The sequence below is a fragment of the Stenella coeruleoalba genome, assembly GCF_951394435.1.
Source record: "Stenella coeruleoalba genome assembly, chromosome: 7".
NCBI classification, from domain to species: Eukaryota; Metazoa; Chordata; class Mammalia; order Artiodactyla; family Delphinidae; genus Stenella; species Stenella coeruleoalba.
The window spans coordinates 71,421,034-71,565,212 of NC_137153.1; the positions used below are offsets into that span (position 1 = coordinate 71,421,034).

Here is a 144,179-nt window from a genome sequence, read left to right on the forward strand (position 1 = left end):
GAGCGGCGTCCGCTGGAAGGGGGGAAAACTCGCCCTCACCCCCAGCCACTGCGGGAGTCGCAGGCGGTCTTGGGGAGCTTCGTCTGCCCACAGCTCCAAGTCGCTTCCGTGGCGGAAGCTTGCCCGGAGTCCGGGAGAAGACCCGGCGAGCCCGCCTCGGTCTCTCGACGCCGGAGCCACGGCGCCCGCAAGAGGCGAGCACTGGCCGCCCGACACGCCCACACCTGCACACACTTGTGGTGCGCACTCCACATCGCACACACTGCGGGTGCTGCCCGCAGGGGGACGCGGCCTTGTTACAGGTGTCCGTTCAAAGGCGCAGAGCTGAGAAACTTATAGCCCCTCAAACGCGGGTGTTAACATTCAGCAGACAAGACTTGCTGTCTGTGCTCTTCCTTGTGTTCAGAATTTTAAGATCCTTACGCAGTCCGCTTGGGCTTGGCCTGACTGGCGCTCTCCTCCCTAGCGGTCAAGAATAAGCCCCCTGTTGGAAACCTGAGCGTCGCAGGGCCACTCCACCCCACCAGGCGCGGGAGGAAGACCGCAGGTCCCTCTTTAACGGAGCCATTCGGCGGAGAAGAGAGAAGCAGCCGAAGCTTCCCTCAACTCCGCCTGGGCCCGTTGAGGTCCTGAGGTCTGTGTCCTCGCGCTGGGAGTAGCCCTTCTTGGGCAGAATCTTCGATAAGAGTCCCCGCGCGGCGGGCGCCCGAATTCAGAACCAAACTCGGCGTCAGGAGAAGCAGTGGACCCTCGGAGCGTAGGAGGCCCACTAAACAAGCCTGGTTCCCAGGGCTCCGACGGCCCAGAGTGGAGCTCCGGGCCGCAGTACGAGGCCGGGAGGCGCAGGGCCTTCGAAACTGGAGCCCGGGCTCACCAGGGACCCAGGGGGGTGCTCGGTCAGGGCTCTGAGAGCACACACGCGCGCTTTTCCGGGCTCCGCCTGGCTTTCCAGAAACGCAGGGGCACTGAAGGGAGCTGTGCTGGGAGAGGGCACACACGCACACACACCCGTTGAAGGGGCGTGCCGAGCTTCTCCATCAAACACACCCGGCAAAATTAGTGTGTTGGGGTCATCTTGGAACAGTAGGAACTGGAAGACTCCTGGATCCGCAGAAGCCAGGATTATTCAAAGAAATAGAGGGGGCCTGGGCAGTGGGCAGCGAGTGCGCAGGTGAGCAAGGAATCTTCATCTCCAAAAAGCCACCACTGACGCCTTGAAGGTGGCGAGTCTGCGGCCCAGTCCTTCCTGGCGCGCCCGGCAGCCTCCGGAGTCGCCGTCACAATACCTACAGCTACAGCCGCCCCGAAGGGCACACGGCTGCAGTAGCAGCAGCCTGACAAGTGTGATAAAATGATCTTCCTTAACTAAACTCGTAAAGCACTGGGCAATAAAACTCAATCTTCTGTAAAATCCAATTAAGTCATTATCTGACTGATTGTATCTTTAATTGAAAACAGAAGTGACAGTAAATTTCTGTGATATATCAGGATCAATCGATACCGCTATACGATTCAGCCCCAAGAAGTGATTTATAATGTCAAACCTATATAGGTAACTCCACATTATTCTCTCTAAAACCACTGGTGGATGAAATTAAGAGTAAGTGCATTTAATAAAAAACAAGATGGTCAGGTTATTGATTACAACAGATGGGGGTGAAATCAAATAGATGTTTTCAAAGCACAGAGCGAAGAAAATACAAGTAATTTCTTTTTTCCTGTTTAATACCGCTCATCAAATATACACACAAGAAAATTCAGTCATCAATAACATTTTTATTTCAGGTACAGCCGCAACTACACAGAACAATGAATTTTTTTAGACTAGTTTTATTTCAGGATGGCTTCTGTTACATAAGGAGTACACCACTAGCAATTTTTAACAAGAAATGAACTCAGAAATCTATAGTTACTTTTAAAGATGTACTTATCTTCAAATCAGATTACAACCTAAGGTTACAAAATAATCTAGATTGCATCCATTTTTTTTAATAGTAGAATGTGCATCATAAACGCTTATATTTTTCTAGAAACAACACTCAGGAACTCTGCATTACTAGGGTTACTTTAAATTGTATTGTTTTCAAACTACCCTTTAGTAAAGGTAGCAATTCTTAAAGTCATTAATTTTTTCTTCTGACTATTTCAGTCACGTTTTGGATTTGAGGGGATGGCGTCGGGGCTAGGCTTTTCTAACAGCAACACAAACACACACACTATTTCTATTTAACCTTCTGCAGATTTCTAACATAATCACTAACTCTGTTCTTTTCTTCTCACCAGTCAGGAACGTGGCTAAATTTATGGTTTAGCACTTTTATTAAAATACTAAAATTCAAGAAAAGATCTGAGGCACCTAAGATTTCATTTTAAAACTGAAAGTAGTTGACACATTTAGGTGCAAATGTACTGCTTTACTTGAGTGAATTATTGTATTTCTTGAAAACTACATGTAAACCAGTGTCATAAAAAAATGAGGAACACTAATATTTAACTCCGTGAGCAAAGCACTTAATTGGTGCAGACGGCAGACACAGATAGTAAACTATTCCAAATGTCTTCTAGCCTCTGGGCTAAGCTCTAAGGAGTATAAACCAAACATCTTCTCAACAGTTAAGCTGGTGTGAGTCAAGGCAAAATGTTAACAACAAACCCTGTGTATAAACGGAATAAACCTGCCACTCCAGGTGAATGGCCAAAGGCATCAGGGTGCCGGATTATTCGTCGTCCTCGATGACAGGAGTGACCGCAAAACTGCTGGGCTCCGAGGCAGACTCACATTCGAGCACTGCCTTTGAGCTGTCGTTACTAACAGAAGAGCTGGTGGAGAGGGAAACCAAGCCACAGTCTTGACTGCTGGGTGGCGAGAATACTGGGAAGTGGGGAGAGACAGAGGGAGAAGAGTGCGTTAAAAGTGGCTAGTCTTTCTACATTCACCGTGCAATTAGGTTCCAACAAAGAAAAAGGCGCTCTCTGCAATTTCTATTCGGAGTTGAAAGTGTTTTCATAGACACTCATTAAAATCCCCAGTGCTTCTTTAGAATAAAAAAGAGTATTTCTGCACAGTATTATCTATTTAATTGAAGAGGCAAGTTAAGTAGCAGAGTTTCAATTTCATGTTCATTAAAAACAAAAAACAGTCTTCTCCCCCCTCTTTGGGGATACTATTTCCACCCTTCACTGAGCCCCACCCCTTTATGTAAACGATGCTGATAGTTTGAGGAGTCTTGTCAAATGATCCATCTGACAAATTACCCCAAGCAAGACCCCACCCATGTATTTCCACCATTTGACAGGTAACCCTAGTTTCTCAGTAGCTAGCAAGTGAAAGCGATAGCTTATCAACTTTCCTGTTAGTTCTCTTGGACAGAGGGAAACAAACACTTGGGGGAAGGTGTACATACCTTTTTAAAAGCATACCTAACTTTTAAAAAGTCAAAAGCAGTAAATGGGAAGGAAACTTAAAAAAATCCAAAAATTAAAAGAAACTGAATTATACAACACTAAAACAGAAGTCAGGTAACGGTTTTAACAGCAAACCTATAAACATAAAACTCCACTAGGAATCTGACATTAAATATGAAGGATGCAAAAGTAATAATGTGTTGAACAATTTTTGCAACCTTACAAGCCACAGTAGATACAAAATTTAAGCAAAAGGGTCTCTGACCTTCTTAACCTTAGCTGAGTTTAGATCCACCCCCAGAACTCCCTTCCTGCCTAGTGTGAATGTAATTAAGGGGAAGCTGCAGTGGTAATTTCTCTCCTCATTAACTTCCTGATTGGTTTCAGCCTCAGGATTCCGCAGGGCAGTAGTTTGTCACCAATTCCAAATGGCCAATCGTTAATACTAATGTTTGTGTAACTAACTGCCAGCATCTGCCACGGCTTCTTGTACAACAATAATGGTGAAAGGGTACATTAGTGCCCCTGTGTTAATTCAGCTTGTGTTCATCAATAGGGAAATCTATGATGTAATTAGCAAAATGCATTGGGAGCTGAGTGCTGGTCATTTGTAGAGAACTAAATCATAGTAGAAGCTGTACTGGGTCCTGATGTGTTTGCCATCAATACTTATTATGTTTGGAATTTAATAAGGTATATTACCATGCTGAAAAGAGACCTTTTTACAACAGAACACTATTTACGCTTGTTATGGGTTTCGAGGTTTGCTGCAGCTAGTGGAACAACACAGAAATAAAAGAACAGAGCTGGGATTTAAGAAGCGGATCTTTAACCACTCCACTGGACCAAATTATCTGAGGAAGCCCCGTTCTTCTAATGTGACATATGGACAGACAGACAGACAGATGGACAGTTTGGGATAGCTACCTCAATATCCAGTTAGGAAAGGAATGTTCTGAAAACTTAGTAAGTTAAAAAATTTGAAAAACAGTGTGGGTAATTTCCTGACAAGCAATTTACTTTTTTTTTTTTTTTTTTCCCCGGTACGCGGGCCTCTCACTGCTGTGCGGAGCACAGGCTCTGGACGCGCAGGCCCAGCGGCCATGGCTCACGGGCCCAGCCGCTCCGCGGCACGTGGGATCTTCCCGGACCGGGGCACGAACCCGTGTCCCCTGCATCGGCAGGCGGACTCCCAACCACTGCGCCACCAGGGAAGCCCACAATTTACCTTTGATATTGGCAGTATGTGTTTAGATTTACTAAGTTAAACAAAAAGAGTACTAATTTGAACCTAGGAAGCCTGAAGCTTTCATTTTCTCACTGTTCATTAAGGCTTCTTACTAAATTTGAGTTGTTATCTGGATTTAAATTTCCCTGCAAATCCAAGATAATTTATGAATTGTGTTACATGCCCAAGGATGTTGTATCTACACAGAGAGCAGACTTTGCTCTGACATCTTGTGACTATACAAGGATATGGAGAGCCAACTAAGGGCCAACCAGAGTCTGTGCGTTAATCTGCCCACCCTCATCCCCATCTCAAGCCAGTGACAGAAGGTTCTCTGTACAGAAGAGATGGAGAAGGGAGTGAACATTTACTACTTCTTGTATGTCACCTACTTTAATGAGTATGTAAATTTAACCCTCAAACCATTCACTGAGAGAATTGTTCTCCCGTTTTTACAAAGGAGGCGCTGTGGAAGCTGCCAAGGGCAGTGCAACGTTGGTCAGCCCCACCTCCTGGCTTGTTCTCACCCCTGCACCATCCCCACCCTTGGGTGTCACATTTAGTCACTGGCCACTGAACCGTCCTAATCTCTGTGTTAGTTTGAGGAGGTAAAATAACTGACCCTTGTCAACTTAATGCAGAGGCTATAAAGGAATAGGCAAAGCGTTCTCCAGACGTGTTCTGAGCTTCTGCCTACAGTTAACAGCTGACCTAGGGATGCTCCCACCCCAGCCACAAACACCCTGCCTCCCCCATTCGGCCCAACCTGTGACTGAAAAAGGAAGGGGTGGGAATTCTGCAAAAGAAAGGACTTGGGGAGAGCCCCCCTTTTGCTCTCACTTGCCTTGTGGGTACTTTCTTGGAAAATATTCCTCTGACCTGAGGGTGTGAAGATGTGCAGAGGGTCACCTGCATAGACTAGGGAGGCTCCAAGCATACTTAATGCATGACTGCACTCCGGAGAAGATCCAAATAAATGAACTCAACCTGTTTTGCAAAATACCTGTATTTCTTAAAGCTTTTCTCCGCTCAAAATTTAAATCCATGTTCATTTCACTTTTGTTAAAGGCTTCGCATCGTCTCTGAATGTTGAAGTTAGGGACAGTATCTGTTTAACTCATTTTGTGTAGCACCTCATAAAAGCAGTTCCAAGTGCATCAAAGATGTAGTGTTTATCTTAGTGACTAATGTCCAAAATTTATTTTACTATCATCCTTAAAGATGAAGGTACCCTCTTCATTTAAATGCAGCTTCATTAAACTTTACTGGGGGGAAGAATAACCACTGATCATTTTAAATCATTTTATACCAATTAAAAATTAAAAAGGCAAAATTCTCTTTTTTTTGCATGTTGATTCTAATGAGCCCTGCAGAAGGGCTAATTTCAACTCAAAAGGTTCCTCTTCATTATTCTGTAAAAATGCTAATGCCTACTGTCCACGGGACTGTGGGGAAAGATACGCTGTTGGTAGCACTAGAAATTGGTTCAATCTTTCTGGACAGCAGCCTAGTGACATGTAATAAGAACTGTAAAACTGTTCATACCCTCTGACCTGGTAATTCCACTCTGGGGAATAAACCCAAAGAAAGAAAGAATAATTGGCTGGGCGATGCTCAACACACCACTATTTGCATGAGCGAAGATGTAAGTGCTTTGCTCCGGCGCTGGGGGGTGGGGTTTGGGGACCGGGGACAGGAAGCTTTCACAGGCAACAGACAATTCAGGATTATGCTACCCTGTAATCATCACTAGACTCCCAGTATTTACAGAAATGGAAGAAATGACTTCTGGAGACCGAAGGAGAGATTTAAAAGCAAGAAAATGAAAAAAAAAAAAAGGAAAAAGTGCCCATCTGATCTTTTTTCTTGTTACAACGAAAGGTGGGTAAACCTCTGAGGCTGACCCTGGTTTGAACCAGCAAACCTTGTATCTGTTTTCTCTCTACTAGCCTATTTGTCTACAGCAGCTAAATGGTCTTTCTTTTATTATTATTTTAAAACAAACAAAGAAACCTTACATATAATCACTCTTACCAATGCTGAGGGGGAAAAAAAGATGATTTCAGTGATGCCATCTAACCACCAATATTCTTTTTGGAAAATATTATAGACTGCACCCCCCCCAAACCCATCTCTCTAAAACACAAAACAAAACCCAATCTAACTGCTAAATCTTTTGACACTGCAAAGACCCCTGACTTTTAACTTGAATGATCTGTTAGGAGTCGGTGGACCGGAACGAACAATTCTCTTCCAGTGGTGTGAGAAACAGGATATTCGTGCTTGAGAAAAAATTGTTCTTCCTCTAGATGTTAAACACTATTAAGCTCCCACTAAGAAACCATTTTAAAAATAAAAAATGCAAGTGGCATTCTTCAACTGTTAGCAACTCTTCACCTAGACACTGACAGGTCTCTTTGGTTTCCTCGAGTTTGCAAGCCTAAGAGTCTGATGAAAAGCTGATGAAAATGTCTTAAACAATGAATTCTTCCGCTTCATGATAACAATAGTGTTTGGAAATAAAATCATGTCCAATCAATACCACTTAGCAGATATTTGATGTTTCACAATAGGCTCTTTTCCAGAGTAGAACTGCTACCCTTCTCACTACCATTTAAAATAACTAGGATTATCTTAGCTGTCCGGAGCTTGGCAGGTTCAGCTTGTACTTTCAAACAGCATTAATTCTTGGCACTCAGAAGAAGGGATAAAAGGTAAAGATATGAATGGAGATCTTTATTCCACCTGATCTATCAAGGATTAGCTCATTCTTTTCCAGTCCATGCCTGCACGCTAGTGAAGAGGAAGGCTAAGCTGTAACTGATGTAATTAGAAACCACAAGCTGAGAATAAAATAGCCCTTTATTAATCGCCCCCATTTACTATAAATTTACCAAAAACATAATAATCTTTGAAACAATTAAATGTGTTTTTGTCCACCTGTGTGTAATCAAAAGCGTAGTGGCTAGAGAGAGAGTCTGGTTAGGATTACGCTTTCCCTGAAAACATTACCTTAATTGCCAGTCTAAAATCTAACAGCAGTTTTGAGAGGGGCCAGCTCAGCCCTGTGCACAGTGTAGGGAGAAGTGGCCAAGCCATCATAACGGAGAGCTCCTGTGGATGGAAAGAGGCGCGTGATCAGTGCCTCCTCCTTGATCCTGCTGCCACAGCCTTGGCAAGCTCTAGGAAAAGCCATCTTACAGACAAGGTGAACCGATAACAGAAAGCACATATTTAACCACTATCGACACTGCCTCATTCTCTCTAAATTTCATGTGTAACACGGATACAACACAAGATAACACTAGAACTTCTTAATTCTCAAAACAAACAGCAGCCTATCAAGCTTCCTTTGGCAGCCCCTGGGAGACAGTGTGAGGACCGGGGCTCACAGGCTGGCCCTGCTGGAACTGCAGACTGCTACCCTGCTGCTCAAGGAACGAGGGGATAACGCGCCCCACCTACCACCTTACCACCTACGGAGTTCAACGGACACACGAAGGGAAGAATGCACACAAAAAGGGAAAAGAGAAGGGACCCCGTTCAGCCTTCCACCTCACCTGGGACGCGGGCAGGATTACCTCGGGGGCAGGCATTCCTCCTCTTCCCCCCACCCCCACCCTCCACGACAGATTCTTCTGGACCACGGCAGGGCAGCTGCTGATCCCACACTCCCTGTTTATTCCATGGGGGGCGGGGGCGGGTCCCCAAAACTACTCGAGTCTCAAAGCAAGCACGTGAATAAGTGATGTGCCTGTGACAGCGGCCCTACCCTGGCAGGGACTCACACCCTGAGCATGTCGTCAATCCTCACCTCCCCAGAACCCTCTTGTCTACTGGCAGTGGTAAGGCTCCTGGGTGCTCCCTCACGCCCAAAGTGGCACCGTGAGCTGTGGAGCCTTTTCTCACTGATATTTCTTCTTGCACTCCTTCTGAACTGAGCAAGTGCGTATGTGACGGGTAATTCCTTATGACTGGCTCAGCTGACATGTGTCATCCATGAAGGCAGCACTGGAAACACACAATCCCAGATTCAAAGATCCTCTAATTCACTGTGTTTTAACCAAAATATACTCAGTAACAAAACCTAAACATAGTGTGGCCTTTTCTTCGCTTTCATGACAACATTCTGAGATAAATCGTCACACTGACTAATGCTGCTCTATTTTCCTCATCACTGAAATAACCACAACACCGACCTCTAAGAAATCCCCTAAACTACCTGGGCAATGAACGTAAACACCAGTTTCCTCATCTGTAAAATGAGGCTAACAACAGGTCACTGTGATCATCACTGAGTACATAGTAGTTTCTTTACTTCCTTTGTCTTCCATTTCAGTGTCTTCACGTTAGAAGATCCTTGCCTTTGAAGGTGCCAGCATCCAGTCAGTATTTAGCACAAGATCTGTTCCCTCCAGGCCACACATAGTGTGCCTTGAGAGAGCCAGGAACCAGGGATACCCATTTTACTTCACTTGGGGCCTACATGACAGCCAGAGTGTCAAATCCAGGAGGCAAATGACCTGGTCCTCATTTGGACAACAGGTCCCTCGTTACATAAGCTCTGGCTTTTTCATTTTTTGAGAAGAGGTGTCCAATCAAAATGAAGCAGCAGAATACCTCTGGACATACCAGACCAAAAATAGTGTTGTTATCCAATGATCAAGCCAACCCTTCCTTCAGGCAGCAGTATTTGAAAGCAGGAAGAATCTTCCTTTTGAGCCTAAGTTCGTCCTAAAAGTTGAAAACTCTGGGAAGTACTAGGTACAGGCTTCAATGTCCCCAAAGAAGTAGGGGTCTCATTGTTCCTAATCTACAACTATTGGGTACCTGGAGCCCTGATGGGATGAGGCTTGCTGGGGTACCAGAAGCTGACCTTCAGTCACAAGGCGACAAAGCAGGGCTAGGGCAAGGTGTATGGGTGTTGCCAGAAGACCCTCTCTTACTATCCGAAGACCTTGGGCAAGTGCCTTACCCTCTCCATGCCTCTGTCTCCTCAGCTGTACAATGGGGACACAGTACAGCACTTAGGATGGTTCCACACCGAGCTTTGGGGCCCCATTAAGCCCGATGCATCTGAAAAGCCCACACTACCATTGTACACAGCTGTACCATTTGGTCACCCACATGTGTGTCCCACAGACGCAGCACCTCAGCACTGGATGTGGTCCAAACTGAGCTCTATTCCTAGCATCACTCCCCTCAGCTGCCCCCATCTATACCCATCCTGCCCTGCTTAGTCTTTCTTGAGCGCTTGTCATCTCTGGTCCAGCTTCTCCTCTCTGAAGAGGCAGACCATTTTCCCACCACATATGTGTACTGACAAGGGCAGGAAGGCTGAGGGGGTCCTGCTCCCGGGCCAAGCTCCCAACAGTGGCCACCTGAGAACACGTGTGGAAAGACCATGAGCTCTGCCGTCAGACGTGGCACCTCAGTAAACACCTCTGAGCATCAATTTCTTTCACTGTAAAAGGAGGTAATAATGACGCATTTCACAAAGTTGCTCCGAGGATAGAAGAGATGATAAATGACAAAATCATGTGTAAACGTGAAGACTCCTCTCCCCTGGCCTGAGTCTGTGCACTTCCCTAAGGAAGGAGTGTGATTTAGTGTCTGTCCTCCACTGCCTAAGACAGGACCAAGAAATTAGTAAGGCTTTTATTAAACACTGGTTGGGAAAGAAAAAAAAAAGAGTTAGTGTCAACACAGCTCAAACCTCCCTGAATGTTTTCAGATAAGTTTCAATTTCAGTGTTCAGAGAAAGGTGACTTTTACTTTATTCGTCCTTCTTTACACAGCAGAAGGCTAAAAGTGAAGATGAATTCCGAACTGAAACCCAAGCCTGTTATACTGTGTTTTCTCCCGGGACTTCAGGTACACATGACGTTACCTGAGGCCGGGCCAAAGGGGAAGGGACTTGGCTGAACCAGCAGAGCAAGGGGAACCTCCTCGAGAAAGAAACAGAAAGTCTATTGGATAAAACACTAACACCTGGTAAACTGAAATTCGGCCAAGAACATCTACTGTACATTACCTAGCACAGTGCAGTGTACCCAGCAGGTGCTTAATAATGGATAGGGGAGTGAGAAAGCCCATGGAATGTGGTCTTCACAAGACATGCTGCCACCACAAAACAGGGCTACCCCACACACTGGCAAAGAGAGTCTCAAGTCTAAAGCCAGTTTTGACGATTTTAAAGTGCAAAGGCTTTGTCTAATTTTGTCTGTATTTATTGGAAGGACTCTGGGCACCGACACAAGGAGAAAAGCCACATCAAACACACCCTGAGGCGTGACCTCAGCCAGAGAGCCTGGTTCTGGACGAGTCCGCAGGACCACGTGCCTTGGGGACTCTGCAACGCAAACCACATATGGTACCATGGCTGGGTGGTCACAGGTGCAACTGCATTTGAAAACAGAGTTTAAACAGGTGTGTGATCATCTCAGAAACCAAGGCAGACCAGGCTAACAAGAGGCTCCACGAGTCACCTCTGGTACAGAGTTCCCATTTGATTCTGGGAAAGCGGTTTTCTCAGATACAAAAGAAATCAAACCCGCAAAGCAGGCCGTGGCATTTGCCAGCCTAGAAACTAGGTTGGCTCTGTCCAGATATTTTGCAACAAGAGACATTTTTAAAGTAGCTTTGCTGAGAGTTTCCTTCACACTGAGAAGAAAGAATCACAGATGCTTCAACCTTAAAGGGTAATGTGTGATGAAAATCTCCACCTTCATGGGACTCTTGTTAAGACTAAGAAAAAAGATTAACGTTTTGGAGTCAACACCACTGCCAGGAGAGCCAGGCATGAGGAGAGGGAATGCAGCTGCTTTCTCACCTGGGGCCCGAAATCAGCTCGGTTTGCAGCTAATCCACCAGCCTGCAGTCAGCCTTTCACTGTGGAATTACATCATCTCTGATAAAACATGCTGCTTAACAAAATATGTACGATGTGCAGCTTCAGCCGTATGGCTTTGAGGAACTCTTTCATGGAAGCAACCTAAGTGTCCATCGGCAGATGAATGGATAAAGATGTGGCACATATATACAATGGAATATTACTCAGCCATGAAAAGAAATGAAATTGAGTTATTGGTAGTGAGGTGGATGGACCTAGAGTCTGTCATACAGAGTGAAGTAAGTCAGAAAGAGAAAAACAAATACCATATGCTAACACATATATATGGAATCTAAAAAAAAAAAATGGTCATGAAGAGCCTAGGGGCAAGACGGGAATAAAGACACAGACCTACTAGAGCATGGACTTGAGGATATGGGGAGGGGGAAGGGTAAGCTGGGACAAAGTGAGAGAGTGGCTTGGACATATATACACTACCAAATGTAAAACAGATAGCTAGTGGGAAGCAGCCGCATAGCACAGGGAGATCAGCTCCTGCTTTGTGACCACCTAGAGGGGTGGGATAGGGAGGGTGGGAGGGAGGGAGACGCAAGAAGGAGGAGATATGGGAACATATGTATATGTATAACTGATTCACTTTGTTATAAAGCAGAAACTAACACACCATTGTAAAGCAATTATACTCCAATGAAGATGTTAAAAAAAATTCAGATACTTTGCAATGAAATGAATAAAAGAGAAAGTTCACAAGCCATTTCACAAGTAGAACTTGTGTAAAAGTTGCAGCTTATAATTTGAAAAGAAATACTGTGCCCCAAATGATATGCTAGTAGCAGGGTAGAAGACTGTGTCCAGTAAATTATTTTACTTTTACTATCAGGAGATGATGCCTTCTTCAAAAAAAAAAAAAAACAAACGCAAAACTCCACCAGTATTGGCTATTAATACTATGCCAACTTTTCCTTCTCTTTCTTTCTAACTAGGGTTACAGGAAATTTAAAATGAGTAATTATTAGTATTTTTCTCTGGTACAGAAGAAGGAAGCAAACACCAGGACACATTTAAATAACATATACCAGATGAAATCAATCAGGATAGAAAATTCCAGGCATTTCCAGACAGGAGAATACATGCTTACTCAGTCACACAGGTTGTTTTACCTCCTAATTACAACACAGCCATCATGGGTGGGTAAGATAGTTCAGATTACAGGCTCAAGAATACGCTCTTTTGGAACGGTCCATGTTAAGGGTGAAGAGAAACAAGAAAGTAGCACGAACTATGCTTTTCCTAAAGAGTATTTACACACTTTGCATAAGACCCCAACTGCTAAAAAAACAAATCATATACGTCTTTCTTAAAACATTTTTCTATTTGTTTAAAATGCCTTCTGTTCAACTAGATCCCAAGAAGGGACTTCAGTGCTAAAGAGGTTTAATCTGTGGGTGATATAAGGCATTCAGGGAATGTGATTGTGCCCTCCCCTCTCCAGGGGTTTATGGTATTTTTTAATTGTTTCAGGAGAGAAGACCTCACGTCTTGACAAGTATTTTAGTTCGCTTTCAAGAAAAGATTTTCCTTCCTCCCCCCAACTACATCCTGTCTGAAACTAAACTTAACTGTAGCCTTTTTTTAGGGACTTCTCAGAACAACCCATGTTCTCTTTGGGCGAGAAGCTTCTGGGCAGGACCTGCTGGTGCTGGTCAACCAAGCTCAGCTCTGAACTAAATGAAGGAAACCAACACCGGCAGGTATTTATCAAAGTATAAGACGACTTTCATTTAATTCTTCCTCCCAATGGTCAAAAAAATTGGTCTCCTTTCAGGATTTTGTTTTCTGCTTAAGGAAATTTTTTTTTATTGTGGTAAAATACACATCATGTAAAATTTACCATTTTAACCACTGTGAAGTGTACAGTTCAGCAGTATTACATATATTCACGATGTTGTGCAACCGTAACTACCCAACCATCTCCGGAACTTTGTCACCTTTCCAAACTGAAACTCTGCACCTATTAAACAATAACTCCCCCCATTCCCTCTGCCCGGCCCCCGGTAACCACCCTTTTACTTTCTGGTTCTATGAATCTGACTACTCTAGGTACCTCATATAAGTGGAAGCATACAGTATTTGTCTTTCTGTGACTGGTTTATTACATTTAGCATAATGTCTCCAAGGTTCATCCATGTTGCAGCGTGTGGCAAAACTTCACTCCTTCTTCAGGCTGAATAACATTTCATTCTAAGTACAGCCCACATTTTGTTTACTCAGGCATTTATCAGTGGACATATGGGTTGTGTCTGCCTTTTGGCTCTTGGGGATAATGCTGGTTATGAACCCTGGTGTTCAAATATCTGTTCAAGTCCCTCTTGTCACTTTTCTTGTGTGTATACCCAGAAGTGGAATTGCTGGATCATATATTAATTCTATTTTTAAGTTTTTGAGGAACCACCATATAGTTCTCCACAGCAGGGGCACCATTTTACATTCCCACCAGCAATGTACAAGGGTTCCGATTCTCCACATCTTCAGCAACACTGGTTATTTTCTGGGGTTTTTGTTTGTTTTTTAATAATAGCCATCCTAAGGGGTGTGAAGTGTGGGATTTTGTCTTTTGATCCTTTTACACTAATCCTTTCCTGCACTGCATCCTCTCTTCCCCAACCCTGACCTACCACCCAGTCTCTGTTTTATCATCACCAAACTTAAGTGAAGAACTGGCCCACTGCCCACTCCTCACTGGGTTATGCCTGGCAAACTGGTAGCTGTTTCACTCCCAGAAAAGCTTTCTCAAGGTCACCCATAGCCTGCTAGTCCCCAAAGCCAATGGCCTGTTGCAGTCTTTCCTTCTTTGCTCAAAACCACTGACACCTAACATGTCCTCTCCCCTTCATCCCCCTCAGCTGCCCTCCAGGCTTTCTGCCCCCCTGGACCATCCTTCCCCAACACCAACCCTAGACACAGACTCTCCAAACTACTCCACTTGGTCCTCTCATCCACATAAGCTTTAAACATCACCTCCTTGCAAATGACTTCACGATTCCTATCTCTTGCCCCGATTTCTCACTGAGAACTACTTCTATATATGAAATATTGGCTGAACATCTCCACCTGGGTGAGTTTCCTGCAATGGAACCTCACCTGTTTAGAACTGAACCCACCATCTTCTCCTCTCTTGGGTCCTGCGCATGCCCACATCACCTGCAGCTCAGGCTGTCTCAGACCCACCCCCCAACCTAAGCCACTGTTCTGTCCCCCTCTCTTGAACTGCACAGAGCCCTCCTGCATCTCCCTCCCTTCCGGTTACCCTCATCTGCTAGCATCTGGTTGCCCTGTCCAGTCTTTTCTACTTCATCTTAATTTATCCCAGTATGGCCAGTTAGTTATTCTTCCAGAAGCATGTCTCTAACAAGATGTTTCTTTCTAAATAAACATCTATGGAGACTTCTGAAGAGCTGAGAGTACAAAAATAGATCTCTATGACAATGAACCTGAACCCTCAAGAAAGGTTCAGCATACTGAAGGCGAGAAAGAAGGGAATCCATTTTGTAAACGTCTGTCATCAGAGAGTGGGAGGCAGAGAACTTTGGCAATCACAGGAGGAATTATGAGTTGTTTGGAAAATTCATTTATGCAAAAGAGATCACTGTTCAGTGATGGCAAGTTAATGTGACCTCATGAATCTATCCTTAAACTCAGTCCTTGGATGGATGTAACTTCACTCTGGACACTGACAGAAATACCAGAAGGACAGAATCTGGAAGACTGAACAGTATACAGACATTTTTTTCTCCAGAACAAAAGAAGCTTATAAAACTGCGACCTTAAAAAAAAATAGGTAATATGGTGTCGTTGGACAGATTTTGCATAGATTGCTTTCATTATTGTTGATTGGTTGATGACTGACTGACTGACTAACTGAAGATGTGACAACACAATAAATAAAGTTGATTCTACAGATGGACATACAACTCTGGCCCCAACAATGAGCCAATCCACATTCTTCTCAAGCACACCTGAAACATTAATACAAAATGACCACGTACTGATCTACAAAGCCAAGTCTCCACAAATTTCAAAGACGCGTATCTTTCAAACCTTTGAAGTCTTGCAGATTTAAGTCTGTAGTCTATCAGAGTAACTACTAAGAAAAAAACCTTTCAGCTTTAAAAAAATGATAAAGAAGAATATAAATTTCACTGACTCTGACTAACCAACAGGCCAGCATTTGGCCACAACATAATTGATCGCACCCTTAGTGCTACTGTTGAAAGCAGTTAAGAGCCCAGGCACTGATTCCAACCCACACACTCCTCCTCGATCCCACATTCCAAGTAGATCAGGTATTTTCACACTTGGTTCATCTTCAGTGAAGACTGTAATTAAATCTTTAATTTGAAAACAAGAGCGAAAGTCCGGCACTCGCAGCATTACTGGCCGCCCTCAAAGCTTAGAGCAAAGGGCAACCAAGTACCAAATGGCGACCTCTGCTCCTTCAAGCTCAAGGAACCTGCTCATTGCAGAAGGCACCAGCTCATCTCAAAACTGGCAAATTTACATGTGGAAATGCTTTCCACAGTTATCTGCAAGCTTCCTGGGGATCAGAAACATTATTGAAATTACATCAACTGTCAAGTTTATGTGCTGCCTAGCCTTTTGATTACACCGTAATTTTGAAAGCGTAAGTTTCAGAACATGCTTTGTTTCATATTCAAGGTGTTGGAAGAGACCTCTTAGGGAGCTGAGTGCCCAGGAACACAATGACTACCGCTGGTCCTCTTTATGTCTTAACATTCTTCTCAAGCATTAAAGAAGGCAGTGTGGTGTCAACTGGTTACTTAATTCATGGAATATGTCCTGAGCATCTGCTCTGTGCCCAGCACCATCGTAGATGAAGCGAATACAGCCATGAATAAAACAAGTCTCTGTTCTCATAGGGAAAAAACCAGGGACACCTGTAATCAGAGACACCTGGGAGCAGATTCTTACTGGTGATGTGACTGTGGGCAATAACTGAACACTATACACCTCAGTTCTGGACATTCGTTCATGGAAAACAATAACGTTAAGGGCTGTCGTCATTACAACTAAAATATATTCAGTCAACACTATTCCTTCCTCTGCTTTTCCCTTTCCATAATAAGGGACCAGTAAGTACTTCACAGGTACACCGGGCACCATCTGAAGCAAAATCAGGAGGAAGGTGAACTGTTTCTCAGTTACCCTTTTACCTGACCCTTTGCGCCTCCCTCACCTCTGTGCACTTCTTTTCTGTTCTTAGGTATCCGGTGCTCCCTGATCCTCTCCCCTGGTCTCCTCTCTGCCAAATGACACCTTACCCCTCCCCCTAACCCCTCCAGACACAGTTCTATTCTCTCAGTTTACTGCTTACTCTCTCAAGAGTTTACTCTTGATGAAAGGCATCCAGTTAAACTACTTCACTCAAGAGGTGAACTCAGGCTTCGGGCTCTAACCTCCTGTTGGTATCCTCATTTCAAAGCGGTGGCTTCTGGACATTGCAGAGATGTCACCTTTTGGGGCAGAGCAAATTTCTAAAGTGTTGCCTATACCACTCAGTATACAGAAGGTACTGCTATTAAGTGGGTGGGTCCTAGAGTTTTACTTTTACTATGTCAGGTTTCCATAATTTAGGGAAAAGACGCATCCTTGCTGAGTAAGGTTCTGGTCCCAGCCTGGTCTGCATCCCCACCCTAGAATGGTGTCACAGCCTTTCAAAGTATCTATCTACCAGTACGAGAATCTCAAGGTGATAATCAGCTTCCCCTCCGCTTGCTTTCCAGGAGCTTAATTAGAATGTAGTCCTGGGCTAACCAGAAAACGGCTGGTATTTAAAGAACTGACATTATAAGACTGTTATTTTCGGCTAACAGCAAGTCTCATGTTTTCTAGTGCTTCCATGAGGCTCCAGGATTGTACGTGTAAGAGCAGAGAATAAAATGAACTTCTAATTATTTCCGTTAGGAAATATTGCTATTTGTAACACTGAACCAGATAAAATTGTGAGAAAAACAAAAGACACCAACATTAGCATTAGCTAATGAATGTGGTTGGTGGTTAAGGGGGAAATTTTTTATAGTGCTCAACCAAGGTCATCCATTTATTCAAAAAGTCCTTAGAACCTTTTGTGAAAAAACAGACTATCAGGTATCACAGGTTTTCATTTGCTTTAATAAACATGTGCTGTTTTCATAGTAATAAAAAGTGATATAAAAGACAGAAAGCAAGGATAAAAGGAAATCAAAGAAAACAGGCCACCGCCGGGAGCACCGCTCTCTGCTCCTGCACTGTAGGAGTAAACTGCTTTCTTTATTGAGTGCAGGCTGGCAGACCCTGGGGCAATGAAACGGGACTCCTTAGGAAGGATGGACTACCGGCCCCAGCAGGAGCTGCTAAGTGCTGACTTAGGTAAGCAGGCCTGTGAAATGAGGTTCAGCCCACATTATTTATTAGCATAATTATTAATAATCATCGCTATCATTCACTGAGCCCCTATCATGTTCCAGGCATTGTACTTATCATCTCCACAAAAACCCTTTGGGGAGGTGGGCATTAATATCCTCATTTGGCAAATTTAGAAAAATTGAGGCTCAGAGAGGGTGATTCACATCCAAGGTCACACAAGTGCTGAGAGTCAGAGCCAGACTCTGTACTCAGGACTTGAACCTGGGACTGTCCACCACAAGGCCGCGGTATATTACGATGGGTTTACCGGTTTGATTTCTCACGCGGGCTACTGTGCTGACACGACCCAGGGAGCCCTCTGCCATGAGCCCTCCGCTTCTTCATATTCACAAAGTTGCTGCCCAAGCTCCCCTCCAGAAAACCATGATTTTGCTGAAGAAGACAGCTTTGAAGCCCAAGCATCACCTGAGCTGCAGGTTTGCCTTTTGAAAATGAATCCAGGAAAGCAGCTACCCGGGGGTCCCAACTCCCATATCTTTTCAATCTACTTTCCGAGCAAAAGAGATTTCAGGGACCCAACATGTAATTCGGTGGAGTGAAGGGCTGGGGAAAGGTATCCATTTGCTACCTATCAGGTGTTTCAGAAAGTAAAGTAGGAGACACTTGGGAGAACCCTGCAGCCTCTTCAAAGGCGACCCCCTGTTGCAGAGCCTTCTGAGCTCCGAAACAGCAGAGCACAGAGGAGGGATGGTCTCTCCTGGGCCAGCAGGGAGGCTGCCAGAGGCCGTGGGGGGATGCTGACTTCTACCAAGACCCCCAGGCCTCTGCTAGGAGAGTCGGAAACAGAACCATAGGATCTGGGAATCTGAGAGCAACCAGACACCAAGATATCAAAAAGAGTGATATCAAGAAAAGGGGTCTTAGGGACTTCCCTGGTGGTCCAGTGGCTAAGACTGCATGCTCCCAAGGCAGGGGGCCCAGGTTCGGTCCCTGTTCAGGGAACCAGATCCTGCATGCTGCAACTAAAGATCCCACATGCCACAACTGAACGATCCCAATGCCGCAATGAAGATCCCATGTGCCGCAACTAAGACCCGACGTGGCCAAATAAATAAATAAATAAACGTTTTTTCAAAAAGGGGGTCTTATTTTTCCCAAGTTACATTGGCCTGGGGAGAAGAAAGGGGCACAGAAGACCCCTACTCATATAAAAGTGTTACTTTTCCCTTCATCTGATTTAAGATAATGATGACGAGTTCAGCAAAGTGCACACCTGGAGGAAGGACAGCAGGGTGTAGGTGGGCTCCCAGGTGGATCCTTCCCATAGGCCTCACGTTCACTGAGCACAAAGGGGCACAAGAGGGCTGAATTCTGGGCCGATCCATACAGGAGGGTTTTCAGAGTAGATAAGTAATTACCCAATTCCACCTCCTATGACCTTCCATGAAGGCAGGATAGAGACAGTGAAAAATGAACCAGTCACCCCAGCAAGCTCCAGCACCTCCCGGTCAGCAGTATCAAGGGCTCCTGATACATCTAACAGAAACGCCACAGGGCCTGACCAGGGCCACCAGCGGGAAAACCTATCCATCAGCAAAGCTAACACAGTCCAGTTCAGGCTCAGATCTAAAACCAGAGCGTCGGGACGGTTAGCAGTACAGTAATACACTCCTGGATTCTACGGAATTTGTAAAACTAGACAGTCCCTTGGGCGAGTCATGTTTGGGGCCTTAGTTTCCACATCTATAAAGTGAGGGGGTTGAGCTCAGTGGCTTCAAACTGCTCTCTCAGAACTAAAATCCTTTGTGTTAATGACTTCTGAAATTTCCATTTCTCTTAAGCTCTAAAGGCTTAAGTGCCTACTTAAAGTCAGAATTAATCAAGTACAAAACAGAACTAATTCAGTATCAAGTGATTACTCCTGAAGATATGGAGACCTTTCTTCCCTAGTGGAGACATTAACATTCTCTCTGTCAATAATGTACTAAGCTTTTCCCAGTCACTGGGATTCAGCCACTGAACAGGAGGTTCACCTCCTCCATCTCTGTGCTGATACAGAAGAGGACCTTCTGGTGACATGTGACAGCCTCTGCCTCACAATCAATCGCTGACTTTGTTGGGAGACTTGGCTGAAATCTGATCATTAGCTAACTTTTCACAATGAATTTCCTAACACTATAATTTATTTGATATCTCGATTGGCTCAGTCTATGAATCCAGTCCTTAGAAGAGTGTCAATCACTGCTTTTTTGTGTGAATCTGAACTATTGCCCAATACGACCTCGCAGACCTGGACACACGCCTATTACAGAGAGAGGACACATCTTCAACTTTTCTTACAAAGGAGACAGCAGTGGAAATATAACTGTCCCCCATGCTATGTCAACAAGAAAGCAGGCAGAATTGCCTTCTCCTGTTTTTTGGTCTGTTTTCTCCAAGACGAGATCCTCTAGCAAGGAGAACTCAGCTACAAGAGATGGAAACTGTTAGTCTTTCCAAGCACCTCTGCTTGTGCATATGAGCTGGTGTTTTTATAGGGAGACTGACTGGGATTCAGCACAAGTTGGCTGTTAGGGAGGATGGACTACACTGGAGGGGCTTGTCTTGCAACCCGTGTGACCTGCTCTTGTACTCAGCTTGTGGGGAGAGGAGGGAGAAGTGGTGGACGAAACGGTCCAGCCACTAGGCATCTCAGGCACTGTCCAGATGCTGGCTGAGGGTACCTCCCTTACTGCAAGGCCTCTCAAGAGGTACTCTGGCTTCCTGATGGAAATAAGACCCACTGGACTCCACTGTCCACCCACCAGATAGACAACAATGTATATATTCAAATATCACACTAGCAGAGGTTTGGGAGAAAGTGGTACTTTCATGCACTGCTGCCAGGAACATAAAACCAGTGCAGCCAGTCTTGGGGGGTAATTTGGCAGTATTTACCACAATCTAAAATGCAGCCTTCTTTGAAATGTCCCTTCCTAGCATCTCCCCAGAAAAACACCAGCACCTGTGTACAAGGAGACTGCAGCATTTAAAACATGATTGTCAATAAAGAAGGAAATTAACCAATAAACTATGATCCTTCCAAACTTTGAAATAGTACATGCCAGTTAAAAAGAACAAAGTAGATCTACATGCACCAACATGGAAGGTCTTTAAGACCAACTGTTGATTGAAAAAAGTAGATTTGAACAACCATCTGTTCACTATGATGACCCCCCTTACGTTAAAAAGCCAAGCAAACTATGTATTTCTACAAAAACACATATCCTCATAGCAAAAAGTCTGAAATGACATATTAAGAGTTTAGCTCTTGATGCAATTGTTAAAATAAGTGAGATAAGGGAAAAGTAGGCCATAGCACAGTTCACACACCAAGATTACAATTGGTGGAAAAATACGCATGTGTATTCAAAAAATAAACCTTGTCAGGAATTACAGAGAAAATCAAAACAGCAATGTTCTATCCAGTTAAGAAAAAAAAGTTATTTTAACTGTACTTTCAGAATCATGTTCTTAAAAACCAGTTTTCCAAAGTTATTTTTGGAAATAACTTTTTTCTCTTTTAAATCTCTGACTTAAAGAGTGCTTTTTAGATGAACAAAGTACAAAAGACAGCTGTATAGCAAGTTTCATCTTGATGGGAGTATGAAATGGCTGACTGCAAACTAGAATGAAAGAAAAAACACACATTAACTACAGTAGTTATATTGTTCATATAAACTAATTAAACTATTTTGATTTTTGAAACTTTTACTTCGCAAAAGATCTAACTCACTGATAAAATGTGCAGTGGGTATCATTATTATTCCCAATTTGTTTTAATACAGCAGGTCTTTATCAGAGGACAATTCCTTAGGTTAAGTTAGTCATTTTCGGGTGTGTACATTAGGCCACTAGTTTACTAAATTATCTTGTTAATAAGTAGTCATACACCTTCCAAAGCAAACAACTGACAACTAGAATAAAAATATACTATAATGTCTATGTTTGAAACATTATAAAATAGCAACGTTTTGTGACACATACCATGTTATTATAAGTATGTGATATTATGAGAGGGTCACAAATATGGTATTTGAAATAAAGGCAAATTTAAAGCTCTTCAGTAACAACCAAGGTGCTTGAAGCAGACTGGGTTCCATGTATACAAAAGAGGTGGTTATTTACAAAAGAGTAATTTGAGAATCAGGGGGAAAGAGATCCTGTCCCTAAAATATGCCCGCCACCCAAGGACCAAAATATCTGAAATTCCACCATTAAAGATTCATTTCTTCAGAATAAAAACTGATGTCCTTTTAAAATGCAAATACTGAGGAGGACTAAGACATAAAATCAGTATTATTTTACCATGTTATTTATCAAATTGGTTTTTCTCAAAAGAGGCACGGGCAGGGCCTCCCTGGTGGCGCAGTGGTTGAGAGTCCGCCTGCCGATGCGGGGGACGTGGGTGCGTGCCCCAGTCCGGGAAGATCCCACATGCCGCAGAGCGGCTGGGCCCGTGAGCCATGGCCGCTAAGCCTGCACGCCCGGAGCCTGTGCTCTGCAACGGGAGAGGCCACAGCAGTGAGAGGCCCGCGTACCGCAAAAAAAAAAAAAAAAAAAAAGAGGCATGGGCAAGAGGGGAGTAGGCTACAGAAGTAAGAAAAAGTCCACATGTATGTGTGGACTTACTGCGAGGATACTGGAGGAGAAATGACAAAAGTGCAACACTACTAATCATTCCCTTTCACTCCATTATGCAAATATACAAAGGAAAATGAAATAATCTGAACACAAATCAGGCTTAGGCCCCAAAGCAAACCACATTCTCTCAAACCTTTAAATTCACCTTTTCTTTAAATAGATATATTTCAGTTAAGAAAGGTAAAAACAGCTTCTTTCTCATGGTGATTTTTCTGCCTTTCTTAACCAAAATAAATCTTCTCTAGAATGGGGAACTTCATCAGTAAATTGGAATCTGCTGGAAAATCTTCAACACATTAGTTTTAACTAATCCTCCCAGGCCCCCTTTTCCCCTGGTAGATGTTTCAGATGAAAAGGAAGTCCATTTGGAAATGGACCATATAATATCCCACTCTCCCAATGAATTTCAGACTTTAAGGAAATAAAAATAACTCATAGTACCCCAAATCCAAGGTATAAGTGGTAGGTGGCTATGTGTGTTAACGTTCATGGAAAACAGAGTTGGGGAAACACACTGTCACGGCTGAGTTCCAATGACATTCCTATAAATAGACTGTAAAAGATGCCTTTGAGCCCAAGGAACATCCTATTGGCATCCTCCGTGTGAGTTTCAACTCACCTCCCTGTGGCGGCACCTTGTACAGAGTGGACCGTGGGCCACTTACTTCCTGCCCCCAGGCTTCTCTGATGCCACAGACACTATGCTCCTTCAAGCACATGCGCAAATCAGAAGTGAGGGGGCTTAATGCCTCAGCCAATGGCAGTGGGAGCCTGTGGATAAATACCTCTCCTGTTGTAGTATCCTCAGGTAGACGACTCTGAGAGGCTCTCTAGGAGCTCGCCAGAAGGTCCCAGATCTAACACCTGTTGCTGCCCGCCATGACTCCTGTAACACAGCTGGATGTTGGATTTTCCTCCTGCCCTCACTCTTCCTACTTGGAATTACCATTCAATACACTACAGCACACAAGTCCGTCCTGTCTTGTGTTCTGCTTCTAAGCAGACCCCAAGCTAATACACAGACATCCTTTATACCTCAAGAAGCAGCATAATATGGGGGGTGGGAGGAAGTGATAGATCTCAGTGTGAATCCCAGTTCTGCCATTTACTTACTACACTGGGGGAGTAACTTCTTTAAGCCAGTTGGCTCCACTACCACAAATATCCACTTTTTTCAGTGGGTATTGAAAGAAATATGTAGAAATAAAGAATTTCAAAAATCTCTTTAAGAACAGATTAAGTTATGCCAATCAAAATCTATACATGGGGCCTCCCTGGTGGCACAGTGGTTTAGAGTCCGCCTGCCGATGCAGGGGACACGGGTTTGTGCCCCGGTCCGGGAAGATCCCACATGCCGCGGAGCGGCTAGGCCCGTGAGCCAGGGCCGCTGAGCCTGCGCGTCCGGAGCCTGTGCTCCGCAACGGGAGAGGCCACAACGGTGTGAGGCCCGCGTACCGCAGAAAGAAAAAAAAAAAAAATCTATACATGAACAAACAAACTCATATGATGGTGATATGAAATGACCAATAAAACAAACCAACCTTTGGGAAAATCTAACAGAAAATAAGCATACAAAGAGAAAAGCATTAAACATGAGAAAGTGGATATAACCACAGGTATAGTGTTCCAACTACAGTTATAGCAATTTTATATCACTGTTTGAAAATAAAAGTGAAATGTATAGTTCTCTCCAAAGAAAGAAAACTGCCAACATTAAGTGAGGAAAAGAGTTCATTAGATACCAATAGATTACCATAAAAGAGAAGAGTTAATCAAGACATTCCCCATTTTGAAAAAGACCCAGGCCTAGATGGTGTTATGAGTAATTTCATTCAAACACAAAGACATGATTATTCCTATGTCATTTAAACTTCTTCAGAGAATAAAGATGAACAACTTCTGTTTCATCCTATGAGCTTATAACCATGAGACAAAAAACATGATAAAGATACCACAAAATAGGAAAAAAGGCCATTACTCACTTATGAGTAAATACAAAAGTCCTAAATAAATACAGGTAAACTGAATCCTGCAATGTATTAAAAAGATAATGCCTCATGACCAAGTAAGATTTATTCCGGGGATATAAGGATGGTTCGACATTAGGAAATCCATTAATGTGACTTACTACATTAAAAAGAGAAAAACCACGTGGTTATTTTGATAGATGCCAAAAGAGGCATCTGACAGAAATGTAATAACCATTCTTGTAGGTATTAATGTATATCAGCATAACATACACTGGGGAGGGAAGGAATATAAAATGTGTAATATCTATATGAAAGAAATTATAAAACTTTACTATGAAACTTCTGGTTTTTATATATTTCTATCTTATTTGATTTTTCCCCAATGAGCGTATATTGGTTTTTGTAAAAATAATAACAATAACCCTGTATGAAGCACTGAACTAGGAGTTACACAGAGCGTACTGCAAAGCCCTCTTCAGGCACCGTGATGTCTGCTGAGTGCCAATAAAGAAAAAGGTAAAGGTCAAAGAATAAACGAGGAGAAAGAATATGCAACCGAAAATACAAGTAATTATTCTCAGTATTTGTGGAGAAGATTCAAATTTCAAAATAGCAGAACCAGGGAAAAATCATCCTGTTCTTGTCATTCATTTTGGAAAACATGGCGATAGAGGAGTTGAGAGCTGGCTGATTACAGAAGAGGACTTGATGAATGAGGGATAATGTGGGGACCAGGCAGGGAGTTAAGATTATTTCTGGAATACTGTTCCACTTGGGAGTAAGCTCAAGAGAACGGGCAGACAGTTAAAAAGAGGTCCTCAGTGGCCTGGTGAGTGGTCCCTGGAGCAGAGAGGGCTGGGCACCAGGGTCACTTTGGAAAGGAAGACACTGAACTAGCCAGGTCACACAGAAGATGGGCAGGGGTGAGGTCAGGATCCAGGCATCATGTAAACAAAGAGGATTCTTTGGGGAAAAGATACGTAAGGGATGAACGGGGTGTCACTGGTACCTTGGAGGTAGCCCTAGAATGCTGTGGGTGAGGCAATGGTGAGTGAAGGGGTGGGCGGGTTAGAAGGGCACCCTGGGGTTGGCAACCCTGCCACCCCACCACCTCCTAGACCAGTGACTGCCTTCAACCCTAGAGAAACCTCAGGTGGCTGCATGGCACTGTAAATGTCATTACTGACACTGAATCCTACACTTAGAAGTGGTTAAAATGGCAAGTTTTGCATGTGTTAAGCATAAAGAGAAAGTATAATAAAAATAAAAGATTATTAGTGCGTCACTGAGACATCATTAAGGTACCCTGGCAAGCCCTGTGGGAAATTAAGTGAAAGAAGACTGTGGTCCAACCAAAGGAAAAAAAAAGAAAATCATGAGATACTTCTTCCAACTAGCACTAAATGTGAAACAGATTTCACGATAATAGAGCCACCAGAGTCACACTGTGTAACGTCTGCCTACCAACCATGGAGGCTCAGACCTCTGGTCACTTTAACTCTCAAAAGGAATGAATACAGCCATGTCCACAGTGTCCTCGCAGCAGTCGAAGTACATAAGAGAGAAATACACGACCCCAAAGCTAGTTTCTTTGCTTAGAAACTTCTTGGGCAAGAAACCATGCTCTTCTCAGAGCTCAGTGCATTTCTGGCACATTTTAAGTAGCAGCTGGAGACAAGGTTGACGCCCAGAGTTGGTTTACTTCCTGAAATAAAGTGTCTCCAGCCCTGAAAATGACTTTGGAATAACTTCACTTACTGTGTGGGGAGACATTTTTCCTAGCTAAGTATACACAGAGTTTCCTCTCTGGTTTAACAGAAGCAAAGTGTAATTCACAGGATTAAAAGACGAGCAAATCATTTGCCTCCATTTCTTGGAGACAAACATTCGGTTTGATAAGTAAACAGAAAGTCATTTACACTAAAAGGACCACTTGCATGGATATAAGCAATTCTGATTTACTCCAGCGGGTCTGGAGGGGGTGCAATTTATTACAGTCCACTTAGCGCTGTAACAACCGCTTTTCAAAAACCGACACTGATTCATGAAAATGAACATACGGACTCTCTGCAGCATAAACCCTAACAGCCTCAGGCAAGTGCCGAGAGAAATGTAGTACAAGGCATCACTCGACTGGTATGCGGAAGCAAGCAATTACGCCGGTATTTAACCCAATTCATTACTCATCAGAAAAGGGCTCAGCACAGGAGTCAGACCCAGATGAGCTGACAAGGAGCACAGCCACTTAACTGTCCCCTCCAGCGATTACACTCTCTCAACCCAAGAGTGTGTCAAATTAAAACAACTACACATTGACTTTTCGCTTCTGTAAACATTAAGGGGTGATTGACAACTTTGGGCTGCAGCCAGCCAGCCAGGCATCCTTATCCACCGTCTTTGCTTATCTGCTCTCAGCTCTAGACGTGTTGCGTTAGGAATATTCCTACAGGACACAAAAGTATTTCATGGCTCTGCCACTGGGGCTCACCCAAAGAGGTTCTGCCATCTCTCATGGATAAGCAGCTTCAGAGGACCCTTAAAAATGGAGTATTTTAGGGCTTCCCTGGTGGCGCAGTGGTTGAGAATCCGCCTGCCGGTGCAGGGGACACGGGTTCGTGCCCCGATCCGGGAAGATCCCACATGCCGCGGAGCGGCTGGGCCCGTGAGCCGTGGACACTGCCATGGACGCTGAGCCTGCGCATCCGGAGCCTGTGCTCCGCAACGGGAGAGGTCACGACAGTGAGATGCCCGCGTACCGCAAAAAAAAAAAAAAAAAAAAAAAAAGGAGTATTTTAAAAATTAACATTTGTCCCTTTCTATTAGAAAAACTCTAGTACTTCCAATCAGAAAAATGGAAAATCAGCCAGTCTTTTACATGCACTTCTGCCCTCACAGCTCTACCTACTATGATCTGGACTGTGGAAGGATTCCCTTCCCTTGTTATCCTATTCTCCTTTATCTCAGAACTGTAAGGAGTGGAAAAAGATACAGTTGAAGTAGGAGGGAGAGACAAGTAAACAAAGAAACAACCCTAGGAAATCTACTCACCACAGAGATCAACTGTGGTGAGGTGGATCAACTGCCAACGGTAGGCTTGTGCTACAGATTCAATATTCAATGTCTAGTGTTCTCTGATGATCACAGAAAAAAGCCACAGGCAAGTGTCAAACTTTGACTCTTCCACCATTTTCCCCCTCTGGTACCAAGACTATTCAATGGGGAAAGGGCAGCCTTTTCAATAAATGGTGTTGGGAAAACTGGATATCCACATGCAAAAGAATGAAGTTGGACCCTTACCTTACACCACATATAAAAATTAACTCAAAGCGGATCAAAGCCTTCAATGTTAGAGGGAAAACTAGAAAACTCTTAGAAGAAAACACAGGGAAAAAGCTTCATGACACTGGATTTGGCAATGATTTCTTAGATATGACATCAAAAGCACAGATGACGGGAGAAAAAATATACTAACTGGACTTCATCACAATTAAAAATTTGTTCATCAGAGCACACGAGGCACAGAGCGAAAACGCAACCCAAAGAATGGGGAAAATATCTGCAAATCCTATCTCTGAAGAGGGATCAATGCCACTTTTCCCTCTTGGTTTTAATGTAAGCAATCGTTAGCAAATGCCCAAGACTGACATGCTGCCCCATGACCGTAAGACAAGGTTTCCACCCTGGGCAAGTACTAGCATTCTTGGACTGAGACCAACCAGGTTCTAGTTTACTCACTTCCATCTGCTAGTTAAAAAAAAAAAAAAAGGGCTTCCCTGGTGGCGCAGTGGTTGCGAGTCCGCCTGCCGATGCAGGGGACGCAGGTTCGTGCCCCGGTCCAGGAAGATCCCACATGCCGCGGAGCGGCTGGGCCCGTGGGCCATGGCCGCTGAGCCTGCGCGTCCGGAGCATGTGCTCCGCAACGGCAGAGGCCGCAGCGATGAGAGGCCCGCGTATCGCAAAAAATAAAAATAAAAAAAAAAAAAAGCGTGCACCACAGTTAGACCCAAAGATTGACTTAACACTTGCCAGTGTTCAATGAGTCCAAGTCAGTGAGGCCTCCTCAACCTGACAGGCCATTTGAATAAGGGCTGCTGCACCCACAAAAGACTTTTCAAGTGGTGCCTATTGAGCTTGAGGTACTCCTATGTCTCAGGTTTAAACGCTGTGCTACCCACCCCATCACTCGAAAAGTCCACAACAAAATAGCCTTCACCTAACTGTCCAAGACAGTGCTGTCCAACAGAACTGCCTGAGAATGGAAACGTCCTATTTCTGCTCTACCCAGTACAGTAGTCACCAGCCCCATGTGGCTACTGAGTGCTTGAAATGTGGCCGGTTTAACAGAGGAACTGGATTTTTTATTTTAATTAAACATAAACAGCCCCATGTGCCCAGTCGCTCCTGTACTAGATGGTGCAGGTCTAAGACAGCAGGCTGAAGACAAGGGTTTCAATACCGTGTGACAGTCTGAGGTTGGAGTGTCCCACAGAGACATCGAGTCGGAGGGAGAAGACCGTCCAGCTCCACTCCCAGCTGCCACCTGTTCTCTCTATTCAGCGATTTCCTTTTCCCTAAAATAGGGTCAGGGATTTCTGCTCTACCAACCTGTGGTATCATGGAAAGATATTTGGACTTTGTCCCTGTTCCTGGCACAGAGCTCCTAAAACCCTTGGAATTTCCTGAGTGGGATGATAGGAGACTCTTTGTTCTAAGCAGGTGACTCTCTCTTTGTTCTAAGCAGGTGACTCCTGGCGGGCTAGATGGTTTCAGGATGGGGGCTAGTCACAGACGCAGGGTACAGGCTGAGCACCAGAAAGACCCGGCCCTGATTAGAAGCTTGGAACTTCCAGCCTTACCCCCAACCTCCAGGGAGAGGGAAGGGCTGGAGAGTGAGCTCATCACCGATGGCCAATGATTTAATCAATCATACCTGGTAATGAAACCTCCCTAAAAACCCATTAGCAATTGGGGTTCTCAGAGCTTCCGGGCTGGCGAGCACATCAAGGTGCCAGGAGGGCGGGGGCCCTGAAGAAGACTTGGAAGCTCTCCACCCTCTCACCATACCCAGCCTTATGCATCCCTTCCATTGAGCTATTCCTTTATAATAAACCCGTAATAGTAATAGTAAGTAAAGTGCTTTCCTGAGTTCTGTGAGTCATTCTAGTGAATTATCAAACCTAAGGAGAGGCTGTGGGAACTCCCAAATTTGTAATGGGCCAGGCCGAAATGTGGGTAACCCGACCACCCCATTTATGGCTGGTGTCTGAGATGGGGGCAGTCTTGTGAGACTGAGACCTTAACCCATGAGGTCTGGGCTAAGTTTGGACAGTCAGTATTAAAACTGAACTGAATTGTAGGACACCCAGTTGGTGTCAGAATTGGTGTCAGGAGGAAACAGGCTCGTTACCTAATAAGACTGTTGTTGGGATTAAACAAGATGATGTATGTCAAAGTGCTTCAAAGTAAGAGATTATTTTTCCTATTTGGTTGATCTGTAAGGGGCATTAGCTAGTTCATGAAGGCTAACCATAAGTTTACCGTGAAGTAACCTTTGCATTAGTTCACAGTAACATTGGGAAACAACGCACTGCTTTCTCATTCATTTCCCTAAGGGGGAAGGCCCTAATTCTTACCTGCTTTGTTTGCCAGGAAAAGTGGCAAAGATTCTAATTGGTAGCAGTACATCAGGGTTTAATTGTTTATGGTTACATGGAGCACTTCGAGGGCAAAGATGGCGAGAAATCAGAAATTCTTCCCCGAAATTCAGAGAGAGAAAGAAAAAGAAGAAGCCAAATTTGGGGGAGGTGGGGGGAGTGGGGATGAGAAAAAGAAAAGCAACAATCTGGAAAAGTGGTGGTCCGGGTGAGTGGTGTGCGCCTGACCGTGGAGTTTTCCATCTCTAAAAACCTCCGTGCTTTGGGGATCCAGCCTGCAGATGAGGGCCTGCCACAGGCTGGGCTGCAGATGAGGGCCTGCCACAGGCTGGGCTCGGCGTGTCGGAGAGCTTGGGAGGTGAGTGAACGGGCAGCAAACGCCAGACAGTTGGCAGTAAGACCAGGCAAGATACTCCATTCATTCTATACACACTGGCCCACCCGACCGACCTCAGCATCCTTCTCCTACTTCCCAAGAACCTCAGCAAGAAGAGGGGACATACAGAGACACTAAACTCTTCAACAGTGTTACCGAACTGAACTGTTATACCCCGCCCCACCCCTCATTAATAAGTTGAAGCCCTAGCCTCCAATGTGACTGTATGTAGAGACAGTGCCTTTAGGGAGATAAATGAGGTTACATGAGGTCTTAAGGGTAGGGTCCTAGCCTGGTAGGACTAGTGTTCTTACCATACAGAGGAAAGGCCAAAGAAAAGGGGTCTCACTGGAAACCAAACCTGGCAACACCCTGATCTCAGACTTCTAAACCCCAGAACTGTGAATTTCTGTTTCTTAAGCCTCCCAGCCTGTGCTATTTTGTTATGGAAGTCCTGGCAAACTAATGTAAATAGTATTAGCATAAAACAGGAAAATCACACACCCTGGCTTGCTGAACGTGGGGAGCCTCGGCACCACGATTATGGGTGTCATTTCATTTCATATAGTAGGTTCTGCTTGTTACAGACATTCATGTATGGAAGACTTAATAAAATGAGATAAATCCATATTTCCCCTGAGAATCTTAGGGTTCTAATCTTAATAGTTTTGCTGGCCCCTGCGATAGTTTTTGAACTCAAAATAAACCAAGCCTGGGCTTCCCTGGTGGTGCAGTGGTTGAGAGTCCGCCTGCCGATGCAGGGGACACGGGTTCGTGCCCTGGTCCGGGAAGATCCCGCGTGCCGCGGAGCGGCTGGGCCCGTCCGCAACGGGAGAGGCCGCGGCAGTGAGAGGCCCGCGTACCGCAAAAAAAATAAAAATAAAAAATAAACCAAGCCTTTTCATATAATGAAATCTTATTTGGCCATAAAAAAGAATGAAGCCCTGTTACAAGCCTCAGTTTGAATGAACCTCGAAAACATTATGCTCAGTGAAAGAAGTCACATGTAAAAAGGCTACATATCATATGATTCCATTCATATGAAATGTCCAGAAATAGGCAAAGCCATAGAGACAGCAAGTAGAATAGTCGTTTGCAGGGGCTGACAGGGAGGTGGAAATGCGGAATGACTACATATGGGGATTCTTTGGGGGATGACGGAAATATTCTGGAACTAGACAGTGATAATGGTTGCACAACTTAGTCAACACACTAAAGACAACTGCACTGCATACTTTAAAGTGGTGAACTTTATGGTATGTGAATTATATATCAATAAAGTTGTTATGAACAAACAAACCAAGGCCATCCCCCCTCTATAGCCATACAGTAACAGAGGGGAAACATGCCTGACAAGGGCTGCAAATTTGGAACACCTATTCACAGACTCTGGTGATCCTGACTTCTCTAACTGGAGATGGAAACTCTCCCTTAGCTTTATGGCGGAGACTTCAACCAAGTCTGGAATAAGAGCAAGACAGTGGGGCACGTGGCTCCTCCCTCACACACACGCTGCAGAGGCTTAGAGGCAAGGCTGTTCTTCTGTGGCAGGAAGGGAAGGTCCCTGAGACCTGCTAACATTCTGGGATCACTGCAGCATGTTCTCTGCCATGGTTCATCTCCTGGGCATAATGCTAGGGCCACAGACACAGAATTGGCACTCAATGAATTTATTACTTGTTTATTGACTGAGCCATCAGTTCCTATCCTGGTAGGGGGTGGGGAGGCTTCAGGAAAGAGACAGAGGAGCTGGTCTTGCCCAAGAGCTTCAGGAGTCACTGTAATGCCTGGTGAAGCTACAAGGGAACAACTGAACCAAATGCACGAAAACTGTAAGTTTCCATTTTTAGTCTGAGCAACAGTGGGTTAGCTTTTATATGCCGTTATATTAATGGAGTTAACCTATAATATATGATAAAAGAAGTGTCTGCACCTAACAAATTACCTAAACAGAGGAAGACACAGTACAGTTAACATGTGCAAGGAGAAATTAAAATCCAGAAAATTTTCACAGAGAAACCCATGAATAGCTTCAACCAGAACAGGAAACCATTCCAAGCATGATCAGCGCCGCCTCTTGTACCATGTTTGTAGAGATATAAATGAAGCAACTCTTAAACTGCCGAATATGCTTAGCGAAAGTATTGCTCTCCTCCACCCACTGTTCATTTCTGCCTTCTACCCCAGTGCCCGAAAATGGTGGTTCAGAGAGGACTTGGATGAAGCCCGAGGCTGCCAGATTTAGCAAATATAAATACAAGGTGCTGGGGCTTCCCTGGTGGCGCAGTGGTTGAGAGTCCGCCTGCCGATGCAGGGGACACGGGTTTGTGCCCCGGTCCGGGAAGATCCCACATGCCGCGGAGCGGCTGGGCCCGTGAGCCATGGCCGCTGAGCCTGCGCGTCCGGAGCCTGTGCTCCGCAATGGGAGAGGCCACAACAGTGAGAGGCCCTCGTATCACAAAAACAAAAAAAAACAAAAAAAAAACAAGGTGCTGAATTAAATTTCAGAAACAAATAATTTTTAATATAATAAAATACCGTGAACATGCTTATTAAACATTAAAATAACGTTTGTGGTTTATGTGACATTTAACTTTAACTGGCCATCCTGTGTTGATCTTACAACACTAACGAAGTGATCGTGTTGGGCTGACTAACGGCTATTCTCCCTCCTCGGGCACCACGGCCAATGGGAGGCTTCTGGCCCCTGTCCCGCCCCCCACCCCCCACCCCCGAGGTCAGCACCGCACAGCACACCTGCAACAGTGTCCTGTGCCGCTTCCAAAAGCTCAGACGTGGTACGGTTAGTCAACCTCCGGCAAGAAGACACTGTGACTAAGAGGAAACACAGCCAGGAAAAAGAGCAGAGGGCACTGGCGGGAAAGCTATATTCACCTCTGCATCTAAAGTGGGGGGAACCCCTACCCTAGACTTGGTGTAAACGGGGGACAGATCCTGGATTCTGTGCAGTGCCAGATGTGTGAAGACCACAAATAACCCTGCTACACTGAAAAGAGAATTTAAAAATACGTGTGTTAAGAAGATGATCATGGGATTGCAGGGCCTGCTGTTATCTCTGAATATTATCTTTTTATGGAGCTCATTTTTAATATCGGTACTTTTAGGGTGAATGTAAATAAACCTGATCGTGCAATAAACTCAGTGTGTTCTTTTTTTTTGCCGATTTAAGCTAAAACACCATCAATGTTCTCTTAGAAGCAGCATCATTCAAGATAACAGAGGCAGCACTAGGCTTTTCATACCCACTAAAAAAATAATAAATAAGCAACTGACTTTTGAGCCCTCCCCCCAAGGGCATGTATTCAGCTCAACAGGCCAGGTGCTCAAGAGCAGGTGAGGCCAGTCCTGTGGGGTTTCTTCTCTTTGCCCTCCTGCCAAGGGATCATTCCAGTACCATAATAACCCCAGGAAAGAGGGGCCCTTTTTTTGTAAGAAAGAATGGTAAATATGACCATGTTACACACAGCAAAATCAAACCCACTTCTATGATGAAATAACCATCTACTCTAGTTCCCCCAAAAGATTCCGTTGACGCCAATTTTAGTGAACAACAGTTGGAAGGGACATAAAAGCTGGCCACCATTCTTTACACAGAAGCCAAACTGGAACCTAACCCCAGCGTATATTGTATACCCATGTATATGTGCAAGATGGGAAGTATATGCCTATATATAAATATAAATACATATAAAGCTAACTTTCAGTGCTCGGAAAACAAAAGCTATCCCCATATAACAGCCAAATTCTGACATAACTCAGTTTGGACACCTCATCTGGTGTGCACTGCACTCATGCTCAGTGTAAACCCCGCTGCGCCGGGCAATGATATACTGTAATGTCACATCGCAATCTGGATTTACTATGAAGGGCCGCTGACGAGCTTCAGAGCAGTAAACACTGCAGCGAGGTGTATTTCACACTGAGCTGGTTTTTATGAAGAACACTTCACCGCCCAGGCACGGCACCTGGATGATGGATGGTGAAAGATGCATGACAAGCTTCATCCTTGTTTGTAAATCTTAACTGTTCCCGCTCACTAACTCTGAAGGCAATTTTCAAAGACAGCAGCAGACAGAAGGACAGCACAGCTTTCCTGAAGGTTATTCAAGTTGTACTTGGCCTGGGCCGGGCCTCTGAGGAACCAAGGAGGGAACATAAACTCCGGAGTTACTCCACACCGCGCCTGAGAAAAACTGCTGAGGCCCTGTGGGCTCAAGTCAGAATCAAGCGAGGAAATCTCACGCGTGATCACGTTGGACGCTCTGCCCAGAGCGGCCACTGTCCCTCCAAGTTCATGCCCATGTGAGGGCTGCCTCTTTAGGATTTTTAAAGACAAGGGGTCACGGAATGAGTAACAGAATAAGCAGACTTGATGGTGTGTCATGTGTCCACAATAGATGGGGTTCCCTCCGCTGAGCAGGCGGGTAGGGGCCTAACGTCACACCTGCATCCCATCAAGATAAAATTAGCCCCGAAAACACAGGCCAGCAGTGTCTAGTCATTGTGTTCAATCTGGTTCTGTCAGGACATTCGGGAGTTCCTAAAAGTGTGCTTTCCAGAGCTCTGACCTTTCCCTGTCCCCTCCTGACTGCAATCTTTAGCCCAAAGGAAAACCCCGGCAAAGGTGCCCTGTTTTTCAAGAACAAGTTAAAGATGGAAAAGCAACCTCATGATAAGCCACTGACAGACTAAGTAGAATGCAAAACACTGTCTCTCTCAAAAATTATCTGGGGAAATTCAACAGGCCTTTTATTCACACTAATTTTAAAATAACAACCATGTCTATGGAGGGAAAAAAAAAAACTTTTAAAAAGCGGTTTCATTTCAATTTGCACTTTTAATTTCAAAGCTAATAACCAGTCATTTAATTTTGCAATGTCTGCCTTTGTCAAATATTACACTTGCACTTTACTCCCTCCTGTTAAATAAAAAGAAAATTCAAATATCATCGCAAAATAACAGTGACTTTACCATGTCAATCAAGTCATAAAGGTGTTTTAAAGTTTACATTTAGCTTGGGGAATAGTAATGTAAATACCACACCTGATACCCTGTGGATTTTTTTTCTTTTTTGGCGGTACGCGGGCCTCTCACCGTTGTGGCCCCTCCCGCCGCGGAGCACAGGCTCCGGACGCGCAGGCTCAGCGGCCATGGCTCACGGACCCCGCCGCTCCGCGGCATGTGGGATCTTCCCGGACCGGGGCACGACCCCGCATCCCCTGCATCGGCAGGCGGACTCTCAACCACTGCGCCACCAGGGAAGACCCCTGTGGATTTTTTAAGGCTGCTTTCGGGGGTTTTTGACCAGCTAAGTCATCACTGTGTTCTCAGCTTTTCCACCTGCCACGAGGAAACGAGGACCCCCTTCTCTTCCCTACTTCACAGGCATTGTCTCCATACCTCAGTGTCCTCGTGTGCAAAATGCGGATGATACTATGATGACAAGACTCAAATGAGCTATCCCCACAATGTGCACAGGGCATTGTCTTACAGACAGTGTGAGAAGTACATGTTTGTGAGAAAAGGAAAAGGAAAGTAAGGGAAGAAGAAACCACAGGATTTACCAGCAGAAAGAACACCAGGGAAGCAGTTCAGAGACCTGAGCTCCTACACTGGCCCCTCTTCCTCAACTCTAGAAACAGGCTCAGAGATGGCACGGCATCCTGCCTGCAACTCCACCCGGTCTCTCTTAGCGTGAACGGTGATCAAGCTTCTCCTGACTTCTCATGCAGGGCTGTGTTATCAATCAAAAACCCGTCACAGGCAAAGATTTAAGTCTTTAAAATTCGAGCTTTTCAAAGGGAAGATTCTACATGATATAAATCCAGGATACGTTGCAGCCTGGGGGTTGCACCCCACGTTTTTCCATGACCGGTTTACTTCATCAAGTGCTTTATCGGAATGCCTAACTCTGGGCCAGGGAGGCACCAGCAGGAAGAATCCAGAGGCCAGTTTCTTATTCATACAAGAAACCATGAAACATCCCAGGAGTCCCCTGAGAACATGGTGTCATGCTAGGCACCTGGAAGACTACAGAGATGAATGAATGAGATCCCTGCCCTTCATGTGTGAGAATACACCCTGGAAATTCTTGCTGAAGTGCTGCAGTCAGTGAACTTCTTCCTTCCATGAGTGAGTCTGACATCCTTCAGGTAGGCCCTGGGAAGTCCCTGCTATTTCTAGACTGATGGTGGCCTTGTCAAAAGGCAGTATGTTGCACAGAGGACATGTTAGAGTCCCATCAGCTCTCTCTCTTTTCGTGGAGGGAGAAAAAACGTTTGAAAAGAAGACAGAAGCCTGTGTGTCCTCATCCAACAGCATTTCAGCTTGCCTTCTATACTATTCTTTAGGTATAAAGGGACCTGCTGGTGTCCTTATATATTCCTCTTCCCTGGTTGTTTCTTTGGAAACATATTGTATATGTGATATATTAAAAATAAGTCTTCAAAGCTGCCATTTCTCCATGTTTATCATATGCTTAAGATTAGTTGTGTACTTCATGTTCCTCACTCAGCAGGCCATCACGTCTAGCCAGTTTCAAGAATCACAATACACATATGGTTCATTTCAAGCAGGGTCCCTGTAGGGCTAAAAACACAGCCTCCTTGATGACTGTGATCACCCTCATTTGTACGGCCCAGTGCCAGGCACTTGCTGAAATCAGAAGATATATAAGACATGGTGATGGGTCTTCACGTGAGATTAAGGGGACTGACAGCTGCTGCCATGCTTTCACATAAGGTTTTTGTGATCCATATATAAAAATAGATAAAGCTCTTATTACCCTTTTCAACCTTCCAGATGAGGGATCTAAAGCTCTAAGAGATGAAACAAGCATCTTACAATCCAGCCCAGAGCTGGGGATCTGAGCCAGATCTTCCCTCCCGGGGGGTCCATTCCTTTGCACGCATCGGCCTCCACAGTCACTGCCGATGAATGGTGCACTTACCTCTCTGTTCAAAGCTAAAGCTGAGAATAAGAAGGTCACGTAAGGAAAAACAGGTTTACCAGCCAAGCGCCCTTTTCTTTGAAATTCAGCAAACGATAAGTCATTTCCTAAAGCGCCAAAGCTTAAACTCAACACTTTCTAACTGTTGCATAAAACCCATTCAGCTTTCTTTAAAAAGCAGGGAAAGCAAGGGGTCAATGTTCTTCTCTCCTACAGGCTTGCCATACAATTCAAAGCAGAACATACACACCAGAAGCAGCCCTCAGATTCCTTGGCCTGCTCTCCCGCCTGTCTGAGGAAGACTAAAACATTTCCAGAAGAGCTTTCTCCCTGACAAGAAGAACTGCCTGAAACATCAACACAACCCTTGCAGAAAGGAATGGTGGAAGGAAGATCACCCTGCCCCTCTTGTTGCATGTGTGATTTAAAGAGCTTGTGGACGCGAGCTCATCCTCACAACAGCTGTGTGGGCTCGACAGGGCCCAGCTCCTCCCGCTTCTTTAACAGGTGAGAAGACTCAGGCTCCCAAGAGCCTGAAACCCCCAGGGCTACAGCTGCTCAGTCGTGGTTCCCATTCAGGTGCTGAGCACAGAGCCACCCCTTTCCTACCCCCACCCCCCGCAGCTGCTCAGGACAGCTATCACATCACCTCACATTAAAGGCAGCTTTGGGGTCCTGGATCGTGAGTGAGGAGACCTGAGGGTGCTTCCAACAGGCAGCACAACCTCACTGTTCTCACCTGCAAAACTGGGAGGTTCAACCTCATCATCTTTTGCTAAAATCCAACTCTCACGCCCAGCATTAAGCAAGTCCATTCCGTGGGCGAAAGCTCAACCACTTTGCATTCAGTTATGACAACCGTGGGGAAGGTAGCGTACGCCATCAGTGAAATCAGGCACTTCTAGATTCATCGGCATACAAAACTGCCAATGCTGAATGCATTCATAAAATCCTATTTGGGGACACAGAGGCCTCTACAAGCTGCCCAGACATTACAGAGAAACATGAGGGCTTCAACTCAGGGAGACCCTTCTGCTGACCTTGCCATCTGACCTCTGGGTAAAATGTAAACGCTCTGCACCTGGCCTCAGAGCTGCTCACATCCTATGTGTGTCAGATGACTAATATGTAAATAGCTCGTGATAGGTAATAAGCATTCAGATGTGCGTTTCCGTCTCCTAAAAAGAGCAGTTTGAATGTAAAGGAAGGGTGCGTGTGCACAGGAGCCTGCCACTTATCTGAGCTGGAAGCGGCCAAAGATCCAGAAGAAACAGGAGGCACCATTTCTAACTTTCAAACTGAGATCACAAAACGTTATAAAGAGACAAAAAGATTGAAGCATGTTCACCTTTACCATTTCAAATCTAAACCTCTTTGCAAGTGTTGTCCAGCTACATACACTCCGAGAACTTATTCAAGAATTCACCTGTAGAGAAAATGCCTATTTACAGGTATGAAATGCCACCTCCCTGTAGACATGTGTGCATCTACGGACACAGAGGTGTTGCTGTGCAATCTGCCTGCTTATCCCAAGTTGAGGAAGCATCATTTCCAGAATGCTCCTACCACCACTTCCTGAAACGCCTGCACCTGTTACTATGACCTGGCCACACTCACACATAAACCAGCCTTCCACTTGGGCACTAGGCCAGTGTTTCTCAAACTATCTGCAAGGAAGGGCCTGTTTTGTTTAAATTTTTTTTCAGTTTCCGGTCCACCACAGTCTGATGCTTTTATAAAATACAATAAAAAGGAATTACTAGAATCATAATCCAAAAAATGGAAAATAACAGGTGTTGGCTAGAGAAATTGGAACCCTCATACACTGTAGTGGAATGTAAAATGGTACAGCCCCTGTGGGTAACAGTTTGGAGGCTCTTCAAAAAGTTAAACACAGAATTACCACATGATCCAGCAATCCCACTCCTAAGTATACTTTTAGAAGAACTAAATATATACTAATATACTAATATACTATATACTAATATACTTTTAGAAGAACTAAAAGGTATTCAAACAAAGACTAGCACGTTAATATTCATAGTAGTACAACTAACAATGTCAAAAAAGGATGGAAAGAACCCAAATGTCCATTGACTAATGAACAGATAAACAAAATGTATATCCATACATGCAATCGTATGAGGCTATAATAAGGAATGAAGCACTGATTACATGCTACACCTTGTATGAACCTTGAAAATATTACGCTAACTGAAAGAAGACAGTCCAAAAGGCCACATATTATATGATCCCATCTACACAAGATATCTACAATAGGCAAAGCCATCGAAACAAGAAAGCAGATTAGTGGTTACCAGGGGCTGGTGGAAGGGAGAACGGAAAGGACTGCTTCACGGGTATGGGGTTTCCTTGTGGGGCGATGGAAATGACTTGGAACTAGATAGAGGGGATGGCTGCCCAACACTGTGACCTACTAAATGCCACTGAATTGTACGCTTTAAAGTAGTTAATGGTTAATCTTATGTCAGGTGGATTTTACTTCAATATAAAAATGAATTGCTAGGAAAGTGAAAGACAAAAACTACGAGCCCCAAGTTTTTATTGATTCAACAGAGAATTGCTCTGTCAGACGGCTGTTTACTCTGAATTCCTCTGCTTATCTCCTCTTAGACCAGTAACAAAGCGTGCACAGCCCCACTCTGGGGACCACTGCCCTACAAGGGGTGCCCTAGGGGATCCCACCCCACCTCGCTCACTCAGAGACATGCTATCGTCCCTGACAATTATGCTCCCACACATACCTCCCATTAGCTAATCTTTATAATAACCTACTATGATAACCCCCTTCTTTAAAGAAGAGAAAAGGCGCTTCCTGGAACTCACCCCCTCCTCCAGGTACTGCCCCATTTCATTACTCCCCTTACAGCAAGACCCCTTCAAGAGCTGTCTACACTCACTGCCCCCATGCTTCTCTCCCACATGCTCCTGGACGCACAGTCAGGGTATGGCCCCCACCTCCCCACCACAGGGGCCGCTCATCAAGCCGCTGATCATTTCTACCTTTCAACAGCCCACGGTCAATTCCAGTCCTCAGCTCACCTGACCTCTCAGCATTATTTGGCTTCGTTCACTGAAATGCTTTCTGTACTTCCCTTCCTAGTTTTCTTCCTACCTCACGGGTAGGAGAAGGTACCTACCTGACTCTCCCCTGCTGGTCTTCCTCATCTACCAAACTTCTAAACGTGAGAAGGTCTCAGAGCTCAATCCTTGGTCCTTTATTCTTCTCCGTCTACACTCACCTCTCCAGGTGATCCCACCACATTAACTTCAAATGACATCTACGCACTGAACGCTCAAGTTTCTATTTCCAGCAGGGAAATCGCCCCTCAACTTCAGACTTCGTACATCCAACTCCTACTTGACGATCCACTTGGATGGCTCACGTACATCTCACACTTAACACATGCAAAATTAAACTCCCAATTCCTGCAAACCTGTTTTTCTCATGGTCTTCTTTACCTGAATAAGTGGAAACTCCATGTTTCTACTTGATCAGTCAAAAATGATGGAGTCATCCTTCACTCCTCCCTTTCCATCCCATCCCAAATTCATCACCAAACCTTGTTGGTTCTATCTTCAAAATGTATCTAGAATTCAACCCTCCCACACTGCCATCACTCCCACACTCCCACCCCGACTAAGCCACTGCCATTTTCGCAAGCATTATGGCCACAGCCTTCTAACTGGTCTCCCTGCCTCCGCCTCGCACCCCTACAGTCTGTTCCTAAACAGCAGCCAGAGTGATCTTTAAAAACCACAAGCAGACGTGTCACCCCTTTGCTGGAAACCCTCCAGTGGCTTCCCACCTACTTGAGATAAGAGCCAAAGTGCTTGCAGTGGCTCACAAGGTCTTACACAACCAGGCCCCACCATCTCTGATCTATGTCCTAACACTTTTCAAGACATAAAAAAAAGTGAGAGAATGGCTCCCAGCCTTTTTACAAAGAAAAACATTAAACAGTAGCAACACAGCAAAAGGAAAACTTTCCCTGTAATTCTTTTTCCCCCTACATTCTATTTTCATGTTGTAATCTCCAGCAAAACCAGAGGAAAACCTTGAACTTGGACTCATTTCTTTGGATGGTAAAGAACGGTTGATCTTTAAAGAAACTGAAGAAAAATGAATTTAATAGACAAATTTATACTTAAGTAAGACTTTAACGAAAACATTAAACCTACTGAAAAAACTGGTTTTCAACTTACTTACAAATCCCCACCTAAAATAACTGATATACTACTTACAAATTGTAATTTATCTATTAATGCAACCAACCAAAGGACCTCAACTCAAACTTGATAGAACTGATAAATGTAACTGGTTATCAGCCAGCCTCTACCACCTTCTCACAAATGACTATACTGATGCCCCCATCCCCATCGCCGCATCCTGCCACTAGCCTCAGCCCCATTTACCAGAGGGCCTAAATGGCCCCCACTTGTGTCGATGCTGATGATAAAAATGAGGATCCAATGCCCCAGGAGGTGATCCTGAGGCGTTCCTATTGACCCCCAACTTTCTCTTTCCCCACCCCTTCCCACCTGCTCCGTAAAAATGTCATGCAATGTAGGAGCCCAAGACACCATATATTTGGAAGCCGTAAAGCTGCATTTCTTTAAAAAATAAGCTGAGGTTTGGATTTCCTATGAATCCATATTCTCCTTCTCCATGGCAATCCCAAAGTAGATATTACTGAGATTCCACTATATTTCTTCCTAGCTCACTCCCTCGTGTCTGAAGTGAGCTAGAGAAGGATCAGAAGGTTAAGCCTGAGGTCTCCTCACACCACACTTTCAAACACACTCTTTCAAACATACACATCACCAGAAAAGTGTTAGGAAATCCTAGGTGTTATTCACCCCGTCTCTCACCACGGACACTGGGGTGGCTGGTCTTTCTTTTCCTGGACTGTAACGTCTCTCCTTCTGAGCCTTTTCCTTTTCTGCCATAAATTCAAATGCCTATTGGTCCTCTCCAAATTCCTTCCTCTCTGCTCTAGTAAATTTCCTCTTACCTTTTTGTCGCACTGCCTTGCTCTGAATTTACACCTCTGTCTCAAGAATGCCAATGCTTGTAAAAATATTCCACTATTCCTAGAGCAAGGAGCTCAGGCAATTTCTTCCTGGAAGTAAGTTTCAGTCCTAATTTCCTGTATGAGCAAATAGTTTTTTAACTGCTCCATCCCTCAACTCTGGCTCCATGAGACGATGAGTTAGAAGTGTGACCTTTCGGGATTGTGTTTTCTTATAGAGCAAGTTTACTTAAAAATCATACCTGACTCATTTATTCCTTTGTTCATTCACTCCTTCATTCATCCACTCAGCTGATGAAAAACAAATAGGCATCATAGCAGCTAAAAAGGTACATAAAATGTGTTCTCTGTCCTTAAGGAGCTTATAATTCACATAAATATATAGAATCAAAGGCAGCATGAAAGAAGGACCACGTGGGCAAACATTATACGGTATGAATATTTACATAAAGAATTGTGTTTGTCCGTTCCTGGCAAAAAGTGATTATGAATGGGTCAAAGTGCAATCAATAATGTGTACTTCAGTCTCTCTATAGTTCAAACTGGTCAGGTTCCCTCGACCTATGTATTCCATATTAACAAAATCCTTTAGTTTATTTTAGTATGGTAAATAAAGCTTTTTTAGACTTCACTGTTCTGCATTTGGAAATCAAAGCATGGTTCTGATTCTCACTCTCCAAGCACTCGTTTTACCAAGAGGCCAGTTCTTTATAGAGAATCACGTTATTGAGAAAACCAGCTTCTTTTGTCTAGTGGAGTCAGTTCAAGTAGTCGATTTCTCTACCAACTCACTCACTATTGCCCTGATTTCCACTCAATTGTGTATGCTTCTCACTTTCCTAGATCAAAAGATGATGCTTAAATACAAAGAACTTAAAAACAGGGCCTGGAAACACAGCAGCCGTAAAAGACCAGCCTATCATCGCAGTGTAAACACGGGGGAGAAAGTTAAAATTGAAGTTGAGGAACTGTGTATTTCAAAGTGCTCTGGTTCATTAAACAGTCATTTTTTATTTTAAAACCATTATATCAGAGTTATTTGCATTGCTACTGCATAAACTCTGAGATCTATTATATTCAAAAATGTTTTATTACGTTATTCTATTTCCTCCTGCAAAAGATGAATACACCTTCAATTTTAAACTGGAAAAGTTTTGGAAAACGATTCTTCAATAGACAGAGATTCATTTCACCAAAAATATCAGGACTTGAACCACATTTAAAGTGCCCCTGGGGGCTTCCCTGGTGGCGCAGTGGTTGAGAGTCCGCCTGCCAATGCAGGGTACATGGGTTCGTGCCCCAGTCCGGGAAGATCCCACATGCTGCAGAGCGGCTGGGCCCGTGAGCCATGGCCACTGGGCCTGCGCGTCCGGAGCCTGTGCTCCGCAGCGGGAGAGGCCACAGCAGTGAGAGGCCCGCGTACCGCAAAAAAAAAAAAAAAAAAAAAAAAACCCACATAAAGTGCCCCTGATATTACATATTGATCCTCCAGAAAATACATCTTTGGCTTCTGATGGTAGTCTCTATCTTATTCTTATCACTCCGGGTGTCCAGAAAAGAGAAACATGATATTAAGAATCTAGCAAAGCAAAATCGTTCCATAACTGAATACTTTAAAGGATACTATACAACCTTTCCAACAGCTGCTATCTGGTAAGCTATTAGAGAGGACCAGAGATCCAGTGCTGGGCAGGTAGCCTCTCTCCACCTCAAATCCAGGCTGCGTAACCAGGAACCTACCGCTCGCTTTGGCTTCCGAGTAAGAGAGGCCGTCCTCAAAGGTGAAGATCTGGGACATGCTCTGGCCCAGGTAGGAGGTAGGCGGGTAGTAAGAATGCATCCTGTACTGGGAACTCACTGCGTGGAGGCTCTCCGAGTTTTTCATCTGCTTAAGAAAAAAGAAGGAATATGTTGAAACCAAAGTTGCCTGTTATAAGAATTACCTAATTCTTTAAATTAAGGGAATAGCTTATTAAAGTTGGAAGTATCCTCACCCATGAATATGCCCCTCCAGTGCACAGACCCTGGAAATACTAGAACTGTGCAGCCTGAGGTGCCTTTTCGATGCTGGAGGCCCCTCTAAAGTACCCCTCTAATTCCATCTGGTCACAGGATGCTTGACTAGCAAGTACAAAAGAGAACAGGGCAGTAAAGACCAAAGAGCGCTGCTTAGGACCCAACACAATCCCCTGAAACACTGACCAGCACATCTGACCAGGAGCAAGTTATTTAACTTCCTCACGTTTCCTCCTGGGTAAAACGAGCATCTCACACCTTGGTTACCTTACAGTGTTCACATCGAGAGAATATTTTTTAAAAAAACACGCAAGCCTCGTGTGAGGGTCGTTGCTGTCGTCAGCATGAGGCCGTGCTGGATACTGTCACTCAGAGCCCATTCCCACCCCCTCCTATGCTTTTCCCTGTAGCAAGGAACGGATGTCTGGGATCTGCTTCTTCCAGATGCTCCTGTCACCAGGCTTCTGGAGGTGATTTGGATTCCGCTAATAGGACATAAAATGAGATCTGGTAGGCAGAAGGGAGGCACATGCTGCTTCTTCAGCAGTAGTGGCAGCTGACACTTGGCAGTCATGCCTTTTTCTGGCAATCAGACCGTGCCTTTGGGACCATCAGGCAGCTTTTAGGTAAGGAGCAGTTCCCATAGCTTCCTGACCTCTCATTCAAGGCTAAGGAGATGGAAACTCCAGGCTTGAAAGGGGTCCCCACTCTTGCTTTCCTGGCTCTTCCTGGCCACTTCCACGAACATTAGAATTGTTCTGAGTCCTGCACGGACCCTGGTACAACAGTGAGCACTAAACACATGATCAGATAGATCTCCACAGCAAGAACAGCTCAACTAACAGCTAGACTTCAAGTACGTATACTGCCTTTTAAAAACTACATTCAGGTGGCATTAACTTTATTTAAAAAGTCAACATAAGGGAATGTTCAAGGATAAACCAACTCTGTTTAAGAATTAAGGCATAATTTCAAAATCACGTTTTTCAATCAAATCTTTAGAATACTACTTGATAAAGAAAATAGTAGCAACTTGACAGATCCTGGCAGGATAAAAGTAGGTACTGGGCTTCCTCGAGATTTACTATGAACATCTAAATTCTAGACAATTTCCCAAGTGATATAGGCCTAAGTAATATGGCTTTGCTCGGTGGAAAGGCCTAACTCCCTGATTTCTCTGTGCTAATCTGAGAAGCTCAAGGGATTCCTTTTTGACCCTCCCAACTGCTCCCCAGCACAGATGTCTGTTCTAATGGGTGGATTATTGCTTCCTGCAGAAGCAAAGAAGACTCCATTCCACTTATTTCCTTACAAGTTAAGTTTATCTGGCAAGTTCCCTTTATCCTTTCTAGTTTGTTTTTCTGACGCATATAAAATGTTATCCCTTCTAACTCAATCACCCCGCTTTCATTTTCTACCATTATATAAATCTTTACTAAATAAGAGGGCAGGCAAGCTGTACTTGGAAATAGCCAAAGGGGAAAAACCGTCTGCCTTTAATGAGTGAGCCCAAGTCAGAAGCCATTAAGGAGCCGTGAAATCATTTAAAGTGAGGATCAATGGTCAGTTTACTGCACAGACCCAGTTATCAATTAGCCCAGTGCTTCCCAGGGCTCTCTTAATGTGTATTCAAATAGCCAGGGGATCCTGTTAAAAAGTAGACTCTGATTCAGCAAGTCTGGGGTGGGGACCTCACAGTGTGACATGCTCTCAATCAGCATCTCAATCAGGAGATGCTGATTCTGCTCAAGGGACTAGAATAAATGATCCTTTCTCCCATACTTGGAGCCTTTAAGGGCCATGACCAAAGGAGGAACTTCTAAAAAAAACTCTTTTGAACAACTGTTTTACAACCATCAACTTTCCACCGGAACTGAGGGAAGGTGGAAATGATGTAAAAAACATTTAAATTTTTTTCATTCTTTTTCTTTCTATATATGAGATTCCCCTGAGCTAAAGGATTTCCTTCAGGGGTCTGCTGCCATCTAACATGGCTGCAGCAGGACTAACAAACTCAGACACACTTTGCATTAAAGAGCCACTTCTGCCTCTATAGACCTCTGTCAAGTCAATCACACAGTCTAAGTAATGAACGCTGAACTAGAGGCTAAGTGTCGACTTTTAAGTACAAAGCGCCGTGATGTAACCCAAGGAGCCTCCCCGCTCTAGGTGGTGAGTTGGGCCCTTCTCCTTTCAGTTTGACAGTATCTTCCAGTAAGTTCTTTAGGAAAAATGTTTTTCCGTTTTGCCCACGTACGAGAAAACTGACAGGACTGACCCTGCAAGCCTCTGCAAAATACTGGATTTTTTTCTTTTACTGTGAATTTTATGTAAAACCTCTTTTTAAAAGTTTTCACTGTGAGTTTAGAGTAGGAATTGGCAAACATGTTTTGGTAAATGGCCAAAGAATAATTATCTTAGGCTTTACAAGCCGCAGGGTCTCTAGACAAATCAGAAAATGAATGGACATAGCTATGTTCCAATAAAACTTTATTTATAAAAATGCACCCTGGTCCTCAACCTTCACTCTCACTAGAATACAGGGAGGTGGGGACCCAGCACTGATGCCTGGGCTCCACCCCTAGAGCATCAGACTTCACTGCTCAGGGATGTGGCCTGGGCCCTGGGTTTTTTCAAAGCTCCCCAGGTAATTCCAGTGTCACACCAAGATTAAGAACCAGTGTTCTAGGATTACCTACATATTTCCCATACCCGGAGAAGTATGAAATCCCCAGTATCAGCTAAAAAGTGCAAAAGGTTAAGTCTGAGAAACAGACTAGTCACTGCTGCCAATCCCAATATGTATAAATACTTAAAAAGAGATTCAGCTAAACTATAGAGTTCTTTTTTGTCTTTCAACTAAAGCTTACCGGAAAATAAACACAATTTCAAATCCATGTATATGTTTGTTTTTCCTTAATTCCTTTTCTGTTTTCAGAAAGCATCAAATAACAAGGATTATTTGGAAACAGATATTGAGTTAACTGAACTCAGACTTTCGATTTCTCTAATGAAGCCCTAGATGACTGAGCTATAGCAAAAGAAGACCTCCAGCAAAAGAAGAAAAAGAAATAAAAGGTCAGACTCCACCTGAGATCATTAAAATGTGAATTTACTGAGGCCCCCAATCGCTTCAGTGGCTCCCAACTAGAAGAATAATCTACAAATAACCATCCGCACAACGACTTGGAAATAAGAAAGAAGCTCGGTTTGATGCATTTCAAAGTGCACATGTAAACCTCTGAAACAGGAAGTTAAAACTGAATCGTGGGCTTCCCTGGTGGCGCAGTGGTTGAGAGTCTGCCTGCTGACGCAGGGGACGCGGGTTTGTGCCCTGGTCCGGGAAGATCCCACATGCCGCGGAACAGCTGGGCCCCTAAGCCATGGCCGCTGGGCCTGCGCGTCCGGAGCCTGTGCTCCGCGATGGGAAAGGCCACAGCAGTGAGAGGCCCGCGTAGCGCAAAAAAAAAAAAAAAAAAAAAAACTCAATCGTGATTCACCCAGAAAGTCCAGAAAGAGGTGTGGAAAAATGTGATTTAAAACTCTAGATCACTTCTTACTCCCTTCTAACTTAAAAAAAAAATCACAGCCTGCGACATTGCGCTGAGACAAAAACGGGTAAATAAGGAAACCTTTGAAATGTCCTGTTGTATGATATTTTAAACCAGTAGTACTTAGCTTGGGGTAATTTGTCCCCTGGGGACATTTAGCAAAGTCTGGAGACACTTTTAGTTGTCACAACTAGGTGTGTATGGGGGGCGCTACTGGCATCTGGTGAGCAGAGACCAGGGACGCTGCTACGCATCCTCCAATGCGCAGGGCGGCCCCACACACTGTCCAGCCCAACATTCTGGTGGCGCCAAGCTTGAGAAAACCTGCTTTAAACCAACCGAACACTAACCACCCCCTTGTGCTCAGCTCCTCACCTCCAGCTAAAACAGCAAGCTCTACTGAAGGATAAAAGGTGCTCCCAAATGGAAGCGACTGTTCAGTTCTGCTGAAAGGATATCACTTCTCTTTCCTTTATGCAATGCTGCCTTGCTTCTTCTCAAGATTTTATTTTTTATTCCTTTAAATTAAACAAACCAAGTAAAACCTAAAAGCCCAGGATTCCAGTGCATTACGGCTACTATTATTATTAGCATGTGGTAGCTGGCAAGCAAGAGGCATGTTTTATACCTTATTACCCACCCCAAGTCTCTGAACCAGAGTATGACCTACGCGGGAGCCGGGCTGGCGGAGAACGTGCGCGGTGTCAGTATTAACCCTGGAGGAAAACCTAAGAGCTTTGGGTTTTATTTTATTAAACTGTTGAGAACATACAGCGCAACGAATCTGAACCACAGGTTTCCCTCTTATATACCACAGTCACCCTTTTTTATAATAACGATAAAATCCCAACAGAATGTAAAAATGTTAGACCCCACTTCCTTTAAAGAAAAATTCCTAAACACTACTCACTGGTGGTCTATTAACAGTTCAGATAGGAAGAGTCTGGTCTCACACTGAATCAAACACTCCATCCGGGGAATAGCTAAAAGAGATTCCTGAAAACCAAGTCCTGGTCTCGTTTATATCAAGCAGAGCTCAGCTGCACAGAATTAGAGTCGGCGAAGAAAGGGGATGGTCTTCATAAGAAGACTGACTGTATAGGCTAAAATTCCTAATTGCAAACTCTGTTGTTTAAACAAACAGCGTGAAGATCCCGCTGGCACTGACATGTGACTTACGGGCTTTTAACTGCAAAAGCCACATGTGGGATAAAACTTTGGTTTTAAGAGCAGAAACCTTTTTTTTTTTTTTTTTTTTTTGCGGTACGCGGGCCTCTCACTGTTGTGGCCTCTGCCGTTGCAGAGCACAAGGCTCCAGACACGCAGGCTCAGCGGCCATGGCTCACGGGCCCAGCCGCTCTGCGGCATGCGTGATCCTCCCGGACCGGGGCACAAACCCGCGTCCCCCGCATCGGCAGGCGGACTCCCAACCACTGCGCCACCAGGGAAGCCCAGAAACCTTTTTATAAAACAAAGCAGGGCTCTTCGCATGCTGTGGAATTCTAGATCTTCTGGTGAGCTTAAGAGTGGAGGTTAGGGCTGACTTTTTTAAACTCCTTATTAAAGAATTTCTTTAGCTTTAAAAGAAGCTTCTTTTCAAACTATTTGAATGGGATGCCTGTTCCCACGCTCACCTGATCGCACACTGAGAATGCTCCTAGCCCAGGGACCTTAGACCTGGGCAAGGTGCTTTCCCTAAAAGGCAAGTGCCCATCCCCCCTCCTTAAATAGGCACCTCATTCATCCTCTGGGATGCCACACATGGCAGCTGGAAGGAGTTATTTTTAATGACTGCTGTTATACACACATTTCAGGGATTACTGAAACATCAACAGACCCAATGCTGAGTCACGTGCCACAAGCAGGTTCCCGACAGCTACAATCCATCCCTCCCTTCTTCCTTCCCTCTCCCTCTGTTCCCCTGGAGGTTATTTTTTTCTCCCCTAACTTCGTTAGGAGTTAACTTCCTCCACTGGGCCCACCTTACTTTCTCTTAGGTGCTATATTATGGAATGTCTTCCACTCCCCTCCCTAGAGCCAAGAAAAGGAAACAGAGGGAGACTGGCCTGTGAGGACTCAGGCCCTTGGAAGGGATTCCTGAAGAGCCAGGGGGACTCCTTCAATGGGGGAAAGAACTGTGTTTGAGGGTCAGCACTTAGATGCTGGAGAGCACAGGAGCTGTTTGTCCAGAAATGCAAGAGGTGCTCTTCCTCCTGAGAGGAAGTGGGAGGGGGGAAAAGGAGACAGAAAGACGATGTGCATGCAGTATGGCAGAGAGGACAAACAATTTAAGAAATGATACATCGAAGATGTTTAAAATTACAAGCCCCATGTTTCCCAGAGCTTCAGAGCCTGTGACACAAGTGAAAGCAAAACAAAACTTGTGTGGGTGAGCTTTTCCAAAAGGATAGAAGAAAAGCAGCTCAATTCCAGGCTGGACTAATACCAGAGTAGATTTTTAAAACATAAAATACACCGTAAGATGAACCATGGGAAAAAACATAGACCCTGGAGAAGGCATAATACAGGAATTCACATCACTTTATAAACTTTAAAATATGGAAACGGCATATGATACCAGGATTGCACTTGCATTTATTAGTGGTCCATTTCGCTTGTCCTTAGTAAAAAAACAATTAAGATGCAAATAGGGACTTCCCTGGTGGTCCAGTGGTTAAGAATCTGCCTTCCAGGGCAGAGGATGCAGGTTCCATCCGTGGTCGGGGAACTAAGATCCTACATGCCACTGGGCAACCAAGCCCGCGCACCACAACTACTGAGCCCACGCACCTCAACTAGAGAGACTGCGTGCCACAAACTACAGAGCCCATGCACTCTGGAGCCCGTGCGCCACAACTAAGACCCAACGCAGCCAAAAATAAATAAAATGTTTAAAGAAAAGATGCGAATAGACCCACATTTTAAAAAACCCAAACTAACTTCCTAAAACTTCTGTCACTTGGTTGTTCTCACCATCGGCATCACTGGCACAGACAGAACAGCTTACTCCTCTAGCCAGTGTTTTACAATATGCAGCACTGTGACCCTTTAGTGGGCCCCAAAGTAATTCAGCGGCTGCAATCAGCAAACATATATACCTTTAAGAACAGTATGGAAATGAATGAAATGAAACTGAATAGAGTTCAACAGAAATATGAGAATTCACTGTATACAATATGGTAAGAGCTGTTTTATGAAACTTTTATTTTGTGTTTATGTGAAGGTATAAAATATACTGGATTACAATATAAAATATTTCTCATTGTGAGTCTTGGTCTAAAATGTCTGAAAGACACTGGTGTAAGGATCAGGTGAGGGGAAGTAAGGACCTTCAAAACTAGGTACACAGGGGGCTTCCCTGGTGGCGCAGTGGTTGAGAGTCCGCCTGCTGATGCAGGGGACGCGGGTTCGTGCCCCGGTCCGGGAAGATCCCACATGCTGCGGAGTGGCTGGGCCCGTGAGCCATGGCCACTGAGCCTGCACGTCCCGAGCCTGTGCTCCGCGACGGGAGAGGCCACAGCAGTGAGGCCCGCGTACCGCAAAAAAAAAAAAAAAAAAAAAAAAGGTACACAGTAAGAAAAAGCCAAACTCTGAAAATGGTTCCTTTTCCCGGAACCTGGTTTTATGCATTTTCGGGATTCACAAAAGAGAGGGGAGCAGTTCATGTGGAAACAGCCTCTGGGACTAGCCCATTGTCTCATTCACAAATCTGAAACACAAACCCAACTGTGTGACTGACTTCCCACCTGAAGTCACACAGAGCCAGGCAGAAAAGCAAGCATGATTCACATAAAAGCCAACAGGAAACAGCTTTGGTGAAAGAGCTGGTTTGTATTGTTAAAATTGGGTTAATAACTATCGAGACACAGTACTCTCCACTCTAGCGTGCAAGTCTCTAAGAGCATGACATTACACCTCTGCAGAAAGGTGGAGGGAGCTTTGGGAATGGTGACATCCTTAATGTCACTTTCCAGAGAAAATGTGCCTTGCACATCGTACATCTAAGGGGGGTTGGGGAGCGGGAGGTGGACAGGAAACTGTAGATACTTGAGTCCTCATAATGTAATCGTCATGAACATAGGAAAAACCTGTCCAAGACATCAAAACCTTGGTTCAGCTCACAAGGCATTAAGCAGAGAAGGCAGGATGCCAAGGCAAGTCAGCCTCAGAAGCTTCTCTCTCCTAAACCAGGCCACGTTTCCCATTTTAAATTAAGGCACCTGCCCACTATAAAGACCTAGGCATTGCTTTTGGATTTTAACAACTCTTCACGTTTTCACTGTTCCAAGATCAAATTGGGAGTCTGAAAAGGAGAAGAAAAGATGCCTGCAACCACACGTTCAGGAACTTTGATTTTAGAACCAGAAGTATCAGAGGCAACCACTTTTGTTCGCGTCTTGATGGACAAATTTAATTAACCTTTGCTACGCTGTTCCAACCTACTGTTTTAGACAAAACTAGTGACCCACAAACAATATGTTACCATCAGAATCTCGATGGCGGAGACACCAAGAGATATAGCTCTATCAGCAGTATCAGGAAATAAGCCACTTGGGTCAGCCGCTCGAAGAAATATGGGTTATATTCATGTCACACATGAGCTGTCAGAAACATTAGGATACTTTCAGCATAAATCAGCAGCGTGAAGGGTATCTTATGAGTACTGAACATGACAGACTGCCTGGAGGGCAAGGGGAGCCTGTCTGGGGCCACCTGCTAAGTGTGAGCACATGCGCACATGTACTTTACCCAAACTGGCATCAGAAACTGGAATGCAGCCTGGTGACCGTGGATGGGCACATCACACTCAATTCACGGTGTGTTAGTAGCATGGAAAGGTGCTTCCCACTCCAAAACCATGATGGAGAGCCCGCCTCAAAGTAACCAAATGACACAGAATGACCAAAAATCTGTTGCCTTAAAGCACACAGAAGTGCATGGGTGTGTGACTTAAACGTGGTTAATGCTATCAGGACTAGGGCTCTCCTCCTATCTAATATGTCAAGTCTCTGAAAACATTTTGTAAGATGTCATATCTTACAATATCATAAGATGTAAGAAAACATCATATAACACCTCTCAGGGCTTCATACCAGGAAAACCAAGAAATGTGCGCTGCCCCACGAGGAGGGCAGAGAGACGGGGACAAACGTGCCCCCTCTGTAAACCTGGGTTCCAGCTCCAGCTCCCCACTTGCCAGCCTGTGATATGGCAGGTTACTTCACCTCCCTGAGCCTCAGTTTCCTCACCTGCAGAAGTGGATACCAATCCCCGACACGGCCGTGTTTCAGGGCTGAGCGGAGCAGCTGGTATAAAAGGCCCAGCACCAGGCTGTCCAGCAACTGTCCTGACGCACCTCTCCCTCCCCTACGGGTTTCCCACTGTGTGGCCTCAATGCAGGGCGGTGGTCACACCCAAGGACCCCTCTTTTGGGTTTGTTACCACATGACTCTGAGCCCTTTTACCGGTATGTCAGGGACCTAGTAATAGAGAGGGAGACAGAAAAATCTGTCCGTTATATACTTATATATACTTCAAAAATTATTAGAAATGTTTGATATTTGAAAGAAAAATCCATTGTCTGAATTGTTTCTACTTTTCACATTTAATAAAGTTTAAAAACCAACTCAAGAAACTACACTGACACCATCAAACAGAGACAGACAGAGACAGAGACAGAGAAAACGCTCCTCCCCCTTTTTGGTTGCATACCACTACCAAATACATAGAATTTTTATGTCTGCCCTCCTCTCAGTATTGGCTAAGAATTGCCAAAAAGAGTGTTTGTGAAAAGGAATGAAAAATGAAATGAGGAAATAATCCCCTTTTCCCTGTTCCTCAATCTTCTTAAGAACTCCCCCCACCAGGAGGTCTCAAGGAGATGCCCTCGGGATCGGGGTCTCCCAAGAATGGGGCGCTGACAGCAACCTGTCCTGGGTGCAGGCTGTAAGGGAGTAGAGAGAGCACTTTTTAAAATAATAAAACTCACTAAGGCAACCTGCTTCTAATTATCACCAAGCAGTGGCAATTCTAAACGACAGTAATGATAAAATACTTGTCCTCACCCCGCCTCGCCTCGTCCCCGGGCACAGCACTGCACAGGTCTCACCTTCCACAAGCACCACAGCTCCCTGGAAACCTCCAGACTCTGACCACAGGAGCGATCAGAGAATTATATGTGTCCTTTCTCTCATCCACCCACTGTGAGCTGGCACTGGAGGGGACAGTCTAGCGCAGGGCTAGGCACAGAGCTGGCACTCGAGGTATGAATGATAAATACACGAAGGAGTTTCTTATGCACACTCTGTAATATGGAAATTTTTCATAACCCTATTCTTTTTGTTTTTCTACTACCATATTCCTAATATATCTCCAAATATAGGGCAAATCCGCCTCTATTATGCATTCCTTTGATTTTGGTCTTTATCCAACTAATGAGGGCCACTTACCAGGCCACACAAATATGGACTCCCAAGAAATCTGAGACTCACTCGTGCACACATATAAGCATTCTGAAAGGCAACGAATTTTATATCATAGTCACATCTACTTAGGAAAAAAAGTAAACTAAAAAGGCAAATGGAAATAGATCAGATTTTGGCCAGCAGCCTAACTAAATCAAATCTGAAAGCTTTTAAAAACTGTGACCTAATTATCTAATTTTCAAGCAGATTACAGAATCCCCAAATGACTGTATCATTTACTAACCTGATGCTACTGTGTCAGAGATCGGATTGTGTAACGACCTCACAGGAGACTGATAATGTCTTTCCTTCTGCCTTCAGCTGAATCATGGAGTAGTCCCTGGAGTAGACCAGCCCTTTCCAGGGTTTCCCAACTCAGTCCAGATTAAACTGAACTCATGCAAGAATAGAAATGACCCCGCAGGACGGCCCAGTCTCCCAAAGGGTCCTAAGACCCGAGGTTACCCTCCAGCTGGATTTCCTGGGATGCTACTGGACTGCTTCAGTTGGACTGAGAATCCCTTAGGAGGGCCAGGGCCCAACCCCTCCCCGAGATCCTCTCTGAGTCAGAGCTGCCTCTGCCAGTGCCCAGGTTTCCAGAGGCCAGTTCCATTTTCTTCTGTAATCCACACATTTTTAACCAAAATCCTCTGCAAAAATGACTCTCGTGTGCACTGCTGCAGTGAAGGAGCATTCCTCAGCCCCACCTCTTACCATCTGTGTTCAGCTTCTAAAATACCCACCACTTCCCTTAGTTTTGGTTCCAGACCAAGAGTCACCAAGAATATTGTTATCGCTGGCACCAGTTCTTGCAAACAACAGCCCTCTTGCAGGATCAAAGCATGCAAATCGTTCAACTTTCAAAATCTGTGCAATAAAACAACCATTCCTTCCAGGAAAGGTGTAATAAAAACCACATGATGCCTGTGGTGCCCATGGCTTGTACGCATCTAGAACGTGACAAAATAGCAATTCCTCTGTGACAGTGCGTGTCAACAAGGAGGTCGTTTAGAAACAGAAAGAGAGGACTGCATTCCTGTGCTGCACAGCTCCAGGGGCTTCCCAGGATGCCCAGGCCCACTGGTGCCCTGGCCAACAAAGCTTGTCTCCTGCAGGTGTAGGAATATGATGTAAAGGCCCAAGAGAACTGGGTTTATTATTTCTTCTTAAACGAGAAGAACCTATTGAGGAATTATGTTTCAGAAGAGAAAACTGCAGATGTGGCTAAGATTTGACAGGCCATTTAAGGGAAAGTTTATAGTAGAGGCAACGCAATCCCAAACTTTGGGAAGCCTGACACCTTCACTTCACTGTCTTTAAACTTCCCGTGGTCTGTAATGACTTTTACATTTAAATGGAAGATTCTCCAAGACTGGTCTTCTGAGCTGGGAAGTCCAATCCCTGTATCCTCACTGTCCCAGAAAGCAGGATCTACTTGGGGTGCATGTGAGGGAGCCCCACAAAATGCTGAACTAGCATAAAGGCGTTAACCGGGCTGAGATTAAAAGATAGGAAAAGATCATAACACCCTGTCTGCAAAGAGTGAGGTTGAGAGAGCTGCTAAAGACAGCACACTGAAGACCCCAGAGAATTCCACTGTTGTCATGGTGACACAAGGCCAGTGCCTTGGTTTGCAGACTCTCTCTGGTCTTCGGACTAGTACAATTTTTTTTTTTTTGGCGGTACGCGGGCCTCTCACTGTTGTGGCCTTTCTCGTTGCGGAGCACAGGCTCCGGACGCGCAGGCTCAGAGGCCATGGCTCACGGGCCCAGCCGCTCCGCGGCATGTGGGATCTTCCCGGACCGGGGCACAAACCCGTGTCCCCTGCATCTGCATCGGCAGGCGGACTCTCAACCACTGCACCACCAGGGAAGCCCACTAGTACAACTTTTTAAAAAGGAGGCAGGGAAGACAGGAACAGAGTCGCCAACTTTTTATATTGCCAAGTAAGGGCATTTATGAAAAAAAAAATCCTCGTTTCATTAAAAAAGTGTTGGAAAGGGATGGGCCCGATAAAAACAATTTTTTGAATTGAATAATTTAGCTGTAAGAAAAAAACCCTTGTCCTTTTTTTCCTCATTTCTCTGTAAACCAGCATAGGTAACAGCCTGCATTCAGGACAGTGAAGTGCAAAACACATTCCCAGTAAAATAAGGAACAAGATGACACCAGCTGTCCACCACTGGTATCTAAACTGAATAATTCACTAAGAACATAAATTAGAACTTGGAGGTATTTAGGGGGAAGAAAAATGTATCAATATTTTTCTATGAAATGACTATCTAATCTAGAAACCCTAAAATAAGCATCTACAAAATTATTAGAATTAACAGTTCACAAAAGTAGACGGATACAAAATAAATACACCACATTATAGCAACATCAACAGAAATGTATGTCTCTGTAATTCTCTTTTAAAAAACAAATTGGGGGGGGTTAGCCTTAATAGCCCAAGGCAAATACCACATCTAATTTAATTTCCTTTTCTTGAGGAAAGAGATTCCTTTACATGCTTTAAACTGAATGCAGCCTTACAAATTCCTCTTCTACATGCTTGAAAACTTTTTCTTTCCAGAGGAAAAAGCTTGTCAGTGTCTGCTCACCAACAAATAGTGGCCAATAACCAGTTTGCTCTAAGAAGGGAAGCCAGGGCTAGTTCATTCAGCCGCCAAAGAGGGCGATGGGATTGGAGGGGCAGCCTAGTGGATCACCTGAGTGTTTGTAGAGAGAGCACCTCACCCAGAGAAGAAAGGCCCCATGTCCTCAGGGAGTCACTTGCTCTTTCTCAGCCAGCATCACCCAGTAGTCTGAGGTGACCAGAGGCACATTACCCTGGGGGCCTGGTGGTGCAGCTTACGGGCCTGAGGTGAGCACAAGATTTATCTGAAGTCCCCTACTTTGTCATCAAAATTGATGTGGATTTTGCATTCTACTACCTTCTCTCTGACGTAGTTTTTTAAAATTTAGAAATATTAAAAATTAATGGACGAACTAATTAATAGTTGGCTATTATAATTGTGTCCCTGGGAGTGGGAGCCCGGTTTAAGCCTTGGCTTCCTATCCCCCCACCCCACCTCTGGACCCTCCTGGGAGACCCTAGGGCACAGACGTGGAGGCGCTGCAGCTGTGCCCACACTGCACACGCGCCAGAAGTCACTTCTCAGCTCTTCAAGCTAACAGGCTCGACCGAACCACGCTCATAAAAAGAGGAGCCAGTGTGAAAACCAGGGCTCCCGCAGGCTGCTCGTACAGGAAGGAGAACAACAGTGGGCAGGCCGCACAGTCAACAGGGGCGGCGTTTCCAAGTGCCCTGACGGGCCGCATCCCAGTAATGCCCACAAGGGGCGCCGTTCTCTGGGCTCCAAGGCCTAGGTCAGATTCTGACTTCCTGCCTGCCTGTGTCTCAGTTTCAAAGCCAGGGCACTTAGATGATCCCCAACTTCCTTCTCATGTACCAGGTGATAACAGCCTTCCCCCAACACCTACTTTTTGCATTTCTGTCCATTTGGTTCAGTGGTAGATCCCTAGCACATGGTGGGACCTGGATGCATGTTTATCTAATAATCGAATGCATTCCAGTGAGGTGCATAATCATAAACGGGCCACCGTATCTTGAGACACTTCAGACTGAGCCCCAAAGAATGACCAGAAGGAAGGAATCACCTCTGCTGCCATGTGACCACACCCCAACTGTGGCTGGAACGGCTGTCTCCACCTTTGGTGGCACAAGCTTCAGAAAAGCCAATCAAGGGGGTGCCCACCATGGGGATCCCAGATACAGCTCGGAGTCCTCCCATATTTATTTCTGCTCACTTGATATGTACCTCTCCCTTGTCAACCTGGTACAACATGTTTATTTAAGAGGTAATGTTGCCTCGAAGGAGTGCACCAGGCAATAAACAGCTTTTGCAGGCAATTAAACGCAGAAGTGAAATTGAGCTGCTGGTCAGTGGAACCAGCCATTCATCGTGAGTTTGTTCCAGTGTCACAAACGTTATTCCTGTTTCACAACATGACAGGAATCTGTGATTGGGCCACAAATCTCCAGAGGCTGGAGACAGACCCAAAGCAATTAAAGCAGCTCTCAGCATGCACGCAGAGCATCAACACTTGGGAAAGAGCCTTGGGATTCTGGGATGCTGGCCCAGTTGACTGCTCTAGCTTTTTCTTTTCCTTTAACTAGGTTTTGTACTTAGTAGGTGCTCAATAATCATCTGTGGCTTGCATGACTTTATAGGGAGACTTACAGGAAATCTCAAACTCTACAATAAAAAGTCAATGATTTCTTTTTGTAAATAATTCAGTACCCTCCCCACTAATCTCTAAGAAGTCTGGCTTTAAAAAATTATAACAATCTCCACTAGAGTCGATTTTTTTGTTTGTTTGTTTGTTTGTTTGCGATACGCGGGCCTCTCACTGTTGTGGCCTCTCCCCTTGCGGAGCACAGGCTCCGGACGAGCAGGCTCAGCGGCCATGGCTCACGGGCCCAGCCGCTCCGCGGCATGTGGGATCTTCCCGGACCGGGGCACAAACCCGTGTCCCCTGCATCGGCAGGCGGACTCTCAACCACTGCGCCACCAGGGAAGCCCCAAGAGTCGATTTTTTCTAGGAATCACAAAGGAGCTCTTTGTTCTGAAAACTTTTCACGCTGCTCCCCCCAAACACACTGTTACCCAGAGCACCAAGGGAAGGAGGATAACATGAAAGTTATCGCTCTGGTGAAGAGTTAGGAGGGAAGTCGGGTCCTAGCAACAGAGTCAAGACAGTAGATGGAGGAGATGTTGCCTAAGATTCAGGCCCTTCAGGTAGAGCTGGGGTCAGACCGGGTTGGGGGGAAGGTCCAGTGAGAGAGACCAGCTCAGTGCCCTCCAGGCACAGCTATGGGGCACCTTCCAAAAGGAGACAGGAAAGCATGGCTACAACCAAGAGGGGATCCCTCCCCTGCCCTCCCCAGGAGGCTTCCACCAGAAGGAGGCAAGGCACCGTCTGAAGAGCAGAGCCAGGGCGCCCTCCTGAAACAATAGGAATAGCAAGGTCACGAGGAGGCCCTGCCCCAGATCACTGTTCCCTATACCTCTGCCATAGTGACTTGGTGAAAAAGTGAGCTGTACAGTTCCTATCCCTTAAACATTGGTTATAAGTATTATTTGTAGGTGTTTTCTATTTAATACTTCTTTATAACACATACACCTTAATAAACATATTTTACGCCATAATCTTTATCTATGCTTCCAGCTTTCAATTTCCTAAGTAGATCAAATTCTTCCCCATCCCTGATAAAAATTATTCCGTATACATTCATACTTGGTCCATATTCACATGTCATGGTCTTTCAACAATAACAAACATGTGCATTATGTATACCCCATCTTATTACAAAGGGGATCGGAGGTAGCTAACTAAAATACATATGAACAAAAGGCTGAAAATTAAACAGATTTCAGAAAAGAGCAGGGCCAAGAGAAAATGATGGTGAATGAAATAAATTCACAAGAAGTTAATATCAGCATAGCATTTGCTGGTACACACAGAAACTTCCACATACACTTCAGTCATTATGCTGCCTTATGTATTCATGCAACAGTTCTGTGAAGGTGGTACTATGCCCACTTGACAGACAAAACAACTGAGTTTCAGAGGGGTAAGTATTTTCCTCAAGGCTACACAACAGTTAAATCACAAGTTAGAATTGAATATAGAACTCCAAGCGCCAGACTCCATGTGTCTCAAAACACACAGTACTGTTTCCCTCAATCTACAGGCCTGGTTTCTGGACAAGGCTGTCATCAACTAGCTGTGGGTGCTGAGCAGATACCCCAGCTCCAGATCTCAGCGAAAGGGACCTCTGTAAGATCCATTTCGGCTCTGACCATCACGGGACTGACTGACCATCCCTGGACTGACTTTCACCTGTCCTTTTGCAAAATGATGGCTTATATGCATGTCGGCTCTTATATTTTTCACGTTAGAGTTTATTTCCAAGAGAAATAATTTTTGTGGCTGTGACTATAAGGTTGTAAGTCAAGCTCGGGATCAGGTCTGGTTACAAGATTAATCCACAGACTTGTAAAATGTCTGCAAAATAATCTGTTAAGATGGGAATATATTACCAATGGTGAAAACTGACTAGGAAACAGATTGAGCCCAGACCTCCTTGAAAACAAGCTCTTATGTTAAATGAGGCCTTGGCTTCTCTCCTGGGCCTCTAACCAGGGGCCCCTCTCTCCCGTCTAGTAAGCGGTGGTTCTAGAGAAGGCGCCAGCAGCATCCAAACTGCAGGCCCCCCACATGACTAAGAAAGTCTGGGTAACATTCTTCCTCTCACCCTTGGCACCAGGGGTACAAGAACTTGCCCTTAGGGGGATCTCTCCTCGTACACAGCGGCTGAGGCAGCGCTCCAATACCAGGCAACGCTGCTACCCAAGAGAATGTCTCCTCTTGGCTGTCCCTGGTCCCCCAGAGGGTGGACCTTGGCAAGAGACCTCCAAGCAAATCCAAGTCTTCTGCTACCCCCTCCCCAGGTCTTCCAGGTGGAGTTAAGAACAAACGTTAGTGTGTCAGCCATCTTATGCCACTGGAAAGGTCTTGACAGAGCGGGGGGTCAATTAACTTAGAAGATTTCTGATGCCGCTGAGTGTGAGCTCTCTTTCTTTCAGAAGACACTTAAGAATTTTCTTTCTCATCCTTTTCCTCATAAGCCAACAGGTTCAGAGACCTTCCCTAATTTCTCCTTAAAGCCTGGAAGTAGCCAGAAAACCAGGATACTCCAGCAGTCGTCCCTGGCTCATGGGAATCTGTAGGATGAGCTGGTTTTTAAGAACTGTAAGCTACTTCTTTCTCCTTTCTTAGAGGACAGTCTCTAACAGAAATCAACCTAAAACCTGCCCCAAATCATAAAATCCAACTGGCACTCTGAAAGGCCTGTAGGGGTCCAGCCGGAAGATCCATAAATCATCGCATTTCCTTTATACTCATATCACCTCTCAGTTCCAACGCCTTTTTTAAAAGTCTGATTCTAAAATTAAAATGTATAGAAAACTTATGAAGATGATTAGCCCAGGGAATTAAAGCTGACACGTTACCACGCCGAGGAAGTCAGATCCCTAAGGCTAGTGTGAGAGTCCAAAAAATGGGGCGATGTGAGTATCCACAACTTCCCCACATCTACAAATGCAAAATGGAATAGAATTGCTCTGAGGAAAACGTCAATGCACATTTTTTAAAAGTGAGCAGAAGAAGGTCAATTACCCTAAACTCCCACATACATACGCTGCATTGTGCTGGAATCAAAGCCTAGCTGGGAAAGCCCAAGCACAGTAAAGGCATCCAAATGAGAACTGTTCTCTCAGAATTGGTATCCTACAGCTGGAGGGGTGCTTGGAGGAGCAGAGTCTAAGTGCTCATGCGTATGCACATTCCCACAACACGGTAATCCAGCCTCTGAATGCTTTCCAGGCCTTGAATCTGCTGCTGATACACTGGCATGATAGAAATGGTGAAAACTGAGGAAGCGGAACAGTGCTGAATAAACACTCCCTGATAACGCAAAATGCTTTGTTTTATCCCCAATATTAAAAGCTCTCGATGGCACACTATTTCAGAAGCACATACTTAGCATATGAAAGACTGACCTCCATTCCCAGCTGAAAATGCTCTCAAGTGGGCCCAGCACAGCAGTGACCTAGTTCTTCTCTCACCTTCCTTCCATGCAAACATACAGATCAGAACACATCTCCCGTCCAGGGTCGAAATTCATCACTGGGATTACTGCCACCCAGAAGACCACAGCCAGCATTTTCTAAGCGGCTCTAAAGCCGTGGGGATAAGCCTAGAGGAGATGTGGCCTCTTACATAAGCCACTTGTGAAGCTGATTCTGGCCAACTGGGTATTTATGCAAAATGACAATGAAGGAATGAGAAAGGTAAAATTTGAAAACAGAAACAAATATATCCAGATTTCTTTACAATTCCTTGCAGTCAACCTCTGGGGTTAAATGATGTTATGGGTAGAGTGAAAACTTTCTACGCGTTTTGCATAATGGCACACATGTGTGCTGAGTTGGGCGTGCGCGTCTGTGAGTGTGTGCTTACGTGCGCGGTTTTCACATACCCAGTTCACGCTCTGCTAACATCTTACCTGCCACTGGTTTCCTGTTGCTTGACCGGGCATATAAGGCGCTGGGAGGCTCCGAAGGCTGTTCTTCACAGGGGAGCCCCCGAGAGGGCTTCCCATGTCCCCGGAGGGGGAGTCAGCGGCTAAGGCCATGGAGTACTGCGGGTAGTTGTACAGGTTGTTGTAGTAAGGGAACAGAGACGGCTGGTAGAAGCTGCTGTAGTAGGTGGAGTCGGAAACGAGGTCAGGTGTGTTCTCCACGTGCCCTCTGCTGGTGGCAGCAGGAATATCCTGGATGGCCACCCGGCCCTCTACTAAGAAAAAACAGAAAGAAAGAAAAAGACAACATGGTATTAATATGGGGGCCTACAGAACTTTACCTCTAAACCTTGCCAGCGTATGGCCTTCCTCCTCAAGATCTGCAGAGTTTTAGACCAAGGCACCTGGGCATGCTACTGCTCCTGCGGTCGGAATACAGCAGGGTTCCTGAGGCTGGCGTAACTCTGGCGGCACAGCTGGCAGACCCTTGGTGATTATTTTTACTGAGAATACCAAAAACATTTTAGGCAGGGGTCATTTTAATCCCATAAAGCCTGACCAGGTCTAACTTCTACCTAGACATTCCTACCCTAATGTCAAGAAATTAGAGATCAAATCTAGTTAACTTGGCTGTCTGCAACAGTCTTACAACAAAATCAACTGTATTTCACTTTAAATAAAGTAATAAAAAAATCCTAGTGCCCTTTCTATGTGTATGTCCACACAGATATATCCGAGAGCCAAAGCAAGAGGCTAAGAGTTTAAGAAAACATCGTTTCCTTCCCTTCCTTCTAACCGCTGATACCGAATCCTGAAGTCTGGACAATGGTATAGACCCTGGGAGACAAACTTCTGTAAAAGGTCAGTTAGTAACTCTTTTAGGCTTGGTGGCCATTCCTCTGCAGAATGTACAGGCTGCTGCGTGGTTGTGTTGCAATAAAACTTTATTCACAAACACAGGCAGTGGGCCAAAGTGATCCGCAGGCTGAAGTTTGCCGACCCAGGGTCTAGATGTTAAGCTGTCAATTCCAATAAACAATTGAATGGACTCCTAAGTCATCTCTCCAATAGACATTTATTAAACAATGTTCTAAGAGTTGGCCAAGTGCCTAAAATGGCTGCAAGGTATAAGGTTGCCCCTGCCCACTGGGAGTCTACAGTATAGGATGGACGACGGGATTACAAATTATAACAAGGACTCTCATACAGGAACACCCATAAACTTTTATGGAAACTCAAAGGCTGGAAAGATGACATGCAACCTAGAAAGGAATTACAGAGACCGTCACAGAAAAAAACTGTACCTGCATTGTACTTTAAAAGAGGAGCAGGAAACAGGTGAAAATGAGAAAAAGAGAGTACTGAGAACAGGGCAGCAAAGACAAAGGGATGGAAGCAGGAAAGTGGGAGGGGACCTTGAGAGTGATGGACAGGGCTGTCGGGTTAAGAATTGCGAAAAGGGCAAAAGAGGGCCAGTCTGATAGGCCGACTGCAGCCAGGCAAGGGGAAGCCTCAGACCAGCTCTCTGAACTCTTTCCAGGCTGTGGTGGGAACCACTGAGGATATCTGAGCAAGGAGCACAGAGGATCAGAGCTGTGCTTTGGAGTGATTCAACTGACGGCAAATCTTAAGACAAGCAAAGGGAAGAGAGCCCAGAGGCAGGGAGAGCCACCAGGCAGCCACTGAAGCTGTCAGGGAGAGACTCAGCAGACTGCAAATACCAGAGACACGGGGGAGATGAGCTAGAGAACTGCAGGACTGAGGGGCATCAGGACGCAGAGACGCAGGAAAAGCCAAAGAGGAAGAGCAGGAGGCCTGGGGTGGCAGCAGAGATGCAGGTGGTAAGTCGGCTTCATCACGCAAGGGGCCAGAGGGGCGCGGACAAGGGGGAGAGGAGCCAGGCCGAGAAAGTCGACACCTGCACTCATGGGAGAGGCTGAGGTTGGAAGCTGAGATTCAGAAGTCACCGCAGGGAGATGCTGGCTGCATCCGGGAAGAGGAGGGAGCTGTTACGGAAGAGTATGTTCTGAAAGGAGAAAAGAGCGCCAAGGCCAGAACCCTGGAGGATGGAGGAGAGAACGCAAGGCCACAGAGGACAAATTCGACAGGGATGGCAGAGGGGCAGGCTGCAGTGTCAACCCCGCTAAGAGATCAGGCAAAATTCGTTCTGGAAAAGACCCATAGAGGGCTGGGTCTTTAGGGCCCTGTGCTTTTAGCACAGTGTTGGAGAAGCAGAAGCCTTCGAGAGATAAAGGAGCAAGTGAGCGATGAGGAAACAGATGAATACGGTGAAGAGCCTTCTCTCTGGTCAGAAGGGACGACCCAGCGAGCAGCGCCACCGTGCACCCGCCGTGCTGAGCACACTGCCGGACACCTGGGGGTAAATATTTGCAGAAGGGATCAATGAACAGTGTTTTTTCAAGTACCCTGTCCTCAAAATAAATACGAGGAAAAACTAGAAGCTCCAGGGAGTAATAAGATATTGTTATTTCATTTTTAAAACACAGAGAAGGGCTGAACACACGTAGGCAGGGAGAAGCCTGTGGAGAGAAATTCCCAGGACTAGCAACACGTGGCCCAGAGCAGGTGCTCAGAAAGTGTCCTCTGACTGAATGCGGGGGAGGCATGACTAAACGTGCATGCTCTGGAAGGTTTGGGACAGATCTATAACAAAATGTGTTTCTACAGCCTCATTTTCCAGTCAGCACTGAAGTCTCTTTTCTCTGACAGGATAGCAAGTCCGTCCACCTCAAGCTCCTGGCGATGCATTGTCAGGGCCACTCTCTTATTATACATCTCTTTCCTTTCTTCTCTCCTCCTCTTCCCAGCTAGCGAGACGAGAAGTTCCAATTCCATCACTCTACCTGTTGTCTGGAGAAGGCACCTGCAATTCTTTCCTCCTGAACTTTCCCACTGGTCTATCTCTTATTTTAAACACCAATGTAGTGGCAAAATAGATGGTTGTCTGTATCTAACTCTTTTGTTTTCAATGTCATGTCTTTATGTTAACCTGATTGCAAAAGCAATACAAGTTTCACAAAAAATGATAAATTATATAGTTATTTAAATCAGAAAAGGAATGAATGACATACTCTTACCACCCAGTCATAAGCATTAGTGGGACATCCGTATACAATCTCATAGGCATTTAGGAAGGCATTTTAGACGTTCGTTCCCATCCCTGCTGTTGAAAAACACTGGATACCCCTAGGGCCTGCCCTTCAAAAGCAAGCTTCTTGATAAAGAAAACAAAATACAGTAGGAGGCAAAGAATTAAACAGAAACCCAAAGACAGGAGCATTCTCAGATCAGGGCACAGGTTCATGAATTTCTACATCATAACTTTAGTTAGGACCATTAATCAGGCCTTAGTTTACCCAGAAACAAAATGTTGTCAGTAATAATCCTCAAAGTACCAAGAGCATGGCTTCAATAAATTTCGGAGTAAACCTCAAATAAAATGCTACATCAGGTCAAAGCAAGGATTTGTCTTGCTACAGACGACTGTAATTAATTAAAATGCGATCACTTTTCTACTTGCCCATATTTTACTCCCTCTTTCAAATTATAATGACCTTTAAGAATAAATTAAGATACATGCTGGAAAAGTTTCGATTCATACTAGCATTTAAATAAACAATAAAAATCATGTGAGCTTTATGAGAGTAAATGCCTAAATATTTTAGACTCTTAAAATGTTTAAGCACTCTCCAACAGTGACATTTTAAAAAGCACTAGGAGAGGGCATCCATTCCAGGGACATGTGGAACGACCAAATTCTTATTTTATAAACCACTAAACCGTATTTTAAAGTTCCAAATTAAAATGCCTGGTCAATGTTCAAAACATCTTGATGCCTCCCAGACTTTATGTGTGTGCTACCAGTAAGTGGAAGTTTCCCAAGGCTGAGATAAACATGCGTCCAATTATGTGTCTAATCCAGCGGTGCTCAGCGTGTGGGCCTTGAATCAGCAGCATTGCCATCACCTGGGAATTTGTAGCAATGGGCATTCTCGGCCCCACCCCAGACCCACTGAATCAGAAACTCTGAGGGCTGGCCCAGCAACCTGAGTTACAACAAAGCCTTCGGTAGGTTCTGATGCGCTCAAAAGATGGAGAACCACTCGTTTCATGATTCAAAGCAGCTGCTCTATAAATTATCCCTAAAAATATGTGACTCCTGGCTGCATTATTGTGAACAGCCCTGACTGGCTACCAAGTGAGAGCACACAAATGAATTCCACTGAATAAAGACGTCGGGCTTCTACAGAAATCACTGCAGAGCTTGGATCGCAAGCTGTGGGTACTGTGTGTATACTGCTGCCAGATGGTTCTGATTTTCAGGGCTCACACCCAGGCTTTCTTCATTGATTCTAACCACAAAAGCTTAAGTCACCCTTTCAAGTGCTAGTATAGTGACAAACTATACTATTCCTCATAAGGCTTCTGGACTATCAAGAGAAGCAAGTAATGCACAAATCATTTACTCTTGATCTTAGGGTGTTTTTTTGTTTGGTGTGGCCGATTTTTTAAAAAATTTTTTGTTTATGCAGACCATTTTTTTTTAAGTCTTTATTGAATTTGTTACAGTATTGCTCCTGTTTTAAATATGTTTTGGGTTTTTTTTGGCCTCGAGGCATGTGAGATCTTAGCTCCCCAACCAGGGATCGAACCCGCACCCCCTGCACTGGAAGGCCTGGACCGCCAGGGAAATCCCCTTAAGGTGTACTTTGGTACTTATATTTGATTAATTCATTAGTTATCATGTAACAACTGTCCAAAGCTTTGCTCTAGACATTGTAAAAGGCACAAAGAAATATTCAAAATGTTTCATTTCTTCTTAAGAGGGTCCCATCTATTCGGGAAAATTAGGTGTAGACCGAGAATCCTACAAGTAATGATCCAATGGCCACGATGACAGTATAGGCAGATGTCACCATCAGCAAAGGCAGTGGAGACGTGAGTCAGGATGGAGGTGATTCAGAGATGGTGAGGGTGGCAAGGCAATCAAGAGAGGAGAATAATATCAACAGGATAATGCAGGAGGAAAAGGACACGACGTGTTCCAGGGACAGTGACCAGATGAGCCTGGCTGGAGTGTAGAGGTCACGTCAGGGGACAGCGGATGCTAAGACTGGAAACTTACTTTTGGGACAAACTGTGGAATGCCTTGCATGTGGATCCCAGCCAAGGGCTTCTGGTTGCCCCTCAAGCTCTAGGGGGTCGATGAGTTTTCAGGGCAAGGGAGTAACATAAAAATGTTTTAGGAAAATCAGTCTGATGCAAGCACAAAAGAAGGATCTAGAATAAGAAGGCAGAAGAACAGACTAGGCTAGAACAGTCTCTTCTAGATATGTACGTGGTCTATAGACTACAATGGAGAGGCTCTTTAAATTCTCCAGGCCAGATGAGGTAACTATAAGCTCGCACAGGGAGGCTGCAGTAAAGAGAAAAAAGGAACTACATGAAAATTACTGGCATGTCTGGTTTTCCGGGAATTCCCTTCAAACAACCACATTACACTACTAACACCTGTCATCCAGGGACCAGGGATGCCGCCCAGCTCCCCTTCCAGGTCCTTGCTCCACTGCTGAGTGATCATGCTTTACTCACTCCAGTTTGAGAAGGAACATGTAGCTCTCGCCCAGAGTAAGAATACAAGCAGGATGTGCCACCTCTCCAACCTCTGCTACAGCAGAATTCCCCAAAGAGTAACTGGAGACAGTCTCTTCACCGCTGAGCTGGTAAGTCACGCTAAGTGTCACTATTAACTGACTGTAAACCTGAAAGATTTCCAACTCACAAGCCACAAAATATATAAAGCATACAAAATTTGAAATAGGATGTGTGTGTGGGTGTGCTTTAAACCACAAGGCCAGTATGACTAACTACAAAGACCAGAGCAGTACACTGAAAAGCAAACACCTTAATGAGTCTGCTGAAAATTCTTAAGCTGGATCTCACTCTTTATTTTTTTTAGAATAAAAACTGGTCTGGGCTTCCCTGGTGGCGCAGTGGTTGAGAGTCCGCCTGCCGATGCAGGGGACGCGGGTTCGTGCCCCGGTCCGGGAAGATCCCACATGCCGCGGAGCGGCTGGGCCCGTGAGCCATGGCCGCTGAGCCTGCGCATCCAGAGCCTGTGCTCCGCAACGGGAGAGGCCACAGCAGTGAGAGGCCCGTGTACCACAAAAAAAAAAACAAAAAACAAAACTGGTCAAGGTGACTTAACAATGATATTCATAAGAGAAAGTACAGTGGCACTGTTCCAAGAAAATGGGGTTGCTCCTTAATAGGAATTATCAACCCCTAAGTCCTCTGCCAAGATGCAAATGAAAGCACGAAGCCAGCTGTTTTAAGTGTTGTTACTTATGACTGGAATAGTCCTACTGTCTGCTGTAAGGAAGAAAGATCAGCAGGTCTGGGTTCAACAGCTAAGAAAGGAAGCAGTGCCCAGAGAAGTATGTTATCTGGAAAAATGACCAGCAGCAATCATCCAACAGAGACGTTTGCAGAGACGTTGCCTATAGAATCGATGTCTTCTTATTGCAATGGTCTGATTTGTGGCTGTGTACATTTATTTACCTTCAACACGTCCCATTCTTTGATAAGGCTTCCCAATCCCTCTGCTACTTTTTTTTTTGCGCTAACATATGCAGCGTGAAATATGATTCACTCCTTCCTGAGATATCAATACCCACACATGATAAATACCCTTATTGATCCTGCAGTGTTATATGCTAGTCTCCGGGCCCATGGCATATTAATAGTAGTTAACCAGTAATTCATTTTAAGGCATGTGAAGGTTTTTTCTCCCACTCTTGTCTGGTGTCAAGATTCCCAGAGTTGTTGCACCTTGTGTCCTTTATGTGCAAACCTGAAGCCATACTCCCTTTTCAACAACAAAACCAAACCCCCCAGTTTTCTATATGAAAGATCACATAGGAAACCAAAATTTATGATTCACAGCCATCTCAAGTAAGTGGTAGATTTATGTGTACCGGGTTTTATTTTTCTTCATAACCCCATCCCTTGCGTGGTGCCTGTCCTACTTAGCTTCTAGTTTTAAGTGTTAACCAGGCAGAATGTTAACCAAGATCTCAAAATTACCCGCCATCTACTAACATGTTGTGCTGAGTGGTAGGAAGGTACAGCAAAAGTACAAGTCACTGTCTCCATTCTTTTTTTTTTTTTTTTAAGGAAAATTAAGGTCTTAAGAAAAGACAATGTTGTTTGATGACATGTCATGGAATCTGGAGGAGACAGTGGGGTGCCGCTCGCTGGAACAAGTTGGAACAAGGTGGCTTCCTCAGCTCCCTGTTTTTAAGCAGTCTTCACCGCAGGGCAACCCTATGTCCAGACTAATCAGCTCCTGACATTTCCTAGATTTAGGGAAAACTGAGAAATCAGCCTCAGGACTCTTCCCCTACAAGGGAAAGAACCCAAAGGGAGACGTTGATACATGGGGAGAAAAGTCGGTCTGTGAGCTGATGCCTGGCCCCTCGGAGCATTCGTCCAACTCCGAGAAGAAAAGCTCACCATCCTGACCAACGGATTGGGTGGGTTTTCCGAGCTAAAACAGAGCTAGCGCAGGAGAGGCCTGATGACTGAGGCGACAGTGTGCCTACTGTTCACACCACTAAGTGTCGACCGTGATGGTGGACGAGGGGCATCATCACAGTTGCCACCTTCCCCTGATTCCGGAGAAACAACTCACGCTCAGAGCACTAAACTTACTGAGCGCCTGTGTGTGCGAGGCAACCTGCCGCACTTTGGGGGACAAAGACGTTCTCCTTGATGCTGCAAGGCCCAGCAGTAAGGGGGGATTCTGAAACACACACACAGAAGGAGAGACTGACTAAGGCTATGGGAAAACACAAAAATTGTGTGGCCAGGAGGGCGAAATTAAGTCCAGCCTTCAAAGTACAAGTTCTGCAGATGCTGGCTCATTAACATCACTCTCCACTCTCAACCACAAGGCGGGAATACGTTACAGCCCATTTCTCTTCTTTCCCAAGGAATATTTTTTTTAATGTAATTTGGTCGTGGAGGAATGCGTCAATGTCACTTTTCTTTGTAGGGCGAAGGCTTTGCATAACAAAGTGAACCTGAGGTTGGCCTTTAAAACTCAGAGAGGCTTGTTTCAAAGGTGTGTGAAAGTCAGTGTGGGATGCAAAGGGATCTGGGGGAGACCAAAAGGGGGGGGGGAGGGAGAGAGACAGAAAGAGAGATGACCAGATCAAAGAAAACAAGCAAGAGATATGGAGGACTGATGGAGAAAATGAAACAATTCAGGCCTCCCAAGGGAGCTGCCGAGATTTGAAACATGCTGCCCTGCGGCCACTGAGAAGCTCAGTGAGTAACAAGCACATCTATTGTGTGCAGCAGCTCCCAAAGTGCTGGGCAGGGAATGCCCAGAATATAAGCAAAAGCCTAACCCTGCCCTCAAGGAGCTTCCTCTCTGTGTTGATGAGCAAGGGAGAATTTAAGGGATCAGAGAAGGTTTTCCTGGTAGAAGGCTTTTAAACAAAGGAGGAGAGAGCGAAGGAGAGAGAAAGGAATTCCAAGCAACGAAAGGAGACACAGCACCAAAAAAGTTTCTGGGAAGTCAGAGCAGCCTGCAGAGCAGAGAAGGAGCTCAGGGTCCCAACGGGATGAGAATGAGGGTGCTGCTGGCACAGTACTTATGGAGTGTAGACTCTCCTCCAAGGAAAGGTTTTAACTGGATCTGAAGATTGCCACGTAAAGCGCAGGCTTCGCTGTGCGGTCCCTGGGAGCAGCTGATGGCATCCCGGCAGCCCCCACCTCACACACGTGGCACCTGCCATTGTTCCTGGAAACAGTTTCTGCTCCCAGTTCCCTGCCTCCCCCACTGTGTGCCGCAGGATTCCCCCGACACCCGGGAGGGAAAGGGTTTGCCAGATATGGAGAAAATGCCACATCTCTGACTCTACCAGAAAATGTCTCATGGCCATGAAGGCTGATCTCGTGGCCAAGAAAGAGGTTTTCTCTCTGCAGGCCAGTTCAGAATTTCCTGTCATTGGCAAGATGCCAGAGTCACTCTGAGGCTCTGTCCACACTGCCTGGCACACCGGAGGGGTGGGCAGGGCCACACAGGCCAGCGGCAGAGCTCCTGCTGGGAGTGGATGAGGGAAGAAGAGACGAGATGCCCAATGAGTTTCCTCTCCACCCAGTGTTCTATTCTAAGAGATCTTACGGGGAATCCCTTCTCCAATCTTCTTCGTATTTTTCACACTGAGAAAATTTTACTTTAGGAGCATTTTTGATAGACTGTGTCCACATACTTAGGTCTCCACAGAAAAGCTCTGCTCTGTTCACTGTGCTGTACAGCAGAAAGTAACACAACTTTGTAAATCAACTATACTCCAATAAAACATAAAAAAAAGAAGTCTGGTCTGAACTGTATTACAACAACTTAAAAGGTAGGGGCTTCCTTTATCACGGTCTTTTTCTTGGCAGGAAGGGTGCTGAACAGAGGGGTGTTAGATTTTAAGTTTGCTCAAGGCCAGCCCCCTTTAGATTTGGGACTTAGACTCTGCTTTTATAACTTTCTTTTAAAAATAAGATTGTAGAAGATACGTCTTCAAGATGGCAGAAGAGTAAGACGTGGAGATCACCTTCCTCCCAAGAAATACATCAGAAATACATCTACATGTGGAACAACTCCTACAGAACACCTACTGAACGCTGACAGAAGACCTCAGACCTCTCAAAAGGCAGGAAACTCCCCACGTACCTGGGTAGGGCAAAAGAAAAAACAGAGACAAAGAATAGGGACGGGACCTGCACCAGTGGGAGGGAGCTGTGAAGGAGGAAAAGTTTCCACATACTAGGAAGCCCCTTCGCGGGCAGAGACTGCGGGGGGCGGAGGGGGGAGGCTTCGGAGCCGCGGAGGAGAGCACAGCAACGGGTGCGGAGGACAAAGCAGGGAGATTCCCGCACAGAGGATCAGGGCCGACCGGCACTCACCAGCCTGAGAGGCTTGTCTGCTCACCCGCTAGGGCGGGCGGGGCTGGAAGCTGAGGCTCGGGCTTCGGAGGTCGGATCCCAGGGAGAAGACTGGGGTTGGCTGCGTGAACACAGCCTGCGGGGGGTTAGTGAGCCACAGCTAGCCGGGAGGGAGTCCCAGAAAAAGTCTGGACCTGCCGAAGAGGGAAGAGACTTTTTCTTCCCTCTTTGTTTCCTGGTGCGCGAGGAGAGAGGATTAAGAGCGCTGCTTAAAGGAGCTCCAGAAACGGGCGCGAGCCGCGGCTAAAAGTGCGGACCCCAGAGACAGACATGAGATGCTAAGGCCGCTGCTGCCGCCACCAAGAAGCCTGTGTGCGAGCACAGGTCACTATCCACACCCCCCTTCCAGAGAGCCTGTGCAGCCCGCCACTGCCAGGGTCCCGGGATCCAGGGACAACTTCCCCGGGAGAACGCATGGCGCGCCTCAGGCTGGTGCAACGTCCCGCTGGCCTCTGCCACCACAGGCTCGCCCTGCATCCATACCCCTCCCTCCCCCCGGCCTGAGTGAGCCAGAGCCCCCGAATCAGCGGCTCCTTTAACCCTGTCCTGTCTGAGCAAAGAACAGATGCCGTCCCGCGACCTACACACAGAGGCAGGGCCAAATCCAAAGCTGAACCCCAGGAGCTGTGCAAACAAACAAGAAAAATTCTCCGGGCGGCCTCAGGAGCAGCGGATTAAACCTCCACAGTCAACTTGATGTACCCTGCATCTGTGGAATACATGAATAGACAACCAATCATCCCAAATTGAGGTGACGGACTTTGGGAGCAACGATATATAGATATTTTTCCCTTTTTCTCTTTTTGTGAGTGTGTATGTGTATGATTCTGTGTGTGATTTTGTCTGTATTGCTTTGCATTTACCATTTGTCCTAGGGTTCTGTCTGTTTTTGTTTTAGTACAGTTCTTAGCACTTGTTATCATTGGTGGATTTGTTTTTTGGTTTGGTTGCTCTCTTCTTTCTTTTTTTATTACTTTACAAAAAAATTTTTAATAATTATTTTTTATTTTAATTATTTTATTTTATTTTATTTTATCTTCTTTCTTTCTTTCCTTCTCTTCTCCCTTTTATTCTGAGCCGTGTGGATGACAGGCTCTTGGTTCTCCAGCCAGGCGTCAGGGCTATGCCTCTGAGGTAGGAGAGCCAAGTTCAAGACACTGGTCCACAAGAGACCTCCCAGCTCCACATAATATTAAACGGTGATAATCTCCCAGAGATCCCCAGCTCAATGCCAAGACCCAGCTCCACTCAGCGACCAGCAAGCTACAGTGCTGGACACCCCACGCCAAACAACTAGCAAGACAGGAACACAAACCCACCCATTAGCAAAGAGGCTGCATAAAATCATAATAAGGCCATAGACACCCCAAAACACACCACCAGATGCAGTCCTGTCCACCAGAAAAACAAGATCCACCCTCATCCACCAGAACACAGGCACAAGTCCCCTCCACCAGAAAGCCTACACAACCCACTGAACCAAACTTACCCACTGGAGGCAGACACCAAAAACAATGGGAACTACGAACTTGCAGCCTGCAAAAAGGAGACCCCAAACACAGCAAGTTAAGCAAAATTAGAAGACAGAACAACACACAGCAGATGAAGGAGCAAGATAAAAACCCACCAGACCTAACAAATAAAGAGGAAATAGGCAGTCTACCTGAAAAAGAATTCAGAATAATGATAGTAAAGATGATCCAAAATCTTGGAAATAGAATGGAGAAAATACAAGAAACGTTTAACAAGGACCTAGAAGAACTAAAGAGCAAACAAACACTGATGAACAACACAATAAATGAAACTAAAAACTCTCTGGAAGGGATCAATAGCACAATAACTGAAGCAGAAGAACATATAAGTGCCCTGGAAGAAAAAATAGTGGAAATAACTACTGCAGAGCAGAATAAAGAAAAAAGAATGAAAAAGAATTGAGGACAATCTCAGAGACCTCTGGGACAACATTAAATGCACCAACATTCGAATTATAGGGGTCCCAGAAGAAGAAGAGAAAAAGAAAGGGACTGATAAAATATTTGAAGAGATTATAGTTGAAAACTTCCCTAATATGTGAAAGGAAATAGTTATTCAAGTCCAGCAAGCACAGAGAGTCCCATACAGGATAAATCCAAGGAGAAACATGCCAAGACACATACTTATCGAACTATCAAAAATTAAATACAAAGAAAAACTATTAAAAGCAGCAAGGGAAAACAACAAATAACACACAAGGGAATGCCCATATGGTTAACAGCTGATCTTTCAGCAGAAACTCTGCAAGCCAGAAGGGAGTGGCAGGACATATTTAAAGTGATGATGGAGCAAAACCTGCAACCAAGATTACTCTACTCAGAAAGGATCTCATTCAGATTTGACGGAGAAATTAAAACCTTTACAGACAAGCAAAAGCTGAGAGAGTTCAGCACAACCAAACCAGCTTTATAACAAATGCTAAAGGAACTTCTCTAGGCAGGAAACACAAGAGAAGGAAAAGACCTACAATAACAAACCCAAAACAATTAAGAAAATGGTAATAGGAACATACATATCAATAACTACCTTAAATGGAAATGGATTAAATGCTCCAACCAAAAGACACAGACTGGGTGAATGGATACAAAAAGAAGACCCATATATATGCTGTCTACAAGAGACCCACTTCAGACCTAGGGACACATACAAACTGAAAGTGAGAGGATGGAAAAAGATAGTCCATGCAAATGGAAATCAAAACAAAGCTGGGGGCTTCCCTGGTGGCGCAGTGGTTGAGAGTCCACCTGCCGATGCAGGGCACATGGGTTCGTGCCCCGGTCCGGGAAGATCCCACATGCCGCGGAGCGGCTGGGCCCGTGAGCCATGGCCGCTGAGCCTGCGCGTCCGGAGCCTGTGCTCCACAACGGGAGAGGCCACAGCAGTGAGAGGCCCGCATACTGCAAAAAAAAAAAAAAAACCAAAGCTGGAGTGGCAATTCTCATATCAGACAAAATAGACTTTAAAACAAAGACTATTACAAGAGACAAAGAAGGACACTACTTAATGATCAAGGGATCAATCCAAGAAGAAGATACAACAATTGTACATATTTACACACCCAACATAGGAGCACCTCAATACATAAGGCAAATACCAACAGCCATAAAAGGGGAAATCGACAGTAACACAATCACAGTAGGGGACTTTAACACCCCACTTTCACCAATGGACAGATCATCCAAAATGAAAATAAATAAGGAAACACAAGCTTTAAATGATACATTAAACAAGATGGACTTAATTGATATATACAGGACATTCCATCCAAAAACAACAGAATACACATTCTTCTCAAGTGCTCACGGAATATTCTCCAAGATAGATCATATGTGGGTCACAAATCAAGCCTTGGTAAATTTAAGAAAACTGAAATCGTATCAAATATCTTTTCCGACCACAACGCTATGAGACTAGATATCAATTACAGGAAAAATTCTGTAAAAAATACAAACACATGGAGGTTAAACAATACAATACTAAATAACCAAGAGATCACCGAAGAAATCTAAGAGGAAATCAAAAAATACCTAGAAACAAATGACAATGAAAACATGACAACCCAAAACCTATGGGATGCAGCAAAAGCAGTTCTAAGAGGGAAGTAAATAGCAATATAATCCTACCTCAAGAAACAAGAAACATCTCAAATAAACAACCTAACCTTATACCTAAAGCAATTAGAGAAAGAAGAACAAAAAAACCCCCCAAAGTTAGCAGAAGGAAAGAAATCATAAAGATCAAATCAGAAAAAAAATCAAAAAGAAATGAAGGAAACAATAGCTAAGATCAATAAAACTAAAAGCTGGTTCTTTGAGAAGATAAACAAAATTGATAAACCATTAGCCAGACTCATCAAGAAAAAACGGGAGAAGACTCAAATCAATAGAATTAGAAATGAAAAAGGAGAAGTAACAACTGACACTGCAGAAATACAAAGGATCATGAGAGAGTACTACAACCAACTATATGCCAATAAAATGGACAACCTGGAAGAAATGGACAAATCCTTGAAAATGCACAACCTTCCGAGACTGAACCAGGAAGAAATAGAAAATATGAACGGACCAATCACAAGCACTGAAATTGAAACTGTGATTAAAAATCTTCCAACAAACAAAAGCCCAGGACCAGATGGCTTCACAGGCAAACTCTATCGAACATTTAGAGAAGTGCTAACATGTATCCTTCTCAAACTCTTTCAAAATATAGCAGAGGGAGGAACACTCCCAAACTCATTCTATGAGGCCACCATCACCCTGATACCAAAACCAGACAAAGATGTCACAAAAAAACTACAGGCCAATATCACTGATGAACATAGATGCAAAAATCCTTCACAAAATACTAGCAAACAGAATCCTATAGTACATTAAAAGGATCATACACCATGAACAAGTAGGCTTTGGCCCAGGAATGCAAGGATTCTTCAATATACGCAAATCAATGTGATAAACCATATTAACAAATTGAAGGAGAAAAACCATATGATCATCTCAATAGATGCAGAGAAAGCTTTTGAAAAAATTCAACACCCATTTATGATAAAAACCCTCCAGAAAGTAGGCATAGAGGGAACGTTCCTCAACATAATACAGGTCATATACGACAAACCCACAGTGAACATCGTCCTCAATGGTGAAAAACTGAAACCATTTCCACTAAGATCAGGAACAAGACAAGGTTGCCCACTCTCACCACTATTATTCAACATACTTTTGGAAGTTTTAGCCACAGCAATCAGAGAAGAAAAAGAAATAAAAGGAATCCAAATCGGAAAAGAAGAAGTAAAGCTGTCACTCTTGGCAGATGATATGATACTATACCTAGAGAATCCTAAAGATGCTACAGAAAACTACTAAAGCTAATCAACGAATTTGGTAAAGTAGCAGGATACAAAATTAATGCACAGAAATCTCTTGCATTCCTATACACTAATGATGAAAAATCTGAAAGTGAAATTAAGATAACATTCCCATTTACCATTGTAACAAAAAGAATAAAATATCTAGGAATAAACCTACCTAAGGAGACAAAAGACCTGTATGCAGAAAACTATAAGACACTGATGAAAGAAATTAAAGATGATACAAATAGATGGAGAGATAATACCATATTCTTGGATTGGAAGAATCAACATTGTGAAAATGACTATACTACCCAAAGCAATCTACAGATTCAATGTAATCCCTATCAAACTACCAATGGCATTTTTCACAGAAATAGAACAAAAAATTTCACAGTTTGTATGGAAACACAAAAGACCCCGAATAGCCAAAGCAATATTGAAAAAGAAAAACGGAGGTGGAGGAATCAGGCTCCCTGACTTCAGACTATACTACAAAGCTACAGTAATCAAAGACAGTATGGTACTGGCACAAAAACAGAAAGATAGATCAATGGAACAGGATAGGAATCCCAGAATAAACCCACGCACATATGGTCACCTTATCTTTGATAAAGGTGGCAGGAATATACAGTGGAGAAAAGACAGCCTCTTCAATAAGTGGTGCTGGGAAAACTGGACAGCTACATGTAAAAGAATGAAATTAAAACACTCCCTAACACCATACACAAAAATAAATCCAAATGGATTAAAGAGACCCAAATGTAAGGCCAGACACTAACAAACTCTTAGAAGAAAACATAGAACACTCTATGACATAAATCACAGCAAGATCCTTTTTGACCCATCTCCTAGAAAAATGGAAATAAAAACAAAAATAAACAAATGGGACCTAATGAAACTTAACAGCTTTAGCACAGCAAAGGAAACCATAAGCAAGACGAAAAGACAACCCTCAGAATGGGAGAAAATGTTTGCAAATGAAGCAACTGACAAAGGATTAATCTCCAAAAGTTACAAGCAGCTCATTCAGCTTAATATCAAAAAAAAACCCAATCCAAAAATGGGCAGAAGACCTAAATAGACATTTCTGCAAAGAAGGTATACAGATTGCCAACAAACACATGAAAGAATGCTCAACATCATTAATCATTAGAGAAATGCAAATCAAAACTACAATGAGATATCATCTCACACCAGTTCGAATGGCCATCATCAAAACATCTACAAACACATTGTAAAGAAATTATACTCCAATAAACCTGTTAAAAATTTTTTTTAAAAAATCTACAAACAATAAATGCTGGAGAGGGTGTGGAGAAAAAGGAACCCTCTTGCACTGTTGGTGGGAATGTAAATTGATACAGCCACTATGGAGAACAGTATGGAGGTTCCTTAAAAAACTAAAAATAGAACTACCATACGACCCAGCAATTCCACTACTGGGCATATACCCTGAGAAAACCATAATTCAAAAAGAGTCATGTACCACAATGTTCACTGCAGCTCTATTTCCAATAGCCAGGACATGGAAGCAACCTAAGTGCCCATCGACAGATGAATGGATAAAGAAGATGTGGCACATATATACAATGTATTACTCAGCCATAAAAAGAAATGAAATTGAGTTATGTGTAGTGAGGTGGATGGACCTAGAGCCTGTCATACAGAGTGAAGTAAGTGCTAACACATATATATGGAATCTAAAAAAAAAAAAAAAATTGTTGTGAAGAACCTAAGGGCAGGACAGGAATAAAGATGCAGACACGTAGAGAATGGACTTGAGGACACGGGGAGGGGGAAGAGTAAGCTGGGACGAAGTGAGAGAGTGGCGTGGACATATATACACTACCAAATGTAAAACAGATAGCTAGTGGGAAGCAGCCGCATAGCACAGGGAGATCAGCTTGTTGCTTTGTGACCACCTAGGGGGGTGGGATAGGAAGGGTGGGAGGGAGGGAAACGCAAGAGGGAGGCGATACGGGTATATATGTGTATATATACAACTGATTCACTGTGTTATAAAGCAGAAACTAACACACCATTGTAAAGCAATTATACTCCAATAAAGATGTTAAAAATAAATAAATAAATAAATAAATAAAATAAAAATAAGATTGTTGACGTTTGTCTCTGCTTCTGCAGGTCCCCAGTGGTGATCTGAAGAGAAGGACTAGACCCTTAATTAAATGTGAAGAGATAAAAAGCCACATTATGTCTGGTATTATTTCACATGGCTTTTGTTCAAGCCAAGATTATATACCCCAATCAATTTAATACCCCTGGTTTTCAGTTGGGTATTTGTCCTATAAAATGTTTCAAGTCATCAAGAACAGTACCTTAACCAACTGCTGAGAAGGACTGGGTCCCCCAGGAACAGAACCTGCCTCTAAAACAGCAGCTCTCACCCTGGGCTGCACGGGGTAGCGTGGAGGGTAAAATCCCTCAGGACCAGGCCACCCCCCAGACCCTTTACATTAGAGCCTCTGGCTGTGGGGACCCAGGCATCAGAAAGCTTCAGAGCCTCCAGGGTGACTCCACCAGCAGGGTGACAACTGCTTTAAACCCACCAGAGGTTGTGTTTCAGCACCAGGAACTCCCACTCTCATACCCTACAGCAGCAGCTCCGAAAATGTGATTGAGGCCCCCTGCCCACCGCCTTTTCGAGGGTCCATGTGGTCAAAAGTATTTCCACAATAACGTAAAGCTGCTATTGGCCTTTCTCTCTGTGTTGACGGTTGCACTGATGATGCAGAGGCAATGGTGGGGAAAACGTGGTTTCTTAGCAGGAATCAAGGCAGTCCCAGCAAACTGTACTGAGAGTCACTGTATTCCCTACTGCTATGAAGTGAAACAGTTTTAAATTTTTACGTCAATTTTGCTTAAGATGCCCTTGATGAAGCAGGAAAAAAAATGGATTAAATCTCTACCTTTGACTGCATCTTATTATCATGGTGACCAAGTGGGAAGGACTCACAAAGCACTTCTGCTGCTTTGTGCTGAGGTTTTCCTTGGAGGAGGCGCTTGTGTAAATGTTTGAATGAAGAGCCAGGCTCACTGCTTTTTTTTTTTTGTTTAAATGGAACACCATTTACTTGAAAGAATGATAACAAACTACAGTCACTGAGGCTTGGGTATTTGGCAGACATTTTCTTTAAAATGAAAAAAGTGAGCCTATCACTTCAAGGAAAACAACTGGAAGTATTTACTGCCAAAACGTTCAGCTTTAGAGTAAAAACCAGAATTTTGGAAAATCATGTGCTTGACAGCTTTCCAAACTTAAAGAACATTCTGACAAAATCATCAGTGATATTAATGAGTGGGATTCTCTTGATATTTCCTAATGAAATGTCAACATTTGGAAGATCTGCACAATTCAGTGAACAAATATTTTCCAAATGACCAATGCATGACATTACAAAATAATGAATGGTTGACAGATCCACTTAAAGTGCAAGATGGATTTTAATTTAACTGAGTACAAAAACCTCATTAGCATGGCTTCAGATCCACACTGCAACTAATCTTTAAGAAATTATCACTTGTCAAGTTTTGGTCTAGTATCAAAGAATAGTCACAGTGATCTCAAAAGACTCTTCAAGCATTTATCTTCCTTTTCCAACTATTTATCTATGTGAAGCTGAACTGTCTTCATGTATTTCAGTCAAAACAACAGATTGGGGACTTCCCTGGTGGTCCAGTGGTTGAGAGTCTGCCTGCCGATGCAAGGAACGCGGGTTCGTGCCCCGGTCCGGGAAGATCCCACATGCCGCGGAGCGGCTGGGCCCGTGAGCCATGGCCGCTGAGCCTGCGCGTCCGGAGCCTGTGCTCCGCAACGGGAGAGGCCACAACAGTGAGAGGCCCGCGTACCGCAAAAAAAAAAAAAAAAAAAAAAAAAAAGACTGAATGAAGTACACATGGGAACTCAGCTGTGTTCTATTAATAAGGCAGACATATAAAAGATATTTGTAAAAATATGAAACAATTCCACCCTCCCTCACTAATTTGTTTTGGAAAATGTAGTTATTTTTCATTAAAATATGTTACTTAGGTTAACAAATAATAGATTTATTATTTTCAAGGAATTAACAAATGTATTCTTAATTTCTCAGTTTTAGTTTCTAATTCAATAAATACTGATAGATGTAATTCACGTAAACAAAAGCTCTTTGAGGTCCTCAAGAATTTTTTTAAGAGTGTAAGAAATTTGAGAACCTCCGTATCGCAGGCTCTTCTCTTTCCAGGAGGACGGATTTCAGAGCAATTGGTGGCAGTGTCTCATCCTGAGCTGGCACACTGAGCTGCTTAGTTAGCAGTCAGCAGGAAAGGCCCAACCGGACGCCTCTTGCTTCACCCCTAAGCCAGGGACATTTCTTTCAGTAAAACAGGCATTCACCACTACACAATGCAGCCAGGCAGCAGAGCCTTGGGTTGAGAGCACCAACCCAGGCTCCCAGGTCAAATTCTTGATCAGATCTGGAATCCACAGCCCTGGGACCTTGGATCCGTTAATACTTAAGTCTCCGTTGCCCGAGAGTCTATATATAACATGGGGTTAATACTGCTACTTACACCACAGAGGGCGAAAAACGCTCTGACAGGGTCAGTGTTCGATAAAGGTTAGCCGTTGTTGTTATCACAGTCACAACACAGTGAGGGCATTCTCTGCCATCGAGCAAGAGAGCCACCAAATTATCTGCCCAAAAAAGGTATCCTTGCTCTCAATGCTCATCTTTGAGGGACCGCAGGAGGCCTGGGCTGCACCTGGCAGGGCTTCCTGAGTACAACTGAACTTGGAAAGGAGCGGAATCCTCCACTCCTGGCCTTCTCTGAGGTCAGACAGTAGCCTTGAATGCAGTCGGTGTGATATCACTCCCCAAAGTCATAATCAGGAAATGCGGGAACAATCTGTTTCTCCCACAAGGCAATCATGACAGGCTATTTTAAACGTCAAACACAAACCTGGCGCCAGGAAAGCAAACAACCCCTTCACTCGCGTACCTGCCTTGAGCCCCGAGCCATCTCTACTTGTGAGACAAAGCCAGCAGGTGGAGAAGAACTGACCTTCCTTTCCGACCGCAAATCCCCGCCTCCTCGTGTATTCAATTCTGCTGTTGATAAGTGAGCTGCTACAGTGCTTCCCTTAAGTGAGACGGGGATTTTATTTATTTGGGGAGGGGGGCGGCGGGAGTGCTGCAGTTCCAGGGCTGAACTTTTAGCTCGCTATAAAGTTAATGTGCTCTTCAGTGTTCATTCCAGGCAAGACTGTGGGGCTATGTATTTTCTGCCACCCCCAAAAGGCCATTATCTGTAATTGCCCATTACCATGCATAATTATTTCTCCTAGCTTGGTCTATGACCTCCAGGGCTGCACACTGTTACAGCCAACTGCTCCCTCTTACTAAATTTGTGAAGGAAGCTTTACTGACCTTTAGTACTTTGCATGGTATATTCCAAAGCCGACATTTTACAGGCAAACTTATCTCGAATCGGGAGTATTTCAGATCTCCTCCAGATGTACCTTTCCCATCTCTATGGAGTTTTCCCTCCCCTCAAATAACAAGAAAATAAAGCACAATCAACTCTCCATTATGTGAGGGCTGATAACCCAAACTGGGAATTATCTGGAGCCCTTTATCCTCCCTTTTCTTGGATTTGGCCGTTTAACTATATCATGCTTTTTAAAGACTGCTACTGGGAGAAGGTGGAGATAGGAGAGGGAAGAGAGAGAAAGGGTAAAACTTACAAAAATTTAAAACTTTTGAATTCAATATATATGCTCCCACTTTTAGTGTTTTTTGAGTGGGGAGAGGAACTGTGTTCAAATCAGTTATTAAGATGAGATTTCGGGATTCCAGGTGCATTGGAAATACTAATTCTAGAACTGACATTTGGTGACATAGCCCAAAGTGCCCCCCTACATTCACCTCACTTTTCAACATTAGCAGGGAAAGAGGAGAGGGGCCGGGGATTGCCAGCTATACACGCAGATCGCCGAAATGCTTAGCCATCCGCTGGCATTTCTGTCTTCTCTGCTGCGCCACTCAGGTGTGAGGGTGGGAGATGCGCCTCTAAGCCGTTATAATGTCCACACACAAAAAGCTGGGAATGACACCAACCCACTTTTGTGTAGTCACTACCTACCACTGCACCCAAGACCGCCCACCAGAATCTCCTCGATGGGTGACGCCCTTCACGTGTGCCATCTTGATTTCCCTTCTGCCTTCCTTCCTTTTGAGTAAAGCTCCTCTGAAATGAAAAGAAGTCGATTCTACAAATAATCACTTGTCCAACCTTTCAATCATCATTTTTACCAAAGTCAGGCAGGGAAAACGACAGAGAATCAAACCTAGCAGTTTTCACCAAATCCGACAACAGGGAAGGCCTAGGAAGTAATGTTATCCCTTGTTTTGATACCTGGAGAAGTTCAGGTGGTAAATCTAAGGATGTGTGTGCAACTGGCAGCAGAACCCCGTCAGAGACCTCACACTTCACCACCAAGCTGTGTCATTAAGGGTAAAGGAAGCTGCTTAAATGTGGCCAATGAACAGCTTAAGTTAAAAGACATCTGTTCCTGGGCTTCCCTGGTGGCGCAGTGGTTGAGAGTCCGCCTGCCGATGCAGGGGACACGGGTTCCTGCCCCGATCCGGGAAGATCCCACATGCCGCGGAGCGGCTGGGCCCGTGAGCCATGGCCGCTGAGCCTGCGCGTCCGGAGCCTGTGCTCAGCAATGGGAGAGGCCACAACAGTGAAAGGCCCGTGTACCACACACACACACACAAAAAGACATCTGTTCCTACTGATGATTTCCTGGAGAAGAATATAAATGACTACTAACTATGCATATGCTGGCGTGGAGGTGAATCAAACACCAAGGTCAAGACAGTTCTCAGACTCCAACGACAGAGACCAGGATGGGAGGTGACATTTCCACTGGGAGATGTCAGGCAGGGCAGGGGCTGTGAGTTGTGATTTGGTCCCAAAGCCCCTAACTTGTGGCTCTTCTGACTCATCCTTGAAGCAGCTCGCTCCAACCCTGGGTCCTGGTTTAGCTCTGCAACTGTGGCCTCGTTGCCAGCTGCTGCCATGCTGTTCTCAAAGTGTGGACACAAGTCACTACATACCAGGTGAGGTGATCGCCTCCAAGCTTTGTCTTCTCTTCACAGCTAACTGCTCCACCAAACATGTCACTAACCACAGGGACAGGAAGGCATAGCAAAAAATGTCACACTTGCGATGATTCCTGCCTCCCAATGTAGGGCCAGAACCCGAATTCCCAGCCTCTGTGCAGTCAAGGCCTAGGCATGTGAAAAAAGTGCTGCCAATGAGGTCTCCCAAGTGAGACTCCAACTGCAACAATGCCCTTTCCTTTTGGCGGGGGCTAGAGCCAGAAACCTGTGGCTTTTTTAAAAATAGATGGATTGACTGATTGATTATTTATTTATTTTGGCTGTGGCGGGTCTTAGTTGCAGCACACGGGATCTTCGTTGCAGCATATGGGATCTTTTAGTTGCAGCATGCAGAATTCTTCTTAGTTGTGGCATGCTTGCGGCATCTAGTTCCCTGACCAGGGATCGAACCCAGGCCCCCTGCACTGGGAGTGCAGAGTCTTACCCACTGGACCACCAGGGAAGTCCCAAGAAACCTGTGGCTTTTGAGAGTGGCAGAAGCAACAGGTGCAAGGTGCTGAAGGCTCTGACAACTTGGGATACACACATGTACATGTAGACACACATGCATATACACACATACACATACACACACACAGATATATCTGTATCTACATATCAATCAACACCCTAACTACAAAGAAAGTTGTATCTTAACTGAAAGAAATGATTACCAAGAGCCAATCTGGGCCTGTCAACCAAAATGTTATCATGGTGACTAAGAAACAGCATGACAGAAGCTATAGGAGTGGCCAGCTTCTTACAACTACAATCACAGCTGCATCATGTGCATCTTTATCTTCCTCATCCAGTGGCCTGTGTCATGAAGATATTGTCCATCAGGTCTCTGGAAATCTAACATGCTCTCAGAAACTCCATTTCACAGAAAGGTCACCAGTATTAAGAACTGTTCGGCAATTCTCCAAGTAAACACAGAACCTAGGAACATCTCTGCGTGGGTACAGCCTGTGGCACAGAGGGAGGACTACATAAACTCTAAAACACGGGGCCTCTGTCTGTGACAAAGGAGCCGGCCAACTCTGCGGGAAACACTGGGTATCATCTGTGGCTGCATCAACCACCAGCCTCACCCGTGCTTCTCAAGGTTTCTTCCATCACAGAAACAATACTGGATTGACAAGTCAGAGAATAAAGATTTTTTTTTAATCAACAATCAAGCAAGAGTAATTATCTGAACACCACCAACAAAAAAGCATATACTCCCATGAACGCACAAGTTTTAAGATGAAGTTGTCTGTCCCCACTCCGCACACCCAGAAAGGAAACAGCAACATAGGCAGAGCCTGGAGACTCACCTGGGGGTTCTCTTCCATCTCTGGACTAGACCCAGCCCAAAAGTGGTAGTAAAGTTGACCTTCTGAGCAGAGACTACAGTGCTGTGACTAAAAGGATTTCAGAGCTGAAGAACTGAGCTTACTGAAGAGATAACTGCAGATGCTGTCATAGGAAGGACTCACCAAAGAGTCAACCACGGAGCAGGTGACAGAGCTGTTCTTTCATACGTGTTGAGGAGTCACAGCCATTTGTCCTAGGAGGCCAACTTATGAGGGAAAGCTCTCAAAAACTCGACAAATTCATTCATTCATTCATTCATTCTATATTAACTGGGTGCTCAACTGTTTAATTCCAAGGTAGGAAGAGTCATTTTTTCATGACATTACCATACAGAGGTGCCTTCAGGTTTAGCTGAGTCTGAAACCAGGAAGCCAACCAACGCCCCAGAATGTGTAGGACTTTATTTATTGCAAGTCAACATACAGACAGCCTGCAGACTTGCGTTACTAGCTAAAATCAAACAAATATGTAGACACGGGGAAAAGACAATTAAACGGTACAACTGGAAATATGACACCCTAAGAAAAACTAAGAAAATAATAAGCAACAGATTATTAAACTCTCAGGGACTGAAAACACCAAAATAGGGAGGAGAAACAAAGTCACCGCAGATTAAATATGGAGAGTTTTAAGCCAATTATAAAAGATCAAAGGGAACAAGAGAGGGGAGGAGTAGCCTTACAAGTAACCGAGATAGGAGACCTTGGGAGAAATATGACCAGGGTAAAATCATTACAGTTTACAGTGAAAGTAATCTAGGGATGACTCCAGAGAGAAATTCACTAGGGACCACTCCTGGGAGAACAGCACTGGGCACAGAAATTCACTAGGGACCACTCCTGGGAGAAATTCACTAGGGACCACTCCTGGGAGAACAGCACGGACCACTCCTGGGAGAACAGCACGGAACAGAAATTCACTAGGGACCACTCCTGGGAGAACAGAACAGAGAGCAAAAAGCTCTTTATTTTCAGAAGGCACACAACTCCGGAGGGAAGGTGCTTGCTGCAGAGAACAAGGGCTAGGATGGGCGAGGCGAAGAGTGCAAACGAAAAATGCTAGTGGCTTGAGCCACATTTTTGGATCCCATACTGTCCACCTCTGGCTAGGAACCTCGGTGTGGTCTCCATTCCATGGCACCGTGGGCAAAAGGGAGAGGCAACAGTTGTGGAATTAGCAGAAACTCACTTGACACTTTCTGTTTCACCCTCCAAAAAAATCTGAGATTGCCCCCTTCGAATAAGGTCAACCTCCTGAAAAGTCCTAACTGTTACCAACTGTCCTAGATTTTAACCAAGAGAAACAGCCAAGAAAAGAGCTGCGAATGCAAATGATGTTCACTTTTCACTGTAATATCTCATGTATTCCGCAGTTTACATAGACTTTTCAGCGGCTACCGATAATAACTCTACAAGGCTGAGACCCAGAAAGAGGAGCCGGCTGTGGCTTAGAAAGGTGCCCTGCACTCAGAGGAACACGGTAGGAGCTGGAGTCGCGAGTAAACCCAGGTCTTCTCAGTCCAAGTCTGGTGTCTTCTTGCAATGATAGGAAGAGCCCAGACACCTAGCTCTTCACCTGGATTCCGAGTAGCTAATTCTGTGTATTTTGTTTTGTTTTTTAGTAATCATCAATACACTGGACGCTATAAAGTATCAGAGTCAGAAAGCCAAGGGAAGTGCACCACACTGCCAAGGAAACCCCGCTACAACCAGCATTTAAGATCAAGCGTAATGCCTGACTTACCAAATTTTCTTTCTTACAAGAGATTCAACAGATCACTCTATAACTGTGAGGCTGGTTAAAGCCTACGGTATAACTGAAAATACAGAAGGACCAAATGTAGTATATTAATAACATAGCACTTACTGATACTGAGAAAATATATCTGAAGGAAAGAAAAAAAAGAGGAACTCTGGACATCAACTATTTTACTTACCTCTGTAACTGGATACAAACTGCTCACCTAGCTTAGTAACCCGGCTACCTAGTGGGTCCCAACTTACTATCATGACCAGAGTAATGGAGCCCAATACAGGACATGAGCATGGGCTGTGAGTCACAGACTCGGGTTGGAATCCCAACTCCACCACTTAAAATACGTGTGATCTTAAGCATGTTATTAAACCTGCTTCCTTATAAGTGGAAAAGTAGTTCCTATTTTACAGAGTTGTTGTAGAGATTAAATGAGAACATAAATAACAAAGCAGCGAAGGCAGTACCTGGCATGAGGCAGACACTCAGTAAATGAGAGCTAGCGGTACTGCAATCATTACCTCCTCTGAAAACACAATGCCAAAGAATTGGGAATTAAACAAACTACACACACACATGGCAAAGGGTAAAGCGCTGCCCGCTCTCTCCCTTCACACACAGGAATTAGAGAATCTTATTCACAATCGTGCGTGGATCCTCAGTTTGAGAAACATCCCTTACTCCTGCCACACTAGCTCCTGGCAACGCAAACTAATGCGAGAATTACATTTCTTTGCTTAATCATCCTTACCATATGCTCTGTTTCTTCAGTTCTACTCAATTCTCCCCTGCTCCTAGATGCAAGCTTTTGTTCCCTGTCAAACTCCTCTCCGTTGCTATAAATAATCTCTCTCCCTCTTTGTATATTACCTTTCAAATATTTATAGACTGTTATTCTCCTTCTCTCCAAGCCATACATCATTTTTGTTGCCCTTCCCCTAGATTCTCTCTAGTTTATCTACGTCTTTTAGAGAAAAACAAACCCCAGGTGCTTCATGATGAAAACAGCACACCCAAAGCTAACAGCCCTAGGCCAATAAGGCCCCTTATTCAAAAGCCACCAGAAAATTCTTTGATGTGCTTCTTCCTCCTCTTCCCCTCTAACTCAGTAATTCCATCTCTCAGATAAAAACAAGGGAGAGAGGGATAAGGGAGGTGACCACCAGCCTCTCCCGGCGGAGGCCGGGGCTCCACGAGGCAGCAGCTCCTGGGGTAGGATGCCATGGGACAACCACTGACACGCTCCAACTCACTAATGAGGAATTCTGCACCATGCACATTGCTCCCGCTTGTTAATTCCTTCCCCATCCACTGCATTCGATATGAAGGTATTAGAACCGTGTCCTTGGGACTCCCCTCCCCTCCCCCACCAGGTCTGGGCTGACGCACCTGCTTCTTCATCCGACACGCAGGGCCCAAGGACTCTAAATCGTGTGCCTTCTGTCCAAACTGTGAGGGGCAACAAGATACAGACAGTGTGTTACCTGTTTTGCTGAAGGTAACTTCCTCATCTCGCAGTCCTGGGTATCTGTGTGGTTATCCAACACTCCCTACTCCCTTTAGAAAGGATAAGAGATGGCTAACACCAAAGACACATGTCTGTACAATTAATAAAACAAAAAGAAAAGCAAGGCCGAGAAAAGAAGGGGAAAGCTTACTCATACTCTGATGTGTGAGTGTTAAGATGTGTCTTGGAGATTCCTGGCTGCTGGAGTGTGGCCTGGGGTAGGGGAACTGTGACGGTTATGTACTCCTTACCCGGAGACACAATTCTTACGTCAGGTAGCTTGATTTTTGAGGTGAAAAAAAAAAAAGGAAAGAAACAAAAAAAAAAACCCTAGTTTATGGCTGTAGGGTAGATCATATCCAGACTCATTCCTCTGTTCCTCATTTTAGTATCTGAAACTTGAGTTTGATGGCATGTTTCTGTCCTTCGTCATGGTTTACAAAGAATTTTCACGTTAAAATCTTAGTTGAGGGCTTCCCTGTTGGCGCAGTGATTGAGAGTCTGCCTGCCGATGCAGGGGACACGGGTTTGTGCCCTGGTCTGGGAGGATCCCACATGCCACGGAGCGGCTGGGCCCGTGCGCCATGGCCGCTGAGCCTGTGCATCCGGAGCCTGTGTTCCGCAATGGGAGAGGCCACAACAGTGAGAGGCCCGCGTACCGAAAAAAAAAAAAAATCTTAGTTGAGCACCACACTGATTCTGCAAGATAAACTGAGCAGGCAATATTATTTTATCCATTTCACAAATGAGGAAACAGACACTCACAGAAATTAAGTGAACTGCTCAAAATTGGAGAGGTGATGAGTAACAGGCAGGTATTTGGACTCTAGACCTTAGGTTCTTTCAGTGACATGGAACTTCCTTCCCAGGCATAAAGTTAACCAGATCAAAGCAAAACTGTTTCCAGGTGTCTTCGATCTTCAAGACCTTTGATTAAGCTTCTACTATCACACACCATTCTCTCGGGGGGAATTTTGGCACTAATAAGACTGGTTGATCTGTTAACTAACCTGGCACCAACCTGGAAATCCGTACTAACAACTAACCCTCACCCTGGCGGAAGCACAGCCCTGAACGTGTTCAACATCAACCAAAGAAGCAGTAAAATCATTCTGAAAGGGTTGATGGGTAACGTGCATTCTATCGATAATTTCATGTAACACTGGTAAGAATAAGATTAGTCTCTAGTAACCAGAATATCTGAATGGAGAGTGTATCCCATTCCTCACCTGGCTTATCATATACCCAACAGTAATACTGGAATCTCTAGACCACAGCACCAGACATGAGTGTGAAATGGTTCAATCATTGAGGCCATTAGCTTAACCTGAGCTCTGCCCACGGTTATACTGGAATGAGGACAGAGGTTGGAAGAGTGTGAAGAACACATCAGGTCCACTTGGCTCTGGTCTGCTGATGGGGGACCAGACAAGCCACAGGCTCCTCCGCCTGTCCACAGAGGACAGTGACCAGGGCCAGTCCTTGGGCTCCTGGCCTCTACAGCCTGTCCCCAGCTAGTCTCAGCTAGTCTCCTGGCTTGAAATACCAAATAGTGGGGGGGGAGGGGGGACTGCAGCTCATATCACCAAGGGCCAACCTCCACAGTAAATAAGGAACTTCAAGACAGGGGGAGGGGATTCAATAAAAAAAATGAGCAAAGGACATACACAGAAGGCTCACAGAAAAAACATAAATGGTCCTTTAACGTATGAAAAGATTTCAGTCTCACTAACAAAGGAAAAGGGGATTATAAGCTATATCAACCATATTTGTTTTCTATTGCTGTATGCAAATTTATTATCTTACAGTTTCGTTGGCCCATCGTCTGACCCAGGTCTCTCCAGGCTAAAATCAAGGTGCTTAACTGAGCAAAGGGCTGTTGCAAGCTTCTAGAGAACTCCTGAAGTCTTTGCCTCAGCGCCCCCTTCCTCCATCCTCGAAGCCAGCAACAGTGGTCAGGTCTTTCCAGCTTTGAAACTTCCCAGCATCTTCTGTTGTGACATCTCTGGGGCAGCTGGGAAAGGCTCTCCACGTCCAAGGATTCAGGCCATTAGAATGGGCCCACGTGGAATCCAGGATCACCTCCCCACCTCCAGATCCCTGACTTCACCACATCTGCAAAGTCCCTTTTGCCACGAAGGTAACACCTTCACAGGCCCCAGGAGCCAGGATGTAGCCCTCTCTGGGGGCCATTTTTCTGCCGACCGCACCCACGTACAGCGCTTTACCTTTCAGACTGGTAAAGCCCCCATGGCAACCCCCATAGCACTGGCAATGCCGTGGCAGCAGCTCTCTGGAGGAAGTGCCGTGGACACCATCTACCCAAATTACCTTAAGATAGACCTCCTGTCCTACCAGTTCTTTCCATCTCTACTGTCACCACCCCAGTGCAAGCAGCACCCCTCTGCCTGGGCAAATGCATGGGCTTTGCTTTGCTCCCCCTTGAAACTACACTCCACACAGCAGCAGAGACATCTGAAGAGAGTAAATCAGATCACAGCATTCACTGCTTCAACACTCCAATGACTTCCCGTCGCACTCACCATAAAACTCCAACTCCTTCCCTGGCCTGCAAGGCAGCAAGTCGCAGCCCCCTGTGATGTCACCCTTGCTCACAGCACCGATCACACTGGTCTGCTTCCTGCTCTAAGCACTGTCTCACCTTGCCGTGCCTCCTGCCTGGAAGGCTCTTCCCCCAGACCTTGACTGCAATGGCTCACTGTCCCTTGGGATTTAATCTCCTTAGAGAGGCCCTCTTTCCCTAACCTCCATGTCAACAGCCGCGACCCCTCCAGAACATGTATCTTATCACTCTGTCTCCACAGTGCTCATCACTTTCCGAAAGCATCTTACTCACTGGTGGACCTGATTATCCACTGTCTCCCCTGTTGGACATGTAAGACCCACGAGACAGACGTTTTAGGCACTGCTGTATACCTCATGCCTGGAAGAGGGTCTGACCCAATGCAGTCACACAACGAATATTTGTTGAATAAACAAAAAATAAAATAGAAACACAGATGGAAGAAAGGGAAAAAGGGAGGGAGCGACTCTGGCCCAGACAGCAGACTCACCAGCAAAGATGAATTCAACTCAGTTCAGCAAACAGTTATTAGTGTTTGATGAATCCAATCTGCTTCCCTGAATTAATGTATATCCTGTATTTCAGATAAACTCCCCAACCTCAGGATCAGAGTTAAAGGGTGATGTAAAAACAGGGAGTAGTTTTATAAGTGCTGAGATCAATACCGAAGAGTCAGCTGTTAGTATACACTGGACTGAGCTGACATTGGGTGGCTAAAGCAATACCCGAGAACTCTCACTGCCAATAAACATCAGAAAATGTGCTATTACTAGAACACTGAATCAGTATCTTCTTCTGACTACAAACCAGCTGTTTATAGTCTACGTTAAGAGTTTCTTGTGCATTTTTTCTGAAATGCATGCTCAGTGGTACCGTACACTAAGACTGGGTTAGTGATTGTGAAGTCTACTCACAGACGTAAGAGACTAGAGGAAACTGGGTTTGCAATGTAACCTGGTTCAGCAACAGGGAGCAATATTTATGTGACTTTTCTTAGGGGAATTTTTTTATCAGTTGAAAAGTAAGACACCTTGAGGCTGAAACAGAAATTCAGACCTGCACTTAGAGTTGCTTGTGACCAAGGCGAAAGGAACCCTGACAAGTCAAGAACCAGTGAGACAGCAGTCAGAGCCCCAGGGGGCCCAGAGGTACCCTCACTCCACTCCCTTGGCTTCATGGCACAACACAGAGCACTCCTAGGCCCAGAGTCCAGATCACCTGGCAGAGGTACAGAATTCACAGCATCCCACATCAGGTGGCAGCTGGCCTTACCCTGGGCCCCCTTCCCTACTAACCTCAGCCCTTTAAGCAACTTCAGAGTCCTCAGAGGCACAAACTAGACCAGCCTATAGAACAAAGAGAGAAGTCAGCAATGAAGCAAAAATTGTGGGCCTGGGGGAAGAAGTAAGAGGAAAAAAACAAGACGTTGACGAGATAAAAGGAATCGTCTCATGTGAGTCTACAGGTGATTCCGGAGGCCAAGAAGGGCGGGTTAGCAGAAGAGGCTGTCCTTAGCCAAAAGTGAATGAGAGGGAGAGAATGGGGAGTTATCACTCAGTGGGTTTAGTGGTTCAGTTTGGGAAGATGAAACAAGTCCCGGAGATGGAAGGTGGTGACGGCCGCACAACACTGAAGGTACTTAATGCCACTGAGCTGTACACTTAAAAACGGTTACAATGGTCCATGTGATGTTAGGCATATTTTACCACAATAAAATCTTTTAAAAATAAGATAGCTAATAAAACAACAGATAGGACAGAAGGGCATCCACGAGATCCAAAGAGTAGTGGGTTGGGTGGCTGAGGGGGTCATCAATGGACAGGATCCCTGAACCAGCAGATAACCAGGAACCCAAGGGTCAAGGACTCCAGGGGGACCCAGTGCAGCAGGCAGGAGAAACTGGTGACACAGATGAGCCTTCTGACATTCCAAAAGTCTCCTACGGCAGCAAACAAGGCCGTACAGCACTACAATGATACCTAGTGTCACCCACCACCTATAAAAGTTTTCCAACGCTATGAATAACTATGGCAGTAAATTCTGAGACCGTCTATGAACTACCCTCTTCCAACTGGCAACGTGAAAAACAGCTGTCTATTCTCATCAGCTCGCGGGTGTTCTCTTCTACTTTCCACAGGAGTGACGGCGGTTTTCCATTTTCAGAAATCCAAAGATAAAAACTATTCTTGCCAAGTTTCTAGGGCAAGAGAATTCCTTCTCCCTTGTTCTGAGGAAATGCTTGTCACCCAAGGTCTAAAAAGTTGCTTAAGCCCTTGAGAAACAAACCAACGTTTCTACGGGCCAAAAACACAACAAAGAAAATCTGTCACCGGTTCCCTCTATGGTTTAATTCCTCAAACACTATCCCTTTCATTACAAAGTGTATGTGATAATGAGGGAAAAGAGAAAAATTTTAAAAGACTGAATATTAACATATTTCTAGTGATAATAAAATGCAAACCTAGAAAACCCTCCATGATCTAAACTTCTGATCATCAAAGAGACACTGACTGGGTTTTATATCTTTAGTGTTTGCCAGCATGAAGGCATCTTATTGTTCAATTTTAAAAAACTTCACAGGATGAAGGCATCTTACCTTTTTTTTTTTAATGTATTTATTTATTTATGGCTGTGTTAGGTCTTCGTTTCTGTGCAAGAGCTTTCTCTAGTTGTGGCAAGCGGGGGCCACTCTTCATCGCTGTGCGTGGGCGTCTCACTATCGCGGCCTCTGTTGTTGTGGAGCACAGGCTTCAGACGCGCAGGCTCAGTAATTGTGGCTCACGGGCCCAGTTGCTCCGCGGCATGTGGGATCTTCCCAGACCAGGGCTCGAACCCGTGTCCCTTGCACTGGCAGGCAGACTCTGAACCACTGCGCCACCAGGGAAGCCCGCATCTTACCTTTTAATTCTAAAAAATTTCAGTACGAATCTTCTGGAGCCCTCACACACTGCTGGTGGGAATGTAGTAAAATAGTGCAGCCTCTTTGGAAAATACTGTGACAGTTCCTCAAAAGGTTAAACATAGTGTTACTGTATGACTCAGCAATTCCACTCTTTAATATATACCCAAGAGAATAAAACATATATCCATATAAAAACTGGTATAAAAATGTGATGGAAGCATTACTCATAATAGCCAAAAAGCATAAGCAACCCCAAACTCCATCATCTGAAAAAAACCAAAATACGATTTATCCATATAGTGGAATATTATTTAGTTTTTAAAAAGGACTAATAAATACATACTACAACGGGGGTACACCTTGCAAACCTGAGGCTAAGTTAAAGAGGTCGCCTATGACCCCAGTGTGGGAGCAGATGGAGAGTGACTACTAATGGTACAGAGTTTCTTTTAGGAGGAGATAAAAATGCTCCACAACTAGATTCCAGGGACGGTGGCACAGCTCTGTGAACTTACCAGAAAACACTGAATTGTACACTTTAAGTAGATGAAGTGTATAGCATGTGAATTTCACCTTAGGCTGTTAAACTACATTTGAAATTTTAGTCATTTAAAAAATTCAGATACATTTAAAAAATATCACAAAAAATGCAGATTGAACATCAATGATTTTACTCTGATATCTGCAAGTGGGTTCATGATCACTAACAGAGTGTTTTAAAACACAACTTCAAGTTTAACCATCACTATTCATTTATTCAGCAAAGGTTTACTGACCACATGCTACAAAGCCAGGTACTGTACTACACACATGAGTACACGATGAATAAAAAATGCAATCCCTGCCCTTAAGATTACACGTTCACAAAGCAGACAGCGGTGTAAACCAATCAAATGTTTCTTTGTCTTTTACATATGTTGTTATAAAAGTAACTTGTTATTGTACAGCACAGGAAAATATAGCCATTATTTTGTAATGAATTTAAATGGAGTATAATCTATAAAAATATGTTGTACACCTGAAATTAATAATATCATAAGTCAAGGGCTTCCCTGATGGTGCAGTGGTTAGGAAACCGCCTGCCAATGCAGGGGACACAGGTTCAAGCCCTGGTCCGGGAAGATCCCACATGCCGCGGAGCAGCTGGGCCCGTACGCCACAACTACTGAGCCTGCGCTCTGGAGCCTGCGAGCCACAACTACTGAGCCCGCGTGCTGCAACTACTGAAGCCCGTGCACCTAGAGCCCGTGCTCCGCAACAAGAGAAGCCACTGCAATGAAAAGCCCGTGCACTGCAACGAAGAGTAGCCCCCACTTGCCGCAACTAGAGAAAGCCCACGCACAGCAACGAAGACCCAAAGGAGCCATAAATAAATACATACATACATACATACACACATACATATATTGTAAGTCACTATACTTCAATTTAAAAAAAACTAATTTGTGACTTTAAACCCTGTATTTACCTTTTTCGGTGGGTCTAAATGTTTTCCAAATTTCCTTTCTAGCCAAAGTAGACCAGTAGGCTACTTCCTATGTACTTTGTCATTTTAACTTCTTTACAGAAATACTGTCTACAGAGAATTTCTATCAGGTCGGTTAACTGCTATATTTGACACATAAGCAGAGACTTCCCTTGGAATAAATAAAATTGACTGAGATGCTATTTAAAACACTAGGCTATCAAAATGGTCAGTACTATTCATCTTAAGTGTTTCCTTTCATTTAAGCCTCCAACTCTTGCTTCAGTTTAAGGAGATTTGTTTTGTTAAACATCCTGGAAATTTCTTTGACTCCAAATGTAAAATTGGGGAATGCTTTTACCTGAAGGCCTTTTTAAACCTAATCTCCACATCCTCTATTCTACTTGAAATTGAGAGCTCTGTCTAAAATCAAATGGAGCTCATCTCATGTAAGTAGCCAGGACCCTCCAAATATCAACTCTCAAACTAACCTGGATAAAATGTTTTGGTGTTTCATTTGAAATGCTTCTTTCTGTATAACATGGAAAACTGCAAAGATAAAAATTGAAATATTTCAAATTTAAATAACTCCACAGAAGATTCTAGGGCAGCAAAACTACTCTGTATGCTACTAGAATGATGGACACACGTCATCATTAATTTCTCTAAACTCACAGAATGTACAACGCCAACAGTGAACCCTAATGTAAACTATGGACTCTGGATGATTACGCTGTGTCCATGTGGGTCATCAATTGTAACAAATGTACCTCTGGCGGGGGATGCTCATAATGGGGGAGGTGTGCATGTGTACGGGCAGGGGTGTATGGGAAATCTCCGTACCTTCCTCTCAATTTTGCTGTAAATCTGTAACTTCTCCAATGAATAAAGTTTATTTATTTACTTATTTATTTATTTATTATGTGGTATGCAGGCCTCTCACTGTTGTGGCCTCTCCCGTTGCGGAGCACAGGCTCCGGACGCGCAGGCTCAGCGGCCATGGCTCACGGGCACAGCCGCTCCGCGGCATGTGGGATCCTCCCGGACCGGGGCATGAACCCACGTCCCCTGCATCGGCAGGCAGACTCTCAACCACTGTGCCACCAGGGAAGCCCTAAAGTTTATTTTTAAGAAACTTAAGTCAACATCTTCAATTGTTAGCTCCTCAGTCACATTTCTTACTGGTAAAAACTGCATAGGGACATTATTCCATTTTCAAATTACCACACTGCATGTTTGTAAAGCACTTAAGCCCTTCGAAGGCACATAACCAGGACGGCGTGCGTGCCCTACCGGCATGAGCTCTCTCTCTGTGCTGAAGTGGAATTACTGCTAAAGAAGAGAAGTGAAGGAAGGGGTCCCGCCATTATCAGATGCAGACCTGGCTGACCCTTCCGACGGGGGAAAGGTGAGTGAAAGCAGGCCGTGGGCGCTGGGGGGGAGGCCTGAGATGGCAGGAAGCGGCTTCATGTGGAGGAGTGCGAACGTGCGTGTGTGTGGAAGCCCAGGGTGCTCCAGAAGGGAGGCCCCAGGAGATAACATTCAGGTCCTTACTTACAAAGGACACGTATGCAGAACCGAATTCTCTACAATGCAGCCCTTCATCTGACAGCCCTGCACAGAAAAGGAGAGGCAGAGAACTATGCGGACCTCGGCGTGAGCTCTGGATAAAATGGCATTCTACTTGCTGCATAGGCGGCTGGAGGAAAAGCAGAATATAAAATAAAACGAGGAGCCCACATTTCAAAGAGGAGGAATGCCTACGAGATTTTTTAAGTCAGTTGATAACTTTCAAAATAAAAAATATATGTCTAGGAAGCTAAAATTTAAAAAGTAAAACCATGGAAATAATGCTGAAGTTGCTATTAATTCACCGTCATTTATAACCGGAAGTGCTCACCCTTTTTTCGAGGTGACCCAAAATGGCTGGGAAGAAACCATTTGGTAATCGATAGAGCACCTGTTAGCATATCTGATCCTGCCAGTGTAAGAGACAGCAACGAATAGGGCATTTCTTCAAAAGGTTGTTCCTTCACAGTAACACCCGCGATCATAGATGAAAATAACAACAAAAATATTTTATACCCACGGTGGGAGGAATCGTCAGGCACTGTTTTGATCCATCTTGGCCAATCTTTGGCTAAGGATCGTAGAGACTTTCTTCTAAGGTGTTATCCTACTCAGAGGGATCAGCTCTCCAAGAGATCAAACAACAGCTTGGTAAACCCAATTTCCTTCACAGAGGCCTTAGAACTCAGCCAGTAATCTCAGCAGTAATTCTCGGGCATTTCTCACTCTCACTTTTGGCACTTTCAGGAGCCAAAAGGAGATAACGAAGAAGCCTCAAGGACATAAACATCTGCTGGATTTCACTAAACCACTGCCCTTGCAGACACTCAACACCAGGTATGGGAAAGAGAAGGTGAGCAACCCGCCCCTGTGGAAGCCAGGTTGGTGGGCTGCTCTATCCCACGACAACTGCTGCAACTTTCACCTCTCACGAGGTGACTGCAAATCCAAGCCTTCCACGTTGATATCACGGAATACTAGGCCGTTAAAAAATTCCAGTTTTAAATGAAAAAAATAAAAACTACACACGGGTGGGAACAATACACTCCCATTATGTTAAATATATAAATTATATATACACATACACACATATGAAAACGATAAACAGACACGCAAGCTTGCACGTGCAGCTTGTAATCAATGCTGGGATAACAAAAAGAAGACCCTACAGGTTGGGATGGGAATATATTCGTTGAATATGTTTTGTACTCCATAAATGTTTACCGTTTACCTGCATAAAGGGAAATGTTATTTTAAAGGAATCCTTATCTCTGGAAATTTAACACAAGCTACATATTTGTTAGCAGCACACTACGCAGGAAGTTGGGCCCACTGTGCATAAAACATGAGGAACACTCTTTAGTCCATCTGTCTTGTCACTGCTTCTCTTTCTCTCCCCCTCTCTTCCCCCCTCCCTCCCTCCCCTTCACTGCCCTTTCTGTCTTTCTCCCTCTTTACATCACACAGTTTAATTCTACTGGCATTTCTGTTTTTCTCCTGTTCAAGTCCCAGCCCAGTCCGGAAGTTAATGATCCCAACTCAAGAGCTTTGGTGGAAGTCCTGAGTAATGATGACGGATGGGGCTCCTGCCCCACCACGATGAGCTGGCCCATCTTTCTTGGGCAGGCATAGCCTCCCCGCCCATACGTGAGCACAGGAGCGACACATTCTGCTGGCTTCCACACTCCACTCCCTTGGACTGTTGGTTCAAGACTCCAAAAGGACTCCAAGGTCTATCAGCTCCAGAAGCAAAGAAGGGAATCTGGTCACATCCTCCTTGACCCTGAACTTTCTATCATGCTTCCCTGCTGCTTCTATTTGTAACTTTCCCTATCACCACTCTGAAATGCCCTGCGAGAACTTCTTTGTCATTCTGAACTCCATCTAGCCTGAAATCCTTCTCTAAGGCTTCACTATCTTGGGGTATGCTATCAAACTCTGACACCCCTTCCACTGAGGTGCAATGCAGGACAGCAGGCCACACCAAGTTCACCTGTGGTTCCCTACCAAATGCCCAGCATTGACATTTATCCATCACGGGCCTGTCCCTGTATTTCTCCCCGTGAAGACTAGTGGCTGCAACCTTCCATGCCAGCCAAGAATGGCGCTGCCCCTAACAGTGTTCCTATTTGCCCATCAGCCCTAAATCCCTTCTGAGGATTAAACCATAACCTCTAATTGTAACTGTCCATTTTCCAAGGAAACACGGCAACTATTCCCACAGCCTCACTTCACAGGCAGGTGAAGAAATTCATGGGCTTTGGGACCAGACAGACCTAGGCTGAATCCCAGCTTAATTCAGCTTTATTCTGGGGCAGTTTCCTTACCACTGGCTTCCTTATCTGTAAATAGGAATAATAATTCCTACTTTATAAGATGTGTGTGAACATCAAATGAGTTACTCCCCTCTTTACTCCTCTGGAACGTCCCCTATCAGTCCCTCCAGCTGAATCCACCAGGTCTGCCCTGACCTGGTAGTATTTGGTAATTAACCTTACACACAGCTTAAAATCCCAAAGTGCAGGAATCATATTTCTGACAGATATACTCCTTCCTTCTTAAGAAAAGGAAAGTTTAGAAACTGCTGTAAATATATATTATGAGCAACTGAGCTAAAAAAAAAAGAAAAGAAAATAATACCATTCCCTTTGTTAGCTACAGAATCTGTAGCCCCAGTAACACACACAGGGACAGATACACAGACACAACGACCTGCAGCAGAGATTACAAGTCTATCTCTCACCTGCCTTCTTTGGTGCCCGCTAACCTTCTTCTTTCTAATGGTCAAGGCTCCTAGAATCTGCAAAAGCCTCAAAGACCTCATCCCTCATTTTTGAGAAGAGGAAACAATAGGACCAGAGAGCTAAAGTGACTTGTCTAAAGTTGCACAGCTAGTTAAATGACAGCTAGGCAGCTGACAACTTCACCCTGGTGGTTAAGCGCAGCAAACTGAGTAACTCATGAAAAGCTTACTTAAGAGGAACCGCACTGCAAGACTCCATTTCATGGAGGCTTAGAAGGCTCAAAAGATTCTGTGAACCTCGGCACATGTGTTTAACATGAAATATATGCCTGCATTTGCCAACAGGATGTCACAGATCTTTGTCTGGTGGGTTTCTTAGAGCCCCTGCGTTCTAGACCAGTGCCATGAAATAGAGCTTTGTGAGAAAGGGACATGCACACTTGCCAGCATGGCAGGCCTCCGCTATATATGTGCCTGTTGAGCATCTGAAATATGGTTAGTGCCACTGAGGAATTAAATGTTTAATTTTTTTAATTTTATGTTTTATTGTGGTTAAACTACACGCAACATGAAATTTACCATCTTAACCATCTTTAAGTGCACAGCTCAGTGGCATTAACTACATTCATAATGCTGTGCAACCACCACCACCATCCATCTCCATAGCTCTTTCCCTCTTGGAAAACTGAAACCCTACACTCATTAAACAATAACTCTCTATTCCCCGCTGCCCCCAGCCCCTGACAACCACCATTCTACCTTCTGTCTCTCTGATTCTGACTAAGTATGAGTGGAATCGTACAGTATTTGTGTTTCTGTGACTGACTTGTTTCACTTAGCATAATGTCCTCAAGGTTCATCCACATTGTAGCATGTGTCAAAATTTCCGTCCTTTTCAAGGCTAAGTAATTTTTTTTTACCACATTTTGCTTACCATTCATCTGTCAGTGGACACTTGAGTTGCTTCCACATTTTAGCTATTGTGAATAATGCTGCTATGAACATGGATATACAAATATCTCTTTAAGACGCTGTTTGCAATTCTTTTGGGTATGTACTCAGAAGTGGAATGGCTGGATCACGTGATAATTCTATTTTCAATTTTTGAGAAACCACCATACTGTTTTCCACAGCAGCTGCACCATTTTACATTCCTACCAACTGTGCACAAAAGTTCCAATTTCTCTACATCCCCACCAATATTGTTATTTTCTGTTTTTTTGATAGTAGTCATCCTCATGGGTGTGAGATAATATCTCATTATAGTTTTGATTTGCACTTCTCTAATGACTAATGGTATCAAGCATCTTTCCTTGGGCTTTTGACCACTTGCATATCTTCCTTCGATGAATATTTTAATTTTATTTCACTGTAATCAACTTAAATAGCAAGATGTGGCTAAGGGTTTCCATACTGGACAGTGCAGCTCTAGAACACCATAATTCTTGAGGTAATTTGGAGACCCAGTGCAGTAAGCATAGTGAGCTCTGAAGACAGATGGACCAATTCAGATACTTTCTAGTTCTTCAGATGTAGCCAGTCACTTAAAATTTTTATACCTAAATTTTCCCACGGTATAAAATAGGATTAATACTTCCTTCTTCTAAGAATGAAATGAAATGAATCGGCATACATGCAGCCACTGGTATAATCTTAGTACCTGGGAGAGAATTGAAGCCAATGGACACGCCTTGCCTCAACTTCAGTATCCACTGATAGCTGACACGTAGGATTTGGCTTTTTTAGACAGTCTCCCCAGATGGACTTCAGTCCTTTCCAGAGAAATGGACTTTCATTCTAGGAAACAAGGATCTTTAGCTCCCACCAAGAGGACCCACAAATGGAAGGGGCTGACTGAGATGAAATCTGGACTCTCACTTCTCTGGGATTCTGTGATGCTGACCCTGCCCAGATTCAGCCTTGACAAATAACCAATAGAAAAGTGAAGCCATCAAACTTCTGGCTTTTTATTTAGGCCCACCTCCTTTGTGAGGCCGTCAAAAACAGACCTTCAGAAGGGAGGATCTTTTAAGAACCCTCTAAGCTCTGAATGTGCTCTGGGGCTCAGGACCTTCCCGAGACTCTGTTTCTGTGGCCACGCCTTTCATCCCTCCATCCCAGCCACAGGCTTACCTGCCGCTGCCGCGGGCGGGGTCGGGGTGCTGGCCGGCGGGGTTTGCGAGGGGCTGCTGCCCTCAGTCATCAGGCATGGGGTACTGCTGTCGTTCTCCCTCTTGACGAGCAGCTCGGCCGCGCTGGGCAGCGGGATGGGGTGGCTGATGCCCAATTCCTCCTCCTGGGCCTGCTGCCGTCTCAGGGCCACCTGGAAGCACAGGGCAGTGGGTCACCCTCCAGCACCCCAGAGTCACTCAGTACCGCTTTGCCAAAGCCATGGAAGCCCCACCCACCCCAGGGTGAGGCCTGAGAATCCCTCCTTGCTTTTTTTTTTTTTTTTTTGCGGTACGTGGGCCTCTCACTGTTGTGGCCTCTCCCGTTGCGGAGCACAGGCTCCGGACGCGCGGGCTCAGCGGCCATGGCTCACGGGCCCAGCCGCTCCGCGGCATGTGGGATCTTCCCGGACCGGGGCACGAACCCGTGTCCTCCGCATCGGCAGGTGGACTCTCAACCGCTGCGCCACCAGGGAAGCCCCCTCCTTGCTTTCTAAAGCTACCCAGGTAACTCTGAGATGCAGCCAAAGCTGAGAAATGGTTTCCAGCCAGAGTCCCTGGCCCACAGTAAAAGCACTCCTAAAATGTCCCTGAAACAAGTGAGTATGTAGAGCAGCGGGAAAGGCTGGATGAGAAGCTGCGGAGTCAGCAGAGGCATTCAGCGTGAGGAGAAGCCAGCACGGAGAGACTAGGAAGGAAGGAGAATGGGGTCACTCACTCTTTCCTTCCACAGGTGTGTCAAAGGCTGCTGTACCGGGAACAGCGACCAGCAAGATACAGCAAGGTTAGATTAGTTCCCAAGGTACTCACTGTTTAAAAGGAGAAGCAGGAAACAGGCAAACATGCAACTGCAACTCAAGACAAAACGTGGTAAACACCACAGGACAGGCATACACAGATCCTCCCGAAGAAACCGGGGCAAAAACGGCTTTAAGTGTAAGTATAAGCTGCAGGTGGTACTGGAACGGGGCCTTGAAGAATAGGATGAGTGGGGCTTGACGGGCAAGGATGAAGGGGCAGAACGACCCGGAATAAGGGAGCAGGGTAGGCAGGGAAGGCAGGGGCTGCTCAGGAAACCTTGCAGAGCCCTGTTCTCTGTGGCGGAGGGAGCACATACAGAAGTAATGGGGAAAAGGGGGCTGGAATACAGCACTGAAGTCTCGGGAGAGAGAGGCTGGAGGTGGAGAGAAAGGGAGAGGACACGTGCCGTATTCCAGGCAGGAGGGAAGGAGATTCAAGTGGGGGCTGGAAAGGACGCAGCGTACCTAAGACACTCCTCATCGTCCCTCTTCTTTTAAATAACATTGTTTAAGGTTGAAAAAAGAGGTGTCAAGAAAATAAATTGTATTGTGGCTTACTACAAATAACAAAAATGGAGACTTTCTGTTGAAACTGACCATTGGTAATAATGAAATGAGAAAGGGAAGCACCTGTACCTCAGAGGCCCAAATACAAGCCAAAAGTTGAAATCAAAACGGTAAACCAGAAACACAACTACAATGTACACATTGTCTTAGGAATACCGTAGTCCGAATTTAGAAAAATGATTAATTTGTAAGTAATTTTACTCATAACAAGAGGAGTCTTCAACTTTAAAAATATCCTTGAATAATCCATTAAGATTAAATAATTAAGCTTAATTCTTGAATTTTCTCTTATTAACCAAGAAGTTTAGGAACAGAACATTAAAGATTTGACCACAAATTTTTTAAAAGAATACCCATGAACTTGTGAAGTATGTCAATGCAAACTTAGACCCTGGTTTACACGGATCCCATGCATGCACAAAACATACAGGGTATTACATAGTCCATAAACTTAAAACACTTTTACAAAGACCTCTCAAGCGTTCTTAGGAAATGTTATTCAAATGGGGAAGGTGGGGCAATTGATTTAAAATGCAATTGTTTTAGAGTCAGATCTAAGATCAATTTCAAACTATTTTAGAATGACTAAAAATGCCTTTTACATGAATGTTAAAGGATTTCATTCAGCACAGCACAAGCCTTCTGGTGTGGAAAATAGTGAGGTTTCATACTATAAAAGTAATCTTGGGCTTCCCTGGTGGCGCAGTGGTTGAGAATCCGCCTGCTGACGCAGGGGACGCGGGTTCGTGCCCCGGTCCAGGAAGATCCCACATGCCGCGGAGCGGTTGGGTCCGTGAGCCATGGCCGCTGAGCCTGTGCTCCGCAACGGGAGAGGCCACAGCAGTGAGAGGCCCGCGTACCACAAAAAAAAAAAAAAAAAAAAGTAATCTTGAGTTGCTTTTGTTTTTAACAAAGCAAACATCCTCCTTCCAAGTTACTACGCCTATTAATACAGCTTATTCAAAATTAATGGCCCTACTTGAATATATATTTTTATTATTTTGAGGACAATTCCTCTCCCAAGCATACTCTCCATATTAAATATTAAAGCCAACAGGTAAATGTTCAGAAAACTTTTCTACCTACAAATACAATTTAAATGTTCATAAGGGTTTTTTTTTCAGTAAACTCATTATGATGCATTTTAATGCTACACTCAGTGTATTCTCTTCATCCATTACAGATTAAGATAAAAGTCTATAAAGAAACTCAGTAAAACAACCTATATTTCCATGAGTGCACTCGCAATCTGTGAAGCCAAAATATATCTAGTTTAAAACATTTCAAAATTGGATGTACATAAAAAGTATAATCTCTAAGCATTTGTGCACTCCTGTTCAAGGATCCTAAATCATTTTCAATGGGGGCTATTTACCCATTCCTAACCGAAAGTAGCACATAGTAAGCATTTCTTTGGTATCTTTTCATTTTAAATAACCTGTTTTAAAAGGATGAAACAGCTTTTAGCGGGAAAGAATGTATATATTCTCTTCTAAAAATCATTTTAGGATACCAACGACGTTAACCATTTCCCTGAAGGTGCTAAATTACTGCCCAGCTTAGGATGCTTTAAAAAACTAACACACTCCATGAACGGTAGACAAAACCTCAAACTCTTGCATCTACTCCTCTGCGTAGATTTTAAAACATTCTTAGGTGTGTTTTAAAACACACTCAAAGTAATTTGTACTTTAATAACTTCGGTGGAGACAGCAAATTTTAAAAGGCTAATGAAATTTCCGTAGTGCTCAAAATGGCTTAGACACTCAACCTGGATCCACCCGGGCGAATACGAAAAATGCGCCAAGAGCACAACGAGGACCACGCCACCCTGGCGTCCGTTACAGCGCCTTTTCCAGAAAAACAAAGCCTCTCGACGCGTTTTGCGGATAAGCAGCAGCCAGCCGGGTCTCCGCTTCGCCCTAACCAGTAGCCAGAGCGGGCACCCTCCTTAATATAAGCGCACCTCTCTGCTCGAGGCGGAGTCAGGGATCCCACTGAACCACGAGGGGGCAAACCCCCCAACTCTGCTCAGAGAGCGAGGTCAGAGATCCCGGGGGGCCCCGAAGGCGCAAACCGCGAAACTCTCTGCCAGAAGCGGGGTCGAAGATCCCGGGGAGCCTTCCCCAGCAGTGCGAACCCCGCAACTCTCAGCTCTGAAAGGGAAATCAGACATCCTGGGGATCCTCGGGACCCCCGGGACCGCCGAGACCCACGAGGGGGCGAACCCCACAACTCCTATTGGAGGGAGGGGTCAAGGATCCGGAGCCGCCGGAGCAGAGTAAACCCCGCACCTCCCTGCTCCATCGGAGAGGAGTCCAGGCCCTCCGAGAGCGGCGTCGGCGCGTGGCTGGGAGCCCGGGCCCCGAGCGCGCCGCGGCTGTCGGGAAGCACCGCCGCCTTCTTCCCGAACCCGCGCCCCCCGTGGCGCCCGCCTGGTCCGAGGGGCTTTACCCAAAAAGTTAAGGGCTGAACCCCGTTTCCGGGGCGCCCGCACTCACCTGCGCGGCCATAACGCGCTGTCTCTCTGCGATCAGGTTGCATTTCTTGCACTGGCATTCCCGCCACATGCAGAAGCGTTTGTGGCCCTTGAGCGCCGACGCGTAGCCGTGGTTCCTGCACCGCGCGCACTTGGGCAGCCGCGGGGACTTCTTGCTCGCGGCGGCGTCCATGCCCGACGCCCCCGAGCCTGAGCCGCCGCTGCCCCCGGCGCCCGCGCCGCCCGTGGTCCCGAGCAGCGCCCCGGCCGCTTTGCCGAAGCCCCCGGCCTTGCCCTGCGGTGGTGACCCAGGGGCGTGCGGGGCCTCCGACGGTGGCGAAGCCTTGCTGTATGCGTCGTCGTTGGGCATGGTGCCCCAAGGAGATGCGCAGGGACTCTCCGGTGGCTGCAAGGGGAGCACCCAGCCGACGGCAAGGCTCCCGAGAAGGAGGCGCAGGAGGCGTACGCGCTGCAGCCGGAGGTGCAGCTGGAATGGCGAGGTCGGGACTCGCAACGCCCAGAGTGGTGGGGGGTTGTGCCCGTTTGTTTTTTTTTTCCTTTTTGCGCGCGCGCGGCGCAGAACTTTTGGATACTTTTCAGAACGTTCCCGGGATTGCCTGCGCGGGAGAAGGCGCGAGGAAGCGCGGCCACGCCCACCGCCCCTCAATTCTAGGCACCGAGCTCCCGCTGCGTGCAAGCTTGCACAGGCTGCAAACACCGAGGGCATTGCTGCAGAGCCACTGCAAACGCACACCCGGAGCAGAGGTGATCGGGGATTGTGTGATCCCTGGACGCTCAGCGTGCCCAGGCCGGGCTGCCCTAGCACGCTGCACGGAGGAAGCTGGGCTTCCCAGCTCAAGAAGGTTGCTGTGCATCTTAGTTGTGAAGGCTGCTTGGAGGAGGGGCAGACCACCCTGTGGGATCCTCCAGCTCCCTTCCCCCCAGTGACGCCATTTTCCAAGCTCGATAGGGCAGACTTTGAAAGAAGCCAGCCAGAAAGTGGTTTCTTTCTCCTTTAAGAGAATTAAGTACGAGGTGGAAGGCCTGAGAAGAGTCTCTGCGCTTATAACAGCAAATAAGCTCCTCAGTGTGCGGGGGTTAAGCGCGCCCCACATTGGGCCTTTCTGTTCTCCAGTTACCTCTTCCTGCACCTGTGCTCGTTTGCTCACAAAATCGCCACCCGCTGGCTCCAGATAACTTTCAAATCTGGAGTTCCAGTCCTTCTTGCTTCTTACTTCAGGGGCATGCAGCTTCTTGCCTTTGAGGCAACTTCGCTTAGGACCTGCAGGCACTGGAAACTCGGTCTTCTAAAAACCTCTGTTGGGGTGGGGGTGGGGTGGGATGTAGACATTTATCAGAATTCATTCCATACTTAAGATCTGTGCTTTTTTTTTTTTTTTTTGTGGTACGCGGGCCTCTCACTGTTGTGGCCTCTCCCCTTGCGGAGCACAGGCTCCGGACGCGCAGGCTCAGCGGCCACGGCTCACGGGCCCAGCCGCTCCGCGGCATGTGGGGTCTTCCCGGACCGGAGCACGAACCCGTCCGTGTCCCCTGCATCGGCAGGCGGACTCTCAACCACTGCGCCACCAGGGAAGCCCAAGATCTGTGCATTTTAATTATTCCTCCCCAAACCCAAATCCTCTTACAGCCTTCCCTGCACCTCTACCCCCAACCATGTTTGTCTTCTGTCTTTGCACTTGCACGGCCAATCCAGCCCTAAGACCTGCTGATCATTTCTTCCTACACACCCAAGTGTGCCTCTAAGGCCAACCCTTCTCACATCTGAATCTCTGCAGTAGCGTCCAGCTGGTCTCACTGATTCTTAGTCTTCCAGTATATTCCATATTCCATGCACACAGCAGCTGGCGCCCTGCAGTGGCTTGGTATTGTTTTCCATGTGAAAAACAAAAGTTAAAGACCTGAGGGTGCATCTTAAAAGGACTTCGAATGATCTCCCTTTGCATTTCTCAGCCTCATATAGTTATTTACTAGCTTGGAGGAGCTCTCTGTTGACCTTTTACATACCTCTTTGCTCGGTGCCACGTCCCTAACCTTGCAATGGCCACTGTCCAGCCAAGGGGGCTGCCCTCACATCTCTCCCTCACTCTCCTTGCTTTTCCCCAGTGTACCCTGGTTCCAAATTCTTGGCCCCAACCCTAGGGGTTAGGTCCCCAAAGGATCCTGGCCACCCCACTCGGCTTCTCAGCAAAATGGTTGCCCGTGGACCCTCTCTTTCAGCAGATTAGCATTTTCAGCACTGAAAATCTTCTAACCTGCCTTTCCCATTCTTATTCTGAGGCCCCTCTCACAGGCTCTTTCCCTCAGCCTGGATTTTCTCCATTAGTGTTCTCAGTCTGAAAATTATTTACTAAAGAAGCTTCTAGCTTTTCACGGTACCTCATATCCTACCCATCAAGCCAGCGAAGCTTTACTTAGGACAGAGGCCAGGATGCAACGATTCATCTCAATCTGGAGCTTGTTAAATGAGAACCACTATTTTGTTCAGGAATATCCATAAGACTTTCATGAAAACACACATACCAATCAATTGCTGTTATCTACTACTGACCTTTCTTTTTCCATATTTACATTTTAATACATTAACTAAATCTGCATCATTCCCAAAGCCAAGGCCAGTTTCAGAGAATGAAGTCAATGCCAGAAGCAGCAGCTGTCAAATCCCAAATTACAGGGGAGCACATGTTTCTTATGAGCATCCCCTCACTAGAATCTGTGATGGAGGGACTTAAGCCTACAGAAAATGTGAGGCTAGGAAACTGTGTGACCAAGATATCAAAACATAAAATGTTGTAATGAAGTTAATAGCCTAACCAAGTTTTTATTCACAAACCACAGAGGAAGTACCAGACACGAGACAATCGAAAAGGACAGTGGGAAGACCTCCAGGGTGAACACAGTGGTCCCGGATATTTTGAGTAGTTTGGCTCTGTTGTCTCCTTTCTTCCCTCCCTTCTTTCCAAAACAAAGCTATGAGGGATGATGATGCAGATCTGTATTTACTGAGGGAGAAAGATGTTCAGTGCATACTGATAAGGGAGGAGGAAGGGAGTCCAGTTCTAGAACACAGCGGGGTTAGGCAAAGACTTCTTCGATATGACACCAAAAGCACAAGCGATGAAAGAAAAAAATTGATAAACTGACTTCATCAAAATTCAAAACCTTTGTGCTTCTAAAGACACCATTAAGAAAGTGAAAATACAAGACATATATCTGATAAAGGATTTTTATCTGGAATACGTAAAGAACTTTTGTGATACAATAATAAAAAGACAAATAACCCAATTGAAAAATGGGCAAATTTTTGAATGGTCGTGCACCAAAGAAAACGTTCGAATGGCCAGAAAGCACATGGAAAGATGCTTGATATCATTAGTCATCAGGAAAATACAAATCAAAACAATTAGATATCACTTCACACCCACTAGGATGGCTATACTCAAAAACAAAGACAGTAGCAAGTATTGGCTAGGATGTGCAAAGACTAGAATTCTCATGTATTGGTGGTAGGAACGCAAAATGGCACAGCCATTTTGGAAAACTTTACCATCTGACCAAACAGTTTCATTCCTAGATACCTACCACAGAGAAATGAAAACATCATGTCCACACGAAGACTTGTATGCGAATGTCATAGCAGCATTTTCCATTTGAAACAATGCAAATGTCCACTAATGGTTGAATGAATCAACACAAATGGTATATTCATAAAATGGAATATTATTCAGTCATTAAAGGGATGATGTACTGACACATGCTACAGTAAGGATGAAACTTGAAAACATTATACTAAGTAAAAGAAGCCAGATTCTTTCCTATGTTCCCATTTATATGAAATGTTCAGAATAGGCAAATTAATATAGAGAGAACACAGCAGTTGCCAGGGTTGGGGTGGGAATAGAGAGTAAGTACAAATGTGTTTAAGGGATCTTTGGAAGGGGTGATGCAATGGTCTAAAACTGGATCATGGTAATGGTTGCAAAACTCTGTAAATTTACTAAAATTATTTGTATGATTAAAACAAGAGAATGTTATAGTTTATATATTATACCTCAATGAAGCTATTAAAAATTTTGAACTAAAAGAAAAAAAACTCAGTATGTACAACGTGGTTCCATTTCTGAAATAGGAACTAATGTGTATTAATATCTGCTTGAGTAGGTTATTTCATTCTTTATGAGTTATAGGATTATGGGTGATCTTCTCCTTATATATATATATTTTTTTTTGCGGTACGCGGGCCTCTCACTCTTGTGGCCTCTCCCGTTGCGGAGCACAGGCTCCGGACGCGCAGGCTCAGCGGCCATGGCTCACAGGCCCAGCCTCTCCGCGGCATGTGGGATCTTCCCGGACCGGGGCACGAACCCGTGTCCCCTGCATCGGCAGGCAGACTCTCAAACACTGCGCCACCAGGGGAGCCCTTCTCCTTATACTTTGTATGTGTGTTTGGGAGCAGGCCCATGTTCTGGTGTCCTCCCTCCTGTTTCGTCCCCTGTAGCCGGGTGGTAAGAAATGACATCTGAGTTTGGGCCTAGCAGACTCAGTGTCAGCCCTGTGATCAACCCCAGATCACCAGCATTCTTGGCATTAGAAATGGAACCCAAGCTGGTTTCACAACAAATTATTATGTGTTTTGCTTTCCAGTTACCATAGCTCTGTGGTGCATATATACTTTGTTTATTACCTGAGTTTTTAAAAGCACTTAGGCATTACTGTCACCAGAAATAAAGAATACATTATTTTCTTGGCGAGGCAGTATAGCACCATAATTAAGTGCCTGGCTTTGAATGCCAGCCACGTGATCTTAGGCACGTTTCTTAACCTCTCTGTGACTCAGTTCATCTGTAAAAGGAGGGTAATAATAATAACCACCTCAAAGGATTGTTGGGAAAACTAACTTAGTTAATACTCATGATGTGCTTAGAAAAGTATCTAGCACACAGTAGTACGTGTGCCATTTTCATTATTTACATATTTGAAATGTTAAGAGTAGTGAGAAAGCAGGGTCCATCTACATATAACCTTCCACCTACTAGAATACTAGAATAACTTACAGGGAGGGGGACCTATACGAGAAAACACCAAGGATAAATTTCATCTAGTTTGCATTTTGTCCATGCAAAGCAGTTTTTGCCCCAGTTCTTGGTACAACAGGTCACGGGGGAAATTCCCCGTGGGGCTTCTAACTGTATATACGAAGCGAGACACTATAGAGTCAAAATATTTAGCTCAGGTGCCTGCCAAGTGGGCAGCCCGAGAGTCAGCTGGCCTGGATGAATGATCTGCCCCCCCTCCCGGGGGGCTGGTCTGAACAGCAGGAATCAGGGAGAAGTGAGACTCGTAGGGCCTGAAGCATTTCATGATAGGAGGACCCTCAGTGAGCGGGAAGACTGAACAGGAGTTGAGGAGGCACAAAGGAGAAAATAAGACATTCTAAGTTGTGGGAACAAAGGACGGATGACGGGGGTATGGGGAGTGAGGTTGTGAGTTGGGGGAGAGGGCACAGACATGCCAGTCTGGAACAGAGGAGTCAAGCTGGAGCCCAGTGGGAGATAAGGTTGGAAAGATAGCATGGCACCTCGCCTGCCAGTGAGGAATTTGGCTTCTATCCTATAGGCAAATGGAGAATGATGGAGGCTTTTGTCCTTGAGGTGCTGGAAGAATGAAAGTGGCAGGCGCGCCAATCACTGTGGGACTTGAACAAGCCGCTTAAGGTCTCTGAGCCTTCCGTCTTTGTGAGGAGCTGACAATACCACAGGGATCAGAGCTGTTTGTAAGATGCCTAGAACCATGCCTGCCACACAGAAAATACGGGATCATTGTTCGTAGCTGATTCTAACTACAGTCTGGATAGGCAGAGAGGGAGAAATCTGAAAGCAGATAATGCTGGCAGGGACCTAGTTGTTCAGGAAGATGGCTGTGCCTGAGGCTGCGGCAGTGAAACCTCATTATAAGACAACCTTCCTCTACACATTCCAGTTCCCACCAACATCCACACGGACGGACGAAGGCAGTCAGAATCCTGGAAAGTGTGGTATAAAGGAATGCAGGCCTTGCAGTCAGGCTGCCTGGATAGAGTCCTAGCTTGGTCACTTACCACCTGTGTGCCGTGGGCAAGTCACTTACCCTCTCTGTGCCTCCCTTTCTTCATCTGGAAATTGCAAATAACCTGAGAAGTTTGTAAAGATGCAATGATTGATATACGTAAAGGGCTTAGGTGAGTGCCTGCAAGAGAATAAGCACCACCTAAGAGTGAACTATTGTTGATCTGGAATTCTATCAGAGGAATTTAGATAGATAGAAGATGAGGGGAACAAAGAGGCAGGTTTGGGCAGTTTGCTAGTTCCTCCCAAGTAAACTGTTCCCAACAACAGTAGTTAGGAGCCCAGCCTGGAGCCTGGAAATAAGTGACAGAACCTCTGAGTAGCAAACATCTGGCACAAAGCATATGATCCTCGCACTATTTGAGTATCTGGAGCCAGTCTCAGGTTCTTAGGAAGACCAAAGGACACAATAAGGGGGCACATCACAAGCAGCACATGGGCAGAACAGCAATGGTTAGAGCTGATGGGAGGGAGGAGACAGCACAGACATAGGCAGGGAAGGCTGGTCTGTGTTACTCAGGGCACAGGTCTGCTGCCTACAGTTGGCCTTGGGAGCATCACTGTTTTACGACTACACAATGATTGATTTTCACAAGTAATGCTCAGTGAGTTATCAGCAAAAGATTAAATCATGTTCAGTTCCTTACTCTCTGTTTAAGAAGAGTATACATATGCTAGAATTCTTCCCAATAAAAATGGTTAAAATGTAAGTTCTGACATTTAAAGAGGAAAGCTTAAGTTATTTAGAAAAATCATTGAACATGATACAAGTGAAATGAAATGATCTAGAGAAAATGCACTCATAATCCAGAAAAATTTTTAAATGTATTTTGAAGATAATTGTAGATGACTTTTCAGTATTAACTGCTGTTCTGAAATTATCAGCAGCACACTGACCCTTTTCCATTACCCTAAAAAAAAAAAAAAGAAATGACTTACCATCATGAGTTATTCTTGTAGGCTCAACTGCTTAAAATTTCAACAATAAATCTGGTTAAAAAATATTTGTTTTACAAAGTTTAATTTGATGGGGAAAAAGTGACAACATACATTTACTGTTTGATATCTGTAAAGAGCCAACAAATGTCAGCTTGCTATTTCAGATTATAATTTACAAATACCTTATTTTAACTGGCCATTTAAAAGCAAAGATGATTACTTTTTAAATTTAACAATCCACCCAAATTACCATCTATTTATTTAAGTACTTATACAATTGATGCTCTTGTAAATTGAGGCTCTTGCAAGAGTTTTCCTGTGACTTCTGCTGTAATAGATAAAAAAGGACAGAGGAAAGAGTGAAAACAAATTCTGAAATAAAATTTCATTCAAAAGTTTCAAATTAATTGGCAGTTAAACTGTATATCAACAAAGGAGCTCAGATACATCTCCCATTGGGTTCAACAGCCACTAACTTGCTGATTTCTCGGTTGGCTAACAAAACAAAAACAAGACAAACAGATAGATTAGCAGTGTTAATACTCCTGGGATAAATAACAATGTAAGTAGGCTTGTATATTTACCATAGGCCATCTACATGAGGTAGAGAGTTGGGAATAGTAAAATGAACATTCTGTGGCTGATTCAAAGTTTAAAAATTGAAACCTTTAGCAGACATATACATCAGCTATTATGTATTTTATCAATTTTTTTTTTTTTTAAAGAAGCCCTTGTCAGGTTACTAACAAGGTATGGAAGAAAACTACACTGAGTTTTAGAGATCTATTATGAAAACAAAAATTCATCTAATTCCAGAAGAAAGAATGATGAGTCAAGAAGCAAAACAGTGAGGATGACTATGGTATTTGATGCCAAGAATTAGACTAACTGTAATCATAGCCATTTCTGACACAAATTATTGAAAAACCACCTGCAACTATAAAATGACAAAACAATTACATTCATTTATATATTTCTGTACTACTATTGATAAATATTGCTTCAAGTTGATAATACGGTTATTGCTAGAGCTGGCTGATGTGAAGTGAAGGGCTACAATACCCTTAACCAAACATGACTTCAGGAACACTACAAAGCATATGTTCCTAGTGCTGGGAAAACAAGACAAAGGAGTTAAATATTTCACCAGAGAAAACATCAGTAACAGTTCAGTTCAACAGATGTCTCGAGTTCAGGATTCATTGCCAATTGAAAGGTGACATTAAGAGTGACATCAAGAGTTTAGAAGAGAGTGGGGAGGGAAGCTTCCTGGAAGAAGCACGCTCTCAGGAGAGCAGTATTTGGAATAATGAACCAAATCACGAAGGGGCGATAAACTGATACAAACTAGAATTAAATCTCCCAAGGGGGGACTGGGACTGTCTCATTATGGGGACACTAATGCAGCCTCGATTCTGTCCTTAAATGTTCATCCCTGGGGTGCCCATTTCCTCCATCCCCATCATTGCTTGCTGCCCTACACTGTCCTTAGTGGAAGCGTTCCTCCTGCTTTCATGGGCTCAGGAGGAATACGAAGCCCTTCCTTGCTTCCAGGAACCTTAATGAGACAAGGGTATTTTTATTATTGTTTACAAACACTAATAAAAGCTGGGGAAACCAACAAGGAAATAATCAGTGCCACGAATCTACGCGCTCTGGCTTGCCAAGTATAATCACCTAGTCCTCTTCCTAGACACCTCAAGGAAAAGGGTGCTTGGCTGGGGCCCTCCCATCCCACAGACAGGATTGCCCCACCACCGTAGATGCCATCCTTACCCAGCGCCTCCCCTTCCCGGCCAGCCAGTAGGTTTGCCCCACGTAACTGGCGCCATCCTGCCCTTTTGCACCGGTGGGAGGGGCCCTGGGCCGGGCAAGGAGTCTTCTCCCTTCCCGCTTTCAAGGCCCATTTCCTACCCGGAAAACCCGCCCCCTTCCTCTGATTGACAGGCAGTGTCTGCGCTCTCCAACGCATTGGGCGAGCTCAAAGGCATCTCCAGGTGGGAATATGCGTACTCTTACGGCTGGCTTCGTAGGCTGGAGGGGGCGGGGGTAGAGGGTGAGATTGGTATTCTTACACCTAGAAAGTATGGTCGGGCCCCTGTACCTGTGGGTTTGGCATCCAGGTATTCGGAGGGCCTCCTGTATTCACTGGACTGCACCATTTTATGTAAGGGACTTGAGCATCCTGGGATTTCGGTATCCACGGGGGCTCCTGGAACCAGTTCCCTGGGGATACCGGGGGACAACTGTACTATGCTCTTTGAAGTAGGAGTGCCAGATAAAATACACATAGAACATACATTAAAAAAGATTATTCCTTGTTTATCTGAGATTCAAATTTAACTAGGTGTTTTGTACTTTTACTTGCTAAAAAGGGTTACCCTAATTTTATGGGTCCTTGGAAACACCATTCCCCCAAGTCCTCTTAGAAGCAGGAAGAAAACCCTTTGCACCAGAAGTCCTTCAGCTCCAGGCCTGTACGTCAAACTCAGCCGACCATATGTTTTTGTATGGCCTGTGAGCTCAGAATGGGTTTTACATTTTTAAATGGTTGAAAGTGAATCAAAAGTCAAAAGCAGAATTTTTGTGACATATGAAATTTTCATGAAATGCAAATTTCGGTGTCCATAAATGAAGTTTTATTGGAGCATATCTACCCCCAGTTGTTGTGATGTGATATTATGATTCCTGCTCGTAGAGTTTAGAATAGAATGTATGATCTGTTAGAAATAGGAAAGGCAAGACGGAGTCACAGTGGCCAACGTGGCGCCCGTCTTGACTGTTTCTAAATGTCTGATGTAAGACTTGGAATCTGTAACTTAAGATAATGAGTGTGAAATTAGGTAGGTAAGTTGGTTTGAAAGGTCCGTGGAAAGACTTAGTGTTCAGATGGTGCACCTGGCCGGTGAGGCACGTTCTTGGGGTGTAACCGCTACCCCCTAGGGACTGTACCTCATCAGAGATGGGGTCAGAGCGCACTTGCTCGAGAGGGGTCTCTTCGGAGCGCACCTGCGCTCCAGACTCTGCTGGTGTTGGAAGCTTCCCTGCGGGCTGGCAGAGCAGAAGGCGATTGCTGAGAGAGCCGGCCCCACGATCCTTGCTGAATCCGAGGTCCAGAACCGGTGCCTGCCGCCTGCCTGGAGGACACCTGCCTTCCTGCGTCTCTCCTCGGAGCTGTTCGTGAAGTCCTTTCTTCCCTTTAGTATCGTGTGTGATTAATCGGAGCGCACTGAGTGCAGTAACCCGAGGGATTTGATCTTCTACAATTGGCCCGGTCGCCGTTTGTGCCTTCACAGTCCCCTGATTCCTACCTGGCCTCGCGCTTTGGCTGGAGACACCAGTCCTTTACGCACTGTTTGTAGCTGCGTTGGAGATACAAGGGCAGAGTTCAGGAGCTGCAACGGAGGCCATAAGGCCCACACAGCCTAAAATAGTTACTATATGGTCCTTTACCTAAAAAGTATGTAGAAAACAAACTTATGGTTACCAAAGGGGAAGGGGGGGAGGAGGAATAAATTAGGAGTATGGGATTAACAGATACACACCACTATATATAAAATAAACCACAAGGATTTCCTGTATAGCACAGGGAAATAATATCTTGTGATAAACTCTAGTGGAAAAGAATCTGAAAAAAAATATATATGTACAACTGACTCACTTTACTGTACATCTGAAACTAACACAATATTATAAAGCAACTATACTTCAATTTTTTTTTAAAGTATGTGGATCCCTGCTGTAGACTTCCATTTTTTGAGGCCCCCAGTATATATATATTTTTTAAACGAAGATATGTCAGAATGGGATAATGCACTTGGAGGTATGTCCAAGGTCATTTGTGAATGGCAGGCTTGTTCTAAAGTGGTGGTCCCGACTACCCTGGTGGTGCCAATGCAGGGCCCATGGGTACGAGCCCTGTTCCAGGAAGATCCCACATGCCTTGGAGCAACTAAGGCCCTGCACCACAACTGAGCCTGCACTCTACAGCCCGCGAGCCACAACTACTGAGCCCACACGCTGCAGCTACTGAAGCCTGCCTGCCTAGAGCCCGTGCAATGAGAAGCCCACACACTGCAACGAAGGTAGCCCCCACTCGCCACAACTAGAGAAAGCCCAGGCACAGCAACGAAGACCCAACAGAGCCAAAATATAATTAACTAATTAAAAAAATAAATGAAATGGTGGTCCTGTCTTTCCCCTTCAGACTCCCCCTCCCTCTGGCTGATGGGTTAAAGAATGAAGGTGACGTAGGCCCTCTCTTGGCAGAGCTCATGATTACCAGGGGAGACAGCCATGTAAATAAAGTGTTTTGCTGGAAGCGTATTAAGCCTGGGGAGGAGAGGAGAGTTATGTGGACAGCCCAGCCTTACCAAGCAGGCAGGAAAGGCAAGAGCATCTATTTCAGACCAGCCTGAGGATAAAGGTACAGATGCCTGTGAGTATATGATGTATTCCAGAAATGAAGGAGTTAAGTTCGGCTGAACCTGGGGGGCAGGGGATGGCAGGTGGGGAAGGAATGACTCAAGATAATAGCAATATTTAACAAAATTCAGCAGAGCTTTCTAGGTGCCTAACACTGTTAGAAGTGCTTTCTATACTAATTCCTTTAATTATCACAACTGCCCTTGACATAGTCCTGTCATTTCCCCACTTTACAGATGAGAAATTTGAGGTACACACCCAGGTTAAGTGATTTGCCCAATCTGAAAAATAAAAAAAGAACAGCAGGAGGTAGACCCAGGCTCATTTTCTCAACCAGCTAAGACAGGTAGGGTTGCGCTTCTCTTGTCCCCCAGACAGTGGCAGTGGGAACAAGTGGGTGATGGGAATGGAGAGGTGGGATATTTCTTGGGTTCCAGGACTATCTTGGATAATTATGTGAATGGTGATAGCAACTGAATTAGGGTGATCAACGTTGAGCACTCCTGAAGCAACAGCAAGCAAAACAAAGGGGCAGGTAATTCATTGTTAAGTGTGATGCAGACTATAAATGCTGAAGAAAATCAGAGCAAAGGAGAGGAAGGTTCCTGTTCACAAAGGAGTTATGACTGGTGTCAGAGAAGCTGGCCTTTGCACTGGTCCTGTAGACACTCAGAAACAAGGGGGTGCGAATCTACAAGAGCCTTTTCCATTATTTTGTTTGGTCTTGTTCATAGCTGTATTTCCAGCACCTAGACCAGCACCTGCTATGCCTAGTGGCTCCTTAATACTTGTTGAATGCAGGAGTGGGTTTTAAAATATATATGTGTGTTTGAATAGGTAATACGGTTACATGGTTCAAAAGTTAAAAGATTCAAAAAGCTGAAGAAGGAAGTTTCCTCCCACGACTGGCCTCAGTCACACAGTTCCCCTCCACACAGGCAACCAGGTTTTATGATTTTTTGAGATTTCTGGCAAATACGTGTGTGTGTGTGTGTGTGTGTGTGTGTGTGTGTGTGTTTATTCTCCACTCCCTCCCCACACACCTACTTTTCATTCAAATGGTAGCATAGCATACACACTGTCCTGTACATGGTTTTTGTTCACTGCGTGTATCTTGAGATTACCCCCTGATAGTTTATTTTCCAGCCGTAGCCGAGGCATCGACGTGCCACACTTTATCCAGTCCCCTACACTGGACATGGAGGTCTTTTTCTTCCTTTGCTCTTACAGGTAGCAGTGCAGTGAGGAATGTGTGGGTGTTGAATGCGGAAGCTCGGGGATAAGGAAGTGAAATGACTTAAGAGCATGTTTTTCATGACTTTAGAAAGTGACCACCACCTTTTAAAGATTGGCCAGAAGCCACCCACCACAATGGTTGTAAAATCCCCACCTTCAGAATATGACAGCTCCAGATAGGATCTGGTGGAATGAAAGACAGTGGTCTGGTTCTGCCCCTTATGACTTGCATTCCCTTGGAAAAGCTACTGAAATCCTCTTCAGTTTTCACATCTGAGCTGGGGATGGGGATGCTCCCAGGCTATGAAGGTTAAATGAGATGAAGTAATGAGCAGATGCAGCCTGCCTGGGTGTGTGGTACATGGGAGGGACTCTCACCCTCATTTCATTGTGCTGCTGTGCTGTGACCCTCCAAATTCTCTTTCCCATTCTTCCTTCTGCCTCTTTTTTCCACCTACTGTGACCAGAACAGCTCAGTGATCTCTAGGGCTAGAACATGGATGGGCGTTGAAAACATTATGCTAAGTGAAAGAAGCCAGTCACAAAGGACCACCTATTGTATGATTCCATTTATATGAAATATGCAGAAAAAGCAGATCTAGGCTGATGGTTTCCTAGGGCTGGGGGATTGGGGGGAAATGGGGAATGGCTGCTACTGGGTACAGGGTTTCTTTTCGGGGTGATGAAATTGTTTTGAAGTTGCTGTAGTTGCACAACTCAGTATACCAAAAACGTTCTATACTTTAAATGGGCAAATGTTTTGATATGTGAATTATACCTCAATAAAATTGTTATTTAAAAATGCCTTGGCGGCAAGGTGAGGTAGAGGAGGAAGAAGGGACAGAAGGGCTCCCAAGCAGCAGATAGAGAGCTGCATTCTAGGCGCAGGTCTAGTACAGCAATGGGCACCAAAGGGCCTCAACTTTAGTCCTGGGGCAGCCTCCAACCTGCTGTGTGACCTTAGAGAAGCCCCTTCAACTCTCTGTGCTTTGTCTCATTAAAAATTAAAATGAATAAAAATAAGGAGGTGGAACTTAATGACCTAGGGTCTCTTTCCCATCTAAGTCTACAGTTGGACTCTTGCCTCGGGCTGGGGGAGGAGAGGTGAGGGGAAGCCCGAGTTATGAAGACAGCAGAGATACTGGCAGGCTCCTCCCTTGTCTCTTCGCCCTGCTCTGTACCCTGCCCTCCCCTTGAACCCGAGGCCTTTGTTCAGCTTCCCCCACCCTGGAAATTCATGCATGCAGGGGAGAGTATGAGGGTGGGGTCGGGTCAGGGTCATGAGGAGGCCCGGACAGGAGCCTCACACTCACAGATATCACCCCATTTTCTACTTGAGATTATACTCCTTGGGAAGGAAGCAATTTGGAAAGATGAACATAGAGCCGAGGCAAATTCTCCAAGCAGAGAGGTGGTTTTCCAGCTACTTACAAGGATAACTTGGCCATCGCTAAGGTTAATTATCATCCTTTAAGAAACAATGGTGAGCTGCACTGAAGTAAATATGTGCTTTTTTTTTTTTTTTTTTTTTTGCGGTACGCGGGCCTCTCACTGTTGGGGCCCCTCCCATTGCGGAGCACAGGCTCAGGACGCGCAGGTTCAGCGGCCATGGCTCACGGGCCCGGCCGCTCCGCGGCATGTGGGATCTTCCCGGTTCGGGGCACGAACCCGTGTCCCCTTCATCGGCAGGCGGACTCTGAACCACTGTGCCACCAGGGAAGCCCCAATATGTGCATTTTTAATTGTGGTAAAATGTACATAAAATGGACCGTTTTAACCGTTTTTAAGTGTACAGCTCAGTGGCATTAAGTACCTTCACAGGGTTGTTCAACCATCACCACCACCCACCTCTATTTTTAAATGCTTATATTGAAGTATAAAAAATAGAAAGTGCAAGAATCCTAAGCGCTCCCCTCCGTGAATTTTGTAAGTTTGTCTACACCCTTATAACTGCCATTCAGATCAAGATACAGACCATTTATAGCGCTCCAGAGGGCTCCCTCTTGCCCCCGCCCATCCATTGTATTTTAAATTTGTTTTTGCTAAATTTATCTCTTTGCTTGGGGAAAAGAAAAAAAAAAAAAGGTCTTTTGCAAACAACTTAGGTGGTTTTGCATACTGCATAGTCTGTATCTCAATGTTTCATATCTAGACGTTCAAGTCCCAGTGTACTGGGGTGGGAAGGCACTGTGCTAAGACCGTGAACATGTTGCTCCACAAAAGGTCCCCTCCCCTCCAGCGGCCGGAATCCCTTTGTCGCACAGCCCAGGGCCCGTTCATGGATTGAAAAGTTCTCATTGGGACGTGCTCTAAATTCTCACTGCAGATGGGACAAAGGTGACCACCTTTCTGTTAAACATAATGAGGAGATATTTTCTACTTGCTGCCAGGTAATTCGTTGGTTAAAGCATCCAAACGTATGTCCCATCAGTGACGTCAAGTTTGCTGGTTCTGTAGCTGAACTAAAAGTGACATAGCCTAGCCCATTCTGTAGATTAGCCTATGATTTTTTCCTTCGGATTTAAAAAGTAATTTAATTCAAATTTTTTGAGATATAATTAACAAATAACATTATATTAGTTTCAGGTGTACAACATAATGATCTGTTATATGTATTGTATATTGCAAAATGATCACTATAATAAGTCTAGCTAACATTCATCGCCACAATTTTTTTTTCTTGTGATGAGAACTTTCAAGATCTACTCTCTTGGCAACTTTCAAATATACGATATAGTATTGTTAACTATAGTCCCCATGCTGTATATTACATACCCAGGACTTATTTATTTCCTAAGTGGAAGCTTGTCTCTTTTGACCACCTTCACACATTTTTTTTTTCAGTATTTAAATCTGGACTGGTGTGGGTGATGTAAGAAGCAGGAAATTAGAATATAATTTATCAGACTAAGAACTAAGAAAGAAGCCAATAGGAAACTAAGGAAAATAGATAATGAAGGAAACTTGAAGAAGGAAGAATTGGAAAAGGATCAAATCAACCCCAGAGAGAGAAAGAGATTTCACAGTTCTGATCAGGAAATCCAGAAGAAGGCAAAAACAAACAAAAAACCCCTGCTGATCTTCAACTCCAACATTATTACCTGCAAATTTGGTTCTCTGTAATTTTTACCTTAACCGAAGCCCTGAGAAAGCCCACGTGCTTTGTTCACCACCGTCTCTCCAAAGCTCAACACAGATGCCTGGCATGTGGCAAAGAGTCAAGAACCAGGAAGCAAAGGACAGAGGAACCAGCTAGAAAGGCCCTTTTCTAACTGGAGAAGATGGTCACGGCAGGGAGAGTGGGAGGCAAGGAGGAAGGGTCACGAGGGAAATGATCACCTATTCAGAGTGACACGTACTAGTGCTGGCGTGTCCCAGTGTAGGTGTGTGGGAAAAGAAGGAAATAAACCTTAAGGGAATTTTTCATTTTAATAAAACACACACACACAAGTGTGTAACCATGTGTGGTGATGGATATTAACTAGACCTAATGTGATTATTTTGCAATATATACATATATTGGATCATTGTATTGTATACATGAAACTAATGTTATATGTCAATTACGTGTCTATTAAAAAAAAAGAAAGCAAGGTAAGTTAACAATTAGAAGGAATGGGACAGGATTGCCCAGGGAATACAAAAAAGCCTTTCCTTTAAATCAACACTAGTGGGTGTGAAGTGTATCTCCTTGTGATTTTAATTTGCATTTCCCTATGACTAATGATGTTAAGCATCTTTTAATGTGTTTATTAATGATGCCTAACCATCTCTGATGAAATATCTATTCAAATAATCTGATGAGAAATCATTTAGATTTGGTAATCAGTTTATAATGAGAATAATAATAGCTAACGTTAATTGAACACTCAGTGCCAGGCACTTGGCTAAATTCTTTAAATGAATGAATCTCACTTAATCCTCACATCACACCTGTGAAGTCAGCCCTGTTACTCTCATGGTTTTTAAAATGGGGAAACTGAGGCACTGAATGGATAAGTGAAATGGTAAAGCAGGGGTTGTAACCCTGGTAGTCTGGTTGAGAGCCCACACTCAATCGCTCCATGGTGGGCAATACTTAAACATCTGGTTCCGGAATTCCAGCAAGCCTTGTCTGATTGTGCACGTACAAGCCTCTTGGTTCTCAGGTGCTTGCTGGGAGCTAGCGGTGGGATCTACAAGTTCTAAGTGATTTTTAGGGGCATAGAAAACGTCTTGCCAATACAAAAGTTTTCTTCTCTAGCCTCTATGGTATCTGAGAGTTTTGCCTTTGAGAAATTCTCAAGCAACAGCTCTGCAAAGTCCATGGTGAAATTGATCTCAGCATAATATTTTGTTGAATGTGTGCCTTGTCTTTCTAAATGATTGTAAACTCCAAGATGGCTGAAATCGTGTTTTGTTTTTGCATGTGTTTTAGAATTTGGGTTTCTGGGCTCAAGGTTTGTGGGGCTCTCTCTGTGGGAAAGGCAACCTGGGTTGAGAATATGTTCTTCTAGAAATGTTTGCCTTTGCTTCTGCCAGACACCCCCAAGGGTGTTACCAGCCCAGAACCACTTTTGATATTAATAACTCTGCAGAGGGGTTCCCAGCCCTCACAGGTAGTGTAAACTCTGAGACTCTGTGAGGACAGGCTTGTGGTTAGAAATTCTCATGGATGGTCTCCTCCCCACACTCTACCCCTGCACCCGGAACTAAGGCCCAGGCAGACAAGCTTCCTTGTCAAATTGGCCAAGGTGTGTGATTTTCTAGTCCACTCTTTCATTCAAGGTGTATCCCTTTGAAAGCCCCAGCTTTGTATTGGGGTATCAATTCCAATTCAGTTTTAGGGGGAGCCATAGGTCTTGTCTCCTGGCCCTGTGAGGGTCTTAAAAGCCAAGCCTCTCAGCACTAAAATACATGAAGCCCGCACCAGGGCACCCACAGAGTCTGTTCTCTTCCCCTCAGTTTTTTAGCTGCTTCTGTTTGACCTTTGGGGATTTCCCATATTTTCTTGTCACCTACTAATTTATAGGACATTCATATTATTTTGATCCAGAATTTGTTAAGTCTTTTGTTGTGGGAAGTTGTTCAAAGTCTCTATCCCGCCATCTTTTTTGGAAGTGGAAGTCAGCCAAGAACCATGTTTTTAATCAGCCCCTGCATTTTCCTCAATACCCAACACAGTACTGTACAGAGACTGAAGGCTTAATCCTAGGTAATGGTTGTGTGATTGGCCACGCTATTCCCAAGGGAAAACATATCATCCCATGAAAATGGATTTGTGTATCATATTTTAGTTTTGAACTGATGCCAAATTCATTCTCCTAAGGGATCAGTGCCTGACAGGGGAGTTGGAATAGGGAATAGGGAAGAAAAGGAGGAACAGCAAGACTCACGAACAAGGGGAGATGCTCAGGAAAACTACACCCTGCTCTGGGTAAGGGATACGGTTGTCAGGAGACAGGTCACCAAGTGCAAGGGCACTGTAGTTTAAGAGAGGGGCTTCTGTCAACCCTTCCCCAACTTTTGCAAATTATTATATGGAGGGCAGTTCCTTGAGTATTACTTTTCCACTGATGAAGTCTCTAAAGGTTTGATAAGAAGATTTAACAATGCCTGAATACAAGTTAAGCTCTCTTTCCTCTATTTTTTTTTAAAGAAAAAACGGTTCTTTGGGGAAAGTGAGGAAGAGAAAATAAACCTCAGCTTTTCCCTTCAAATTTTTTCTTCAAATTTTGAGAAAGAGAGTCTTCAGAGGGATAGCCATGCTTATTCACTTTTAATAAATATTTGTGGAATGCCCACTGAGGGCCGGGCCCTGTGCAGAACACTAGAGCGATGGCTGTGAACACGGCAGATGAAGACCTTGCTCTCAGAAACTTTTGTTCCAGGAGCGGAGACAGACATTTTACACGTAACCACAGAAATAAATGTATATGTACAGATGGTGAGGAGTGTTATAAGTGGAAGTGCATTGAAAGGTGCTGTGACAGATGATAACCAGGGGCTGATGTGGCTGGGGATCAAGGAGGATTTCTCTGAGGAGGTAACTTTCTGCAGAGATCTGAAGGATGGGCCCAAGTAGTCAGGCTGAGAGTGTGCAGAAGAACAGACAACTGGAGGGAACAGCTTGTGTGCAGTTTCTCATTAGTAATAAACCTATTTATAAAAAATACTGCAGCTTTTGCTTCATCATGATAAGACCTGACATTTGGTAGCACTTTGTCCTTGACTATTTCCTGGAGTGGGGCAGGCTGGCATCATTATTTCCACTTTCAAGATGAAGGAACCATGGAAGCAACCTGAGTGTCCATCAATACATGAATGGATAAGGAAAATGTGGTACATACATTCAGGGGAATATTAAGCCATAAAAAAGAAGGAAAGCTTGCTATCTGCAACAACATGGATGGACCTTGAGGACATTATGCTAAGTGAAATACGTCAGACAGAGAAAGACAAATACCACATGATCTCACTTATATGTGGAATCTGAACAACAACAAACTAACCAACCAACCAAGCAAACAAAAAAACCCAAGCTCGTGGATGCCAGAGGCAGGGGGTGGCAGGGTGGGAAAAAGAGGAGAAGGGGGTTGAAAAGTACAAGCTACCAGCTATAAATAAGTAAGTGGTGGGGAGGTAATGTACAGCATGGAGACTATAGTTAACAATACTGTATTGTTTATTTGAAAGTTGCTAAGAGAATAGATCTTAAAAGTTTTCATCACAAGAAAAAAATTGTGTGAATATGTTTGGTGATGGATGTTAACTAGACTTATTGTACTGATCGTTTTGCAACATATAGAAATATACATTGCTATAAATAGAAATATTAAATCATTGTTATACACCTGAAACTAATACAATGTTATATATCAACTATATATACACACACTATATTTACATTATATAGATACATATATACAAGTATACATGGAACAATGAAGGAACCAAGTCTCTGAGTTGTCAAGTTACCTGCCCAAGTCACACAGTTTAAAGAGGGATGGAGCTGCACGCTGTGCTCTGGTTATTTAAGTAGCTCACATTTAAGGGAAACTTTGAAAGGTCCCCAGAAACAAGCAGTTCTATTTTAGGCAGCAGCCTGGCAGCTCATCTGATGCTCAACAGAAATAACTAGTGGTTTCTCAAAATAAATGGCGTTTTGAAGAGGACAGAGGCTCAGGAGGAAGAGGTCCTGGCTGTAGATTTAACTGTAAGTCATCATCGTAAATATAACTTGTTTCATCAGACCTGTAATAAGGTTCTTCTGTGTGACGTAAACGAAGGCACCGCAGTGGAATATGCAGGTTCTGCTGTCAGAAATTGAGTAATGCTGCCTTAGTGCCCCAGCTATTGACAACAGGACAAATTTCTATGGAAATTACTTTTAATATTGAGTTACTACAACTGAATGGCCACATTTTTTTAAAGATTGGCTAAATCAAAGAACACGAACTCCTCTTATCACCTATAAAATTAAAGCTGGAACAGCAACAAAAAGCACCGTTCTTATGCCCTTCCTTTCCTTGCTAGAGTTGTTTAAACATGTTCTGCCGAATGATCTACAACAGTGTTCACCTTTTTTGTTCATTATCACCCACCCAGGAAAATATTTTAATATATTTAAACCAGTTAATTAAGCCTAAATAAAGTTAAATTCTATAATATGAAATGTATAATACATCATTTCATTTCATTTCTTCCTAATGAAAGAAATTAAATCCTAAGGAATAAGATTTTGTCAGATAGGGTTTGACTTTGGAGGGCCACAGACCATTGTAATATCTATCATTTTTTTGTCCCCCAAGGACCAATTTTCATCTCTCCTCCTATTGAGAATTCATTATCTAAATGAGAAGCAGAGAAAACACACACACACACACACACACACACACATCATAGAGATATGTCATCCTATGGTCTTTAAAGGCTTGTACTGAATGGAACTGAAATGGTCACTGTGCTGGTTAATTTTGTGTCAGCTCGGCTAGGCTATGGTGCCCAGTTGCTTGGTCAAACACTAGTCTATACGTTGCTATGAAAGTATTTTGTAGCTGTGATTAATTATAATCACAACTGATTGTAAATTTCAGATTACTCTCCTTAACGTAGATGGGACTCATCCAGTCAGTTGAGGGCCATAAAAGCAAACAGGTTTCCCTCAGAAGGCATTCTGGGACTTCCCTTGTGGTCCAGTGGTTAAGACTCCATGGTCCCAATGCAGGGGGCCGGGGTTCAATCCCTGGTAAGGGAACTAGAGCCCGCGTGCTGCGACTAAAGATTCCCAGTACTGCAACTGAGACCCGGCACAGCCAAATAAATAAAATAATTAAATAAATATTAAAGGGACTTCCCTGGTGGTGCGGGGGTTAAGAATCTGCCTGCCAATGCAGGGGACACGGGTTCTAGCCCTGGTCCGGGAAGATCCCACGTGCCATGGAGCAACTAAGCCCGTGTGCCACAACTACTGAGCCCCTGTGCCACAACTACTAAAGCCCACGTGCCCTAGAGCCCGCGCACCACAACTACTGAGCCCACATGCCACAACTACTCAAGCCCACAAACTCTAGGGCCTGCGTGCCGCAACTACTGAGCCCATGTGCTGCAACTACTGAGCACGCATGCTGCAACTACTGAAGCCCACACACCTAGAGCCCATGCTCCGCAACAAGAGAAGCCACCACAATGAGAAGCCCGCACACTGCAACGAAGAGTAGCCCACGTTTGCTGCAGCTAGAGAAAGCCCACACACAGCAACAAAGACCCAACGCAGCCAAAAAAAATTAATTAAAAATAAATAAATAGTAAAAAAAAAAATGAAGGCATTCTGCCTAAAGTCTGTAACATAGGAATCCTGTGGGGGCTTCCCTGGTGGCGCAGTGGTTGAGAATCTGCCTGCCAATGCAGGGGATACGGGTTCGAGCCCTGGTCTGGGAGGATCCCACATGCCGTGGAGCAACTAGGCCTGTGAGCCACAACTACTGAGCCTGCGCGTCTGGAGCGTGTGCTCCGCAACAAGAAAGGCCACGACAGTGAGAGGCCCGCGCACTGCAGTGAAGAGTGGCCCCCGCTCGCCGCAACTAGAGAAAGCCCTCGCACAGAAACGAAGACCCAACACAGCCAAAAATAAAAATTAATTAATTAAAAAAATAAAAAAAGAAATCCTGTGGAAGTGCCAGTCTGCTGGCCTGCCCTACAGATTTCAGACTCACCAACCCCATAGTTGCCTTAGCCACTTCCTTAAAATAAATCTATTTCTCCTGGAATTACCCAGGGGTCCAGTGGTTATGACTCTGTGCTTTCACTGCTGAGGGCCCGAGTTCAATCCCTGGTTGGGGAACTAAGATTCCACAAGCTGTGTGGCCAGAAACAAAACAAATCTATTTCTCTCTCTCTCTCTCTCTCTCTCTCTCTCTCTCTCTCTCTCTCGCTCTCTCTCTCAGTGACATCTATATTTAAATCTCCAAAATCATCTTGCTGTAAAAGGAGGAAAACGAAATTGAGTATCTCATGTGATAGTCATTCTGCGATCATTTAACCCTCATAGTAACGCTGTAAGGTAGGTATAATCACCTCCATTTCACGGATGAGGAAACTGAGACACAAAGTTTAAGTAAAACTTGCCAGGTAACTGTGAATTGACAAGATCAAGATTTGAATCCAGGACTTCCTGACTTCAGAGCTCTCTGCTTTCCAGATAGCACTTACCTCCCCTCAGTGGACTTCCCGTAGCTCACGGATCACTAAGTAAATGGTTTCAGCTAAGCCTCACAAACCACTGGGAACACCAAATGCTTCCGTAATAGAGTCCATAACTGCTAATGTTAACAGAACACTGGGCTGATGCTGCATCAGTTTGCAGCCAGTTTTCCTTGAATTATTCATCTAATCCTCATAACAACCTTATGAAGCAGATACTACTACTACTCACCTTTTATAAATAAAGAGGCTCTGGAGGGCTTCCCTGGTGGCGCAGTGGTTGAGAGTCTGCCTGCCGATGCAGGGGACACGGGTTCGTGCCCCGGTCCGGGAAGATCCCACATGCCGCGGAGCGGCTGGCCCGTGAGCCATAGCCGCTGAGCCTGCGCGTCCGGAGCCTGCGCTCCGCAACGGGAGAGGCCACAACAGTGAGAGGACCGCGTACCGCAAAAAAAAAAAAAAAAAAAAAAAAAAAAAAAAAAAAGGCTCTGGAAGTTTAAGTCTCCTAGCTTTTAAGTAGAGAGCTGTGACTCCTACCCATCTTCGTCTCCTCCAGCGCCTGGCTGTAACCACTGCAGTGGACAGCCTTCTCTGAATTTGTCCTTAGGACCTGGGCAGAGCTTGTCTTAGGACCATGTCATCTCCCTTTCCCCTGCTCTTCCCAGCTCCCTCGTTCCTCTTCCTCACTTCAAAACTTATTTATCCCGGGTCAGGGCTGGGAAGCAATCCGATAAACGGTCATTATTGGTTGGGATTCCTAGCATTTGCCCGTTAACAAGGACACCTGGAGACATAAAGCCTTAACTCACAAGACTGAATGGTGGATTCTGCGGGTAGGAAGAATTTCAGTGGGTGGAGAAGGTGATGGAGGCTGGATTAGTCAGGGTACCGACAGGAAGCGGATGGCACTCTCAGGTGGGGAATGGAGGAGAACTGAAGAAAAGGACAGTTTCCAGACGTGTGAGGAGGGTTAAGAGAAGCCAGTATGGGATGGTGCAGCACCGCAGGGCTGGCATAAGCAGGGAGCCATTGCCACCCTGGCCTGAAGGGGCACAGAGAGGAATGGTCCTGGGAACCAAAGAGATTTGCTGCAGCTTTGGAGAGGGCCTCCTGGAGAGACCCAAAGCCAGCGCCTCTACCCAACAGGGCGCAAACTGAGGGAAGAAATACTCCTCGCCCTTCTGCTCTCCCAGGTTGTGTGAGTGCTTCCCATTCACCACACCCAAGCTGGAGGCAGACGGTAGAAGAAGCACCTTCTACTGAGGAGGCCAGCAGGAGACAATCAAACTACATACATGAGATAATTTCAGGAAGTCATGTTAAGAAGAAAACGAAAGGAGGGAAGAATCTAGAAAATGGAGCAGTGATAGTTTGCACAAGGTGTTTGGGGAAAGCTACTCTGGGGCAATGTCATCTCTGAAGAGATGTAGGGGAACGTCCATAGAGGCCAGAATCCCAGGCACAGAGTGGAGTGAGGAAGAGAAGACGGGGGCCTGGAGGGCAGTGCTAACCCCAGCACAGGTCAACACAGGGCCAGTTTCACAAATGAAGCAGACAAGACACCTCAGTGTCCATGGAGTGGCTGATAGAATAGCAAAGACGGGCACAGGCCATGGAGCTGACTGCCTGCCACTTCTTCCCTTGGTGGCCTTGGACAAGTTACTTAACCTTTCCGGGCCTTAGTTTCCTTGTCTATGAAATAGAGATAATAGTATCTACTCCAGGGTTGTCGCGAGGATTACATGAGCATATCACTGAACAAACTCTGCTTCAATTAGCACTATGCTTATCGCACTCCAGGTGGGAAGAAACAGTGTGCCCCAGGGACCACACGCTAGGGGGAGACAGACACACCTGCCCTTACAATACAAGGTGAAGTGAGCTGTCTTGCTGGCAAGGACTCAGCAGGACGGGTTGCGCCTGCGATGCTTCCCGTATGGCTTTGCAGAGCAGAAGCCTTGAGCAGGTTCTTTCAGAAGAGTCCATTTTCAGAAGGTCCTTCTCACTAATAGAGCCAGAACTCATATCCAGTGAACATCAGTTGACAGTCTCAGGCCTTTAAAGGAGTAAGGAAGTCTAACTGGGGATTTAAAAGATTAGAGGATTCATAGATGGTCGGAGGACAAGACTCAACGGGCCTTGAAATCAGGACATGACTAAGCAGTGCACCAAGAATCCAGTAGGTGGCATAAACAGGCCATTCATTAGGAGGAACTTCTATTCGTCATTGTTTTTGAGATCTGAGGATTCCTTTCTTTCCTTAAACCCTCCCCCTATTATTTAACTACAGAACCAGGAAAATCCTTAATAGAAGACCTACTGAACAATTCAAATACGTTATTTTTTTCTTATCCCCTCTCCCTGAAAAATTTCTGGTCAAAATTCATGGTTTCCAGACATTTCTATGTGCACCTACCATCCATTTTACCAAATATATGCTGCCCATTTCACCAGTATAGTGATTGGAAGTTTTATATGATCTTTATTTAATGAGGTTAGATTTTTTTTTTTAAATTAAGACAAGCTACGTATGACTGATGTAATAACTAAGCACTTTCCAGAAAGCTGAATGCAAGTATGAGCCTACAGCATATACAGAAAGGTTGATTTATGTTGAGGCAAACTTTCTAAACACTATTTTCATTATACAGTTTTCCAGAAGAAAGATAGAAACTAGAATGCTCTTGAATGATTTCATGTGATCAGTTTCTCTGTGAGTTAGATCTAAATTTTCCCAAAGCAGATGCAAGTGTTCTTACTTTCTTTGGGATCTATGGAGTTGGTTTACTAAGGGAACAAATTATGAATTTATCATACTTTGGGGTATACAATGGATGGTCCTTTTTACATTCATGTGGGCATTTTGGAAGGCAAATAATTTTTTTCTTTTTTCATTATAAAATAGAATAACATTAGAGAAAACATTAAAAATGTAGAAAAGTAGGGGAAAAAAATCACCCTTAACCCCAGTACTTTTTTTGAAAGTGCTGGCAATCTGATGTATTGCCTTCCTTTTTCTTATGCATATTTTTATTCATTCATAGAATAGACATTACCTGACAAACTTCTATCCTGGGATCTGGGGAACTAATTGTAAACAGCAAAACTCCTGATATCATAGAGTAAAAAGAAAAATTATTAATGAATAACTAAGGATAACTTCAGTCCATCACCTGCACTATGGAGAAAATGGAACAAGATGATAAGGAGACATGAGGTCTCTTCATTAGATTAAGTGTTCAGGAAAAGCCTCACAAGAAGGTGATGTTGAGCCATGACTTGAATTGCCAGGAAGGAGCTAGCATGTGAAGAGACAGAAAGGAGCATTCCAGGAAAAGAGCATGTGCAAAGGCCCTGTGGTGCAAACAAACTGAGGTATGAGGAACCAAAAGAGGTGCTGGGTGGCTGTAGCACACAGCACAGGACCAGGGCAGAAAAAGGAGATGTGGTCAGAGAGCCAGGCTGGGGGCCAGATCATGCAGGCCTGGGCAAGCACATGGGACTTTATTCTCTTCATCATTGTATATGCATTTGTAAGAACACATTTATCATCCTGATTTTTCCCTGTGACGTTATTAATATACTTTTCGTCGTGTCATTACATAGACTTCAAAACCATAATTTAAAATCAATACTAAAATTCCATCAAGTTGCTCTTTAATAATTTACTTAACTCTTTTCCCTATGAAAGGCATCCTCTTAATAAATATCCCCAGGTGGCAATACGTACTTAATGCAAAAGTATCTTCTTTTACACAAGTTGCTTGATTGTTCTTGGTTCCAGTTCTTATTGATTTGAATTAGTTAAGACAGACTTTCTCGCTTCTCTTAAGGAAGTTCATTTGCAGACAGTGTGTTTACATTTTAATGAGGTAAAAGAGAAGCAATTCTGTCATTTTAAGGCCAAGATTAGTGATGAGGGAGCTAAGCAAGACATTCATAGTAATCTAGTCTCTCAACTTCTCCCCATCTGGGATTATATGTATTCAAAAAAGGCTAAAATCAGGAACACCATTATCACAGAATCAGGAAGAATAACATTTTGAAGCTAGTTAGCTTTGATCTGTACTCAGCGTTGGAAACCAAGGAAATCTAGCAGTGCTTTGCTTAAAAATAGAAGAAAAGAGTAAAGAGCTCTTTTTCTCGCCTGCCCATGTTTTGTGATATGATTTAAAATAATGCTGCTACAGATGCCGCTATTTTTATGGTCCTGTGGACGTGATTGTTTTAGAGAACCATTTTATTAGAGAGCTTACTATGTGACCTGTAAGAAAGAACCTGATTTTTAGCAATCATCTAAGTATTTGCACCCTGTGAGAGAGCTGACCCCCATCTCCAGAGGTGACCTGCACATTTATTATTAGCTTTGATATATTTGTTATTCCTGACCATGGTCACCACGGGGCTGCTTGGTTGACACGGTAGCTATGCCTAAGGGCCCAGGGGAACAAGTGTGTCCATCACGGGAGCCAGAATTTTTTGCATACTTAGGACGACTCACCGAATAACTGTGTGCACACAACACTTGCAGAAGCAGGTCTGCTTGTATTAGCAGCTGCATAGCACCTATTTTAAATTTTTTGGACATACCTTTATTATCTGACCATAAGCCCATTGTAAAACTATATTTTGCATTTTACTGTTAATACAAATTATAAATTCTCCTCTGTGCTGTTTGGGCTTGGATTTCTAATACTGGATTTCTAATACTTTAAAGCTTATCCCAAACTCCTCATTTTTAAAGATAAGGAAGCAGAATCCAAAGAGATTAAAGGATTCACTCAAGGTCACTCAGCTAGTTAGTATTCAGAGGGTTTTTTTAAAAAAACAAATCCAACATTATTTTTCTTTATTTATAAGTCAGCTTTGTGTTGAACAAAGACCGGGTTCATAATGACAGATTTCAATGAGCTATCCAGCCACATGTCCTCAAAATAGAGCAAAGATATCTACTATAAGTTGAATTGTATCCCTCAAGAATTCATGTGTTGAATTCCTAACCCTCACTGCCTCTAAATGTGGCCTTCTTTGGAAGTGGGGTCATTGCAGGTGTAATTAGTTAAGATGAGGTCACATTGGAGTAGGGTGGGCCCCTAGTCCAATATGACTGGTGTCCTTATCAAAAAGGGAAATTAGGATACAGATGCACACAAGGAGGATGCTGTATGAAGACGAAGGCAGAGATCAGGTGATACTTCTATAAACCAAAGAACAGCAAGGATCTCCAGAAAACCACCAGAAGGTAAGTAAATGGGACAGACCCTTCCCTCACAGCCCTCAGAAGGAGCCAAGCCTGCCTCTGTGTGTCCTCTCTTGATGTTGGACTTCCAGCCTCCAGAACTATGAGACAATACAGTTCTGCTGTTTGAGCCACCCACTTTGTTGTAGTTTATATGCAGCCCAGCAAAGTAATACAAATACTCATGACTGCTGGTTATCTAATGAGTTTGGGAGTCCAAAAATAATGTAATTGTGCCTTTGGAAAATGTATAAGAACCCTTACTAAGCCCACAAATACATAATATTAATATGAAACCAATTTGTGGCTGTGGACCTGAGTGTTACAAATTGCCAAACAAAAAATTACAGATTTCCTAAAATCCAACTATTAAAGCCTGGGGGGTTTCTGAGACATCAAATGGTCTGACCTGATCCAACCATGGTGTATTATAGACAAGTCACGCCACCCCATCTAATGCTGTTGGATGAAGCTAGAGACTGAATTTAAGCTCCTGGTTAATTCTTTGTATTTTGACAGGTTTTTCATGTTCTTACTTGACTTCTATGTAGTACAGTGCATGATAATGATTTTGAATTTTTGTTCCTTTTCTTTCTTGAGTTATTCCTTTCTTTAATGGGAAAAGTCATATTCCTGTTCTATTTTATTTATTTATTTATTTATTCATTTATTCATTTATCTGGCCGCACTGTGTGGCATGTGGGATCTTAGTTCCCTGACCAGGGATCAAACCCGTGGCCCCTGCAGTGCAAGCGCGGAGTCCTCACGACTGGACTGCCAGAGAAGTCCCCCTGTTCAGTTTTAAATCCTTCTCTCCTAAGTTGTCTTTTCCTTTGGTTGTCCCCAGCCTGTCACTGCATCACCCGGTACAGTGACATTACAGAGGGAGACGAGAGGTGGACAGCAAGGAGGACATTCATCTCCCTGTGGTCCACTCACATCTGGATGAAGGCATGGTTTAAAAGGAGCCGACCTAACCACTCTTCCCTTCCCAACCACTACAAGGAGGTGACCCACAGGGGAGACTGCTGCTTGGCTACATGACAAAATCTCTCCTGAGGACTCAACATGAAAGTATAAAGTCTCAGCACAAAATCAAGTACAGTATAACCTTTCAAAGCCTTTGTTCTATTAAAGACTATTTACTTGAGCTGGCAGGTATATAAAATTATGGCCTGGAGAGGAAAACACGGAGGGCAGCAAATGAAAGAATTAGAGCACTGTTAAAATTAGATTTGTCATCCAAGCAGGGAAGCCATTGCCTGTTTGGGCTGTTGAGGGCATCTTCAGAGGTCTCCGGCCAAGGACACCAACCCGTCTGGAAAAGAGGGAATGTTTCCTGCATTTCAGCAAGGACCCTTCCTGCACCCACTGACACCTCCTGCTCTGGCAATAGTTCAGGAAGGGGTGGGATTCACTGTGAGCACTGCATCTAAAGTCCCCATGCCCATTTCCTCGCCTTGCGCTTTTTTGGTTGTTGTTTTTGGGCTCCAAAAATGATTCTGGTTATCAGAATTTGGTCCCAGGTTTTGGCTCTTAGAATGTCTTTGCTTTTCAATAAGCAAGGAAATTACCAAGAATTACAAAAAGGCAAGTCAGAACCATGGCATTTAGAAAACAACCATATTACTCTGCCTCGAATGGCCTTTGGAGGGGGAAAAATAATTGAATCAGGACTTTGAATACCGAGCCACTTTGCATGACTCATTAAACTGCCATTTTCAACACTTTTCCCTCATGCTGTAAGAATGATAGAATCCTATAACAATCTATACATTTAAGTTCTTTTATATGTGAAAAGCCTCACGGTACAAGGGCCTTCAGACGTGAGCACAAACGTCAATTGAAATACAAGACAGTCATAATAGAGCTAAATTTGATAAGCCATTCAAGCATGACCCAGGCAGCCCAGCCTCTTAAATGAGGATGCACAATTAATTGCTACTCTTTTATTTATTATCTTTAATCCCTCATTGGATACAGTTGACTTGCTACTTCCTGGGATGAGGCCACAGCATAGGCAGGAATGAATAATTTTTAAATTATGAAGCAATTTCTTTGTTACAAACCTGGGCTCAGACAATGTAAATTCTAATCATTTCTTTTTCCCAGTACAGTGCCCTCTGAACTTGGGAAGGGCATTCATTTTTCCTTCCTTCTACCTGTGGTGGGCAGGAAGTCAGACATGTCTAGTTCTTGGAGGTCATTGGTGTTTTTCTTGCTATTACTAAGGAGCTGGCATAATACCCTGGGACTCCTTCCTGACACCATAAAGGCTCATTAAAGACCTGTATTGTATTTAAAATAGTAAAAGTCTCCCCACGGTGAATCAGCCCTTTCTATAGCTCCGTTCTATACTGCCCCCAACTTGGTTTTTCCATTTCTGCTTATTTGATCAAGGTCTCAGAGATAAGGATTTTTCACTTTGAACTGTCTGTGGTTTTGAGCTGAGCCAGCCTCATGAATCAACAGGATTTGATTTCAGGGGGCATCAGGAAACTATTTCCTTTCTGCTTATACAATAGCTTCCTCCATTGTCTTTTTATTTATTTATTTTTGGCTGTGTTGGGTCTTCATTGCTGCATGCAGGCTTTCTCTAGTTGTGGCGAGCGGGGGCTACTCTTCATTGCGGTGCGCGGGTTTCTCATTGCGGTGGCTTCTCTCGTTGCAGAGCACGGGCTTTAGGCACACGGGCTTCAGTAGTTGCAGCTTGCAGGCTCTAGAGTGCAGGCTCAGTAGTTGTGGCGCACGGGCTTAGTTGCTCTGCGGCATGTGCGATCTTCCCAGACGAGGGCTCGAACCCATGTCCCCTGCATGGCAGGCGGATTCCTAACCACTGCGCTTTTTATTTTAAAAAAACCTATTCCTGATCATAGATCATTAATATGAAAACATAAAAATACACATAATCTTACAGTCCTGACATATCTAATCTTTTGCTGCACTTTTATGCAATTGATATCATACTTCATATAAAGTTGTTCTTTATTCTGTCTTTCTCAATTAACATTATGTTATGTGAATTTGCTCATGGCGATTGTTCATGGCTACATAGTATTCCCTTATTTATTTAACCAGTTCCCCATCACTCTTTGCTGTTACAAATGATAATAACCAGCATTTACAAAACTTTCTAGGTCCTTTTCTAAATGGCTTATGCTGGTTAATTCACTTCCGCTTCACAAGAGCCCACTGAGGGAGGTGGTACAGGTATTACTTGTACGTAAAAGATGACAGAACAGGCACTGAGAGGTAGTAAGAGTAAATTCAGGATTCCAAGCCCAGTGTTTTGCCTCCAGGGTCTGAGCTCTTAGTATTTCTGTACGAATCCGATCATTTTATTAGGCTAGGTTGCCTAGGAGTAGCAGCTCTGGGTCAAAGGTTCAAGAGCCTTAAAAAGGCTAGGTTGCTGAATTGCTTTCTGTAAAAATTACACTTTTGGGCAATGAATTTCTATTTCCTTTCCTTCCTGGACGTTTAAAAACAAAACCGAAGACACCTGTGTTGCTGTAGCTGAATGGCTCTATTTTCACTTTGCCTCCCATCCCTGAGCTGCCAGCAGGAGGAGGGACCTGAGAAAGAAAGGTTAGTCTGCATGGGAGCCCTGAAGTCCTTGAATTATGGCGGCTCTGGGGATTTCTGAAAGCACATTTAGATCAGGTGCATCCTGGGCCTGGCCTCCCTGTTCCCTGAGTTGCCTTGGATATGAGGCGAATTATCAGTGTCACTCCTTGTGGGCTGCATTTTTTACCACGGGTCGGGGAGTCAATGACAGGATTCCTCCCCAGCCCTCTATCTTCAGAGAACAGTATGTGCACTGGGATGCTGGCATCGGGGAGGTGCCCCTGGAGGGGCAGCCTGGACTAGGAAGCCCAGAGATTCGTTCGGTTAGTTGTTTGTGTGTTTGTTTTTGATAGAAAAGGCTTTTAAATATTTTGTATGACATTGGTTAACTGAATTATGGACTATACATTCAGTGGAGTAGTATGAATGAGGTAGATCAGTATTTACTGATGTGGAAAGATGCCCAAAGCATTCTGCTAAGTAGAAAAAGGAAAAAAAAAAAAAGAACATATTACAGAACTGCACACATCATACAATCCCATTTCAGAATATGTATAGAAAGAAAAAGAGATTTCCTCTAGAAACTGGAATGCGATGGGAAGGTTTTAGGGCCTTCCATTTTCCATCATTTGCATGTTTACATTCAGTGAACATCTATTACTTTTAAAATTAACATAAAGCCAACAGAGATTTTATAGTAAAGTAGACTGCTGAGAGTATAAAATTTAAGAATATACAAAAACATAAACTTGTTTTTACAAATAGGAAAAATATAGAGAGAAAAAGTAGGATCTAAGGGAATCAAGTACAATTAGTACAAAAGTACTAATTGAACTGGTATTCGGAGAATGGAAATATATTTTTCCCCTTGTGTTTTCTAAATGTTTGCTAATGTAATTGTATAACTACTGCATACAACTTACATACTTTAAAAGTAGATGTAGTGAAAGAAAGCATGAAATCATATTAAAAGTAAACCAAAAAGAACTCTGAAAGGAAAGGAGAAAGTATGAGGAATAAGAGTGAAACCTAGGATCCAGATGCCTGTGTACTACCCTAGGCTTACTGTGTGATCTTGGGCAAGTCGCCTGGCCTCTCTGGGCTTCAGATTCTTTATCCAGCCTGGAGGTTCTCAATCCTGACTGTACATCAGAATCGCCTGGGGAGCATTTAGAACACCGTGTGTCCAGGCCTCTCTAGGATGGGTGATTCTGGTGAGCAGACAAGGTGAGAAAGCTGAGAAAGCCTAAAGCTCAGGGAGGGTCCGTTCACTCTTCCTGGGAAGTCTCTCCATCCAGGCCCAGAAGTGACTAGTGGTCATTTAAGTAAGTAAATAAGTAGATGTTTATGTAGCTCTTAGGGAAGAAAAGTTTAAATACACCGTTTGGCTGGATCACCTCTTGGTTTTGAAAAGTGGTGGCTCTTTGCTCATAATAACCACTTTCCTTTGTGATTTTTGCTCGGCATTTGGGTGTAAAGAGTATGCATTTTTAAAGCTGTCCAAATGCCTATTTACGCAGCAGAGCATAACTCCTCTCTGGATAGGCTGCTATGCTTTATCAAATAAATGATACACATTTAAAAAACTGTCTGAAGGGGCATTTACCTGAGAGACTGTTATTGTGATTGGGTTTCTTTTTTTCCCCTGAGCCCTTATGGTTCATTGGGTAAATAATATCTTTTAACCAATTTTTAAATAGACGTGTCTAGCAAGATGCCATTTTATCAATCTTATCCACTCTTATACTCTTCCAAGAGGGCTCTTTTAGGTTGTTCTTATTTTAAATTTCACATTAAGATACTTTACCAAAAAAGATCAAATATTAAAAAACTGAGTGTGGGACTTCCCTGGTGGTGTAGTGGTTAAAAATCCACCTGCCAATGCAGGGGACACAGGTTCGAGCCCTGGTTGGGGAAGATCCCACATGCCATGGAGCAACTAAGCCCGTGTGCCACAACTACTGAACCTGTGCTCTAGAGCCCACGAGCCACAACTACTGAGCCTGCGTTCCACAACTACTGAAGCCAGCGCACCTAGAGCCCGTGCTCTGCAACAAGAGAAGCCACTACAATGAGAAGCCCGCGTACTGCAAAGAAGAGTAGCCTCCACTCGCCGCAACTAGAGAAAGTCTGAAGCAAGAGAGAAGCAACGGAGACCCAATGCAGCCCCAAATTAATTCATTAATTAATTAAAAAAAAAAACTGAGTATGAAGCAGACATATGGCATCTGGCTTTTTTTTTCCTGTGGCAGATAAAAAGACTTTCTTATATACTTTTTCTTCTCTGGGACTACTTCAGTGCTAATTTCAAGATATTTTTGCCTTTGAGGCAATAGACCCTAACCTTGTTCTTCAGTGAACGAACATTCCTGGTTTGATTATTTTTGGAGAAGGTGGGAGATGCAGAACATTGTAGAACAAGGAGGAGCTATTTAGATATGATCGTGAAACAGAAGAACATCTGGCAGGACAGGGTTTGTGTCAGCATGAGTCATGTGACTTCTATATGAAATAGAGCCAAGGCTAGAGAATTGACATGGAGATCCCAACTGAGGAGAGAGGAGGATCTGCAGAAAATGACAAGAATGTGTAGAGCACTGGTAGGTAAGACCAAGGACCTTATATGAATTGGAGTTCTTAGTTGCAGACAACAGAGTCCACTTAAGCTAGATCATGCAGAAAGGAGTTTACCAAAGGGTGTTAACGGATTCACAGAATCTCCTGGAACGCCACACAGGCTTGGAAGTTATACTTAGGACCAATACAGCCAGGAGAAATGAGGCATCAGCTCTTAAAAGAGTGCTTCTCAAAGTGTGTTCCCAGACCAGTAGCATCGGCATCACCTGGGCATTTGGTAGAAATGCAAATTCTCAGACCTCCTCCCAGACCCACTGAAGAAACTCTGGGAAGGAGGCCCAGCAATCCGTGTTTTAACCAGTTTTCCAGGTGATTCTGATAGACAGTGAAGTTTGAAAACCACTGACTTACTATGTTTCGAACAGAAGTACCATGGCTGCCGCTTCCCATTCTTTGGCACTTGTGAAATTGGGAACTGGATGCCTGAAACTGCTGCGGCAGCCCCAGAAGAACCAGATGCATCTGCTAGTGTGTTTACAAGAAGAACTCGTTCCCTCGCACATGGCTGCTGCCTCACGTTGCTCACTGCCAAGTCAGGAACTCCTGTAAGAGACCCTCTAGGGAGAACCACATTACATTCTAGCGCCCTAGCTGCAAAGGACACCAAGAAATGTAATTAGCTTTCCAGGCTACCTCTAGCGCGGGAGTAAGCTAGAGGTGACCGGAATGGATGCTGGGAGAGCCAACCTTTGTATCTGCCATCAACCTGATGTCCCTTATGGATACCCAAAGACTCTACACATTAGCCAGCCTTTTACAGCAGAGGGGGTAGAACACGAGAACTGCTGAGGCTGGTCACCCAGTCCTACCCTAACATAGGATAGACAACACCCCACAGGAACCCCAGTTCTGGGAACTCCACCCCGGCCATTGCCTGGAATCCAGACTCTTCCCGGGTTCGGGGAGCCTTAACTCGGGGACAGTCTGGGCTCACTGTAACTGTTACAGAAGAATGACAGAAGTGGCCTTTGGTTTAAAGAGAATATTTTCCTTCCTAGCTCCCATTATTTAATTGTAATTTGAAATAGAAGCTGTTCCTAAAGGAAACAACTCCACTCCCTTGACGGAGTGCTTTGCCTCCCAAGGCTAAAGAGTTAACAAAATTAGATCCAACTATTTGCACACATTTGTTTACAATCAAAGAAAGATCTTTGTAAATAAATAGTTATATTGAAATTACACTTGTCCTATTAAATGACACTGCTACAACAGCACTGATTGAAAGGCCTATCAGGGCACTGGATACCGACAGCAGAAGTTCGCTTTCTTGGCGGGATCTGCCAGACCCCAGGGTCTAGGTTGGCTGGGAGGATGGATGAACTCAGTTTCCTGTTTCTTCAGCCTGCCTCAACCTGAAAAAGACTTACCTTCTCGTGATTCCGCTCTCAGTTCAAACACCATCTCCTTAAAGAGACTCTCCTTGAGTGCCCCAAACTCATGAAGCCCACCTAGAAGCCACTGCCCATCACATCACCCTGCCTTACTATCTTCTCAGTACTTCTCACTCTCTGAAATGAGCTCATCAATTTGTTTAATGCCTGTCTCCCCGCCGGAATGAGGAGAGTGACTTGTGCATCTTGTCACCATGACATCTACATGCCTTCCCTACCTAGTGTCTAGTAGGCCCTCAATAAATATTGTGGAACGAATGACTAAGGAGTTTGGGTGGCCCCAGGGCTGCAGTGCGGAGGACACTAGGGTGCGGTGGGAAGCTATGGCTTACCTGGCAGTGAGAGGTGATGTTGGTAAATGTGGGTCCTCTACAGTGTCTGTTGTTTAGCCTCTCCAGAGATAGCCCGAGCAAACGCACCAGGCACAGCCGGGAGGGAGGCAACCCATGGAAGATTCATTTCAGATGCTCAGTTAGAGAGGATGTCATTTGGGCCAACAGTATTGTTGCTTCCTCTAGGTTGCTCCTGAACGTGGAGACTGGCTGCTCTCACAGTCAAGGAGAAGGTCCATCTACTGCCTTCTTTACATGGTGTCCAACTCAGAGCCCTAAGGTATCTAACTCTGGGACTTGGTTTAAATTAGCTGTGTGTGGCCAATTTAAAGAGATTTGACTGCCTTTCATAAGTAGCTTTTGTTTTCTCATTGCTAGATGGTTGTTTGAATTATCTTGGTTAATTCACTTTTCAAATATTTTTATTATTTAAAAAAATATAGACTTTGACATAGTATTTCTCCCTGTATCATAGTTTTACATTTCCAAGAACCACAAAAAGCAAAATAAATGGACAAAAGCAAACCCTGTCCAGACGTAAAGGCTCTGATACATCTGTTCTACCCCCGAGAGCAGCAGAGTGTCCTGGTTAAAGATACAGGGGCAGAGGTGGTCTGGTGCGTCTGTGGGGTTCTGCCTGCAGTTCACTTACCCTCTCAGCTCCTTTAGTGTCCTTGTCAGTCAAATGAAGATGGTGGGAGTGTGGCCTCTTGGGATTTTTGCAGCAATGTAAGGAGCATGTAAAAGTATTTAAGGCCTGGCCCAGAGTAAGTGCTCAACTATTGTTGCTACCTAGTCACAGACCAGAAGCTAAGGTAAAGGTATGCTTGACAGAGGGGACTCACTAGCCACACTGGAACATGCCCCCAACTCCCAGACAGAAAGACTTCCATTCCTGTGTTTTGTCACTGTCCTGGGTTGACTAATAACTCCCCCCCACCACAAATTTACGTTCGCCCAAAACCTCAGAATGTGACCTTATTTGGAAAGAGGGTCTTTGTGGGTGTAATTAATTAAGTGAGGTCATATTGGGTTAGGGAGAGCCCTAATTCAATGACTGGTGTCCTTATAAGAAGAGGGAAATGTGGACACCAACACACAGAGAGAATACCTTGTGATGACACAGATGCAGAGGGAAGATGACCATGTGAAGACAGAGGCAAAGATTGGAGTGACATGTCTACAGGCCAAGGAAATCCAGGGATTGCTGGCAACCACCAGAAGCCAGAAGAGATGGGGAAGGATCCTCCCCTAGAGCCTTCAGAGAGAGCATGGCCTCAACACCACCTTGATTTTGGACTTGTAGCCTCCAGAAGAGTGAGAGAATAAATTTCTTTTGTTTTAAGGCATCCAGTTAGTGGTCATTTGTTAAGGCAGCCCTAGCAAACTAATAAAGGCACTTTGCAGAGACCACACCATATTGGGGCTTATTCCCTGCCTTCAGGGAAATCCTCCTGCTTCCTTGGAATTTTAACATAAGTGAGATTAGGAGAACAAGACTTTAGAGTTTTGAAAAATTGTCTGTAGCTGATACCTTATCAGGTTACTAGGCATGAGAGAAGATTAAGGACAATATAAAATGCATTGGAGGACTTCCCTGGTGGTGCAGTGGTTAAGAATCCACCTGCCAATGCAGGGGACACGGGTTCGATCCCCGGTCCAGGAAGATCCCACATGCCACGGAGCAACTAAGCCCGTGCACCACAACTACTGAGCCTGCGCTCTAGAGCCCGTGAGCCACAACTACTGCAGCCCACGTGCCTAGAGCCTGTGCTCTGCAACAGAGAGAAGCCACTGTAGTGAGAAGCCCGTGGACCGCAGCCAAGAGTGGCCCCCGCCCTACACAACTAG

At 44.6% G+C, this 144,179-nt stretch overlaps 1 protein-coding gene across 6 annotated transcripts; it reads right to left on the reverse strand.

The window, feature by feature from the left end:
- Positions 1-1,702: 1,702 nt before the first annotated feature.
- Positions 1,703-112,936, reverse strand: DMRT1 (doublesex and mab-3 related transcription factor 1). Of its 6 annotated transcripts, none has more exons than XM_079926666.1 (7): positions 112,907-112,936; positions 106,785-108,079; positions 102,882-103,071; positions 89,368-89,427; positions 62,785-63,071; positions 44,357-44,504; positions 1,703-2,872 (listed from the first exon to the last, which is right to left on the reverse strand). In XM_079926666.1, exons 2-7 carry the CDS (start codon positions 107,487-107,489, stop codon positions 2,718-2,720), a joined length of 1,545 nt encoding a protein of 514 aa, XP_079782792.1. In that variant the 5' UTR covers positions 107,490-108,079; positions 112,907-112,936; the 3' UTR covers positions 1,703-2,717. The 6 variants fall into 6 exon arrangements, with proteins under 6 accessions (XP_079782792.1, XP_079782790.1, XP_079782791.1 ...); XM_079926664.1 differs by having other exon boundaries at positions 62,785-63,074; XM_079926665.1 differs by lacking the exon at positions 112,907-112,936 and having other exon boundaries at positions 44,357-44,501; positions 62,785-63,074.
- Between the last annotated feature and the right edge of the window lie 31,243 nt (positions 112,937-144,179).

What these genes read in the sequence shown, in the direction of transcription:
- DMRT1 (XM_079926664.1), bottom strand. Translation starts at nt 107,489, where the DNA reads ATGCCCTCGGTGTTTGCAGCCTGTGCAAGCTTGCACGCAGCGGGAGCT. An exon ending in AGCGCGTTATGGCCGCGCAG is followed by an intron (nt 103,072 to 106,784) that starts GTGAGTGCGGGC and finishes CTGTGCTTCCAG; the next exon opens with GTGGCCCTGAGACGGCAGCA. An exon ending in CAACAGGAAACCAGTGGCAG is followed by an intron (nt 44,505 to 62,784) that starts GTAAGATGTTAG and finishes TTTTTTCTTAAG; the next exon opens with CAGATGAAAAACTCGGAGAG.